The 144179-nt window shown below is 44.6% G+C and overlaps 1 long non-coding RNA gene across 1 annotated transcript; it reads right to left on the bottom strand.

Annotated features, from left to right (window-relative positions):
- Window positions 1-29247: 29247 nt before the first annotated feature.
- Window positions 29248-110055, bottom strand: LOC134935203 (uncharacterized). Its single transcript, XR_010179982.1, has 3 exons — window positions 109972-110055; window positions 30913-30962; window positions 29248-29328 (listed from the first exon to the last, which is right to left on the bottom strand). It is a non-coding gene; the product is annotated as an uncharacterized LOC134935203 (long non-coding RNA).
- Between the last annotated feature and the right edge of the window lie 34124 nt (window positions 110056-144179).

The raw sequence follows: 144179 nt of genomic DNA, 5'->3' as shown, positions 1-144179 counted from the left end.
ACTTCTTAGTCTGCTGTACCTGGACCTCCTGGTCTGTCTGGACCTCCTGGTCTGTGCTACAGTAGACCTCCTGGTCTGATATACTCTAATGCTCTTTTTTAATGTTTAACAAGGGATGCCTCCGAAGCCACCATGCAGTCACTTACACGTATGTACCTTCACGAGAACTCGATTTCCTTTGGTTCAACCCCAAAAATTAGAAACTTATATATATATGTATACACACTCTTTCACCTCATATACACTTTACTTTCGTTTCTGCGCAGAAATCCCTTTCATTCAGTAACACAGTCTAGTCCAGATGGGTTGCAAATTTGAGAAGGATCTATTAGCTTAAAATTTTGGACACTGAAATTGACTTGCGCTATTATCGCGTTACCTCCTTTTCGCCTATTTAAAATAATACTATAGTGTGATTTGTATTATGTGGGCGTACCCAGACGCTCCGTTGCGTAATATACGCTCCGTGCGTCGACCCTTGCGTCGTGTACACTCGTTCTGCCCCTTGTTAGAGACACATGTACGCAAGCCAGGTATGTCCACAGTAACACAGCTAACACGTTTCTATCAATGCAAATGATATTTAGCTATAATCATTTACCGAACACCACACAGATTCCACTGTATCAACCTTTAACTAGGCCAGGCTGTGTGCGTGTTTTTATAATTACTCCTTTAAGTATTAATTTTAACTTTTAACTACCAATAGCAACAAATCTTTCTCAGCACGTTATCAATTGTGAAATGGCAAACAGGAAGGTGATATGTGAAAATACACAAATGAAAAGAGATACAGTTGTGTGTGTGCGTGCGTGTGTACGCAAAACAGAAATAAACAGTTTTAAAAAAACAATAGCGTATTGTTCTTACCTCCGGTTCCGGATCCCACCAGCACTCCTTCAATCTAGCGAAGCAGACGCTTATCTAGTCAGCACTACTGTATACCGATACGAAGGGATACTGCCTTCCCGCCCTTGCTGACGGATAACGTTTGTTTTCGCTAGTGCGGATATGTGGAGGACGGACGAGCCGCCAATTGATAATGCTGATTTAGATTACCTTATAACTTAACAATAATGGGTAAGAGACACAGTACGCAATTGGCGTATGGGGTACCGTAAGGGTACGTATTTAGCGTAGCATACACTAGGCCGTGATCGAGACGCACATGCGGCACGCTCGCTCACAGCTTAATGCGTGGAGTCGAGCACGCTATAGGCGAGTGACTACCGTAATGCTACGCTATCAGCGTAGCGGACGCTCGAGACCACGAGGAGATCACGAGCGGCGCAGACGCTCACAAGATGACAATCAGTAAACCTTGAATGTAACACACAGAAAGGATATTCTTATACTGTAGACCTTGTACTGAAACACTGTAGCGATATAACGCTGCTTAACCTTGTTTACACTAAAGCTGTTTGAGCGATAGAGACGCTCCTATTACCCTCTGCAATATAATGAACACACAATACCGTGCTAAGGATCCAACACCTTTACTAACAAGCTTTTAGTTATATCGAAAAGGGGTAAAACAGTTACAAGTCATACACTACATACTAACATATAAATCTAACAGAATATCTAGACATAAACATATAATAAAGTTACAATCTTAAACTAAACAGAGAGAGAGAGAATGTGGCCAATACAGACAAAGAGCGAAATAATCACAGAGAATTACTTAGACACACACTGGGAACAATCGCAGCGCAGCCTGGTACCAGCCCCGAGTTTGTCAATATGAAAACCGTTTGTGGAGAGAGTGGGAGAGCTGTTCAGGCTGATCTTATATACACTGGTTACAGTATACTACAAAGGGACCTACAATCTCATTGTTCATTGGACACAGGAATGTCTCCTCGCATCATATCAAAAGGTCATAGGTTAGTTTGAACAGGTGGGCTGTGACTATTTTAAACAGCTCAGGTGGGTGGGAATCTCCGGATTCCCGCCGCATGGATAATGAACTGCAAATATAGAATATGTCCAGAAACTACTAATGGTCATAACTACACGCAGGAGCAATTAATCTTTACCTAACCAACACCGGATTATTGCTATTAAAATACTCTTCAGTTAGGTACCAGACACAGCTGTTCAACCTTAATCAGACCCTTTGTACCACGTAAAGAGGGATTCCCAAGTCCGTGAACAAGTCACATTAACCAAACTTACAGTTATCATTAAGGGTAACATTATCTATAAAACGAGCTATTTGGTTCTATTATTAAACGATTGAGTCGCCCGCTAGACGCACATAAAGTCTACCGTAAATGCACATACCACGTGCTCGAGCGCATGGCCGAGGCGCCATCACGCGGCTGCGCGTATCTGCACGCACGGGAGAGAATGTGCACGTGCAGCAGGCACGCGCATGAGGTGCATATATGGCAACGTGCAGCGTGATATTTTTCTGACTTTGACAGGACTCACAAGGGGTCTGATTAAGATGTGGACAGAGTTGCTATTGCTGTTGCATACTGTACAGTACATGCCTCATGCTTGCATTGAATCATCTTGAACACCATTGGCATGTCCCATGGGGTCGTGCAAGCCAGCTGCCATAGGTCCTCTGACGGAGATCTTGGCCTCATCCCTCCCCCCACAACTGCGGTCCTTCTGTGTCCCCAAATGGTATCAAACTGTAAATCACTGACAGTCTTATGCCATACTTTGTCCGACATTGCAGACCAGCACTGCACATGTGCAGTATGTGCCTGGCGCATGCACAACGTTCTGAACATCAATACTTTGTGCTATGTGGAGTAACTTCATCCATATCTAACTAAGGCCCAAGTTTTTTGTTTTTCACCCTCACTTGGACTCACTCCTTCTTCCGTTTTGTTGTTGGGATTTTATATAAATTTGTTATTCTTACTATTTGTTTTGTATATTCATTATTATTATTATTATTATTATTACATTTTATTTATAAGGCACCACATGTGTTTCGCAGCGCCGTACAAAGGATAGTACAGGGAGACAAAACATAGCATTACAGTAAATAAATAACAGAAATAGAGTACAGGTAACATAGAGCACCACACATTCTCAAGACATAATACAGCTAAGATGTAAGTATTGAGGGAGTGATCATCGTACTACTAGAGGCTGGTGGCCATAGATGGAGATGAGCCTTTACTAGTAGGGTAAAGATGGTCTGAGTAGGGGAGAGCTGTGAGTGAAATGTGTCGAGACGAGGGCTTAGATAACAAGAGGAAAGAGGCCCCTGCTCTGAAGAGCTGACAATCTAGTGGGGAGGGGCGACAGTCAGATGACAAGAGGTGCAGGCAAGCGGGAGTTAGCCTGATGGCAGTATGCAAGCAAAGCTGAGATGTTTACAGCATGAGGCAGGGGGGTGGAGGCGCAGCTTCAGGACTGGGTTATGCATCGGGAGGGTATTCATGTCTGGAATCTTCTTTGTTACAGATGTACCCCCTCCACCTGCTTCTGTGAGGATTTTGGGGCATTTGTTAGTGTTTTGAGAGGGGCAGCTTGCCATGGTTAAGTATATTTCCCCTTGTAAGTTGGGTATGGTTAGATGGATAGGGGTGTGCAGTTTGAAGTGGAATGGTTTTCTCTCCTTGGTGAGCAACAGCATTGAGAAATGTAATCCACCAGATGTTCTGTTTTTTTCACTTGGGGGGTAATGGCTTGGTTTTTTGAAGGGTGTGAAATTTACCTTGTCCATTAAATCTTCCTTGTCTTCCTATTTGTTTCACTGGCCTCATGTTATACTGATTCAATGTGAGTTAGTTCCTTGTTGGGTTTGCAGGGGTCACAAGGTGGGTTCGACATAATTGCCATTTAGAAAACAATAATAAAGCCATTACAAAGTTCATCCTGTTGGACAGTGTTAAGGTTATCCAGCACCCAGAGATTTAGTTTGACCACGTACATTTGTACTGTTCAGATGGGGTACACCTGAGTTTAATTGGCCTTGACCTTTTTATCTGGCAGTTGTTTTTTCGTACTTTAGTTTGTCTCCTTGTCTAGTCTGCTTTAGTTCCAACTTTTATTTTTTAGGTTTTCAGCTGTAGTGGTCTGCAGTTTTGCTACCTGGCTTTGGCGAGAAGACATTTCTCCCCGGCAGCCGAATAGGACACAATGGACAATGACATGCATATTACGTATGATATTAGTAAGAATGCCATTACCTAGGGAGATATGGTACCTGGATAGTCCTGGTTGCGTCAGTAGTAGGGCTGTGACCTACTCCTTTTAGTGGTTCATTAACTATATTCTGGATGCTGGCAGTGCCATCTTGCAACACTGAAATTTATTCAAGTATTTAATTTATTTTGAAAATAAAAGCTGTGACCTCATTCATTCAGTCATTATTTCAGGTTTGTTGGCTTTAGGGTCTAATCATAAACTCAGTTTCTGGAATTTCAAAGCCATCCACTATAGGCTGCTAATTACGAAATTAATTGGAACTGTTTTCAATAATGTATTGATACAATCATATCATAGGTTCTTAAATTATATTGCACTATTACATGCGGTATGGTGGTCGTCGGGAGCCCGGCCACCGGCAACCTGAAGACCACCCGTTACGAAGACCACCCATTATGGGTATGTATAAAATAAATCTTGTATTTTCTATTGTAGCCGGTTTCTGTAAACTGAACATTTTCATGCTTCAATAAAAATAGATATTTAAAAAAATAATATGATACTGCGATAGGAAACAGGAAAAATATTTTAGGGAAGTCAGCTATCTTATTTTACGAAGTTTTAAATCATGTTTTATGTGCACTGCTTAGACAGCAATTACCTCCTGAATAGAATTAAAGCTTTCAATACTTATCCAGAGAGCAGCTCACCAATGAATATTACATACTGTAACATACACAAATGTTGCTTCTAGTGACAAACTTGATTAAAGGACTTTAAAAAGAACACGTGGGACCACGTGCTTAAACAAAAACACTGATTTACTTTTCACACTTTTTTGAAAGAAGTCTTTAGTATGTGTGTAGGGCTTTTTTATTTTTAGCATATGTTATCTGTGGCAATATACCTTTAGGAGTTATATTTTAGCAGTCACTAATGACTATCAATGCATCTTATCCCATAGTTGCTGCATAATTCAGGGTGACGTATAACAAAAATGAACTGATCACCTGTCCTTGACTGCTCTGCAGAATACTTCTGAGTCTGTAAGCATTGTCGCTAGTGCACTTCTATGGGTAGTATAATGCACAGCTAAACATACTTGGTGACCACACACTTTGCTAAACATATTTTTATGTGTATTTCAATGCAATATGTACTTGAACTGTTTGTATTACTCAAGAGAAAATTGCTTGTATACTTTGTACGAATGGATTTCTTCTGTAACTTCATAATGTTTTGTTTTGTCATGATCCAATAAAAGTAAATTTGAAATACAGTTAGAGGGGAACTGTAATTCATATTTCATAATTTACTGTGAGATAAATTGATCTACAGTATATACTGTATATTTATTTAAAAAAAGCAAGAGGTTAAAATAGCTTTGACATGCCAGTAAATACACTGCTCAAAAAAATAAAGGGAACACTTAAACAACACATCCTAGATCTGAATGAATGAAATATTCTTATTAAATACTTTGTTCTTTACATAGTTGAATGTGCTGACAACAAAATCACACAAAAATGATCAATGGAAATCAAATTTATTAACCCATGGAGGTCTGGATTTGGCGTCACACTCAAAATATTATGTGAAAAAACACACTACAGGCTGATCCAACTTTGATGTAATGTCCTTAAAACAAGTCAAAATGAGGCTCAGTAGTGCGTGTGGCCTCCACGTGCCTGTATGACCTCCTTACAATGCCTGGGCATGCTCCTGATGAGGTGGCGGATGGTCTCCTGAGGGATCTCCTCCCAGACCTGGACTAAAGCATCCGCCAACTTCTGGACAGTCTGTGGTGCAACGTGGCGTTGGTGGATGGAGCGAGACATGATGTCCCAGATGTGCTCAATTGCATTCAGGTCTGGGGAACGGGCGGGCCAGTCCATAGCATCAATGCCTTCATCTTGCAGGAACTGCTGACACACTCCAGCCACATGAGGTCTAGCATTGTCTTGCATTAGGAGGAACCCAGGGCCAACCGCACCAGCATATGGTCTCACAAGGGGTCCGAGGATCTCATCTCGGTACCTAATGGCAGTCAGGCTACCTCTGGCGAGCACATGGAGGGCTGTTCGGCCCCCCAAAGAAATGCCACCCCACACCATTACTGACCCACTGCCAAACCGGTCATGCTGGAGGTTGTTGCAGGCAGCAGAACGTTCTACTTGGCGTCTCCAGACTCTGTCACGTCTGTCACATGTGCTCAGTGAGAACCTGCTTTCATCTGTGAAAAGCACAGGGCGCCAGTGGCGAATTTGCCAATCTTGGTGTTCTCTGGCAAATGCCAAACGTCCTGCACGGTGTTGGGCTGTAAGCACAACCCCCACCTGTGGACACCGGGCCCTCATACCACCCTCATGGAGTCTGTTTCTGATCGTTTGAGTAGACACATGCACATTTGTGGCTTGCTGGAGGTCATTTTGCAGGGCTCTGGCAGTGCTCCTCCTGTTCCTCCTTGCACAAAGACGGAGGTAGCGGTCCTGCTGCTGGGTTGTTGTCCTCCTACGGACTCCTTCACGTCTCCTGATGTACTGGCCTGTCTCCTGGTAGCGCCTCCATGTTCTGGACACTACGCTGACAGACACAGCAAACCTTCTTGCCACAGCTCGCATTGATGTGCCATCCTGGATGAGCTGCACTACCTGAGCCACTTGTGTGGGTTGTAGACTCCATCTCATGCTACCACTAGAGTGAAAGCACCACCAGCTTTCAAAAGTGACCAAAACATCAGCCAGAAAGCATAGGAGCTGAGAATTAGTCTGTGGTCACCACCTGCAGAACAACTCCTTTATTGGGGGTGTCTTGCTAATTGCCTATAATTTCCACCTGTTGTCTATTCCATTTGCATAACAGCATGTGAAATTGATTGTCAATCAGTGTTGCTTCCTAAGTGGACAGTTTGATTTCACAGAAGTGTGATTGACTTGGAGTTACATTGTGTTGTTTAAGTGTTCCCTTTATTTTTTTGAGCAGTGTATTATTTGCTGTAAGTATTGTGACATCTTGAGGTAATTAGCTGGACAAAGGATAGTGAGCAGACAGAGGTATTTTTAACTTCAGATGACTCTGTGAGCACAGAAAGTAGAAGGCAGGTCAGATGATCACTGCAGACTGCAAATGGGTCGCACCTGGGAGCCGTACATGGACGGGTGCGACCCGCCTCAGCCCCTTTCACACTGGGGTCCCCAGCATATTGTCAGGTTGGTGATATCAGCGGTGACTCGTGCAGAGGCGGCGCTTAGAGATCAGATGATCTCCAAGTGTCACCCGTCCATACAGTGTGAACAGGAAATGGGTCGCATCGACCTGGCAACCCGTTCACACTGCACAGTCATCCTGGCTGAAGCCGTATTCAACCCTGGTCGCTTGAAAAACCGTATCGCTCAACTTGGGATATTTCCACTGGGCCATTTCAGACCGCACAGCAACCCATGTTACTGCGTGCTCATGTGCAATAACCCGGGTTACAAGATGATGGTTTGAAATGGGTAAAATTAACAGAAATGTCAACTCTAAGTATAATACACAACAATAGTAGTTTTACCATTTTGTGCTTGTGTGGTAGAAGTAACTAAGCATCTTGTAAACAGTGTCCCACATCATGTCCTTTAAATAAGGTATAAATAAGGTAGCATTGGTAAATTGATAAAGTATTAAAAGTTTTGAAATGATAAGACTAATAAAAGTTGTGTCTGAGTATTTAAAATTCTAAGATTTATACTATTTTGTTTGTTTGGCACACATACTAAAGTCCTTTCACTCTTCTGATTTTAGTCTATTTAAATAGTTTTGCTAATTAAACCACACCTTAAACCTGTATGCGCAACTGTACGCAAACTATCCTATATAACAAAAGGCTAATGCTGCTCCTCACCTCTTTGGGGGTATTCAAGTGTTGTGTGCGCCGGCAGCCACTACATGGCGCCCAGCAGAGCAATTCAAGAGTTGCTCCGTTCGGGGCACATACAGCCTCCGGTGCTGACATTACTGTTATGTTGTTCCATAACAAGTCTGACTAGGGGGCTAATTCAGGTTGGATCGCATAAGTGATCCAAAAAGCAGTTTCCCAATAGTTGGGAAATGCACATGCGCAGGACCCAGCGGCAGATTGGCACGCCGGGACGCCGGACCAGATTCCGTTTGGCTGGTCCGGACGTCCCATGCATGGCCGCCGTCATCCCCAATGATGGCCGGCTGCCGCGAACGGAGCTTAGCTCCGATAGCGGCAGCCAGGCCAAGTGCTACCCGCTCAGAAAGGGCCCTACTGTGGTGCGGGAGAGAGAGTGGGGGTGTGCAGGCAGGGATGGAACTCCTGAAGGGGGCATCTAACTGACTCCATAGGCGTGCGCACGGGGTCACCAGGCGTACCCTAAAGTACAGAGCCACCAGTGGTGCAAGCGTCAATGGCCAGGGGAATCTGGAGCCTCCGCTGCGGTAGCTGGTCATGTGATCGCGCTGAGCAGTTTTCAAGGGTGCTGTGACGCTATCAATAAAGCTGCTGCCGCCTGCCGGACGTTTGAGAGAGTGGGGAGAGTGATGCTGCATAGCTGCACGTAGCGCTGTGCTGTGTATTGCTTTGCCAATCCAGGGTCTGCACTACATAATACTGGGACACCACAGCAAGGATTTCTGGAAGTCCTGGACATTATCCCAGCTCAGCAGGGTTAGTGCAAGTTCAGATCTTGGCACACACTCTGTAACGGGCTCCTACACTTGTTCTCTATATGTGTGGTGGCTGATAGTTATTTGGCTAGTCTGTACAGGTCAGCACACTTGTGTCAGGCATTGTCTATTTCATTATTTATTTTCATATACTGTACTGTAGCTGCATTTTAATATATATATATATATATATATACATACATACATACACACATACACACACACACACACACACACACACACACACACACACACACACACACTGTACAGGGATAGCTATTAATATATATATATATACACACACACACACACACACACACACACACACACACACACACAACAGGTATATATACATATATATATATATATATATATATATATAAAACGTTCTCTGCCTGGTGCAATGTGTATGACGTGCTCTGCCTGGTGCAATGTGTATGATGTCCTACTATACCTGGTGCAATATGTATAACGTGCTCTACCTGGCACAATGTGTATAACGTGCTTTACCTGGCGCAATGTGTATAACGTGCTTTACCTGGCGCAATGTGTATAACGTGCTTTACCTGGCGCAATGTGTGTAACGTGCTTTACCTGGCGCAATGTGTATAATGTGCTTTACCTGGTGCAATGTGTATAATGTGCTTTACCTGGTGCAATGTTTATAACGTGACCTGGTGCAATGTTTATAATGTGACCTGGTGCAATGTGTATAATGTGCTCTGCTGGAGCAAAGTGTATACTGTGATCTACATGGCGCAAAGTGTAGACGTGCTCTATCTGGCGCAATATGTACAACATGCTCTACCTGGCACAGTGTGTATAGGAGGTTCTACCTGGTGCAATGTGAATAAGCGGCATACTGTGTGGTGTAATGTGAATTGGCCACACCCCTTCCCCTCAAAGCCACGCCCCTAAATGTTTGCGGCGCGCCTGTGGCACGCACTTTCCGTCTCTTCCCTTGGTCAGGCCTTCTGAGCAGTAATCCCGCCCACTTGACAGACTCCACCCCCTCATCAGACCCCACCCCTATTAGGGCTGCTTCAATAAATTTCCAGGGCTGGTTTTCAATCCCAATCCACCCCTGGCAGGACCCTTTCTGCCCATGTGCAGAACGGGTCCTGTGATTGCCTGATTGACAGGCAATGGTGTTAGCATCACACCTTCTTCTAATGAGATTTGATGCATAAGTTTAATAGTGATGATTACAATAGAAAACAATGGCATGTAATCATCAGTAATGTTCATTTATTTATTAATTTTTTTACTTTTTAAGAACACAATTTTTTTCTTATCTTTGCCTTTTAGCAGACTGAGTTGGAGGGGGGACAAGTATGGCTTTGGTCCAGGGCTGGATTAAGCCTTGGAGGGGCCCGGGGCACTTAAGACAATGGCGCACTTGGGGATGGGGAGTATATTAGATTGTGCATACCTCCCAACATGACCCATTCCAGGAGGGACAAAATGCTCTACCTGGACTTCCCTCTTAATAAATGATTGACGTCACCTGTGCTGAATATTTAATTGTTAAGATAGGTACAGTATTTCCACACAGAAGAGGAGAAGCTGGGATCCCTGGGTCACTTATACCTCTCTTCCCCCTCCCATCCCTACTCTGTTCGGGAAGCTCCGTCGGTAGTTACTGAAACCTGATACTTCTGTGTTTCTGTCTGCACTGCATACTGTCATTCTCACATTCTGGCTGCCTGGTTCTGATGCTGCACAAGAGAGAGAGCTAGTGATGTCAGTGTGCACCAGCGGTGGGGGTGGGGGGCTGACAGAGAGGGGCCCAGGGTACAGTATCCCTTGCACACCACCCTTAATCTGACTATACTTTGGTGCCTTGTGCCGGCGCTCATGTTGGCCCCTGGAGTAGTAGCTGGTGACCCCACATCTTGGTGTAGTAGAAGCTGGCAAGCGATTCTTAATTGTGCTGTTGGTGGTGGTGCTACTCTGTGGCGGACGTAAGCAAGCAAGTACCTGGTACCCCAATGCTTACATATTGTTATATAAGTCCGACATGGGATTTTTTGGGGGACACATACATAGGTAGCAAAGTTTCCTGAAAGTGGGTATTGACATGTGTTTGAGACTCATACATACTGTACATATGGAATTTTCATGGAAGTGGGTATTGTTTGGGCCTATAATACTTATAACATAGATTCTATAATATGATTTCCACTCTCCACATTTGCAGAGAGCTGCATGATGGATGATTTAAATGGCACAAAATGTGTTTGTTGCCCTTATGCGATTGTTTATTCAATTGGGCTACTTGCCTCATTTGATTATCCATTAGAGACACGTGTCTGTCTTGATATTCAGCCAGGGAATGTATGAAGGCTATGGTAGATGCAGCTTCAGCACTCTGAGGCGGCTCTTTAAAATCTGGCCTGGGTGACTCTAGGGTTTCTGGTATTGGTGGTCTTGCTGCAAATAAATTGAACGAAAATCCACTGGTCCATCTGCTGCCTCTACTGTAGGAGATTGTGGAGTGTCACTCTGGCCCTAGGAATCAAAATCGAAGCATTTGGTAAGTTTATATATGTTGTATTTGTTTATATGAAATAAACAAAGACAACATTACACACAGAATTCTGCACAATGCACATTTTCAGCTTAAAAAACACTAACAGCCACCTGTTAGGCGAAACCTTCCAAAATATGACAAATAATAATTCTCTTTTACCCCTGTTTTGGACAATATTGAGGGTCATTTAATTGTAGTAAAATAGTTTAAAAAAAATTAGAAAAAAGAGTAATAATAAAACACTCAACCTTCAATGTTTTTCCGTGGGGTGTAATGCTCGTCAAACATTTATAAAATGTAGTTTAAATGTAATTTGAGGAATACCCAGTTTAGGGAGGGAGGGGACTTAGTACTGGTAGAGGATTTATCCAGGAATGTGGAGGAGACAAGATTAAAGAGTCTCCAGATAAAATAATAGGAGAGACAAGTTGAGGAGCTAATTTAGCAATAAGGGTCTGCAAAAATCGCATGGAGTAAATGTTAGGTCCATAAACATTACACAAAACATATTAAATATTATTATATAACCCAGTAACCAATAAGAATCCGCCTTCAGGAGCAGCATCTGTGAAAGTAACAGTACGTTGTAAGGATCACCCCACGCGCTTTGGAATTGTACTGTAAGAGGCAGCCACTATCAGGCTATCAGCGACCAATTGATCATTTGGAGAGAAGCAATATAAATTTTTTACTCAGACATATACATCAAAATTTTCCTCCGTTTAAATGGAGAATTTATACCTCCTACATTTCAGCTGCCTATTGCCAGGGTAGTCATGGCCTTGTGGTAATAAAGAATAAAAGCTGGAAAGAAGCACATATTTTCTATCCCCGAGGTGGGATAGAGACTGGGTCCGTGTGAGTACACATGAATATAATGGAGACAGAGAGGAAAGGAAGGAGATGAGGACTGGGAAGGGGATGCTCTCAAAGAATTGAAGAGCCAAAACAATGTGATACACAAAGACTACAGGTATCGGAAAGACATTAATAATTGAAGTAACATAAGTAGTAGATCTGGATGGGGATCCTCCAGCATATCCGACTAACAGTAAGGCAAGAAAAGGATGAAAAGGGGAGACCAAGATCCTTCCACATCACATAACATGTAACAGCTGTACATAGTAGAAAGCTACTAAGAGTAATATTTGCAACATATAAAACATAAGCTGCACAGAGAGTAAACAGAGAAGACTATACATAGTGGGGCAGGTGAATGAATAGTAATAACAATATAAGCTGTGAGCCAGCAATACAGCAAGAGTGTTGGAGCACCCAAAGAGGCATATAAGAAATAATATAAATGCAGGGTGAATGCAAGTGAGATGAAGCAGAGAACAAATACATGTATACTTGTGTAGTTATAGAAGCATTAAACCCAGCATATAGAAAAGTCCAACAGCTCAAGGAGAGGAAGCAGCATGGTCTGAAATATCTTGATTATGTGTTTCCATGTGAGTAGGTAGGCTTTGGCATCAGCTGGATCAGTAAAGTCGACATGAGAGTCACCTTGAAAAATGCATAACCTTGCAAGTTGCAGGGTAGATCAAAGCAAATTTCTTTTTATCCCGTACAAGCTGAGAACAGATGGGAGAAAAGGCTTTCCTAGCCCTTGTGAGTTCTACAGAAAAATCTTGAAACCAGAACAATTATCAGCCTTCCTAAGTAGTGAGATTTTTCTGTTTCCTGGAAGCAGTCTAGATGGCAAGCTTGATAAATACAGAAAAGGAAAAAAACTAAGCGCTTGGGTGAGAAGCACTGCACTTTGATTGTCAGCAGCCTCCTGATAAAGGGAATTGCCAGTCCCTTGAAACCAAAAACCAACCAACAAATAACAAGTGGCGCTTGACAATCAGATGAAATTAAAAAACATTTATTTGTATACAATGTGTAAAAATTACAACAAACTCCCGGGAGAATAAAATAATAATATAAATTTCACAGCAATAAAAATGTGCACTATTTTATAGCTTCATTATCAATTACTCAGAAAACCATTAGTAATAGGTGAACTTATTTGCACATGTTTATTTGGTAACTGCGCCTGGGAAGTTTTCAGCTGTGTTAAGTTCACTAAGTACACACAAAATTTTAATGAAAAAATGTATGTGACTAATGAATATTAAATCTGAACATGAGTCACTCACGGCTTTATATGCCAGAAGAAATTGCGTGCATCACAGATCCATTGCAGTGGATAACTGGTTAAAAAGTGAATGAAAGAGTTACCTCCGCTGGGCAGGAGCCTGTTCTATCCTTACTCCCTGGTGTCGTCTCACCGATCCGTCAGGGACACACACCAGAGCCTCAGCGGGTATGATTGATGCTGCGCCGTGCAGGGAGCCCCAACAAGCCGTTCCAAGTGGTCCACGCTACCTCCGGTACCTCCGCACTTTGCAGACAGGAGGCTGTGTAGCTGGTGATCCGGAGTTTAACGGTCTGCGCCGGGCTGTGTGTACTTAGTGAACTTAACACAGCTGAAAACTTCCCAGGCGCAGTTACCAAATAAACATGTGCAAATAAGTTCACCTATTACTAATGGTTTTCTGAGTAATTGATAATGAAGCTATAAAATAGTGCACATTTTTATTGCTGTGAAATTTATATTATTATTTTATTCTCCCGGGAGTTTGTTGTAATTTTTACACATTGTATACAAATAAATGTTTTTTAATTTCATCTGATTGTCAAGCGCCACTTGTTATTTGTTGGTTGGTAGATGGCAAGCTTATGAAGGTAGTTTAAACATTTAAAGATAGTAATACGAGGGCGGGCATCAGATTGCCTGGGAGTGGGTCCAACCTATAAACTCTTTCAATCACCAGGTCACAGCACTCATTTGCAATTCCAAGCAAGTTGGGGAGGGTGGTGCATACAAATTGCGTTAACGCCAGGCCTTTATTAGACTCAGGCACACCTACTAAGTAGAGATTGTTTCTCCTTAATCCTTTTTCGATGTCATCGATCTTGTCCCATAACTGGAAATTTTCTTTCTTGAGATTGCTAATGGAACACTGTAAATTCACCATCTCATGACAAACGCCATATCATGACAAACACCTTCAATACACTGCTCATTGACAGTAACCCACTGTGATAAGTTATGAAGCTGGGTGGTATATCAGCGACGGCCTAGTTAAGAAGCGGACCCACCGTAGTGACCACTACATCAGCATAAGAAATAGGGGGATGACCACTTGTGGTAGGTCAGAACAATCAGGGATCACCACTGCCTTCTTGGAGGCTGGGTAAGCAACCTGTGTGTCAGTGTCCTGTGTGTCAGTGTGGTGTTTCTGTTGAAGCGGTTGCTGCTGTGCAGAGGTAGTTGGAGCCATCAGGAACCTGTCCATGTAACGGTGGCAGGGTCACTGAGTGGTGTGGGGGTGAGGGAGCCCTTGCGGAGACTGCCAACGGTCCTGAGAGACTGTGTTAGCTGGACACGTGGAGGAGCAGCATGGAGAAACAGCTCACTCCATGCAGCCAGAACCGGAAGTCTCCAAGAGAAACTATTTTGTTACTAAATCCAAGCTGTGTATTGTGACTACAAAGGAAGAGACAAATTTTACATTATTTTACCGGCCACTTCATCATTCTGTGTGGCTTCTAGACAAGATTTGGCTGTGTTTTTGAATTTAGCTGTGATTTTAAAAATACCAAAAAATTTGAATACACTAAATTACTAAAACAATATTTTGTGATTTTAAGTCTTGTACATTTGCATTAAAGCTCACAACATGTGCATGGACGGACCTGTCAAAAAATAAGTTACAGATGTGTCCTCATGCATATTGCCTCATTACACTACATACAGATGGAGCCGCGCTCATCTGAGATGGCTTCATTGCAAACATGCACTCTCAGCATGACTAGGCGATCCGTCTGCCTAGTCACACCGGGAGTGAACAGAGATGCTCCCATTCAGAGCGTCACTGTCTGGGCGCGTGGACGGAGATGCTCTCCATTCAAGTGAATGGGACGCATCTCCATTTTAGGGATGCTCTTGGCGATAGGCGCCCCTGGGGGGCGTGCCTAGTCACAGACGGTGCCACGAATAGCATGGCTCCATCTGTAGCAGGAGATGCCTGTTGGGAGTAAGCTAACAAGTCCTGTGCAACTCTGTTAGTGTCTGACATCTTTTTTGTCAAAATTGTGTCTTATTTGCATAGCTATGTGAATGAGATACACAAGCAGACTCTTCTGATTAAAATAATATGCAGCATGCTTATATTCTTTGTGTGACTGTGCCTGTATCTTCATATGAAATGCTATGCTACAATGTTTTGTAGAAAAACACTGTAGCGTAGCATTTTTCATGCAGATACAGCCATGGTCGCACGCAGAACATAGACATGCTGCATATCATTTTAATCAGCATAAGCTGCTTGTGCATCCTAGTTGCATAATTTTGCAAATAAGATGTGTTTTAATAGAAAAAGTCAAATGAAAAGACTTTAAGCGCAACTGAGTAATGCCATGTTATGGTGTCACTAGAATGGCTGTTTAACATGCCAGTTGGCTAGATATACGTACTGTAAAGTATGTAGACACATCTGTACATAAGTATTGTAGCAGTAGTGTCAATAAAACATTTATAGGTCATACAAGACACTATAGTTAGGCTTTCCATGGTATTTAATTCCATACACCTATGATGTACACAGTTTTTGGTGCTTAATAAATCAGATGACTTTTTATCTTATTCAAAATCAGAGCTCTCCACTGCCTGCTGATCTACAAACTGCTCCTCCAAATCAGACTCTACCTCCTGTACTTCCTACTAACCCTGCACATCCCCCCATCCCCCCTCCCATTATAACAAAGAACACAAAACACTGGGAAAGCCTACACTGCCACTGAGCACTAAACATGTGTGGTTTGGTTGTCCAGAAATTTGAATCCACCTGAATTTTGGGGATCTGAATTGAACTAAAACCCAGTCGAGATCTCCCAATGAGATCCAATCCAAACTGAGTCTGGTTTGGATCTTCATGCGGTTCGGAATTCAGATTTTATATCTGACTTTTAGGTTTTGGATTGCAAAAGTTTTATGATTTTAGCTGTTTTTATTGATTTTTATAATTTTTTAACTGAACCAAAAACTGCATCTGAACCAAAACACTTGACGGTGGTTTTGCCAAAACCAAAAAATGATGATGAATTAGAGCCAAGACCAAAACCAAAACAAGTGGATCCATGCTGTTAGAGGATATTTAATATCGACCATTTTAGATAGTTATATAATTACCACATACTTCATCATTGTACAATATGGCAAAGCAAGTTCATTCATTGAATATGTTAAATGAATAGATAATGACATGAACCAGTTTGTATATATGATTGTAGATGCATATGTGTAAGGTTGCTTCTGTTTAGCTTTGATAAAGATTGTCTTTGAATAGATCAGTAGGAATGCAAGCCAGAATATTATGTTAATCCAAACTAGTTGACATTTGTTCTACACTGAGGGTCAGACAATAGGTCCATCTGTTGACAACAAGATGCTAACTGTGATTGTCACCTGGAGGAATGTAAATAAGATCAAAAGACATCTGGGAAGACTATAGTCATAGAGCCTTGATCTAATCTAAATTAGGGTTCCCTGTAATAATGAAAGGATGCTAGTTTTGGTATTTTACAAGGCTGTCAATAACCAGAGCATACTGGTTATTTCTGGATCTCAACACACTGAGAAAAAGCCAATTAGATACAGTATATGCTAGGGGGTATAAATATTGGGCTGTTCTCTGCAGTTTGGTGAGGTGAGTACTGAATGTAAGGTGAAGATGGAGGAGACACACAAGGTTGTCCAGATGGAAGTCAGAGGGACTTGCAGGGTGGTATATATGTATCATAAGTTTCCCTGTATGGTGTTTATTCCTTACTACAGGTTGAGTATCCCATATCCAAATATTCCGAAATACGGAATATTCCGAAATACGGACTTTTTTGAGTGAGAGTGAGATAGTGAAACCTTTGTTTTTTGATGGCGCAATGTACACAAACTTTGTTTAATATACAAAGTTATTAAAAATATTGTATTAAATGACCTTCAGGCTGTGTGTATAAGGTGTATATGAAACATAAATGAATTGTGTGAATGTAGACACACTTTGTTTAATGCACAAAGTTATAAAAAATATTGGATAAAATCACCTTCAGGCTGTGTGTATATGGTGTATATGTAACATAAATGCATTCTGTGCTTAGATTTAGGTCCCATCGCCATGATATCTCATTATGGTATGCAATTATTCCCAAATACGGAAAAATCCCATATCCAAAATACCTCTGGTCCCAAGCATTTTGGATAAGGGAGACTCAACCTGTATAGTAATTATGTAATGCATGTAATATGTATCTTCTCTCTCTCTCTCTCTCTCTCTCTGTGTGTCTCTCTCATGCATACAAATACATAATCCAAAATCTATATTCACCTTAGATGTTTCTTCAGATAGATGTTTCTCCAATATTTATTAGTAAGTCTAGGATTTGATTTGAATAAATCTGTGATTTGCTGACAGCATGAAGTAATATTTCCCCAGTATTAAATAAATATACACATACACATACACTTCTTTCATACTCTCTTATATTTCTTTCATATATAGTTTAAGCTTGTGAAAATATTGTATTGTGATTTACAATGTGCAAATACTGTTTTATGATACTGTGTATGTGAACTTTATGAACATCAATTGTAATGAAAATACATTCTTTCTAAAGCATGTGTGCAAATCTTTCTTGAATATAATTATACTGATGATTTTAGAGGTAACCTTGCAAATACATTATAAAAAAGTATATAATTAGTGATTATTATTATTATTATTATTATTATTATTATAAGTCACTAAATGGTATAGAATAATATAGTTGCTTTAGGAATATGAGGTTAATATGAGGAGGGAAAAAAACCCCATTTTCATATGCACATCTCTACTAAGCAAACACCACACACACACACACACACACACACACACACACACACACACACACACACACACACACGCACACACACGCACACACATGCACACACGCACACACATGCTGACAAGGCAAAAATTAAATAACCCAGGGACAAAATAGTAGATAAACTGTAAAATAAGACAATACAATAAACAAACGCAAGACAACTCACACAATCACTCACCAATCAATAAATCAAAGTGCAAACTCCTTCCAAGTAAATCCACCATAATGCACGTTTGGACTGTTTGAGGGAGTTGTGATGACACATCGCATGTGATGCTTTCTACCAAAAGGAAGATGCGAGGAAATTAATTCCGAGTTTGATCGCTTTACATTTATTTGAATCAGATTTCAATAATTTTCCCACCATGTCTATGGTTTGTGAAGTGTTCGTATTGTTCCGTTTGCAACCGAATTTAACTGAACTTGCAAATGGTAGAAATCTATGACAAATCCTGTGTGTCACTGGCCGTATCCTGTTCTGTGGCATCCCGCAGAACAGGATCCGTGTGAACACAGAATCAGCGGGACCCACTTGGCCGCTATGTGTGGCTCTAACCTAAACATCAGATTCACATTACAGTTTCCAGATCGTAGACTGTTGGTTGGTAAAATTAAATACTTTTTAGGAGATAGTTCGCGAGGAGGACCCCAAGATGGTTTCGACTGCCTAGGACAGGCATGTCCAAATTGCGGCCCTCCAGCTGTTGAGAAACTACACATCCCAGCATGCCCTGCCACAGTTTTAGCATTCTCTGACAGCAAAACTGTGTCAGGGCATGCTGGGATATGTAGTTTCACAACAGCTGGAGGGCTGCAGTTTGGACATGCCTGGCCTAGGAGCTACCACAGGGTTTAATCCGGCACTGGGTATGGGAGAATTAAAGGTTATTTATGTTTTTCCTCTTTATTCTGTTTAAGTTGAATTTTTAAGCAATAAAAAATGATGGCAACTCAAACTGTACTATTTCTGTTCTTCTAATTTTAGTGTTGTGTTTGTAAACAGGAATGAGTTTATTGTGTAGTTTAATTGGTCTAATTTTCAACTTTTTTAACTTTTCAACATGGTGACATGGATATTGAGCATATTTGTTATATGTGTAATATTACTGGAAAAAAAATAAACATTTCTAGCTATGAAGATACATGACTGTGTTTCTGCATATCTTTCCAGGTATACATCTTATGTTTTTGAAACTTGAACTATAGTCAAAAGTAAAATATACCTAGAAAACTTTTAGCAAAAGTAATATTGAACATAGTGGATATAAATTCCAGATTCTGAAATCTAATTTACCGATTCCATTTTGTGTTAGTTACATAATAGAAGATATTACTAAATGGCTATTTGCCAGGGGTCAGAAAGTAGGTCAGGAAACTGACAGATACACTGTACCTAAACCAGTCACTAAAATAACATCTCCCCTGAAGACATTTCTCCCTGGAAAATTGTACAATTGGATGTGAAATGTCAGAGATAGCACAGTGTTATGTCTAATTTAAAAAAAAACAAAAAACAAAGAAGGAAAAAGCCAAAAAGGAACACAACAATTACAGGCAATACCTAATTTATATGCTATATTTTATAAGTTGATTAAAATAATAGTAGCAACTGGGAATTATAAATGACTGCCCCAGACCTAGCAGTGGGACAGTGCCAACACACAGAACATCTCTCCAGTTAGTCTGCAGCTCACCTGCTCATAATTACTAAGCAATAAAAATGTCAAGAGGAGATTCACTGACGTTCATTCCAAGGACTTCTATTAATGCTTCATTAAAACCATAACATTTACCCAAGTATCTCCAGTACTACACTATTAATTGATGTAAATAAAGTTGTGATTCTTCCACTGTACTCTGTATGAGTCAGGTTGACATGACTTAAAATTCCCCTTTGAGAGACATTCACATGCCATTGACTCTTTATCTCTCCTGTAAAGCAAGTAAGATTTTTGTTGAGGCCACATAAACCAGAGTCTGGGGTGGCAAGAACTGTAGATATGAAACTGTGCTCCATTATTGTGCTCTATTATTGTACATTAGTAAGAATTACTTATACATATTTAAATACATTTTTACAAAATCATTTTAAACTGAAATAGGGCTAAATTATTTGGAATAATATCTGCTTATTGTTATTTAATTTAATCAATTACAGAATAATGTTTTTAATGTTATTACTGCAGCACTTTACAGTTGTGAGCAAATAGAGTAATAAAAGAAGACTTAGGGTCACATGTACTAAGCAGTGATAAAAGTGAAGAATTGAGTCAGTGGAGAAGTTACCCATGGCAACCAATCAGCTTTGAAGTAACATTTATAATTTGAATACTATAAAAGTATACAGAGCAGCTGATTGACATGGACAACTTCTCCACTGGCTCACTTCTCCCTTTTATCACTGCTTAGTACATGTCCCCCTAAAGCTCAGGCTTACAATCTAGAGCCGGATAAACACTAGACGATAATGTGGACATGGTACCCAATTCCGACACATCATTCACTATATCATCTAGTGTGTGTGCACTATGTCGCTGACAATGAGCGCTTCCGCGTGTCATCAGCACCAATGCAGGCCGATGGCTGATTCGGCAGCATGGCCTACATTTCCCCTCTGCTGTTGCTCATCACTGCTGGCATCGGCTCCACGCTTACAATCTATATTCCCTACCACATGTACACACAGACACATTCACACTAGGGTTAATTTTTGTTTGGAGCCAACTAACCTACAAGTATATTTTTGAATTGTGGGAGGAAACCGGAGTACCCAGAGGAAACCCACACAAGTACGGGGAGAACATACAAACTTCGCACAGTTAGGGCCATGGTGGGAATCGAACCCATGACCTCAGTGCTGTGAGGCAGTAATGCTAACCATTACACCATCCGTACTGCCCTAAGTGTGAGTGTATTGACTCTACCATCCAGAGTCCCTTCTCCTTCCCTCCTCTCTCTATCTGCAGCACTATCCTCTTTCCCTCAAGTCACTTCTAGAGTGTCATCCTCGACTCCTCCCTCTGTAGGATACACATTCTCTCACAAGCTCTCACATGCAGAGCTCTCCAATTCTATTATTTTATTGTGCTTTTAGGAGATTGCACTGTCTCTCTTCAGATTCTAATTCAAATTAAGAAGTAAAACTAAGGAAAAACGTAGCTGAAATTTATTTATCTGAAGTACATAAAAATAAAATAATAAAAAAAAGATTTATATAAAGAATTATTTTTCTCTATCGTACCCTGATGTTGCCACCATGAGGTGGGGATAGCTATCAGTGGATTGCTATAGTACATCTGCTGCCCAAACTTTTGTTAAAACCACTTAACTGGTGATTTTTCCCTTTAAAACCATTCATAAAATAGTTTTCATATTTTTTTTGTTTAATATAGTTTGAAAAGTATTTTTTTATATTTACATATTATATTATACACATCTGCAGAACACAACTCCTCGTCATAAACTGGGGAACACAGTGGGGCTGCGCATCACATGTGATCTGACCATGCCAGTTAAGTGGTCAAATATGGTTCAATATGCTTTGCATGAGGAAGCTATAGCCAGAGGAGGCTGAAATAGGCTATTGAGGCTTGGTAAATAGTGATAAAAAGTATTCTCTGAGTCCCCATAATAAACATACTATACTTGGTTTTCTACAAGCACTTGTTTTCGTGTAATACATTTCTTTATCATTTATTGCATCCAAGAATGGCAAGCACTGACTAATAATGTTTTGTTATTTATGCAGATGCTAAATAAGAAATAGTAACATTTGTTGGCAGCTGATATTTATGAAGCAGCTGTAGCAACAGTTGCTATTGCACAAATATTCCAGTGATAAGCATACAGATGTTTAATCTATAATGAAGGCTAACATTCTATTACATTGTTTTATTACCTTGATATTTACTCACACTTATTCCTCCCTTTGGTGCTATTACATATTACCAAATCTGTCACAGTTGTGGGTAACTGAAAAATTAACAAATACAAGAAATATATTGGAAGCAGTTACAATACCGCCAGTCGGGGTCCCGGCGGTCACAATACCGATGCCGGAATCCCGACAGGGGTGAAATACCGCTACCGGAATACCGGCGAGACAGGCTATTCTCCCTCTGTGGGTGTCCAATACACCCAAAGAGGGAGAATATAACCTGTGGTGAGCGTAGTGAGCAACCGTGCCCGCAGTGGGGCCAGCGCAACAAGCCCACAAGGGGCTTTCTAGCGCTCATCCCGCTGCCGGCATTCTGGTGGATGGGATCCCACTGGCAATTAGTACGTATCCCCTATATAGTCCACACAATACTGAAGATTTGGTTTTGGGTACATTAAACTGAGGGATGGGGATCATATCTGATACTCACGTAATGTAATGTTGCCAACAAGGGCCCTCATTCTGAGTTGATCTCTCACTGACGATTTTCGCAGCACAGCGATCAGGTGAAAAAACAGTATTTATGCGCATGCACATGGTACACAGTGCGCATGCGCTAAGTACTTTCACACAGAACTTAGTAGTTTTACACAAGCTCGAGCGACGCTTTTCAGTTGCACAAGTGTTTGTTGTTTGATTGACAGGAAGTGGGTGTTTCTGGGCGGCAACTCAGCGTATTCAGGGAGTGTGCTGAAAAACGCAGGCGTGCCTGACAAAAACGCAGGAGTGGCTGGAGAAACGGGGGAGTGGCTGGCCAAACGCAGGGCGTGTTTGTGACGTCAAACCAGGAACTAAACAGACTGAGGTGATCGCAGTCTAGGAGTAGGTCTGGAGCTACTCAGAAACTACAGGAAAAGATTTTCAAGCAATTCTGCTAATCTTTTGTTCGCACTTCTGCTAAGCTAAGATACACTACCAGAGAGCGGCGGCCTAGCGTGTGCACTGCTGCTAAAAGCAGCTAGCGAGCGATCAACTCGGAATGAGGGCCAATGTCCTGTGCATACAGAGGCATAGCAGCCGCAGATCTGCTTAGTTGGATTCTGAATTTCTGCACATTCCTGTTGGCAGTCTATTTGTGGCTGTCACTAAATCACAACACAGTGTGCAGATTCTTTCCGTGTTCTAAGGAAAAATTGTCAGTTTTAATAATCTACCGTTTCACAAACCACCACCAAACCCAATAGTGGGTATCTACAAAAAAGGCTGTGTTTTTTTAAACCTTTACCACAGAAGCCCTCCACCTAAATGAGGAGAGGTGCAGGTTGGACGAGGAGCCTCAGCCCCAGAATCCACGCAATTCTCCCATTGTATATTAGAGTTTGACTGATCATGAACCCTCTCTCAGATTAAGAGGCTGTATGACTGTTTCAGATTAAACAACAAACCTTTTCAATATTTATGAACCTTTGAGACATGATTTAGAGCTGGTGTGCTTGTGCTTTCCATATTGACCCAGCTGCAAGTTTCGGTTACAACTCTTTATACCAAGGAGGCCAGGATGGAGGTTGGAGGGAGTGTGTAGATGCAGCCATAGTACAGTATAGTAAAGGTGGATCAACACAAAATTTAGCACCTAACAAAAGTACAAATGCACCTGTTTGGAGAAAGATGACTTATGGGTAGTGAAAAACTAAACAAACAATAAAAATGAAAGGTTTGGTGCTTAGCCACGTTTCAAATACCTAATCAAATGATATAGTCAAATAAAAACATATATCATAAATGCAATAAATAATGATACTTAGGGGGTAATTCCAAGTTGATCGCAGCAGGAAATTTTTTTGCAGATGGGCAAAACCATTTGCACTGCAGGGGAGGCAGATATAACATTTGCAGAGAGAGTTAGTTTTGGGTGGGTTATTTTGTTTCTGTACAGGGTAAATACTGGCTGCTTTATTTTACACTGCAATTTAGATTGCAGATTGAACACACCACACCCAAATCTAACTCTCTCTGCATATGTTATATCTGCCTCCCCTGCAGTGCACATGGTTTTGCCCAATTGCTAACAAAAATCCTGCTGCGATCAACTCAGAATTACCCCCTTAGTCCATCCAGACTGATTGCTGTCATAAATAACAATTCTGTGTCTTTCAGCAAGGTCATATAAAAAAATGGAAAGAACAATATATAGTGAAGTATGTCTCAAACAACATAACACCACCAGATGCAATGAATATATATATATATATATATATATATATATATATAAATAAAAAAAAGCGAATACTTACAGATGTCAAGAATCCAAATTAGGCAGCGTACCCGGCTAACAATTACAACTAGTACTGTAGATTGTGCTCATAAAGGTATCTTTAAATGCAAGTTGTCCACTGTGTGAAAGGAATTAACTGGTGAATCACCATGGTAGGTTGATATATCAGGTAAGTAACTCATACCACAAAAGTTGAGATCAATCCTGCAGTGGTTTCTTTGTAATCCTGATACGCATCTGCCCCTTTTTCTTTCTCTCCCATACAAGGAATGCAACATATAAGCAAATGAGAGCCATTTTAGTGGGTGATGCTAATTTTTATTAAAAACGTAAGATTGCGTTAAGATAACTGTATCATAAAAAATTATTTTAAAGAATGAGCATATCACCTGAACCATAGTCATATGGTCAATAGACGGGGCCAAGAGTGCTCCAGTGTTGATCAGTACATCACACCAGTCAGATACCCTCTACCTGACTGGCCATAAGACCATGGTTCAGGTGATATGCTCATTCTTTAACATTCTCTTTCTATGACACAGTCATCTTTACTCAGTCTTAAGTTTTTAATAAAAATTTGCATCACCCACTGAAACAGCTCTCAATTACTTATATTTTACATTCCCTGTATGGGAGAGAAAGAAAAAGCCTTTCAGAAGAGGAGGATACATATCAGTATCACAAAGAAACCACTATAGGATTAATCTGAACTTTTGTGGTGTGAGTACGATATGATTTACCTGAGATGTCAACCTAACATGGTGATTCGCCAGTTATTTCCTTTCACTCCGTTGACTATTGACATACATTTAAAGATACCTTTATGAGCACAATCTACAATACTAGTTCTAATTGTGAGCCAGGTACGCTGCCTAATTTGGATTCTTAACTCTATCAATATTCACTTTTCTTTGGATTCATTGCACCCAGTGGTGTTATGCTGTTTGAAACATACTGTACTAGACTATATATTGTCCTTTACACTTTTTCGTATGACTGGACCTCTTTGATAGACACAGAATTGTCACCTACAGAAGCGAATCAGTCTGGATGGACTAAGTATCATTATTTTATGGACATTTATGATATATAATTTATGATATATGTGATATATAATTCGATTAGGTATTTTAAACATGGCTGAGTGCCAAACCTGTCATTTTCAATTATTTGTATGCTGAAGAATACGATGGTCCTGATTTATAGGTGGCTGCACAGGCTTATTTGTTGTACCATGGAACGATTTAAATTTCACATTCTCACCACTAAAAGCTGTTTTAAATTGGAAGTTGACGATTATGATGGTCACTGCGTGAGTCTGTTTTGTTGTAGTCAAGGTAGACTATGAAGAGGTCACTATTGCTATGTTGCAAAACCTAACCCCAGAATTTGATTTTCTGGTAGTGACAATGGAATCTAATACCATGCATTAACTACTGATATCCTAAAAACAAAGCTTCTACAATTACAGAAATGGATACCTATAGACAAAATTGCTGGAACATCTGTCTTATATACTAAGGACATTAAGCTTAAAAGACAAAAATGCATTATACAAATGCATTATTTGTCACAAAGTAGGGCATAAGGCTTCAGATTTTAGACTAATAGATCAAAGAGGTATGCAGAAAAAGCATTCTAACAAAAATGAGTCAGCTTCAGGGGCGTCGGAATGGGGGGCAAAGGGGGCAGCTTGCTCCCCCCAAAATATGAGAGAGGCGCCATCCGCATCCACCCGGACCCGCAGCCGCCGCAAGGCAGCTTCAGCACTGCCCGTGCTGTATTAGCACTGTCGCACACTATGTTGGCTGACTCTGAGTGGCGCCGCATATAGAGGGTGCTCTAGACGCGATAGAGGCTGTGTCCCAACTGTATAACTAACCACAGCAGTCACTGATCACAGTGATCAGTGCTGCTGCAGACGCGGCTCTTCCTCCAGTTAATCTTCAGTGCATATGTAATGAGGGTCGGGGCATCATGACGTCACGCCGCTCATTACAATATGTGGAAATTGTGCTGGGGCAGGACGCCACATTCGAGTGGAGAGAGTTCAGTTGGAACGCGCTGGCCGCCAGCGCCATCATATCCCAGGGGCCTCTTATTTAGGTATGCTGCATGTTGCTCATACATTAATTCATAAACTTCTTTGCCCCACACTACAGTCTATTTAATTTTATTAAGCCAGGCTGCTGCAGCATGAGTTCGATTCCTCACCTTCTCTCTCCCCCCATGTGCCTCTCACCTGCTCTCTCCCTGTCTTGCCCCGTGTGCCTCTCACCTCCTCTCTCCCCCATGTGCCTCTCTACTGCCTCTCCACCCGTGTGCCTCACACCTGCTCTCTTTCCCCATGTGCCTCTCACTTACTCTCTCCCTGCTTCTCACGTGCTCTCTCCCCCGTGTGCTTCTCACCTGCTCTCTCCCTGCCTCTCTCCATGTGCCTCTCACCTGCTCTTTCCCCCCCATGTCCCTCTCACCTCCTCTCTCCCTGCCTCTCCCTCATGTGCCTCTTATCTGCCTCTCCCTCTTTGTGCCTTTCACCTGCTCTCTCCCTGCCTCTCCCTCCATGTGCCTCTCACCTGCTCTCTCCCAGCCTCTCCGCCATGTGCCTCTCACCTGCTCTCTCCCTCTCTCTTCCCCCGTGTGCCTCTCACCTGCTCTCTCCCTCCGTGTGCCTCTCACCTGCTCTCTCCTCCCGTGTGCCTCTCACCAGCCTCTCCCCCTGTGTGCTTCTCACCTGCATCTCCCCCAGTGTACCTATCACCTGCTCTCTCCCTGTCTCTCCCCTGTGTACCTCACACCTGCTCTCTCCCGTGTACCTCTCACCTACTCTCTCACTATCTCACCCCCTGTGTGCCTCTCACCTGCTCTCTCCCTATCTCTTCCCCCGTGTGCCTCTCACCTGACTGAACATAAATGGTTATAGGGGAGACTGCTGGTATATGGACTTTGGGGCCACTAGACATTTTAGTTACAATGAAAATGGGTCAAATCATTGAATGAATGTGAACCCATCACAGTCACAGGAATCTGAAACAAAGTCCTCATATCATCTAAAGTTGGGAAAATTACAGTGAACCTAAACATCAAAGGCAAAACTGTAGTCATCGATATTGAAGAAGTTTTATTTGGACCAGACCTTGGAGCTAACGTAATCGCCATCGGTATTCTTGAGAAGAAAAACTACCAAATTAACTTATCAGAAAACAAGTGTGCTGTGTACCGTAAGAAAGGGACAATAATACTGTAATTACTGCTACCTGATTCCAGCAACTCTGATTTAGATAGTTAACAGTGTTATATGATGGTTGGTCGTGACTCAAACTATGGAACCCTGGCATAGGTGATTGAGACATTTAGTGTATGAGAAAATACACAAGCTTCAAGTAGGGATGGTTATAGGAAAAACTATGAGCAATCCTGATCTTCCACTGTGTGACAAGGGTAAGCAAACCCAAATTCCCTGGTAAGCAAACCCAAATTCCCCTTCCCAAAATCAGTAACTAGAACTGAGGCTCCACTATTATTGGTGCACACAGATGCATGTAGTTCTCTGGAACATACATTTTTTAGTCCAATAGACAATTTTACAAGCATGTTCCATGTGCACATCCTAAGAGCAAAAACAAAAAGTGAAGTGATACATAAAATTGCAGATTATAAGAATTAAATAGAACTTTAAATGGGTTACAAAGTAAACTTTAAGATGCAACAATGGGGGTGAGTGCCAAAACTTTTTTGAACTTCATGAGAAAATATGAGCTCAATCGTCAGCTAACCATAGTGTATACTCCAGAAGAAAATGGTGTGATTATGCAAATCGTATTATAATGGAAAGAACCCATGGCATGCTGGACAATACTGGCCTTGAAAATTTTTTTTGACTGAGGCAGTTCAAACAATGGTTTATCTAAAGAATGGGAATCAGTCCAGCAGGAAGGGGTGATCTCTGTATGGGATGAGCAGTGTGGTGACCGGGAAGAGGATTTGTCAGTGCTGGGGCTACAGATAATGCAGGTGAGGAGGCAGATAATTGGCTTAAATGCCTGTGCTTGCTCCTTTGACAACCCGCACAGGCCATGCTCAGACCTCTCCGGCCTGCTTCTGGTAGCTACTGGTGTCCTCTAGCCCCAGACTGGGCAAGAGCTGTGCAGGGACTGGTGAGCTTACACGTGCCAGTACTGGTGTATATAGTGCAACATCAGTATAGCCTGCCCATTACAGATATTTAGGGCGGATCAGACTCTGGCCTCCGGAAAAAGCAGGGGTGGTGGGCTTTGTATTTTTGTATATCGTATGTGGTGTTCTTAGGCCACCTTGATTGACACTCATTGCTCAATGGATATTGAGTATTTGAGTGTCAAGTTCAGGCCTTTTTATCTGCCCAGGGAAATTTCTGTGATAATTATGTAGCCCTGGGGGCAGTGTGATATTTGTTTGGGACGTATTGTATTGACATATATATGTGAATATGTAGGTTGCTAGTAGTATAGTTATATATAGTCTTATGAAGTAGTCATAGATTCTTATGTTGGAGTAATGATAGGGGTATAGTATTGGTGCCCCTAATATAATATATTGTAATCACATTGGTGGGCAGTCTGCAGGTAGAAGGCTCCAGAAGCCAGCTGTGGGAGCCAGGGCATGAGACCGGTACCCCGAGATAGAGAGCAGCGCGTGGGGTGATCGTTAGTGGAGAGAGTTAACGGCGGTGTGGAGGAGAAGAAGGAGAGCGGGTGTCTGCAGGAGCGGAGATGGTGGAGCAGCGGAGGAAGGGCGAGAGCCTGTGAGAGAGAACTGACCTGACCGGGCGAGGTATTTCTAAGACACCGGGTGATGGCTGACGGCAGGTTGTCTCCTATGCGACAGAGCGAAACCCCGCTGTGAGGAGCCGCAGAGGGCCGGCCAGCGGCTGCTGGGGGAGGACGCTGGAAATGGCGGGGTGGGCCTGAGTCATGACGCAGGTGGCACAGAGGCGGACCCAAGGTGATGTAAGAGACCGCTCCTCCGCTCCTAGACCCAGCATAGCTCCACAGTTATTAGGGCTAGAATAGCCGTGGACAGACAGCAAAGCACTGCATTATATTACCAAGTGACAGTGGCCTTGAACATTATCGAATACTGACCAAAGGTAATTCATTTACACACAAAATCCTATGCCATGCCGTGATTCCTGGGAATAATACCCATAGTTTTAGCTACCACGTCCTGAACTCTTAGCCTCAGCATCATAAACCGTATATGGAGGGTAAAAATGGACAATTGAACTCATTCCCTACAACAGACTCATTGAATATATGAGCTGCCCTAACTGTAGTGTCTCTGTGAGGGAACAAAGCCTAAGACATTGACAGTGGTTGGGGGAGTGAAGATACCTGGGTTCTTTGAGAAGGAATAAGAGTGGAGTGGACAGGAAGATTTGTAAAGCCAGTTATACATAAGTCATATAGTGCTCTATTCTGGAGTTATTAATGGTTATATGACACTGAAATATACCTGCATCAATGCTCTGTTCATATAAGAGGCTAGTTGATTAACATATATAGGCTCCGGGATAGAAAGCCACTACCGGTGGTATGAACTTATTAGAGTAATATAGTCATTGCCTTCCTTCTTCTGACAATATACAGTGTTTAACATGTGACTAGCCTGCTCCCATACTACGCAGAGGTGTCAGAGGACTCCATCAACTATAACTCTGTTATCCCCTCTTATTGGGAGAGAGAAGAATAACCTATTTATCTGGCAGAGGTAAAGGCTGTAATAATCACCCCAATGGACTGGGGGAGTAAGTGGAAGGGATCTGGTCGCCGTGATGTACTGTGATGAAACGACTTTTCTGCACAACTGCAATTTGATAATCTACGTCAGTGGATAGCCTACAGTGTATAAACAAGATAGATTGCACAAGTTAGTTCTTCAGCTATTTAAAGAGTATAACTGTAGCTTTTCATGTCTGATCACATCAGGAAGTATAACTCAGAAATCCCTCATCCAAGATTCCAGAAGTCATCCAGTATCTTGGAAGTACATCGACATTGCCGGTTACAATTACACGGATTAGGAGGTTATAGTAGGTGTATATGCCTCCGGACGTTACAGGCAGGAACATTACATATTCACGCACTATTTAGACCTATTAAATTCTACATGCCGAGCTCATAGGTCCATAGGAAATACCTGCAGTCTATAACAGACACGGTATTTTTAAGTGTAGTCTGCGCAGAAGGTAATTTTACAAATCCCGGGTCTATGGTCGTAGTGACTATAGTTATGGATAACTATTTTTTGTAATGCATGCAGTAAGATTGTTAATTAGAGTAATAGTGGTTATGACAGAGTATATCCGCATATTGGCTATATAGGTCGAGAGGGTACTGTGCAACCCCCATTATTTATTTAAGATCTATCCTAACTCGATATATATATATATATATATATATATATATAAAACAAATTACTTACCTACTGTAGTTGACTGGTTCTGTTGTGGGAGGGAGATCTCAAATGAAAACCTAAAGAAAAGAGAATAAAAAAAGATAACGTCAGATAACCGGAGAATTCAGGTGAGGAAAGTTTAGTACTATTATACTATACTATCTATGAACATATATTGCAGCTGAGTGAAGGGAACATTGCATTTCCAACCATATACCTATACACCCCCAAATATTCAAGGGGAAAGGCTTAGCCAAGCAAGCCAAAGTTTGTAATCGCTTGGGTGGAGGCACGCCTGAGGGACTAACACAGCTCAACCAAGGGGGTGGGGCTACAATTATTATTGCCGCTTATATACCCCCTTGTGCAAATGTTAGTAAGGCATTGGAGATTCTTTATAATGTCATGGGATCTTTTCAGACAGATTATTTTGAGGCATGTTTTATTGTGGCTAGCGATTTCAATCAAGCAGATTTAAAAAAAGTAATGCCGAGATGATTTTATAAGTATGTGTCGATCCCAACACGCGGGACGCATTCATTAGATCAAGTCTATTCTAACTTAAACTTAGTTTATGAGACCTTTGCTTGTCCTCACATCGGCAATTCCGATCACTTGTCTCTATTTTTAAGGCCAATTTATAAAGCCCAGGTTAAAAGAGTGAAGCCTGTGATTAAAACGGTTACAATCTGGCCAGAGGGAGCAATAATGAGGTTGCTGTTGGAATTTACAAACTGGGATTTGTTCATCGAAGAGTATGTGATCAATGATTCAATTGATTTTGATTTACTTGCTTCTTTGATTTCTTACCACATAAGTTCATGCATGGAGAGTGTCACTGTGAGGAAAAAAATTAAAACCTTTTTTAATGAGAAGCCATGGCTAAACGGGGAGGTTCGTGCCCAGCTTAAAGCCAGGGATAGAGCTTTCAAGGCTGGCGATCAGGCTGCTTTGAGAACAGCCAGGGTCCAACTCCATTTGGGCATAACAGAGAAAAACCTTAGTTACTCTAAAAAGATTGAAGATCTTTGTAGTTTGAATAAGAATCCTAGGGGCTTGTGGTAGCTGATATATGAAGTGACTGGGTGCAAAGTTAAAAAGCCGACCATGTGGAGGTTACTAACTCATTGGCGGATGATTTAAATCTGTTTTATCGTAGATTTGAAGAAAATAATAGATTACCCCAGTTGCGCAGATCCCTCGAGAGGGGGAATCTCCCTTGTTGCTTGAAGAAGGCGCTGTGCTAAATTGTTTGCGTCGGGTAAATCCGGGCAAGTCAGCAGGACCTGATGGCATTCATGGATGTGCGGAGCAACTGAGTGGGATATTAACGCTCTTGTTCACTTATGCACTGTGTAGTGCCAAAGAGTTTGAAGTTGACAAGTATTGTCCCAGTGCTTAAGAAAGAGTCAGATAAGTGTTTTAATGACTGTTGGCCTATAGCATTACCGTCCCTCATAATGAAATGCTTTGAGAGACTAGTATTGAGTCATATTAAATCTTTTTTTTTTCATCTGAGTTTGACCCGTTTCAATTTGCTTATAGATGGAACTGTTGCACTGACGACGCGATTATTACACTGTTGCACTTTACTCTGTCCCATTTGGAAAAGAGGAATGCTTATGTTAGGATTTTATTTGTCGATTTTAGTTCGGCCTTTAACACAGTGATTCCTGCGTCTTTGACGAATAAATTATCTGTGTTGGACCTTGATAGTTTTACTTATAATTGGATTTTAGAATTTTTGACAAATCGCCCACAGATGGTTAAAATGGGTAGCGTTAGGTCCGGGGAGGTGCTGATAAATACAGGTGTACCCCCAGGGCTGTGTCCTTAGCCCTTTTTTATATTCAATGTTTAATCATGACTGTGTGTCAGCAGATGCATCTGTTAAAGTGATTAAATTTGCAGATGACATTGCTGTAGTAGGTTTAATTAACGGTGATGATGAGTCAGCTAATAGGACGGAAGTTGCGAAATTAGTTGGTTGGAGTAGTGAAAATCATTTATTTTTAAATAGTGGGAAGACTAAAGAACTGATCGTGGACTTTAGGAAAGGGCTGTTGCAGAAATTGCCAGTGTTTGTAGGTGATCAAGCAGTCGAAATGATTGCTTCATTCTGCTTTTTGGGCATTCAGATTTCGTCTTGCTTGACATGGTCGGCGCACTTGCAATTGACAGTAAAAAAAGCTCAACGACTTTTTTTCCTATGACGTTTAAGAGCAGCAGGTGTTGGTGCGCCGACCATATTAAACTTTTATAGGTGCTCGATTGAGAGCATCCCAAGTTATGGTATTGTGACATGGTTTGGTGGTTGTACCTTAAAAGATTGTGTGCATTAGAGAGAATTAGAAGAACCGCTAGTAAAATCATTAGTATGTCACAGCCTACCTTTGATGAGTTGTATAGGTGTAGGGCTTTAAGTAAAGCTAGGAGTATTTTATCAGAAAGTGAGCATCCTTTTAATGAGTTCTTTGTTGATTTTCCGTCCCGAAAGAGGTTTCGTACTCTGCTAGCACAGACTAGTCATTTTAGGAACAGTTTTATTCCATTTGCAATACGGATGTTTAATGTGTGATTGTATTATTTTTATGTTTTTTTATGCTATGACTTTGTCACCTGCTACTTGATGCTATGTACTACTGAAATTTCATCTGTCAATTTGTTTTGTCTGCTGACAATAAACTGAACTTGAACTATGAATACAGCATATATATATATACTGTATATATACTGTATATATATATATATATATATATGGATAACACTACACCCTCAGCATGACAGAGCCCCAGCTCCCAGCAGCAGGACTTCCAGGGACCCGGCAGCTCCTGTGTGGATAGCGACCCTTCACCCCCTATAATACGGTCATTTTGACGGACTTTTAACTAGTATATAAAATATTTGCCTATGTGTACCAGATTGAAACTATCACAAGAATTTATATGTAGTAGATAAGTAAAAGTTATGAATAGGGATTAGACGCAGACAATATTTAATTGAAAATGAAAATAAAGCTGGTTTTGGTTAACTGTAAATCATGTTTTTTAATTTATATGCAAATTCCTTTTCTGCTATTTCTATTAATAGTATAATAAAGTCTGTCAATATTATTTACTTACTACAACAAGAGGATAGTTTAATGCTAATTATAAGAAGTATACTAGTAAAACAGTTTAAATTTCACAAAATTGTGTTAGTTTCTTTTACATCTTGCATCTCAACTTTACGAAATTCTGAAGCATTGACAAAATTCCAGTTTTTCAATTTTGTCTATGAGCCCTGGAATCTTACTGTAAACCAAATTATTATAGTTCTCTTTAATATCTACCATTATGCCAGCGGAAATTAAATTGTGGCAGACGTCAATTAAATTTGCGAAGACTTTCAAAGTAATGCCTGGCATACACTATACAATTACAGTATCTTATCTATTCACCCAATATTGTTCAGTGTATTTGTGTGACCAATTTGAAAATATTGATTGGTTGGGCAAGCCAGATCATCCAGCATGTCCGTTTAAAGTGATATTTATTACATTACATTTTTTTGGGTTCCTTCACCAGGAACGTATGTTCATGATATCTGAGGGGTGTGAGGCTTCCAGATAAAATGTCAGTCGGACAGGCATTTTACAGTATATAAATACCCAGCTTGACAGCAGCCATGTAACCCTGCCATCGGGGAAGCCCAGGACAATAAAGACAGGGGGGCCTTCCCCCTTTTGCCAATAGCTACCCCATACTGCAATTGCCCTCCTCTCTCATTTGACCACAACAAGACTGATTACTGATTACTAATACTAAAGAATGCACCTTCAGATTTCAGGCTGCAGGGGGGGGGGGGGGGGGGGAGAAGTTTGCAGGCATTCAGGAAGGGAGAGTTTTATGCTGCCAGGGAAGGAGTGCGTGAGGATCATGCCGGGCTGCCAGCTGCTGTGTGATGTCCTGCATGCAGCTGTGCAACCAGTAGTATAGAGAGCTATGGCAGGACCAGGTATGCGTTCGGGGGGTATGGCCTAATAGCGGGATGCGTTGGCATGTCCCATTATGCAAATGAAGGGGAAATAAATCTTTTCACAATTTTGGTGGGCACTATGCCCCAGAGCCAGGGCAATTCCAGAGGGGTTTGTGATCAGTGTGATCACTACCCCCCTGCACAGGCAGAAGAGACTGCTGCTGCTGCTGACAGGACAGGTGGGTGTGATGGGGGTGGCTGTGGACCTTGGTAAATAGTACCTTCTCCCCCCCTCATGGTGGCAGTGTGTGCAGCATTCCACCCCCCACAGGGACTGGTTCTGTAATCTGCAGCCTCCGCTGCTGTTAGGACAGCTGCTGCTAGTGACTAGTGACGTTGGCTGGAGAGGAGAGGCGGCAACATCAAAGCTGAGTCAGAGTAGCTCTGGCCAGGGGGCCCATGGAGACAGGGGGGCCTGGAATACTTACCCCCGGGCTCCCTCCCCTTAATCCAGCCCTGCCTACCATTTTTATTTTGGACTGTGGAAAGAAATTGGAATTCCTGGATGAAATCCACACAATGCCCCCATCAATGTGAGACAGCAATGCTAATACAGTACTTGTATTTAAACTAAAGCTAGAAAAATAAATGATCTAACTGAATGTGAAATTTCTCAATCATTTAAATCCACAATTTCACTTGCTATTACTTACTTTTACTTATTACTTACAACACTATAATTTGTGACTGTGTAAGAAAATAGTTATTGCCTTGCAGTGTTTTATTATGTACGAGACTTATTTTTCTTGGAACCATGAGTTTTAATAAAAAAATAAATATATAAAACAACTGCTATTCTTCTTCTAATATCTTTCCTTCAGTAACATGAGGGAATTTCACCTTTCACTTTCTCTGCTGGCAACTGTACATGTTCAGCTGGTCACATAGACATTCAACTTCCATTTCCCTAATTGGTCCATGTAGACTATACTCAGTTTCTAGACAAACGGACTCCCATGGCGAAGTTAAAGAATGTTCCCCTGACACCCCAACAAGCACATTATTACTGCACTGGGGGATCCATTTTATACAGTATATTACTGATACAAACAAACACTGATATATATATACCCACACACACACTATTTATACAAGATAAAGGACATGTGAGGACAAAGGCGGTACACACTTTCATTAATGAAATATTTATTCTTCAGACGGTGTGGCTTCTATTTTTTCTGGTGACAGGGGGGCAGATGTATTAACCTGGAGAAGGCATAAGGAAGTGATAAACCAGTGATATGTGCAAGGTGATAAAGGAAACAGCCAATCAGATCCCAACTGTTAATTTAAATATTGGAGCTGATTGGCTGGTGGGTTTATCACCTTGCACATATCACTGGTTTATAACTTCCTTATGCCTTCTCCAGGTTAATACATCTGCCCCTGAGTCTTTTTCAATGTTTAGGTTTAAAAAATAACCAATATCTCTAAATGATAGTTTAGCAGCAAATTAGTGGCTACATAAATTATGGATACGTTGAAAAATGTCATTTAGGTCAAGAAAGCTACTTGTTTAACTATCACTACATATTTTATTATTAAGTAGACTATGAAAATCTCATATTAATATTTTTTTTTTGTGTGTGTGTGTTTGTTAGGGGGGTATACACAGGCAGAACAAACAACATTTGTAACAGAACAACATATAGCGAGAGCTCAGTACAGCACACAAAACAAGCAAGCACAAAGAATAACATAAACTTATAATTAAAGATGTGCGGAGTCCTGAAAATCAAGCCCACCCAAACTTCAGGGATCCTTGGGGATCATAGGAAATCCGAGCGCCAGCTCAGGTTTTCCCACCTTGCTCGATTCCAAAACAAAGCAAAACATCATCTGCCTGCCGTCGGATCTTGTGTGTTTTGGATTTGATATAAGTCCCTCCTGCAGGGATTTCAGGATGCTGGAGAGCTGTATACTGAAGCCGTGTGCAGATGACCTGCTGAGCTGACCACTGCCCTACATTATGTGATTGTCCACTCCTCATTGAGGCTCTTAGTGTTAATATTGGGCAAGTTAGATAAACAAAAGGCAGTTAGCAAAACATTGTTTTTTTATTTTTATAGTGCAGGAAGTTAATTCTATATTGTCTAAGTGTGTCACACTGGTGCTGTTACCCTAGGTGTATCACACTGGTACTGTAACATTAAGTGTTACACACTGGTGCTGAGCATTAACCCTTGGTGCAACTGCACACTGGTGTTGTATTTTTTTGTCACTGCCCGCAGTGCAGCCCAGAGCTCCAAATATATAATACAGGGGCAGAATTAACCCTTGGTGCACACTGGTGTTTATTGTCACTGCCTACATTGCAGCTCAGAGGTTCTAATACAGGGCATTATTGGTGTACAGTGCACACTGGGGCCCACAAATGTTTTTAATGAAGTAGTCATTTGTGATTTTTTTTTAAAAAGTTGGATTTATTTTGTGCAGTGTGTGCGTAATAAAACTCGTTAGGTGCTGTGCCACTGCATTAATAAATATAAGCACTGTGAATCCACAGTGTGAAGACATTTGTGAAAAAACAAAAAGAGTTGTTTTTTGTACAACTTATGTGTGTAATAAAGCTCAGTGGATGCTGTGACGCTGTGTTAATATAAGTACTGTGAGTCCACAGTATGAAGTCAGTTGTTAAAAAACAGAAAAGGGGGGCAAATTAATTAAAAATATTTACCAATGTTAAAAAAATGGGTCGAGGTGTCACATTAAAAACTGACAAGTCAGTGCCCCCCCACCAAAAAACAAAACAAAAAACCCCACTAAGGATGAAGAACAATGTTTTCACAAATCCCTGAGGAGTGTATAGGGATGTCCACGATCAATATGTGTGAGTCTGATATTTCTCATGCTGTACTTGTAGAGAAGTCTCCTTCACCTTCTTCCACCATTTCTGCACCGTCTGCAAATGTGAGGATGAGCAGTACAAGTACAGATGGTGACATAACAGAAATTGAGAATACTATTGTGGAAGTGGAACAGGAGGAGGGGAGATATTTGTGTACCATCTGATGCTAATAAGTATGATGAGGATGAGGATGTTGTTTTTTTAAGTCAGTCCCTCACAAGTTTTAGCAGTTCCTGCCCATGATAAAAAGAAAACCACTGTGAAGCCTGTGCCAAAAAAGCCAACTCTTGGTCGTGGGATTATTTTTATCCAAATGCTGACAACGTTTGTGAAGGCATCTGCTCATTTGTGATGCCAAAGTTAGCAGAGGTAAGGACGATAACCAGCTATGCTCCTCCTCCATATTACGTCATTTGCTGTGAGTTCATAAAATGTATTTCACAAAATGATATTAATTTGTAAATAATGCCCTCAGAATCAACCTCTCCAAGAGTGATAGGAGGTAGTCCTTCCAAAAAAATTGGTTGTGGATGCCCAAACAAAGCAAGCACTTTAGCTTCAAAAGTAGCAGTCCCTGTTGATGAAATGATTGATTATTTAAACTGTGCATGTCCTTTTTAATATCCAACATGAAAAGTGGGTAGGAGGATCCAAGGACAATTCCATCTTTCTTTTCTTTTCATATTGGTCTGTATTTTTGGAGGGCATTGAGCATGTTTTTTTTTGCATAGACATTTTTATTGGTTATTTCTCTAAAACATTACTAATTTGCAACACAAAGCCAACCTTTTGCCAATTTTGCCTTTTGCCAATATACTGTAGGTGAAGAATAATATAAGCTTTGAGAAGGTAAAAATTTACTGGAAATCAGTGGAAATTAATGTAATTGAGGTTAATAATACTGTAGGAACAAAAACAGGCCCAAATTACATGATTTTAGCAGTTTTTAGATTTCAAAAATAAATAAATACTGTACAGATCCAAAACCAAAACACGTGAGGGTGGTTTTGTCAAATTAGAACCAAAACACATAATGAATACAGATCCAAAACCGAGTCAGCGCATATCTTTACTTATAATACTCTGAGAAAACATAAAATGAATACAAGATTAAACAAAGTTACTAAACAATATTGTGCAGCAGTAGCTACTAATTTCTGTTGTCCCCCTTCACATACTTTACTGTGCATTCACGTTGTCTAGTGGCATCTAAAACAAGAAGATTCAACTGTCATTTGATCTTGGGTGTAATTATAATAGGTGCAGGTCCAGGATGGGCGGTGCACATAGGTCTATGGTGACCCATATTACAAACCCTACACCCATTCACAATACTTACCTCTATGTTGGGGCCGCACATTTCAGCGGGAACATGGTGCAAGCTGCATGTTTCTGGAAATCTGTGGCGCAGATATCACAGGAAACAAGGTGCAGGTGATCTGCGTATACACACTACAGAAATCACTGGCACATGTGCAGTAGACTCTGACTCAGAGTGGCAGAGTCTACTGAGGAATCAGTTGGCAAGGGAGAGGAGGACCTATATAAATGCTGCACACTGGCCTCCCCTCTATTCATCCGACCCTGCCTTTGATTTATTTTGCTGTACACAGCTTTGTTGCCATTGTCTACTGCAAAGATACTTTCAGACAGGCATTTCAAAGAAATCTGATTCTCGCTCCCAAAAATAAAGCTCTATGTTTAGGGGAAAATATAATAGTAAGAACAACGATTAAGGTGAAGTTTGTAAGAAAAAAAAAAGAGAACATGACCAACATTCCATATAACCTCAGCAGTTGCAAGGAGGGTATCAGACCTGCTCATTCCACTGTAGTATGTCCAGTGCCAGGGGTGGATTAAGAGAGGAGAGGGCCCATGTGCAGACTCCTTGCTGGTCCCCTCCTCTTTGTCAGCGGCCACATCACTCTAGATTCTGGCTTTGTGCCAGAGTCTACTGCACATGTACAGGTCTCCAGAAAAATGGCGCACACGTCTTATTCTCAGGACACATCTACTGTGCTTGTCACCAGCGCTGGTCGCTGTGGGACACTGAAGGGGTATGTATAATTATATGGAATGCAGGGTGTGTGGAATCGGCCCCCTGGACCCAGGGGCCCATGTGCACTACATACCCATTATAGATATGCCAATGTCCAGTGCAAAATGAAGATAGTACATCTCGCCCCCAGACTAAATAAGCACTACAGTAATTGAGCCTTCTTGTAATGCTGACAGATGGTGTCCATGACACTGGAGTGCAGCTTACACCCCATTCCCTAATTTATAAGCCATTTATAAAGGAATAGATGACTAATATAGAAATGAATAAGAATGCTTCTTTGGAACTCTCTGTTACTGTATGCTAGACCTGGAGAAGAGTGATGTTGTTGTAGCATGTGTTAAACTTCAACAAACTGATAAGTATGATGTTGATTGCTATGCAGTAAGCCTAACACCAGTACTGTGCCACCGGGTTGGGGCTGATATGTCGGCGGTCAGAATCTGCGCTCGCCACAGGTCCTATTCCCAATCCATGGGTGTTGTGGACACCCACGAGTGGGAATAGCCCCTGTTAGACGGCATTCCAACTGCCAGGCATTGCCATCGGTCGGGTTTCCAGCGTCAGTATCCTGACTGCCAGGATCACGACCAACGGCATATCAACTGCATCCAGTACCACCACATGTCGAAGATAAGCACAATGTAATTTTCAGTCAAGAGACAAAGGGGGTCATTCTGACGCGATCGCTCACTGCAGTTTATCGCAGTGCAGCGATCGGGTCAGAACTGCGCATGCACCGGCGCCGAAGGTCGTCATTCCCTAGCAATCACCTCTGCCTGATTGACAGGCAGTGGCGGTCGTTGGACGGGAGGGGGCAGCACAGCAGCGTTTGGCCGTCGTTTTGGGGGCGCGGTCCGGCCAATGCAGGCATGGCCGGACCGTGCGGGGAGTGGGCCGCAGCGGCTGCGTGACGTCACACACAGCTGCTGCGACCAGGGGCAGCGACGAGTAACTCCCGGCCAGCCACAGGAGCTGTGCTGGCCGGGAGTTACTCAGCAAGTACAAAAGCATCGCCGCTGTGCGATGCTTTTATACTTGTGTGGGGGGCCCGAACAGACATGCGGGATGGGCTAGCCCTGTGCTGGGCATCCCCCCGCATGTCTGGGAACATGATCGTAGCTGTGCTAAATTTAGAACAGCTACGATCAACTCGGAATGACCCCCAAAGGCCCAAATGTATTAACCCCTTCAGTGGTATGCATGGAATACTTTCGGGGTGGCCAGCGCTGTGATTTCCAGGCATACTACTCGCTGATTCCTCTTGGACAGATGTGCAGCGTGTATGGCGCCTTGGAATCAGCATAAGCTATTATGGAGTTAAGCCTGCCCCATGACTCCTAATGGCCATGGGGCGGGCTTAACTGTATAACAGCTTAATTAGCGGAATTAGCGCTAATGCTGGCAATTCCCGCGGGTGTTCCCCTGCGGGCGATTTCCCCTATGTACTCCCCCCTGCACTCCCTGTATTTAAAAACACACCATGGGAGGTGTGCATTTTGTTAAATAAAAACTCACTGTGTAAGGGTCTTGGCAATTTGCACTGACGCTGGCAATGCCCGCATGTGTTCCCCTGTGGGCGATTTCCCCTCTGCACTCACCCCATGTATTTTAACCCTTGCACTACCTAAATTTAAAAACATACCATGGGAGATGTGTATTTGTTAATAAAACTCACCACTGAAGGTGTTAAGCCTTAAAAAGTGAAAAGGTAGAGACAGATAAAAAGTAATAAAGCACCAACCAACCAACCAACCAACCAACCAACCAACCAACCAACCAACCAGCTAGTGTCATTTTTCAAACACATCCTGTAATACGGCAGTTAGGCAGCTGATTGGTTGGTACTTTATCACTCTTTATCAGTCTCCACTTTGTCACTTTTTAAGGCTTAATACATTTGGGCCTAAGGGGTTGATATATCAAGCAGTGAAAAGAGTGGAAAAATGGACCAATGGAGCTTTGAGGTAGCCCTTATCAAGTACACCCTATAAAATCACGAGTAATCCAGACTGGTGCACTTTTCCACTCTTTTCACAGCTTTACACATCAACCTCAGGGAGGATTATCTCTTCTCTGTGGATTTGTTCTACTCACACCAACACAGCATATGTGAAGGCAACTGTAGCCTTTGGCAGGCTTTGTTAAGTAAGTAGAGGTAAAATCCCAGAGCATCTGTTACATTTCTATTCGCAGCGCATAAACTTCTAATAAAGTTTGCACATGCATTGAAATGTACAGATGTGTCCAAATACTCATTTGCTCAAAACATGCCAAGTGGATTTTGCAAATTAACTACCCCATACAACTGCTCTCTAAAATATGCATCTTATTCACATTACTTATGTGAAGAATAAATGTGAATCCCCTTATCAGGGATTGTCTTTATTTCAGTATCCACTACTTGAGAAAGATAAATCGAAACGCGTTGAACACTGGTCCAGCCAGAGGTGCACATCTGTCAGAGACAGGAAAACATCCAAAGAAGCAGAGTGTCTGGGACTTTTTTGTGATGAGCCCTGATCTTTTATTCCCATCTGGTCTATGCATTTACTGACTGGTGCCCAAGGAGTGTATTTGTATGTTACATGCTCTATGCATATTCTTTATCTGGTACAAGTTTTTTTTATTCATTGATGTGATGTTTTAATAAATTATTTGTGATATACTTAACTGTATTGCAGTATTAGAGTTTTATTTTTCCATATGCTGTAACTGATAGCTGGAGGAGTGGATTACTACAAATCACTTAAAGGGCTAATGAGCGATTAACTACTCTCTGGTATCAAAAGATATTTTGGTATTGCTAGCAGAATCCTATCTACTACTAGAGGATGTTTTTTTTTTTCGTTAGCAAACTGTGGGGTCAATAGTATGTACTAAGACTTGGAGAGAGATAAAATGGATGAAGATAAAGTACCAACCAATCAGTTTCTGTCATTTTTCAAACACAGAACATGGCAGTTAGGAGCTGATTGTCTGGTACTTTATCTCCGTCCCCTTTATCTCTCTCCAAGGCTTAGTACATAGACCCCTGTATGAAGGTGAAATCATGGTAAATCTATTATACTTTCGTTTTGTAAGAACCACATAGTGGACTCAATTTCTTTACAGTATTATGCTACTGTATGTCCCTTTCTCACTTTATTATGAGGAAAAACCATTGTAAAAGATTCTGGATTAAAGGTAACACTGGTTTTGAGGATTCACTTTTATTCTTCATAATGTTTAGGGAAGTATGACGTAAAACTTCTTTTATTCACTGAAGGCCTGCTATTTCTCTTTTATCTGTGTGCTTTGTTTATTCACATCGTACTGTCCTTCACATCACTAATGCAACAAAAGTACAATGTTTGCGTACAATGACCACTGGCGTTGGCAGAACTTCAGTGTGCGACTAAGGGCCTACTGTAATTCACTAAGGATTGAAATTGCAAGGCTGTTTGCAGCAGCTTTACGATTGCCATCCTTAGCAATGCAAATGCCGGTGGAGGAGTATACCATCGCATATAAGATGAACATTGCGAACATTGACGATTGCAGGCTGAGTAAGCCTGAGCTTACTCAGGCTTGTCGTCGCAGGTGGCCTTGCGGCCAAGGAAACTGTTCAGTCCTTGTCCTCGCCACTCCCAGAAAATAGCCGAGACACCTTTTTTGAGGAATCCTGGGATAATCCGGAAAATACATTTTCTATCCCTAAAAGGTTGCGGATAGCATACCTTTTCCCTGAAGAGGATAGGCGTAAGTGGGAGTCACCCCCAATGATAGACACCTCAGTCTCTAGGTTGTCAATGAAAATCATTTTACCTGCCCCGAGGTCAGCTTCATTAAAAGAACCTGCTGACCGCAAATTAGAGACGACTTTAAAGTCCATCTATGTTGCTACGGGTACATTACTCATTGCTTCTGCGTGGGTAGGTAACGCAGTTGAAAAGTGGGCAGATAACTTGATTGTTAATATTGACACGGTTGATAAAGATGACATGCTGCAAATTCTAGGTCATATCAAAGACTCTGCAGGTTACTTGGTTGAGGCTATGAAGGACGTAGGCTTACTGGGCTCACGGGCCTCTGCTATGGCGATTTCAGCCCGCAGGGCGCTCTGGATCCGACAATGGAATGCTGACGCAGAATTCAAAAGAAATATTGAGGCGATCCCTTACAATGGTGAGGCCCTCTTTGGAGAGAAACTAGATGCCATGATATCAACTACTACATCTGGCAAGTCAGCATTTCTGCCGTCGGCAGCTGCACCGGCTAAAAAAGTATATCATTCTCATACTATGCAGTCCTTTCGGCCCAACAAGTACAAAAGGCTAAAACTACCCCTTTTTTCACAGGAAAGGGGAGAGGAAAATGTAGAAAACCTACAACACCCTCAGGCTCCCAGGAGCAGAAGTCAGCAACTATTTCTGCAAAAGCCACAGCATGACGCTGGGGCTCCTCTGCGGGAGTGCGATCGGGTGGGGGCACGTCTACTATTTTTCAGCCAGGTCTGGCTTTGCTCAGACCTGGATCCTTGGATTTTACAGATAATATCCCAAGGTTACAAGTTGGAATTTCAAGACCTTCCCCATGCCGATTTTTCAAATCAGCCTTGCCAGTTTCTGCTCAAGACAGAACAAATGTCCTGAACGCAATACACAAATTATGTCAAGACAAAGTAATTGCCTTGGTGCCTGCCGAACAAAGGAACCAAGGCTTTTATTCAAACCTGTTTGTGGTACCGAAGCCGGATGGCTCGGTCAGACCGATTTTAAACCTAAAATCTCTGAATTTTTATTTCAAAAGATTCAAATTCAAGATGGAATCCTTGAGAGCAGTGATTTCCAGCTTGGAAGAAAAGGAATTTCTGGTGTCAGTGGACATCAAGGATGCTTACTTGCATGTCCCCATTTACCCGCCACATTAAGCATACCTGAGGTTTGCGGTTCAGGATTGCCACTACCAATTCCAGACATTACCGTTCGGGCTCTCCACGGGTCCGAAAATATTCACCAAGGTGATGGCAGAGATGATGGTTCTCCTTCGCAAACAAGGAGTCAACATAATTCCGTACTTGGACGATCTCCTCATAAAAGCGAGATCCAGGGACAAGCTACCCCAGAACATAGCATTATCCCTGAAGGTGCTACAACAGCATGGTTGGATCATCAACTTTCCAAAATCCCAGTTGGAACCGACAATGAGATTATCATTTTTGGGAATGATACTGGACACTGAGGTACAGAGAATATTTCTACCGGTGGAAAAAGGCTCAGGAGATCCAGAGCATGGTCAAACAACTTTTGAGACCAAGAACAGTATCAATTCATCAGTGCATTTGCCTGTTGGGGAAAATGGTAGCGGCTTACGAGGTGCTACAATATGGCCGATTCCATGCCAGGGTCTTCCAGTGGGACCTACTTGACAAGTGGTCAGGGTTGCATCTCCACATGCATCAAAGGATAATACTGTCAGCAAAAGCCAGAATTTCGCTCCTGTGGTGGCTACAAATTTCTTACCTACTGGAGGGATTCAGGCCTGGATCCTGGTGACCACGGATGCAAGTCTCCGAGGATGGGGAGCAGTCACGCAAGGAGAGAGCTTCCAAGGAAGATGGTCAAGTCAAGAAACTCACCTTCACATAAACATTCTGGAGTTGAGAGCTGTGTACAGTAGCCTTCATCAAGCGGCACACCTTCTTCAAGGTCGTCACATACAAATCCAGTCAGACAATGTAACGGCAGTAGCTTACATAAACCTTCAAGGCAGAACAAAAAGCAGGGCGGCAATGTCAGAGGTGACAAAGATACTCCTCTGGGCAGAAAGATATGCAAAAGCTCTGTCGGCAATTTTCATTCCAGGAGTGGACAACTGGGAAGCAGACTTCCTCAGCAGACACGATATCCATCCAGGAGAATGGGGCCTCCACCCAGAAGTCTTTGTGGAGGTAGCAAGTTGTTGGGGCATTCCTCAAGTGGACATGATGGCATCTCATCTCAACAAGAAGCTTCCGACATATTGTTCCAGGTCGAGAGACCCACAAGCAATAGCAGTGGATGCACGGGTGATCCAGTGGGTGTTTCAGTCGGTGTATCTGTTCCCTCCACTTCCATTTGTTCCAAAGATTCTCAAGATCATCAGAAGAACAAGAGTTCGAGCAATTCTCATTGCAACAGACTGGCCAAGGAGGGCCTGGTATCCAGATCTTCAAGAGTTATTACTGGAAGATCCTCAGCCTCTTCCTCTTCACGAGGTCCTGCTTCAGCAGGGGCCATTAGTTTATCAGGATTTACCATGGCTGCGTTTGATGGCATGGCTGTAGAGCGCCTGATCCTAGCCCGTAAGGGTATTCCCAATGAAGTCATTCCCACACTTATTCTGGCCAGGAAAGGGGTAACATCCAAACATTACCATCATATTTGGAGAAAATATGTATCTTGGTGTGAATCCAAGAAGTCTCCTGCGGTGGAGTTTCAATTAGGATGTCTTCTCCTATTTCTACAGGCGGGTGTGGATGCTGGATTGAGATTAGGATCTATCAAGGTTCAGATTTCGGCCTTGTCAGTTTTCTTTCAGAAACAATTGGCTTCTCTTCCTGAGGTCCAGACATTCGTGAAGGGGGTTCTGCGCATCCAACCTCCCTTTGTGCCTCCTGCGGCGCCATGGGATCTTAATGTGGTGTTGCAGTTCCTTAAATCGGACTGGTTGGAGCCTCTACAAGACGTAGAGTTGAAGTTTCTCACTTGGAAAGTGGTCATGCTATTGGCCTTGGACTCAGGCAGACGGGTGTCTGAGTTAGGAGCTCTCTCACACAAGAGTCCTTACTTAATATTTCATGAAGATAGGGCTGAACTGAGAACATGTCAGCACTTTTCTCCGAAGGTTGTGTCTTTTTTTCATATCAACCAACCAGTGGTGGTGCCAGTGGCTTCTGACACCTCAGCTGTCTCAAAATCCTTGGATGTCATCAGAGCGTTGAGGATTTATGTTGCAAGAATGGCCAGGATAAGGAAAACAGAATCTTTGTTTGTCCTCTATGACCCCAACAAGATTGGGGGTCCTGCTTCTAAGCAGACTATTGCGCGCTGGATCAGGGGTACCATTCAGCACGCTCATTCCACAGCAGGATTGCCGTTATTAACTTTGGTAAAAGCCCACTCTACAAGAAAAGTGGGTTCGTCCTTGGCGGCTGCCCGCGGTGTCTCGGCTTTACAAATCTGTCGAGCTGCTACTTGGTCAGGTGCAAACACGTTTGCTAAGTTTTATAAGTTTGACACCTTGGCTGCTGACGACCTAAGATTTGGTCAGTCAGTTCTGCAGGAACATTAGCACTTTCCCACCCATACTGGGAGCTTTGGTACATCCCCATGGTACTAAAATGGACCCCAGCATCCTCTAGGATGTAAGAGAAAATAGAATTTTAATTACCTGCCGGTAAATCCTTTTTTCGTAGTCTGTAGAGGATGCTGGGCGCCCGCCCAGTGCTCATTTTTCCTGCTGATTACGTTTATCTTTTTGCACATTTTTCATGTGTTCAGATGTTAACAGCTGTTTCTGTTGCGTTATACATGCTGGTTGGCATGACTTATGTTAAAGGCCATGCTAGCCGACATGTTGTTTATGGATGGTGTGAGCTGGTGTGAATCTCGCCACAAGTTTAATAGTAATTCCTCTCTCGAGAATGTCCGTCTCCTTGGGCACAGTTCCTATACTGGGGTCTGGAGGAGGGGCATAGAGGGAGGAGCCAGTTCACACTGTTGAAAAGTCTTAAAGTGCCGAAGGCTCCTGCGGAACCGTCTATACCCCATGGTACTAAAATGGACCCCAGCATCCTCTATGGACTATGAGAAAAGGATTTATCGGCAGGTAATTAAAATCCTATTTTTTATATTAATTATTTATATATATATATATATATATATATAATACAGGATATCCCACTTTCGTGGGAAAAGATAGCACTCTCCAGACTTAATATCAAAAAAAGCAAAAAGGTAAATTTAATGCAAGGGTAGTCTCACAGTTCAAATGTAGTTTCAAAGCGATTTCCAGCGATTTCCAACGTTTCGGTCCCTGGCGGGGCCTTTTTCAAGGAATATACAGACAGTCAGCAATGTCAACGATACATCTTTTAAATAAAAGATTTGTGGTGGGTGTCGGGGCGCCAAATTACTGCCTTGCCCCGGGTGCCAAAAATGTTTCAGCCCTGCGTTACGACACCTTAGAGTTGGACCCCACTGTCATGCACAATGACAGTGAAGAGACAAAAAAAGGTCAGATCCCACAGTAGGGGCTAAGGCAAATCAGTAGAGCAAGGGAGACAAGTGTCTGTTTCTCCCTTGCTCCACTAGATACTACATAGACTTGTCAAAACAAAGGGGGAGATTTTTATCAAATCTTGAAAGGAGTTAAAGTGAAGAGAGATAAGTTACCAACCAACCAACCAACCAACCAACCAACCAACCAACTTCTAAAGGTGGGTACACACTAATAGATATATCTGCAGATCAATTGATCTGCAGATATATCTATGGACGGATCGAGCAGTGTGTTCAGCATACACACTGCTCGATCCGTCGGGGACTGACGTCATGAACTGGGCGGGCGTGTACACACGCCCGCTTAGTTCAGCTGTCAATCACCGCCGGCCGCCGCAGCATGTGTACGGGCGGTCGGCCGACCGCCCCGTACACACACAGCGACGCGCCAATATATTGGTAGATATATTGGCCGTCGGCTGTGCTGCGCGGCCGACGCGATACGTCTGTGAACGACGGAGTTCACAGACGTATCGGCTGTACACACTGGCCGACGGACCCGCGATATATCGGCCGTTCAAGAGAACGGCCGATATATCGACCAGTGTGTACGGGCCTTAACTCTAATTTTACAGGCTGTCTCTCCAAGATTCCATTAATCTTCCCCAAAGTCCCCTTTGTCCCTTGGCTTCCTGCAGAATCAGAGATGAGTCGGGAGAAGACAGGCAGCCGCAGCCTTAGCAGAACAGGGGGTATATTGATATTGTATGTTTTTGTTTGATTTTAGATCAATGTTAAATCGATTTTGGGCTTCCAGGGTTAAAACACACATTTACTAGCAGATGATTTTTTATATTAATTTTTACATGTTAGTAAATGTGTGTTTTAACCCAGGAAGCCCAACATTGATTAAAATTGATTTAACACCAATCTAAGGGGGTAATTCCAAGTTGATCGCAGCAGGATTTTTGTTAGCAATTGGGCAAAACCATTTGCACTGCAGGGGAGGCAGATATAACACGTGCAGAGAGAGTTAGATTTGGGTGGGGTGTGTTCAATCTGCTATCTAATTTGCAGTGTAAAAATAAAGCTGCCAGTATTTACCCTGCACAGAAATAAAATAACCCACCCAAATCTAACTCTTTCTGCACATGTTATATCTGCCTCCCCTGCAGTGCACATGGTTTTGCCCAATTGCTATCAAAAATCCTGCTGCGATCAACTTGGAATTACCCCCTAAAATCGTACAAAAACAAACAAAATCGTCCTTTAGTAAATAAACATACCCCCAGGAATCTAATGGGCATATTCAGTTAGCCACAGTTTACTCCACAACTAATTTCTGGCTAAAATCCTACGGTGTGGGGAAAGACTATTTAATTATTAGGAAAGGAGTCCTAAGGTAAGTAAACTACAGTGGGTAAAGAGACCTGAGGGAAAAGGGGGTGTTTTGTGTGTGAAGAAGTGTTGAGAGTGTGCGCTTTGGGTGCAATGTGGTTCATTTACATTTATTTTTATTCTTTCAAATTTTCTGTGGTAGAAAATGTGTATATGGTAGACACTCTTCAGTGTGTCACAGCAGAAAAACCTTTGAAAATCAGTGATCCAGAGTGACACCAAGATACACTTCCCACTGCTCAGATGCCTTATACTTAATAATGGTATATGGGCTTTTAAGGACCTTGACTATTGGTGTTAAAAAAGTGGACGGATTTTTTTTTATGTCATTTTGGTGGGGTTAAAACTACAGTAGCTTGTAGATTAGAGAAAATAAATTTAATGGAGCCCTGAAAGAAATACTATTGTAAAGTCCAGTTGGAGAAATCAAGATTGGTTATTAATCATTATTATCAGACGATAACATAAGTATTATTATAATTTTTATTATTATTATTGTTGTTGTTGTTATTATTATTATTATTATTATTATCATTGTAAATTTGTAAGGTGTCATAGTATTCCCTAGCACAGACAGTGAGAAAAACAGGCATATACAAAGCTATAGATTCTGTGTGAACTATTGGCAACACTAAAAATATTTCAGTGTATACTGTAGTTTGTGGCTATAGATCCAGGTTAGTGGGAATCAGGGGCGGATTGGGAACAAAAAGCGGCCCTGGAAAAATTTGTACTAGTGGCCCCACATGGGCAGCACCAGAGGTGTAAGGTCTAGCTATGGGCCATTGCATTAGCAACCTCACTCAAGACTTTCCAGAGAATGGGCATGTCCAGCATCAAGGGGGAAGTTAAAAAGAAATAAAATTAAATATTATGAGCACATTATATGATACACCTTCAGAATTTAGGAAACTATATCATTCTTTAGAAAGATATATTTTCTTGCTTATTACACCAACCGTATCCCAATCACTATTCACTCAATCTTATATGTCAGCCAAGCAGGCAGACAGAGCATACACTAGATCATCTGCAATCACAGGCTAAGTGGCAAAGTCATTTTCATATATGCAAATTATTTAGCATCTTATTCATTATGTCTATAAAAAGGACCACATGTCCTCAAACAAAACAGGCCCCATGGGTGCGTCGGCCCACCAGGAATCTTCCCTGTAAACCCTATGGCCAATCCGCCTCTGGTGGGAATCCATACTAACCATTGAAATAAATAGATTTCATAATAGTTAGGTTATTGAAGTGTGGAAAGGATTGTATGGAATGAGAGGAGAACATTTGGGAGGGGACCCATAGATCCCAGCACAGACCCTAGGTGCCTATTCTGCTTTTCTGGTTCGATATGTGTGACTGGCGGATGGGAAGCCGGTGGTCACAATATGGACGCCTGCATCCCGATGTTTAAAATCCCCACAAGTATGCCTTCTCCTCTCCCCTACCCCAAAACCCTCCCTGCATGCCTGCAGACTTACACTAACCTCCCCCTTAGTGCCTTACCCTAACTCCCCCCCCCCCGGTGTTGCCTAAAACTAACCCCGCTGCCCGCAGCCTAACCCTAGCCATCCCCCCTTTAGTGCCTAACCTCCCCCCCAGTGGTGCCTACCCCCCTCCAGATGTGTCTAAGCATAATTGCACTTGGTAAAGACTGTCTACCTTCTCCATTGTATGCCTTGGATATAGAGGGCAAGGCTGTCCAGCATGTGTGAGGCCACCTACCGATGCGTTTGCAATCTAATTGCAGGTGCATTGGAAATAAGGTTGACCCATGGCTGTCAGGAAGTCAGCGGCCATTTTTTTTAACAGAGCGGCTGCGTGTGATGTCATGCAGCCACCCCAAAAACACTGCCACCCTAACACGTTTTCCCAGCCCCACCCCACAATGCCGTAAATCCACCCCTGCAAAACCCGCCGCTGTCAATCACATTGCGGTTGCATCCATCATGGATATTACTGCATTTGTGTGGGCGCTCAGCTGCTGTGTGGCCGCTGTACATGCGCAGTTTGCCGCCATCGTCAAACTGCGCTGCGGGCCCGCAAATGCGGCTGGGTCTAAATGACCCCTTTTAAGTGGTGAGCACAAGAGTATTTGGCTGGATTGGGCACAGTTTTTTATTCAGCATAATTCTATGTTCTGTATACCTTTCTTATTTTAAGGGAAGCTTGAAAAGGGGAGGAGTTCAGACAAGAATAATAGATGTCACTATTTCTGACAATAAGGCTTATATTTCTTCTTATTAAAGTGATGCAGATTATAGCATGTATTGGTGTGACTTGAAGTACTGCCTTCATTGCACAACAATGAATAGAAATGGATGTGATATGAAAGGTGTTTGTGCAGCCGCCACTGTTTACTGGTGTTTGTTGTCTGTTTTGAGAACTGTGGGGGTAATTCAGATCTGATCGCTGCTGTGCATTTCGCACAGCGGGCGATCATATCTGAACTGCGCATGCATATGCACCGCAATGGACGGCTGCAAAGGGCTGCAAAAAATCCATTTGCATGGCTGATCACAAGGAGATTGACAGGAAGAGGCCATTTGTGGGTGGCAACTGACCATTTTCTGGAAGTATCAGGGAAAACACAGGCGGGATCAAGCATTTGAAGGGAGGGTGTCTAATGTCAAATCCGGTCCCGAACAGGCTGATGTGATCGCAGTGGCTGAGTAAGTCCTGGGCTACGCAAATCAGTTTGTGCAGCTCTGCTACACAAGCGTTCACACACTTGCACAGCGAAAATACACTCCCCCTGTAGGCGGTGACTATCTGATCGTAGGACTGCAAAAAACGCAGCCTAGCTATCAGATCTGAATTAGCCCCTATGTTTCCTTTACAAAGAGGTTGATTATTTTCACTTGTGTGCATGTTTTGTGCTGTAGAAAGGAGGTATAAAATTTCATGATTTGGGTTCTCCATAGGTCATAAAGGTCATACTCTGTCAAAAGCTATTTAAGTGCAGTTGTCATTTCAGAAAATCATGAGAAATAAAAGTGGGTTGGGGGATGGTGGTGGTACTGTATACTCAGCCTGGTGTAAGTGTAATATAACTGAGCTTTAATTACAGTAATTTCACCAATGTCTTAAATAGCTTATAGATTATCTGTTAGAGGAATATCTAAAGAGGTTGACTACACTGTTGTTTTGCAAATTTACCAATTTTAACAGTCTAACCTTATATCACAATAGTCCTTTAATAAGTGAACTAAACTTTTGCAAAGCGGGCACATTTAAATTTTAATATTTCATAAATGTCTTAAGGGGCCTCTTAATTAGCTTCTGGTGACAGATAAGATTAATGAATAAATAAAATCTAAGTTATATACATTCAATTACAGTATAATCTAAAGTCCCACTTCTACTGTACTGTATGTAGAATTAGCTACATTGTAAGAATTTTCGGTGACCTTAATTAGACTATACGCTTCAACTTTCTGTTTTGGGTAATTTACAAGCTTAGAACCAGCATTGTCAGCTGAAATGCCCTATTCCACAACACGCTCACTGAATGCATGCTGATTATTTCGCTTCATCTTTGCAACTGTTCTGACAGGTGTTCCTTAAGGAGAGTTGAGTTGAGAGTTACAGAGAAAGTGCTCTAGAGGAAGTTCTATTTCCTGTTAATATATTTTGACAATGTACACTGCATCTTGTCCTCATTCATTTTGTAAACATATAAACAGGGGCGCCAACAGCTGTTTCGGTACTTGTAGTGGCCCCCTCCTTAGTGAATATTAAAACAAAGTTTCTGCGTGGCCGCATACTGCGCTGGGGGTGCAGTATGTGGAGCAGGGGACAGAGGGGTGGGGGTAGTGGCGGGTGCGATAGCTCACCCTCCCGCACATCATGCGAGAGAGAGAGGACACTGCCTCAGCACACAGCAGCATGCACACTGGGCTGGGGAGGGAGGCTGCCTCTCTTTCCCCGCTACCGCTGTCTACAATGGGGAAGGGGGGGGGGTAGTGGGACCCAGGCCACCCCCCTCCCGGCCAATCGAACAGGCCCAACATACACAACTACGGGTGATGTAGAGCCATACATAACTTATGTCGGACATACATCTACCTGGTAATTCCCTATTTCCCTGATGCCAATCAGACTCACTGATTCTGATAATTTTTGGGTCAGAATCAGCAAATCAAGGATTTCCAACATGTTGGATTTTGTAGATGACCCGATCCAGGCATTGGCGGAATGGGGAATTCCCTGGATAGATGCCTGATGTATATACCCCTTATGTCGCATCTCTACTCACGACTGAAGGGGTGAAACTGGGTAATAATTATTGGCAGATGCCTACAAGTTGGTAGGTGCATAGCAGATGTGAGCAAGCAAGTTAGTCCACCCATTGACTCAAAGCCATAGTAGGTTTTATTGAAGATAACAGGATACAGGTTGTAGAAGTCAAAATTAAAAGGCATTAATTTCTCCTGGGCTAAGTACTTTACAGCCAAATCAGGTTTTGCAGCATAGCCATAGTAACTTCTTGGTATTCTACCTTGACTCCAATGGACATCAATTGCTGGATGATGAACATCTAATCAATGCATTCATTCATTCATGTACTTACATTCACTTAGTTAAATTGTGCACAAAGTGCATCTAAGGTTTAGTCTCCTCATAATAACCCCAGCTTCATAAGCTGTTTGCAGGTCTACCCACATGTCCTTTGCAGACATTGATAATGGCATATAGTTACTGTTCTACAGCTAAGCCAATGATTCCAATAGCTCTATCTGCCTATTTGGGACTTGGGATGTCCCAGTAGTAGTTCTCTGAGCCTTTCCATTTTATGACGCTCATACTTGCTCTTCAAGTGTACATTTTCACCTTCTACATGAAGTTCAAAATGTCCTTCACAGCTGTAGCGCTGGGTCAATAACCTATTTATAGATGCCTACAAGTTGGTCGGTGCATAGCAGATGTGAGCAATGAGGTTAGTCCACACATCGATTCCAAACCAGAGCAGATTTAAGTGAAGATAAGATTCAGGCAACAGAAGATAAACAGCATACAATATTCTAAGGTTTCAGTCAGGGGCGTAGCTACACCTTTGGGGGCCCCATAGCACAATTTCCACGGGCACCCCGCCCCCGGCCACAGAATACTTATGTAGGGCTCAGTCCCTCAACCTCTTTCCCGCAATCCGTTGGTGGACAGACAGCGGGTGGAGCGGGAGTGCGGACGGCAACCTCTTACCCCCGATCCGATGGTGGACAGGCAGCGGGTGGAGCCGGAGTGCGGGCGGCAACCTCTTTCCCCCGATCCGATGGTGGACAGACAGTGGGTGGAGCCGGAGTGCGGGCGGCAACCTCTTTCCCCCGATCCGATGGTGGACAGACAGCGGGTGGAGCTGAAGTACGGGCGGCGTGCTGGCTACTCTGCAGGACCGCCCGGCCTTGCTCTGTTCTCTCTCCTCACTGACTTAAACAGGGAGGAGGCAGGGCTGTGGTCCGGGGATGTCCCTGCAAGCACAGCCTCGCTTCCTCCCAGCATCTGACTGTGAGGAGAGACGGAGCGGCCAGGAGAAAAGTTAAATAAAAAGCAGCACAAATAGGTGCAGGGAGAGTGCAGGGCCCCGGGGGCAGCCATGGCCCCGTAATAGCTGCACTCCCTGCACCTATGGTAGCTACGCCAGTGGTTTCCGTCTCTCTTGAGCTAAGTACTCTACAGCTGTACAGCACTGTAATGCTCCATTAACACAGTCACAGGCTTGGACAGACTTTTTTTATAGTGCCAAGTAAACAACATGCTCTTGTCATCTAGATAGTCTGACCTTTAAGTTGGTGAATAATATTTACTCAGACATATGATGTTAAACTCAGTTTAAAGACATATTTCAGCATTTATGCTTTTAATTACATGTCGACAATAATGGGGTGTTCGCATGTAGGCTAAGTTCAGAGTATGTATGTTGACAAGATTGCAGACTATACATTGTTATGTGTATGTGTATCTGTTTTCAGACAGATAGTTTTGCACCAAGGATAGTGTTTGATCAAGTGCCCACTTATAAAGATGATGTCTATGAAACAGGTGTACAGTATGCTGGTTGCAGTCTGGCTGCAGAAATGTGTGCAACCCCACATTTGGTTGAATATACACAATTATATTTAGAATCCCGACAGCTGAATCAGAATCCCGATGGATTCCAATGGTAAGTACTAGGTTACGGTTAGGCGCTAGGGGGAGGAATAGGGTTTGGCTGCGTGTTAGGGTTAGGTTGCGTGGGAGATGAGGTTAAAATACTTATCTGGATCCATCAGCATTCTGCTGTTGGGTTCCTGACCACCGGGATTTCGATACCAACCCCCTATAACTATAATGATTATGGAGTCACAAAATAAACCTTTATTTCATTTTAAAATATACTGTAGTAACTTTCTTCCCATTAATTTAGTTTGTGTAAATAAAGTATCAGTTAGAATATCTATTAATACATTGAACTTGGAAAAATAATTCACATTTGAAGTAACACAGATATTACTCTACAACTGCTATCTTTTTATATTTATATCTCAGGGAATCAAGTGTAACATATACAGTATGTCAAGTAGTGCAATCTGAAAATCCACAATTGGCAAACAATGTTCTAATTGTTTTTTTTAATTGACTAATGATTGGATGCATTTCAGACTATGGTCAGAAATTTAATCAAAGTCCAAATTTCCATCTGGTTAATGTCAACATAAATCATTCAGTCATTATATACTCTGACAATATATCTGTTCTGCAGCTTTAGAAACACTATAAATATTTCAACTTAAGTTGCCAAAAAAATCACCTGTTTTTCATTATTCACTGAAATAGCTGTTGACATATTTATGTATTGACTTTAATTAAATTGCAGCATATCAGAGAATGCTATTGACAGCTTGTTGCTACTAATTAACCATAACAATGCAGTTCTCACTTTCTAATTAAATTCCTATTAGGGGCATTTTATTTCAGGTTTTTGCATTAATTGTGAATTATAAGCGATGTACAGCCCTTAATTGCACTGTGCAGAATAAATAGTGGCAATGTTGATGCAAATAGACAGACACAAATATGTGTCGGCCCCAGTCAGAGGCTTACATTTACATGATGAATGCATTCAAGGTAATTTCCATACTGCGGAAATCTTATTTGAACAGATACATTGGTGTTTGTGGACACTGCACCTATTTGTATTATAGTATACTGATTTGCAAAATGGCTTCTATTGTAAATAGATACATTTTATGCATGACGATTGGTACAATGTGCTCCAGACTATGCAACTTGCACTTTTTATTGTTAATCTTCTGTGAGGAATAAGGGCTTCTCTGTGATTTATACTATCACTCTTTACTATAAGTGGTATATTTACAAAAGTGGGGGTTTATAGAAGTGGAGATGTTACCCATAGAAACCAATCAGATTCTATTTTATTCATTTGTCTAGCACCTTCTAGAAGATAATAACTAGAATCTGACTGATTGCTATGGGCAAATCTCCACTTTTATAAACCCACACTTTAGTAAATATACCCCTAAAAATAAAGAAAGCATTTGTCACGTCTCTGCCATTTATCGTGTCTGGTCTGCAGTACCTATGTGCTACCAGAGGTACTGCTGTCATGTCTCTAGCCTGCAGTACCTCCATGCTACCAGAGGTGCTGCTGTCATGTCTCTAGCCTGCAGTACCTCCATGCTACCAGAGGTGCTGCTGTCATGTGTCTTGCCATCAGTACCTCCATACTGCCAGATGCGCTGCTGTCAGAGAGTAGTATTTGTACTGTTTGCATCCCAGCTGGTGCTAATTAGCTAAACAAAACAAGTGATCTTTTCTTGCGCTTATACTAGATAGCAGCCTTTAATCCCACAAAAGGAAACCTTCACCGTGGTTTCAATATATCACAACCAAAAAAACACAAAGTGTGAGAGAAAGTGGCGCAACTAGACACTTCTAGAGATGTAAATTAGAAACTGCTTACACACTGGTATTCTTAAGTAGGATTGGAAACGATACACCTCTCATAAATACGAACACTAAAATGATAATAAAAGGACACAAAACATAGTGTAATCCAATAAAATCAGAGGCGTTTCTTTTATTCGTTACTGGTCCCACTCACATGGCATTGATGGTATATTTGCATGTAGAAGCCATATATATAACTGCTTTTCACTCCACAGTGATGCGGGACAGGAAAGAATTCCAAAGAGCACTTAAAATAAGAGAAATTGAAATAGTGCAATACCGTCTGTACTTATAAAAACTGGTATTTTAATAAAAGACACTCACAAACATAAGTTTAAAAACAGCATATCAATAAAGGGATGTAGCATGGATGTTAGGGGCTAGAAGGAGACAGCAGCCAGCAGGTATAGATGTATAATCACCACCACTCCCAGTTCCTCGGGAATGTCCTCACGCTGTCCTGTATGTCTTTCCACAAGCTCCCGTCAGTCCAATGTAGAAGTCCCAGCTTGAGCGCTTTCGGATATAAAATCCTTCATCAGAAGCGTGATGGGACATACACGCTGGCTGCCTTAAATAGCAGCCACATTTCCATAGAGCGGAGACAGCTGTGAATGATCCGGCCGGACGGATCCGATCTACAGGAAGTGACGTTTGCGTTCCACTCCCGTCTCGGAAATCGTATTGCCGGAAATGACGTATGCGGGTCATTGAATGGGCGTGTTATGCGTTCCATTCATCTCCGTTTGCGATCTCCACTTAATTTCCAATTCATGACTCCCAAAGAGTCCATAAAAGATATAAAAAGTAATATATGGTATCAGAATACATTATTACAGCAAAAAAGATGGATATATGGATATAGACACACAGTTAAAAACGGGTGCAAATAATCATTTTAACATGAATCCAAATGTTCATTTAAGGCCATAGAAGAGATATAACATTCAATCAATAAAAAATTAAATTAAACAAATGAGAAGTTTTTAAAAAATTAATTAAAATTATTATTGTAAAAACCACTTCAGCTCAAAGTCGGTGTTCAGACCAGCAGGTACCAAAGTTTTTAATTTGAAAATCCATTTCATCTCCGCTTTCGACAGTGCAATGTCGATTTCTTTATTCCGTGGGGTAGGGTTAACAGTTTGAATGCCCCAAAAGGATTTGAAATGACAGGGTTTACATGCATGTTTCAGTTTGAAGTGTTTTGAGACTGTATGGGTATCTAATCCTTTTTTGACATTATAAATATGTTCGGATAATCTTGTTTTTAAATTTCTACCCGTCTTCCCAACGTAGATTAAACCACAATTGCACTCCAGTGCATAAATGACATTTCTGGAGTTGCATGTGATGAAATCTTTTATTGGATAGGAAACACCACCTACTGAGAATTCTTTTATTTTACTTGCTCCACTTGTGCATTTGCACATGGTGCACAAGCCGCATCTATAAAACCCTATACTTCTAATACTTGTCCTTTTAGGAACCTCAATAGAACTATGTACAAGTTTGTCCTTGAGAGATTTGGATCTTCTATATATAAAATCCGGCTTAGATGGTAATAAAGGACCCAAGATTGGATCTTTACTGAGCACCTTCCAATGTCTTTTCATTATAAACTCAATCTCTCTATATTGGGAGTTAAAGTTTGAAATGAAGGACCATTGGTAATTTTTTTCTTCTTTGGGTGCTTTCCGATTAGTACCATGGATCAGATCTTGCCTATCTATAGTTTTTGTCTTATCCTGGGCTTTTATTAAAACTTCTTCACTATAGCCCTTCTCAATAAAACGATTATGTAATTCATTCAATTGTATTTCACATATGTTCTGATCAGTACAATTCCGTTTAACTCTTAAAAATTGGCTATATGGAATGCCATCCAACCAATGATCATGGTGTTGGCTTGCCCTTTCGATAAAACTATTAGAGTCAGTGGCCTTTCGATATAATTTTGTATTTAATGAGCCATTTTCTATATAGATACAGAGGTCCAAGTACATTATCTCATCCCGACTTATAGTGGTAGTGAGCTTAATATTAAATTGATTATCATTAAGTTTAGTCATAAATAAATCAAGCTCCTTTCTATCTCCGTTCCATATAAAGAATAAGTCGTCAATGTAGCGACGCCATAGCACCAGGCCCGCCCCGAGCTGCCCTCCATGCCACACTGTTAGTTCTTCCCAGTAGGCCATAAAGAGGTTAGCATAACTCGGGGCGAACCTGGTGCCCATAGCCGTCCCCACACGCTGGAGATAATAGTTTCCATTAAAAACAAAATAATTATTTCGTAATATAAATTTAATACCTTCTAAAATGAAAACCTTTAAATCAGCTGTATAATCAGATGTTTCAAGAAAAAAGGATACTGCTTCTAAGCCCTTATCCTCCTCTATAATTGTATAGAGAGAGGATACATCTGAACTCACAAGGATAAAATTATTTCCCCATTCTAATTCATTTAGTGTGGTTAACAATTGTCCTGTATCTTTTAGATAGGATTTAGTCTGTTTCACTAGTGGTTGTAAATAGTGATCTATCATCATTGAAAGATTGGAGGTGATGCTATTTACCCCTGATATTATAGGCCTACCCGGTGGGTGAACAGGGTCCTTATGAATCTTGGGTAGGCAATAGATGGTAGGGATTGTGGGATGTTCTATATTTATAAATCCCCACTCATCCTTTGTTATTACACCCTTGGATAATGCTTCTGTAGTCCATATACGTAATGATTCGCTAATTTTTAAGGAGGGGTCCGTTTTGATTTTTAAATAGGTGATCCCATCACCAAGTTGGCGGTCTATTTCACCTATATAGTCTGTTTTATCCATTAGTACCAGACCACCCCCCTTATCAGCTGGCTTTATGATGATATTCTCATCATTCCTTAAAGATTTTAAAGCGAACCATTCTCTTTTGGTAAGATTGCACCTCTTACGTTTCTTTCTCAGGGTTTGTTCAACATCATCTAACACAAGTTTGCTAAAGCAATCTACAAAGCTGCCTTTCGCAAATGCTGGATAAAAGGAAGATTTAGGCTTGAATTGAGACCCAGACGGGACTTCTGTCTCACCCAAACCTTCCTCTTTTTTATTAGCAAAAAACCTCCTCAACGTTAGTTTGCGTATAAATTTTTGCAAATCCACATAGAATTCAAATGGTTCTAATTGACTTGTGGGGGCAAACTTCAGCCCTCTAGTAAGAACTTTTGTTTCATCTACTGTAAGTACTCTCTTACTTAGATTAAATATCTTAACTGTATTTATGAGACTTTTTTCTTTGGTTACAGTAGTTTTTTTCTTTGGTTTTTTCTTAATCCCTCCCCTTTTACCTCTTTTTGTTTTCATGCCAATCTTATGGGGGTTTAGGGGTTTAGTTTTCACTAGAACCTTCTTTTTCGTGGTGGATTCCTGTTTTTACAATAATAATTTTAATTAATTTTTTAAAAACTTCTCATTTGTTTAATTTAATTTTTTATTGATTGAATGTTATATCTCTTCTATGGCCTTAAATGAACATTTGGATTCATGTTAAAATGATTATTTGCACCCGTTTTTAACTGTGTGTCTATATCCATATATCCATCTTTTTTGCTGTAATAATGTATTCTGATACCATATATTACTTTTTATATCTTTTATGGACTCTTTGGGAGTCATGAATTGGAAATTAAGTGGAGATCGCAAACGGAGATGAATGGAACGCATAACACGCCCATTCAATGACCCGCATACGTCATTTCCGGCAATACGATTTCCGAGACGGGAGTGGAACGCAAACGTCACTTCCTGTAGATCGGATCCGTCCGGCCGGATCATTCACAGCTGTCTCCGCTCTATGGAAATGTGGCTGCTATTTAAGGCAGCCAGCGTGTATGTCCCATCACGCTTCTGATGAAGGATTTTATATCCGAAAGCGCTCAAGCTGGGACTTCTACATTGGACTGACGGGAGCTTGTGGAAAGACATACAGGACAGCGTGAGGACATTCCCGAGGAACTGGGAGTGGTGGTGATTATACATCTATACCTGCTGGCTGCTGTCTCCTTCTAGCCCCTAACATCCATGCTACATCCCTTTATTGATATGCTGTTTTTAAACTTATGTTTGTGAGTGTCTTTTATTAAAATACCAGTTTTTATAAGTACAGACGGTATTGCACTATTTCAATTTCTCTTATTTTAAGTGCTCTTTGGAATTCTTTCCTGTCCCGCATCACTGTGGAGTGAAAAGCAGTTATATATATGGCTTCTACATGCAAATATACCATCAATGCCATGTGAGTGGGACCAGTAACGAATAAAAGAAACGCCTCTGATTTTATTGGATTACACTATGTTTTGTGTCCTTTTATTATCATTTTAGTGTTCGTATTTATGAGAGGTGTATCGTTTCCAATCCTACTTAAGAATACCAGTGTGTAAGCAGTTTCTAATTTACATCTCTAGAAGTGTCTAGTTGCGCCACTTTCTCTCACACTTTGTGTTTTTTTGGTGCTAATTAGCTGTAACTCTCCATACTGCTCTCATATGTGCAGCTACCCAGCTGCAGAATATTATTTGTTTGAGGGCCTGTCGCTCTGGAGGTTACTGATTGGCCTTTGTGTGTCTTATATGGCAGTCTGGCCAACACTTCTGTGTCAGTTATAGTGTAATATACCCAGGGCCGTAATAAGTATGGTGGGGGCCTAGGGCAACTGAGGTTCTGGGTGGCCCCACCAGTAGAATTGCCAGCAAAGCCCTGTCACCCTCCAAAAAAACACACATTCACTACTCACTTATTCGCTCACTCTCACTTGCCTGGCAGCGGAGACATGCACAGCACCCGGTGGCTGGCGGCAGGTCACTACAGTGGACTAGCTCTAAGTAAAACTACAGCCCCCAGCAGCCCTTGCTTCCAGCAGCAAGGGCTTTTGGGAGCTGTAGTTTTATTTAGAGCTTCTCCACTGTAGTGCTTTGCCTCCGGACACTGATGCTACTCCCTGTCACTCACTCTGTCACTCACGAAGCAGCAGGGGACAGCGCCACCAGATCACACACTCACTTTCTCACGGTTTCGTGAAGCTGTGGGCCTAATTCAGACCTGATCACTAGGGTGCGTTTTTTGCATCCCTGCGACCAGGTAGTCACTGCCTACAGGGGGAGGGGGAAATCACTGTGTAGAGGTACGATCGCATGTGCAGGAGAGCTGCAGTAATAGAAGTTTGTGCAGTCTCTGCACAGCCCAGGACTTACTCTTCCAGTGCGATGATCGTCAGAAACCCACCCTTCAAATGCCTGGTCCCACCTGCGTTTCTTTGGACACTCCTTAAAAACAGTCAGTTGCCACCCACAAACAGCCTCTTCCTGTCAGTTACCTTGCGACCGCCCATGCGATTGCTTTTCTTGCACCAACTCATCACTGCCCGGCGATCCTCGGCGATGCGGACCGAAGTGCCTGTGCATTGCGGTGCATATGCATGCGCAGTTCAGACCTGGTCGCAGGCTGTGGATGAAGAAAATCCTTAGTAGCCGCTGTTAATGAACAGCTGAGCCACTGGAGGGAGACTCCGCCGAAGCAGTGTATGGGGGCCCCGGATGGCCACCCCTCCCTTAATCCGGCTCTGCATACACCCTGTCCTGCTGGAATCCTGCAGGCGTGGCCGGACCGTTGGAGGAGCTCATGCAGCTGCTGCAGCTCGTGGGAGCGACAAGCAACTCCCTGCCAGCCGCAGGAGCTGCGCTGTCCGGGAGTTACTCCTCAAATACAAAGGCATCGCCTCTGTGCAATGCTTTTGTATTTGTGCGGGGGGGCCGGCACTGACATGCGGGGTGGACTAGCTCTGTGCTGGGCGTCCCCCCCGCATGTCTGAGTTAACGATCGTAGCTGTGCTAAATTTATCACAGCTACGATCAACTCGTAATGACCCCCATAGTGCACCCACATCCCTCTTCACCCATCATTCTTCACTCCTTTTATTATCTCCTTTCTTAACCCATGCCCATTTATACATCACCATTTTCATTCTCTTTCTTGAACCGATATTCATTATTTATTATTATTAGCTTCTTTTATATAGCGCAGCATATTCTGTTATGCTTTACATTTGCAAACAACACTGATAGCACAGTCCTGGGATGGTGACTACAGCCCCTTAATCTCGGCACAAGCTGACGTTTACACGGCATATTGTGCAGCAGGGGTATGGGGGGAGGAGGGGGACCGCGGCTGCAGAGTGATCTCTGCAGTCGGGTAGCCCCGGCATTAAGGTCTCAGGGAGATGGTGGGTTGCCACTGCTGCTACGTGACCTGGCAGCCCCAGCAGGAAGTAGCCAGCAGGGGAGAGAGGGGTCCATACAGCCTGGCAGACACTGGCAGACAAAGACTTGAAAGTCCCGGGCGGGCAGCTGCAGTCATGGACGCGATAATCAACCGGTGCGTTAAGGGGGCAGGGGCATCCAAGGCCCAGGCACAAATAACATGCCTGCGTTGGGGGATGGGGGGGGGGGGGAGCGGGCACCCCTGATCCCAGGTGTTAAGGTGCACAGCCGGGTAGCCCCCAGCAGAACGATACTGAGATGGGGGGGCCGCAGCTGCACAGCTCATATGCCGGGCAGCACCCGGCAATATGATGCAGAGGACGGGGGTGCTGTTTAGGGTGCCGATGGGGTTCTAGGTAGAGGTGATGCCCTTTCTGCAGTGGGGAAAATTACCACTGTTCGAAAAAAGACCAGTTTTTCGAAAGTGATAATTTTCTCACGGGGGCATGATGAATCATGAAAAAATTGTGACAGAATACAAAGAGAACTGAAGACTAAAAATTCTCATTGCACAACTTTTTCATTATAAATATGCCCCTAGGAGTGATAAATAACTGGTGGGGTGAGGGGTTTAAGAAATGAGAGTATAAAGATAGGTAATGAATAACATTAGTGTGTCTGGATAAATGTAGATAATGAAGGAGATAGTAACAAAAAAAAAACACACACAGAAAAGAAAATGCAGGTGCAGTCTCCAAACATTAATATTTTGCAATTAACATCAAGTAAAAGTGAGGTTCTTTGCATAATTTTGGGCCTACCAATCGCGTCCAGGTGACCGAGTGTATGGCAGAGCACCAGTCTTTATGGCTCTGCCATACACTTGGCTTCCTCGTATGTTTTGGACATACTACACCATGATTTATTTTCATGTTTTTTTTCACATAAAACAATACGACAGGAGGACCAGACGAGACGCCTGATGCCATCTAGAGGTAATTAAACTATATATATAAATCTTACTATATAATTACAATGAATTTACTAATTATTTAAAAAAAAAAAAGGAATCCTATAGTGTACATTAAAAATAAAGGAGTCATAACTTCGGTAACTTAGTTATAACATCTAATTTTGGGTTAGGGTATTAGAGTTACTTTAGTGGTTTGGGTTAGGCTATTCCAGAAAGTATTAGGGTTGGTTTAGCGTTTTGGGTTAGGGTTAGTTTAGGGGATAGGGTATTAGGGATAGGGTATTAGAGTTGGTGAAGCGGGTTGGGTTAGGGTATTAAGGTTAGTTTAGGGGTAGGGTATTAGAGTTGGTCTAGTGTTATTGCACTATTGTCCAGGTGCTATACACACATATATATATATGCGTTACTGTGACTACATTGCTACTGGCATTCATTAGACTATTAGATTTATTCCTCACAGTGGGCCTGATTCAGGACACAACAGAGATGCAGCGCATGCCGCAATGTACTGATGCCAGGTAACATTGCACACGTGTCACTGACATTGTTGGGGAGAGATGAGGCCAGGATCTCCATCAGACGACAAAGATTTCCTGGCCTCTCTTTCAGACCTACGGCTGCCAGCTTGGATAGTGAAATGGATTTATTTATTTATTTATTTGGGGGGGGGGGGGAATCGGTATCTTTCTGCATGAGTTCTAAATCTGGTTCTGCTGTGACGGGGTCAGCAACATGACATCAGCTGTCAGAGAATGGTGGGCACGAGGAAGAGTGTTTGTCAGTAGGATATGCGGTGGGCACCAGGGACGTGCGGTGAGCTAAATTGCTCAGGAGACACTGACTTGCACCAGAGCCAGATTTATATGCAATATATGAGCCAAAGGAAAGAAGACTTAAAACAGCTGCATATTTGCTTGATATCTGGATGCTAGGTTGACATGGATAAGGTTGACAGTCAATAGGTTGACCACTAATGGTTGACATGGTCAAAAGGTCGACATGGACAAAATATCGCCATGCAATGGTCGATACAGAAAAAGATTGACATGACTGTTTAGGCAATTGTTTTTTTTTTTTTTTACTTTTTCATACTTTACGATCAACGTAGACTAAAATTGGTTTAGTAACCTGTGCCGAGCGCAGCGGTAGTGAAGTGAGGCACCTTGCCCGAAGCTTGGCGAGAAGATGTGGAGCACTAATTGGGGTTCCTGGTCACTTTACAGACTAAACGACACCCACCCCCGAAAAAAAACATCATGTCAACCCTTTTCTGTGTCGTCAACCCACACCTCTGGCAAACTCGGACCATTTTACATATGCCCCCTAGAGTTTAAGCTCTGGCGGCCATGCCCAGGCATTGCACCTAAATGCACATATTTTTTATGCTGGTTTTAATTGCATTTTATTTTGAAATGCAGCATTTAATTAAAATATGATTAGAAAGTTTAGTTTAGCTCCTAAAAGTGTACACCATAACTGAGTCAGGAGCTAAATTCAGATTTTCTAGAGGGACGATTTCAAATGCTTGATTTTAGAGTGTAGACTGGCTCACTTCAGCTGAATGTTTGATTTTTTTTACAGGATGTGGGCACCATTCCATAATCCAATTTGGCTGGCAGCTGCTCTATGGTCTCACTGTTCTGGTGTGCCGATCCACGCAGACAACAGAGTTGGTAGAAGAAGCTGCTGCCATTGGGCAGGGGCAGCAGCTGCACTCCTCCCCTTATATTTCATACGATTGCTACTGTGGACATGTTTCTAGCCACCAGTAGGGTTGGGGGGGATAGAATTCTGGCTACTGATAACCCCGCTGCTCTGCCTATGTGAGTATGTATACCTCTCAAAAGATCATTGTAGCACTCACTGGGCGAGAATCAAATGTTGTCACACTAGCAGCCACTAGATGGCACCTGAACTGAACTATTCAATTGTAGCTCTGTTCAGGCGAGATGGCTGCCGGCGTCTGAATCTCAGCTCGCATCCCCGGTGTACTCAAGTTGAAAGGATAAAAAGAAAACTTAAAAAACTAAAAAATGCAACAGGAACTTTTGACAAAAATAGGGAAATCAAGACAGCAAAACCATCACTGAAATTCTGTATCTTGCTCTTCTTTTTCTTCCGGCCCTCTTGATATCTAGTTAACATTGTTATTGGCACCTGTGCTATGTTCTCAGCACTGCACATGCGCAAATCTCCATGAAAATAGCTGCTTTGGGACACCGGATAGGCAAGTATAATTATGTGGGTAAAATTACATGGGGGTGACAGAGAACATATTTGTCATCTCCATATGAAAAAAAGAGTGCCTTAGTGACTGCCATTTAATATTGGGAGCATCACAGGAGCTGTCATTCAATACAGAGAGCATTCTAGTGACTGCTATACAATGTAGAGAGCAAGCTAGTGATTTCTATACAATACAGAACAATACACACAACAAAGAACATGTTAATGATCTATTTCAGCATTTTACAACCTCTGTCAGATGTGCCACCACCCAGGGGTGTATCTTCCTATTGGCCAGGATGGCACTCGCCAGGGGCGCCGGTCGAGGAGGGGCGCCATCAGTAGCGGATCTTGCTATGGGCACACAGGATTTTTGCCCAGGGCGCTGCCTTCTGGAGGGCGCCGCCGCCGGGGCAAGATCTGCTACTGGTGGTGCTCCCCGGTGCTGTGCTGTCACTGCTGTGCGGTGCGCGGTGACAGGGGGCACAAACGGGGGCACAACTCTACAGGGGGCATAACTGACCATGCCCCTTTATGAAGCCACGCCCCTATTTTCCCCTGGGGTGCCACAAGGGCTAGAACTGGCCCTGGGCGCCATCCATAGGTGCAACCCGTGGGCAGTAGGTACTGTAGATTAACTTTTAGATGCAGCAGCTAGCCCCTCACCCCTGTGTAGTTCCTCACCAGCATGGATGCCCAGTAACGATCACAGCATGCAGCAGCAGCAGCTGCTGGGAGGTGTAGTTTACAGTATGTAGAGTTTCTTGTCTGTATTGTGGTGTGGTGCTGGACCCCGGCGCCAATTACAGTGGCTGTTGCTGCATTCTTTGATCATTAATGGGCATCCCTGCTGTTGAGGAACTACACGGGGGTGGGGGGATAGCTGCCGCCTCTAAAAGTGAATCTACCTAAAAGTGCTGCCTTTAATAGTAAAATCATCATGGGGGAATATGTGTGTCTGGCATTGTGGGGGCATACATGTATCTGGCACTGTGGGGGCATAAGAGTGTCTGGCACTGTGGGGGCATTTGAGTGTCTGGCACTGTGGGGGCATACAAGTGTCTGGTACTGTGGGGGCATATATGTATTTGGCACTATACTCGGAGGCATTATATGTATCTGGCACTGCACCACTGGGGTCATTATGTGTAACTGGCACTATTCTGGGGAACATCATGTGCATCTGACACTATACTCGGGACAGGGCCGAAACTAGGATTTACGTCACCCGGGGCAAGGCATTAGCTTGGCACCCCCCACCCGCGCATGTAACTATGTGTGTGTATTATATATATATATATATGGAAAAGGTAGTGGTTTCGAGCGCTACACCACCCACATAGAACAGATGTATATAGTCTTTAGATATAGTTCCAGTTCATATAAAAAGTCCTTCCACTCTCCCCTATATTAAGGGTGGCAGCTTTTCCTCCAGGTGAACCGATGTTCCAAACGGTCCAAAAACAACGAATCTAAAAGAGATGAGAAATAGCGCCTTCTAGTGCAGTAAATAGGAACCTGATTTTTGAATACCTTATAAAGGTATTCAAAAATCAGGTTCCTATTTACTGCACTAGAAGGCGCTATTTCTCATCTCTTTTAGATATATCGGGAGAGAGAGAGAAATCCAATATCTCAGCAGAGACAAGGTGGCACTCGAAGTCTTATTCAAACAAAGCTTATTGTTCTCTACGTTTCAGAGGATGAACCCCTTTCATCTCCTGACGAAAGGGGTTCGTCCCCTGAAATGTGGAGCACAATAAACTTCGTTTGAATAAGACTTCGAGTGCTGCCTTGTCTCTGCTGAGATATTGGATTTCTATTTCTATATGCTTTGGAGGAAGGCAACGAAACATCTACACAGCTCTACATGAGCGTGAGTGCCGAATATACATGTACAATATATATATATATATATATATACACAATATCGGATAGGCACTCACCCTTCCTTGTGAATGGAGCCCCGGTGCCTTCTGGAAACAGTAACACATCCAGCGATTCCTAGCATGCAGTGGCACTCAGGGACAGACTCATGGATAATTCAAAACAAACAGTGTTTAATCCATTGCAAAGCAAAAAAGTTCCATCCAACGTTTCGGGGTGCGAACACCCCTTTGTCAAGGTGAACAAATAAGAAGTGAATAGTGTGACAAAATAATTACCTTTATGTGTAGCGAGGTCCCGCCTGCGGGAGGTGCAGCAATCAATCAGGGGAAGACGTGAACTTACTTCCCTACGTGTGAGCGGATGACGTCGTCTACTAGCGCCGGTCACATGGTCCGGCGTCGCGTCGTTGAACGTCCAGGTTCCCCTGGCAACCACCTACACACACACTGTCCTGACAGGCAGCTGCTTTTGTAGTCATGGAAACAAGGGGTCCTCCGGGTAAACAGATCGCGGCGGTCCAGATTCGGCGCTGTAAAGACATATAAAACCAGTGTGCTGATTGTGACGACTAGTGAAGTTAAAAATGTATATGTGCTGCAGCATCAGTCTATAGTAAAATCGTGCATGCAAAGCATTAAAGTACATATATGCCTACCATGTTACATTCTCATATAGCTAGATAACTGGTACACTCCAATTAAAGACATATACTCAGTGTAGAACTCAAGGTCCACACTGGAGGTGTCTACCACTGTCAGAGCCACAAGCAGTTAATATCTCCTAATCATACACCCATGCCTATAATGTACACAAGTGCATGATTATACTAATAAATGTATCTATACATATCACCAATAAAAGACTATTCAAAACACACTCCATTGCATTTTATCATTCAGTCCTTTCGGCTTGATAGTTGCCAAATGGTACATCCATCTGGCCTCGAGCCTCAAAAGGTCTCCAGCTCTGTCTCCGCCCCTCTAGCTCTTTAGGCAATGGTCAATTATCTGGAACCGTAAATCGTTCATTGAATGACCATGTTCAGCATAATGGCGAGCTACTGGTTGTTCAGATGGTTTGCCAGATAGTGCAGATTTAACGGCTGATCTATGTAGTGCAAGCCGTTCATGGGCACTGCGAATGGTTTTGCCCACGTATTGTAAATCACAAGGGCACGTGATTAAATATACTACGAAAGTGCTCGTGCATGTGAGTACGTGTCTGATGTTGTATGATCTGCCCATTGAACAGGACTTAAATGTGGACCCAGGGGTCATAGACTTGCATGTTTCACATCCCAAACACTTGTAGCACCCTGGGGGCCTGGAAAGGAACGTAGTAGACGTAGGGTTCCCGAAGCCTGTAATATCAGAATGGACGATCAAGTCTTTAATGCTCTTACCTCTGGTATGACATACCATGGGTCTTTTCCTGTGTAAAGAGGGTAAAGATTTATCGGTTGCAATGATGGGCCACAATGCACGTAGGGCCCTCGGTACTACGGGACTAGCACTGTTATATTTTGTGACAAATGGCACAATCTGAGTGTCTTTTTTAATTTTTTGGACTAGTAGGTCCTCTCTACGCATCTGTGCTACTTCCTGTTGGCAGGCCTGTAGTGTCTTGCAATCATACCCCCTTTCCATGAAGCGTGCTGATACTTCTGTCAAGGCGCCGTTCAGTTTGGTGGGATCGCTGGTAATTCTTGCTGCCCTGATGAGTTGGGATTTAGGCAAACCTTTCTTTAAGGCCCCAGGATGATGACTATTGTGCTTAAGCAGTGTGTTCTTATCTGTGGGTTTATAGAATACTTCCATTGTCAATATGTTGTTGCTGATGGACACCCTCACGTCCAAATAGTTTAATGTGGCTTGATCGCTTGCTGCTGTAACTTTGATGGGAGAATCCCTGTCATTGATATGTGCAATTAGTGCATCGAATTTGGTTTGGCCGCCAGTCCATAAAATAAATATATCATCTATATACCTTGAATAATATAGAATGTGCTGGGATATGTTGGGATCGTCAAAGAATAGTGATTGTTCCTCCTGCAACATGAAGGTATTGGCGAATGACGGCGACACATTGCTGCCCATCGCACACCCACTAGTTTGGCGATAAAATTTACCGTCAAACAAAAAATAATTTCTTGTGAGGGTTAACTCCAACAGTGTGAGAAATAGATCCAGATCCAAGGAATCCATACCCACATGAGTTAAGAATTCCCTCATAGCTCTAAGGCCCAAGGCCTGGGGTATGCTGGTATATAGGCTGCAGATATCAATGGTACAGATTAAGGTGTCAACGGGAATGTCCGGTAGTGTCTTGAGTTGATTTAGAAACATGGTAGTGTCCTTGATGAACTTAGGTTGTTGGCAAATCAACGGCTGGAGTATGCTATCTAGAAAAGTTGAAATTGGTTGATAAAGTGACTTGTGTGCAGAGATAATCGGCCTTCCCGGAGGCTTCTTTGTGTCCTTGTGTATTTTGGGCACCGTAAACAGAACAGGTACAACAGGGAATTCTTGTTTAAGAGCCGCACATAAATTCTTAGAGATATTCCCGGCTTTTACTGCTAGGTCCAAAATGGTGTCAATTTCCTGTTTGTATTCACTGGTGGGATCACGGGCTAACTCTTGATAAACTTGTCGGTCCGAAAGCTGTCTATAGACTTCAGACTTATAGGGGTATATTTACTAACATTCGTAATTCTCCCGATTTGGTGGGAGAATAATCACGAATGACATCGAAAGTGTAAAACTGCAACTTTTTGAATTTGTTACGACTAATTTACTAAGCTGCCGTATTCTGCATTTTCGGGTTTTCCGATGTCGATGTCATTCGTTTTTTTAGGCAGTGTTTTACGTGAGTGACTTGTAAAACACTGCCGACTTTAATACAATGAATCTCGTCCGGATCTGAGAGATCCGTGCTGGGCTTCATTGTGCACTTTGTTTTAAAAAAAAATAAAGTTTAAATATTAAAAAAAAATTGCGTGGGGTCCCCCCTCCTAAGGCAAACCAGCCTCAGGGTCTTTGAGCCGATCCTGGTTGCAGAAATATGGGAAAAAAATGGACAGGGGTTCCCCCATATTTAAGCAACCAGCATCGGGCTCTGCGCCTGGTCCTGGTTCCAAAAATACGGGGGACAAAAAGCGTAGGGGTCCCCCGTATTTTTAAAACCAGCACCGGGCTCCACTAGCTGGACAGATAATGCCACAGCCGGGGGTCACTTTTATACCGTGCCCTGCGGCCGTGGCATCAAATATCCAACTAGTCACCCCTGGCCGGGGTACCCTGGGGGAGTGGGGACCCCTTCAATCAAGGGGTCCCCCCCCAGCCACCCAAGGGCCAGGGGTGAAGCCCGAGGCTGTCCCCCCAATCCAATGGGCTGCGGATGGGGGGCTGATAGCCTTTGTTGATAGTTATGAATATTGTTTTTAGTAGCAGTACTACAAGTCCCAGCAAGCCTCCCCCGCAAGCTGGTACTTGGAGAAGCACAAGTACCAGCATGCGGCGGAAAATTGGGCCCGCTGGTACCTGTAGTACTACTACTAAAAAAATACCCAAAAAAAGACAATACACACACACCTTGAAAGTAAAGTTTTATTACATCCATCCACACAAACATACATACATACTTACCTTATGTTCACACGCAGGTCGGTCCTCTTGTCCAGTAGAATCCATGGGGTACCTGTTGAATAAATTATACTCACCAGATCCAGGGTACAAGGCTCCTCGGATAATCCTTTTGTAATCCACGTACTTGAGTCAAAAAATAAAACGGAGACCCGAGCCACGCACTGAAAGGGGACCCATGTTTTCACATGGGTCCCCTTTCCCCGAATGCCAGAAACCCACTCTGACTGATGTCTAAGTGGGTTTCTTCAGCCAATCAGGGAGCGCCACGTTGTAGCACCCTCCTGATCGGCTGTGTGCTCCTGTACTGTCTGACAGGCGGCACACGGCAGTGTTACAATGTAGCGCCTATGCGCTCCATTGTAACCAATGGTGGGAACTTTCTGCTCAGCGGTTGACCGAAAGTGACCTCACCGCTGACCTGAAAGTTCCCACCATTGGTTACAATGGAGCGCATAGGCGCTACATTGTAACACTGCCGTGTGCCGCCTGTCAGACAGTACAGGAGCACACAGCCGATCAGGAGGGTGCTACAACGTGGCGCTCCCTGATTGGCTGAAGAAACCCACTTAGACATCAGTCAGAGTGGGTTTCTGGCATTCGGGGAAAGGGGACCCATGTGAAAACATGGGTCCCCTTTCAGTGCGTGGCTCGGGTCTCCGTTTTATTTTTTTAATCAAGTACGTGGATTACAAAAGGATTATCCGAGGAGCCTGGTACCCTGGATCTGGTGAGTATAATTTATTCAACAGGTACCCCATGGATTCTACTGGAGAAGAGGACCGACCTGCGTGTGAACATAAGGTAAGTATGTATGTATGTTTGTGTGGATGGATGTAATAAAACTTTACTTTCAAGGTGTGTGTGTATTGTCTTTTTTTGGGTATTTTTTTAGTAGTAGTACTACAGGTACCAGCGGGCCCGTTTTTCCGCCGCATGCTGGTACTTGTGGTTCTCCAAGTACCAGCATGTGGGGGAGGCTTGCTGGGCCTTGTAGTACTGCTACTAAAAACAATATCTTACACTTTTACAAAAAGGCTATCAGCCCCCCATCCGCAGCCCATTGGATGGGGGGGACAGCCTCGGGCTTCACCCCTGGCCCTTGGGTGGCTGGGGGGGGGGACCCCTTGATTGAAGGGGTCCCCACTCCCCCAGGGTACCCCGGCCAGGGGTGACTAGTTGGATATTTGATGTCACGGCCGCAGGGCACTGTATAAAAGTGACCCCCGGCTGTGGCATTATCTGTCCAGCTAGTGGAGCCCGGTGCTGGTTTTAAAAATACGGGGTACCCCTACGCTTTTTGTCCCCCATATTTTTGGAACCAGGACCAGGCGCAGAGCCCGATGCTGGTTGCTTAAATATGGGGGAACCCCTGTCATTTTTCCCCCCATATTTCTGCAACCAGGATCGGCTCAAAGAGCCCGAGGCTGGTTATGCTTAGGAGGGGGGACCCCACGCAATTTTTTTTCAACAAATTAACACTTTCCCACCCCTTCCCACTGATATACATGCACGGATCTCATGGATCCGTGCATGCCTATCCAATCACGGCTCAAAAAAGCAGGTCTGTTTTTTTTTAGCACTTTTTTACGAGTTGTATTTTTTCACGGCAGTGTTTTTTTTTTTTTTGCTTTGCACTTCTTAGTAAATGACCGAGATTCATACTTAAACAGCCGCGTTTTGACCGATGGTGTATTCATTCGTATTTTTTTTGTTGGACTTGCAAAAAAATACGAATGGCCTCATCACTGCCGTGATTTCTGCTTAGTAAATTACCGAGATGACACTTTGAAGAAAAAACGGCATCTCGGACAAAATCGGGACCTTAGTAAATATACCCCACAGTCTGTCAAGTTCATGATGACAATACCGCCCCCTTTATCGGCGGGGCGGATAACTATGTCCCTGCATGAACACAACTGTTTCAGTGCTCTAAACTCAGATTTGGATAAATTGTAATGTGTCACCGTTGGTGCCGCTGTGTATCTGATTACCGAGTCATCTACCAGTCGGATAAAGGATTTAATTGAAGCATTCGTTGACGCAGGGTCAAATTGAGATTTACGTGTAGAGCTGATGTAAGCTTGATGAGGATCAGAAACAGCTAAAGGAATGTTTTGCTGAAAAAATTCTTGAAGCCGAAGTTTGCGCGCAAACTTGTGAAGTTCGACTTGCCAGCCAAGTTCATCAAATTTGTTTGTCGGCACAAAGGATAACCCGTTGTTAAGTACTTTGACTTCCATGTCACTGAGCTGTCGATCGGACAGATTGTATATTAGGCTTTCTTTTTTGTTAAGACGTTTTTTGGATCCTTGTGTTTTGTTGGCCCCTGCGGGTGGGCGTCCTCTTGCTCTTGTGCCTGCTGCGGTGGCTGGAGAGGTCCCTAAAGGGACACTAGGTGTTTCAGAAGGCCCTTCTGAGTCGCCCATAGCAGACTCGCTATCACTATTTGAAGAAATAAGATCGTTATTGCGATCTTCGTGACGTTTGCGCCAACTATGTTTGGACCTATAATTGTAGGGCCTGTGGTTGCCCGGGTCACCTCCAGAAAGCCATCGGTAGACCCTATTGGTCTCGTAATCTTCTTTAACGGTTAGTTGTTTCCCCCGTTTGAATTTTATGAGTTCCCCTTTATACTTATTTACTTGCATTTGTAGTTTCTGGATCGTGTTCTGGTTGGTGTCCAGCCTTAACGTGTCCTTGTGGGTTTTTTCTAATTGTTGTATTTTCTCATGGGTGACTCTGAGCTCACGGCCTGCCTCTTCCACAACCAATAACATTAAATCCATGCTACACTTGTTCAAAATGCCTATCCAGCGGCTGCAGAACTCAGTGTTGAAACGCCCTATGGTAGGCACATTGCGGATACGGAAGCCCCGCGGGATCATTTTGTCCCTATGATAATTTGACAAGGAGATGCCATGCATGAGAAAATCCAACGACGCGACGCCGGACCATGTGACCGGCGCTAGTAGACGACGTCATCCGCTCACACGTAGGGAAGTAAGTTCACGTCTTCCCCTGATTGATTGCTGCACCTCCCGCAGGCGGGACCTCGCTACACATAAAGGTAGTTATTTTGTCACACTATTCACTTCTTATTTGTTCACCTTGACAAAGGAGTGTTCGCACCCCAAAACGTTGGATGGAACTTTTTTGCTTTGCAATGGATTAAACACTGTTTGTTTTGAATTATCCATGAGTCTGTCCCTGAGTGCCTACTGCATGCTAGGAATCGCTGGATATATATATATATATATATAATAAGAATTTACTTACCGATAATTCTATTTCTCATAGTCCGTAGTGGATGCTGGGGACTCCGTAAGGACAATGGGGAATAGCGGCTCCGCAGGAGACTGTGCACATCTAAAGAAAGCTTTAGGACTATCTGGTGTGCACTGGCTCCTCCCCCTATGACCCTCCTCCAAGCCTCAGTTAGGATACTGTGCCCGGACGAGCGTACACAATAAGGAAGGATTTTGAATCCCGGGTAAGACTCAAACCAGCCACACCAATCACCCCGTATAACCTGTGATCTGAACCCAGTTAACAGCATGATAACAGAGGAGCCTCTGAAAGATGGCTCACAACAATAATAACCCGATTTTTGTAACAATAACTATGTACAAGTATTGCAGACAATCCGCACTTGGGATGGGCGCCCAGCATCCACTACGGACTATGAGAAATAGAATTATCGATAAGTAAATTCTTATTTTCTCTAACGTCCTAAGTGGATGCTGGGGACTCCGTAAGGACAATGGGGATTATACCAAAGCTCCCAAACGGGCGGGAGAGTGCGGATGACTCTGCAGCACCGAATGAGAGAACTCCAGGTCCTCCTCAGCCAGGATATCAATTTTGTAGAATTTTACAAACGTATTTGCTCCTGACCAAGTAGCTGCTCGGCAAAGTTGTAAAGCCGAGACCCCTCGGGCAGCCGCCCAAGACGAGCCCACCTTCCTTGTGGAGTGGGCATTTACAGATTTTTGGCTGTGGCAGGCCTGCCACAGAATGTGCAAGCTGAATTGTACTACAAATCTAACGAGCAATAGTCTGCTTAGAAGCAGGAGCACCCAGCTTGTTGGGTGCATACAGGATAAACAGCGAGTCAGATTTCCTGACTCCAGCCTTCCTGGAAACATATATTTTCAGGGCACTGACAACGTCTAGCAACTTGGAGGCCTCCAAGTCCCTAGTAGCCGCAGGCACCACCAATAGGTTGGTTCAGGTGAAACGCTGAAACCACCTTGGGGAGAAACTGAGGACGAGTCCTCAATTCCGCCCTGTCCGAATGGAAAATCAGATAAGGGCTTTTTCAGGATAAAGCCGCCAATTCTGACACGCGCCTGGCCCAGGCCAGGGCCAACAGCATGACCACTTTTCATGTGAGATATTTTAACTCCACAGATTTAAGTGGTTCAAACCAATGTGACTTTTGGAACCCAAAACTACATTGAGAACCCAAAGTGCCACTGGAGGCACAAAAGGAGGCTGTATATGCAGTACCCCTTTTACAAACGTCTGAACTTCAGGGACTGAAGCTAGTTCTTTTTTGGAAGAAAATTGACAGGGCCGAAATTTGAACCTTAATGGACCCCAATTTCAGGCCCATAGACACTCCTGTTTGCAGGAAATGTAGGAATCGACCCAGTTGAATTTCCTCCGTCGGGCCTTACTGGCCTCGCACCATGCAACATATTTTCGCCAATTGCGGTGATAATGTTTTTGCGGTTACATCCTTCCTGGCTTTGATCAGGATAGGGATGACTTCATCCGGAATGCCTTTTTTTCTTTCAGGATCCGGCGTTCAACCGCCATGCCGTCAAACGCAGCCGCGGTAAGTCTTGGAACAGACAGGGTCCTTGCTGGAGCAGGTCCCTTCTTAGAGGTAGAGGCCACGGATCTTCCGTGAGCATCTCTTGAAGTTCCGGTTACCAAGTTCTTCTTGGCCAATCCGGAACCACGAATATAGAGCTTACTCCTCTCCATCTTATCAATCTCAGTACCTTGGGTATGAGAGGCAGAGGAGGGAACACATACCCTGACTGGTACACCCACGGTGTTACCAGAGCGTCTACAGCTTATTGCCTGAGGGTCCCTGGACCTGGCGCAATACCTGTCGAGTTTTTAATCATGTGGAAGACTTCTGGGTGAAGTCCCCACTCTCCCGGGTGGAGGTCGTGCTGAGGAAGTCTGCTTCCCAGTTGTCCACTCCCGGAATGAATACTGCTGACAGTGCTATCACATGATTTTCCGCCCAGCGAAGAATCCTTGCAGCTTCTGCCATTGCCCTCCTGCTTCTTGTGCCACCCTGTCTGTTTACGTGGGTGACTGCCGTGATGTTGTCCGACTGGATCAACACCGGCTGACCTTGAAGCAGAGGTCTTGCTAAGCTTAGAGCATTGTAAATGTCCCTTAGCTTCAGGATATTTATGTGAAGTGATGTCTCCAGGCTTGACCATAAGCCCTGGATATTCCTTCCCTGTGTGACTGCTCCCCAGCCTCGCAGGCTGGCATCCGTGGTCACCAGGACCCAGTCCTGAATGCCTAATCTGCGGCCCTCTAGAAGATGAGCACTCTGCAACCACCACAGGAGGGACACCCTTGTCCTTGGTGACAGGGTTATCCGCTGATGCATCTGAAGATGCGACCCGGACCATTTGTCCAGCAGGTCCCACTGGTGCGTGGAATCTGTCGAATGGGATTGCTTCGTAGGAAGCCACCATTTTACCCAGAACCCTTGTGCATTGATGCACTGAGACTTGGCTCGGTTTTAGGAGGTTCCTGACTAGCTCGGATAACTCCCTGGCTTTCTCCTCCGGGAGAAACACCTTTTTCTGGACTGTGTCCAGGATCATCCCTAGGAACAGAAGACACGTCGTCGGAACCAGGTGCGATTTTGGAATATTGAGAATCCAATCGTGCTGCCGCAACACTACCTGAGATAGTGCTATACCGACCTCCAACTGTTCCCTGGATCTTACCCTTATCAGGGAATTGTCCAAGTAAGGGATAACTAAAATTCACTTCCTTCGAAGGAATATCATCATTTCGGCCATTACCTTGGTAAAGACCCGGGGTGCCGTGGACCATCCATACGGCAGCGTCTGAACTGATAGTGACAGCTCTGTACCATAAACCTGAGGTACCCTTGGTGAGAAGGGTAAATTTTGACATGAAGGTAAGCATCCTTGATGTCCCGAGACATCATGTAGTCCCCTTCTTCCAGGTTCGCAATCACTGCTCTGAGTGACTCAATCTTGAATTTGAACCTCTGTATGTAAGTGTTCAAAGATTTTAGATTTAGAATCGGTCTCACCGAGCCGTCCGGCTTCGGTACCACAACAGTGTGGAATAATACCCCGTTCCCTGTTGCAGGAGGGGTATCTTGATTATCACCTGCTGGGAATACAGCTTGTGAATGGCTTCCAAAACTGTCTCCCTGTCAGAAGGAGACATCGGTAAAGCCGACTTTAGGAAACGACGAGGGGGAGACGTCTCGAATTCTAATTTGTACCCCTGAGATATCACCTGAAGGATCCAGGGGTCTACTTGCGAGTGAGCCCACTGCGCGCTGAAATTCATTGAGACGGGCCCCCCACCGTGCCTGATTCTGCTTGTAAAGCCCCAGCGTATACTGAGGGCTTGGCAGAGGCGGGAGAGGGTTTCTGTTCCTGGGAACTGGCTGATTTCTGCAGCCTTTTTCCTCTCCCTCTGTCACGGGGCAGAAATGAGGAACCTTTTGCCCGCTTGTCCACGAAAAGACTGCGCCTGATAATACGGCGTCTTCTCATGTTGAGAGGCGACCTGGGGTACAAACGTGGAATTCCCAGCTGTTGCCGTGGCCACCAGGTCTGAAAGACCGACCCCAAATAACTCCTCCCTTAATAAAGCAATACTTCCAAATGCCGTTTGGAATACGCATCACCTGACCACCGACGTGTCCATAACCCTCTACTGGTAGAAATGGACAACGCGCTTAGACTTGATGCCAGTCGGCAAGTATTCCGCTGTGCATCACGCATATATAGAAATGCATCTTTTAAATGCTCTATAGGCAAAAATATACTGTCCCTATCTAGGGTATCAATATTTTCAGTCAGGGAATCCGACCACGCCAACCCAGCACTGCACATCCAGGCTGAGGCGATTGCTGGTCGCAGTATAACACCAGTATGTGTGTAAATACCTTTTAGGATACCCTCCTGCTTTCTATCAGCAGGATCCTTAAGGGCGGCCATTTCAGGCGAAGGTAGAGCCTTTACAAGCGTGTGAGCGCTTTATCCACCCTAGGGGGTGTTTCCCAACGCACCCTAACCTCTGGCGGGAAAGGATATAATGCCAATAACATTTTAGAAATTATCAGTTGTTATCGGGGGAAACCCACGCATCATCACACACCTCATTTAATTTCTCAGATTCAGGAAAACTACAGGTAGTTTTTCCTCACCGAACATAATACCCCTTTTTTGGTGGTACTCGTATTATCAGAAATGTGTAAAACATTTTTCATTGCCTCAATCATGTAACGTGTGGCCCTACTGGAAGTCACATTCGTCTCTTCACCGTCGACACTGGAGTCAGTATCCGTGTCGGCGTCTATATCTGCCATCTGAGGTAACGGGCGCTTTAGAGCCCCTGACGGCCTATGAGACATCTGGACAGGCACAAGCTGAGTAGCCGGCTGTCTCATGTCAACCACTGTCTTTTATACAGAGCTGACACTGTCACGTAATTCCTTCCAACAGTTCATCCACTCAGGTGTCGACCCCCTAGGGGGTGACATCACTATTACAGGCAATCTGCTCCGTCTCCACATCATTTTTCTCCTCATACATGTCGACACAAAAGTACCGACATACAGCACACACACAGGGAATGCTCTGATAGAGGACAGGACCCCACTAGCCCTTTGGGGAGACAGAGGGAGAGTTTGCCAGCACACACCAGAGCGCTATATATATACAGGGATAACCTTATATAAGTGTTTTTCCCCTTATAGCTGCTGTATAGTTAATACTGCGCCTAATTAGTGCCCCCCTCTCTTTTTTAACCCTTTCTGTAGTGTAGTGACTGCAGGGGAGAGCCAGGGAGCTTCCCTCCAACGGAGCTGTGAGGGAAAATGGCGCCAGTGTGCTGAGGAGATAGGCTCCGCCCCTTTTTCGCGGACTTTTCTCCTGCTTTTTTATGGATTCTGGCAGGGGTTAAATGCATCCATATAGCCCAGGAGCTATATGTGATGCATTTTTTGCCATCCAAGGTGTTTTTATTGCGTCTCAGGGCGCCCCCCCCAGCGCCCTGCACCCTCAGTGACCGGAGTGTGAAGTGTGCTGAGAGCAATGGCGCACAGCTGCAGTGCTGTGCGCTACCTTGTTGAAGACAGGACGTCTTCTGCCGCCGATTTTCCGGACCTCTTCTGCCTTCTGGCTCTGTAAGGGGGCCGGCGGCGCGGCTCTGGGACCCATCCAAGCTGGGCCTGTGATCGTCCCTCTGGAGCTAATGTCCAGTAGCCTAAGAAGCCCAATCCACTCTGCACGCAGGTGAGTTCGCTTCTTCTCCCCTTAGTCCCTCGATGCAGTGAGCCTGTTGCCAGCAGGTCTCACTGAAAATAAAAAACCTAATCTAAAACTTTCACTAAGAAGCTCAGGAGAGCCCCTAGTGTGCACCCTTCTCGTTCGGGCACAGAGATCTAACTGAGGCTTGGAGGAGGGTCATAGGGGGAGGAGCCAGTGCACACCAGATAGTCCTAAAGCTTTCTTTAGATGTGCACAGTCTCCTGCGGAGCCGCTATTCCCCATTGTCCTTACGGAGTCCCCAGCATCCACTTAGGACGTTAGAGAAATATATATATATATATATCTATCTATATATATTTATATACTCCATATGGACTAATGGCTGGTAGCTGCTGCAAAGCTTCTTATGAAGGGAATACCTTGACATTGATATATATATTTAAAACACACACCTAAACACATACACACTGGCATACATACATACATACATACATACACTCACTCACTCACTCACATATATACATATAGCCAGACACCTGTATACATACATACATATATAGAGTCACACATATATACACACAGTGACACACAAGCACACATACAGATGTGTATGTGACCCGGCAAATTCCTGGGTCACATATCTGAAAGCGGCATAACCCTCCCCACGTCCTACAAGTAATACCGCACCGAACTTTAAATTGCTGCAATTCATTTATATGTGTGTATATACTGTATATACACACACATTACATAAAACACACACACACACACACACACACATATATATACACATACATACATACACACACAAAATAGAAGTATACAATTATTATTAATAGAAAATTATACTTACCTGCCATGTTTCAGACTATGATGCGCTGTTCATGGTCTTGCTTCTGTTGGTCTGCGCCTCTTCCAATGGCAGCCGCCAGCCATGGAGGGGGAGAGTAGGCATAGGCACGCATGGGGAGGTAGCAGAGAAACAGATGGGGAATGGTATGGAGGCACACAGGGGGGGGGGGCAGAGGTTCTCAATGGATAGTGAGCAGAGGCACGGGAGGAGTATCAGAGACACAGATAGAGGGGACAGAGACATGGATAGGGAACATGTCAAATATATATAGACTGTACAGTATATAGGAAAGTGAGCAGAGGCACTGATGGGAAAGGGACTTAGGCATAGAAGGGGTGGGGCAGAGAAAGATGTTCACATGAGGTGAGGAGCAGATGCACACGAGGATATAAGGAAAGAGGCGCACACATGGGGATATAGGAAAAGAGGCAGACATGGGGATATAGGGAAAGAGGCACATATGGGGATATAGGAAAAGAGGCACACATGGGGTGGGTAGGGGCAGAGGCAGACATGGGGATATAGGGAAAGAGGCACATATGGGTATATTGGAGAAAGAGGCATACCTGGGGACAGAGCCGGCCATAGCTATAGGCAAACTAGGCAATTGCCTAGGGCATTTGATATGCCCAGGGGCATCAGCAGCTTCTGCTGATTAAAATGATATGCGGCATGCCTATATTCTGTGTGTAGCATTTCATATGCAGATACAGCCACAGTCTCACACAGTATATAGACATGCTGTATATCATTTTAATCAGCAGAAGCTGATTGTGCATCCAAGCCACATAACAATGCAAATTATATGCATTTTCATTAAAAAAATTGCCCGACGTTACCACTGAGGCAAGATTTATGAGGACACATCTGTATCCAAGCAGAGGCAGAGGTCACAGTGTTAGTGGCAGTGTGAGTACTGTGTGCATGTGAGTGGGTTGGTTGTGCAGTAGTGTTCAGAATATGTGTAAGGAGCATTATGTGTGTCATGTAAAAATGCATTAATAATGTGCAACATATGTGTAGGGGCACTATGTGTGTCATTATGTGTATAAGGGCACCAATAATGTGTGGCATACTGTATGTGTAACAGGGTACTACTGTATGTGTCATTATGTGTATAGGGGCACTAACAGTGTGCAGCAAATGTGTAGGGGGCACTATGTGTGTCATTATGTGTATTAGGGCATTAATAATGTGCGGCATGTGTAAGGGATATTATGTGTAAAAGGGCATTAATAAAGGTTGTCATAATGTGTAAGCACATTATGTTTAGAAGGACATTAATAATGTGTCTCATATGTGTTAGGGGCATTACTGTGTGGAATTATGTGTTTAAGGTGCTCTTCTATGTGGTGTTGCATATAGAAAGGGCACTACTGTGTCGTCTAATGTGAATAAAGAGCAATAGTGTGTGGTGTAATGTGAATAAGGAGCAATTCAGTGTGATGTAATGTGAATAAGGGGCTCTACTGTGAGGAGTAACGTTTATAAGGTAAAGTGATACTACTGTGGGATGTAATATGAATTATGGAAACTATCGCATGATCAAATGTGAATAAAGTTGCAGTACTGTGTGGCGTATTTGGAATTGGGGTTACTATTGTGTGGCCATGCCCCTTGCCAGCAAAAACACACCCCTTTTTGGGCTGTGCGCCAAATGTGCGAACTGTTCCTATTTAAAATATAGGGGGTACACACACCAAAATAAGGACTGCTATGGCTGAGGGGTGATGGTTCTGGGAAAGAGGTGCAAGGTCAGAGGCAGAACCAGCGGTGGTGCTAGGGGGCACCAGCTAAAATCTTGCCTAGGGCATCATATTGGTTAGGGCCGGCTCTGCCTGGGGATACAGGGGAGAGAGGCACAGCTGGCTAACTTCTGATGGCCTCTCTAGCTCAGCCTCAGTTAGAGGAAGCAGGGGAAGAACGGAGGAGCAGCAGGAGACCTGGGGGCAGGGCAACATGCAGAGAGGACAGAGGAGTGAAGAGGGGAAGCTGAGCTGCTGGGAGATTTAAGTTATTTCTCTGGCCTGTGCTGTACTTCCTGTAGTCCCACCCACCCTTTTCTTCACTTATTCCCCTTCAGCTGTACCTGCCATCTGCCTCTTCAATGCCCAGCCCCTCTGCTGGCTGATTTAGTAATCAGCTGCTCTCCTCCTGCCCCACATAGCCCTGCCGCTGTCTGTCTCTGAAGTGAGGCGCAAGCAGCAGAGTTCCCCACTCTGCTTTTGCTGCGCTTGTCAAACAGCTGACAGGCAGCGATAAGCTTAGGCAGTGCAGGACGGAGCAGTTTCAGCGCGATCTCCATGACCAGGTCTTCTCTCCCCTCACTTCAGAGACAGACAGCGGCAGTGCTATGTGGGGCTGGAGCCTCACTCATCGCGGACAACGCTTAGCGGGTAGCGCCAGCTCTGGTTAGGGCGGACTCGGCGCCCCCTCCAATCCGGCGCCCAGGTCGCCTGCCCCCCTAGTCCCCCCCCCCTAGTTGCGGCCCTGCTCGGGACATTATGTGTAAGGAGAACTACAGTGGGTATTGGCCCTCATTCCGAGTTGATCGCTTGCTGCCGTTGTTCGCAGCACAGCGATCAGGCTAAAAAATCGGCTGTTCTGCGCATGCGTATGGGCCGCAGTATGCTCGCGCAAAGTACTTTTACACAAAACTATGCAGTTTCACACAAGGTCGAGCGATGCTTTTCAGTCGCTCTGTTGATCGGTGAGTGATTGACAGGAAGTGGGTGTTTCTGGGTGGTAATTGACCGTTTTCCAGGAGTGTGCTAAAAAACGCAGGCATGTCAGGTAAAAACGCAGGCGTGCCTGGGGAAACGGGGGAGTGGCTGGCCGAACGCAGGGTGTGTATGTGACGTCAAAACAGGAACTAAACTGTCTGCAATGATCGCAAGGTAGGAGTAGGTTTCGAGCTGCTCAGAAACTGCATGAAAAGATTTTCGAGCAGTTCTGCTAACCTTTCGTTCACACTTCTGCTAAGCTAGGATACACTCCCAGAGGGCGGCAGCTTAGCGTTTGCACTGCTGCTAAAAGCAGCTAGCGAGCAATCAACTCGGAATGAGGGCCATTGTGTGTAAAGCTGCTAATTGTGTGTGTGCATGTGTATGGGGTGTGATTATATATTTATAGTTTGATATCATAATATAAAATTGTTAGGCCATGCCCACTTTTCCAGGAGCGTGCATGACTTCCCATATATATGGGCACTACTGTGTGGCATAATGTGTATAAGGGGTAGTACTCAGTGGCGTATCTATAATGGGTGCAGTGTGTGCGGTGCACACGGGCCCCTGAGTCCAGGGGGCCCACACCGCACACACTGCATCCATTTCTTTTATACTTACCTATACAGAGTCCATCGCTGACTGTGTGTGGGCCCCCTCCTCTCCTGTAGCCGTCACCACCGCTGCTAGCGAACTGAGCACTAGAGACTCTGGCACAGTGCCAGAGTCTACAGCGCATGCGTAGGACTTCGAAAAAATTGTGCGGTGGCCATTTTACGGAGTCCTGCGCATGCGCTGTAGACTCTGGCACTGTGCCAGAGTCTACAGCGCTCAGAGCTCTAGCAGCAGCGGTGATGGCTATGAGAGAGGAGGGGCCCAAACATGGAGTCTGCACATGGGTCCCCTCCTCTCAAGAGACGCCCCTGGTACTATTGTGTAGCATAACGTGAATAATGTACTGTATATTACTGTGCTATGTAATGTGAGTAATGCACACTATTGTGGTGTCATTTGAATTGGGGTATATTGAGTGGCCACGCCCCTTTTTGGCACACGTACCTTCCCTATTTCAATTATGGTGGGGGGCACCAGTCCTTTAGTTTGCCAGGGGCGCTCGGACCCCTAAATACACCCCTGCCACCACCCATGGGAAAAAGTGTGTGAAGTTACTTTTACTATGTTTTATTTCTACGGATCCAATGTGTTTTATTTCTGTGGGGGCCAATGTGTTTTATTATGGTGGGGGTAATTTTATTTGTTTTATCACTGCGGTGGCCAATAGTTTTTATTACAGTGGGTATGAATGTATTTGCTTTATTACTGCACGGGCCAATACATTTTATTATGGAGGGGGTGGGGAGGCAATGTGTTTTGTTACTGTTGATATTTGTTATATATTTATATTATATTTGATTTAAAAAAACTGACGGTGTGACATGGCAATTTTAAAATGCTGTTTAGTGTACCACAACTTTAATAAGGTTGACAATAACTGATTTATTTACTATACAAAATGCTGTGTAAGGACCACTAATAAATACACTGTTCATATTAATGACTAAAGAGGAGCGGCTAATTTTCAAAAGAATGCGACAGAACTGATGTTCTGGATCTAGGGTAATTTTATACAATGCTAGATTCCTAAGGCCAAATCTGTTTCTGCAAAGGAGGCAAAAAGTTATTTGTCCTGGAATCCTGGATGGATCACATACAGTATATGCAGCTTCCTCCTGATCTAAACTGCTATTTTACAGCAGAAACTTGCATGTGGAGAGGGTGTAAGTTGTTAATTGTATGCTACAAAAGTGCAGTAGGTTACAGAGAGGGTTGGAAAAGGTGAAGGGAATCAATGTGTACTGGAATAGCTGTCGTTCCTCTAAATAATTTTGACACAATTGACCGTTGTCATTCCTGGTATCATGATAGAATAATATCCAGTGAAATCCTAGAGCACAAATGCAGTGTAGAATGGTAAAGCAAAAACAGAACATGAAGTTTGTATCACCAAAACTTTCTACCTGCTCATTTTTCAACTTCAAGCAGTTTTTTTCTTTTCTTCCACATGAGACCTGTCTTATCTGGCTCAGAGTCACAATGTGTTGGCCACTGTCTCTTTTACAAGGGCATTGTAAAACCTTTGCCTTTGGTGAGGTCTAAACCCTGAAGTCACGGCGTTGCAAACAATGAACATTTTTTTTTGCAGCCCTGGAGCTCTTATATGATGACCAGGATTGGATATCATCAGCAGAAGTCAGACAACTCAAAATGAGGAAAGGTCAGAATTCCACAGAGCAATATAATGCAGAATTCCAGAAGTGGGCTTCTGACACTCAGTGGAATGACTCAGCTCTCTTAAGTCAATTACGGTTTGGACTCAATGGAAGAGTGATAGATACCTGAATCCACTGTCCTGCAGAAGTAATTTCTTTTCAAGCCCCTGGACATCCAGTTATCTTGGGTTACCCATGGCTCGCCATTCACCGCCATTGCATTGACTGGACCCAGGGCCAAATTTCTTTCTGTAAGGACTTCACCCGAGGGTTGTTATGAAGCTTAGTTCACAACTAGCAAGACCCCTATACTTGATTTTCAATAGCTCTGTTAGATCAGGCATGGTACCAATGGATTGGCGTATAGCTGAGGTAGTGCCATTATTTAAAAAAAAGGGATCTAAAAATCATCCAGGAAATGACAGACCAGTTAGTTTAACATCTATAGTGGGGAAATTATTGGGGGGGGGGGGATTTTAAGGGATAGCATACAGGAGTATCTGCATGACGCTAAGATTATTATCAAGAACCAGCATGGGTTTGTGAGGGACAGATCATGTCAAACTAACTTAGTTAGCTCCTATGAGGAAGTGAGCAACAACCTTGACCAATGAAAAGCATTGGATGTGATATACTTAGATTTTGCAAAAGCTTCAATACAGTGCCTCACAGGAGACTGATCATCAAATTAAAGGAGCTTGGCCTAGGAAAAACTATTTGTACATGGATAAGTAATTGGCTGGATAACAGGGTACAGCGAGTAGTGGTCAATGGGATGTCCTCCAGCTGGGCACCAGTAGTCAGCGGAATACCACAAGGGTCCGTACTTGGGCCACTACTGTTCAACATATTTATCAACGACCTGGAAATAGGCCTGGAAAGCACAGTGTCAATCTTTGCAGATAATACTAAATTGTGTAAGGTAATTAGTTCGGAAATAGATGTGGAGTCTCTACAGAATGACTTATCTAAACTTGAAATCTTGGCGTCTAAATGGAAAATGGGATTCAACATAGAAAAATGCAAAGTTATGCACTAAGGGACTAAAACAAACTTGCAAACTACATATTAAATGGAGAAAATCTAGGGGTAACAGTATTGGATAAAGATTTGGGGGTACTCATTGATGATAGGCTAAACAACCGTACACAATGTCAAAGTGCAGCAAAGAAGGCAAGTAAGGTGCTAGCGTGCATAAAACGGGCAATTGAGACAAGGGACAAGAGTGTAATCTAGAGATGAGCGGGTTCGGTTCCTCGGAATCCGAACCCGCCCGAACTTCATGTTTTTTTTCACGGGTCCGAGCGACTCGGATCTTCCCGCCTTGCTCGGTTAACCCGAGCGCGCCCGAACGTCATCATGACGCTGTCGGATTCTCGCGAGGCTCGGATTCTATCGCGAGACTCGGATTCTATATAAGGAGCCGCGCGTCGCCGCCATTTTCACTCGTGCATTGAGATTGATAGGGAGAGGACGTGTCTGGCGTCCTCTCCATTAGAATAGAGATAGATTAGATAGAGAGAGAGAGATTGTGCAGAGTCGCAGACAGAGTTAGTTTACCACAGTCAGTGACCAGTGCAGTTGCTAGTTAACTTTTATTTAATATAATATATCCGTTCACTTCTCTCTGCTATATCCGTTCTCTGCCTGAAAAAAAAAACGATACACAGCACAGTCAGTCACACAGTGTGACTCAGTCTGTGTGCACTCAGCTCAGCCCAGTGTGCTGCACAGTCATCAATGTATAAATTAAAAGCTTATAATTAATTGTGGGGGAGACTGGGGAGCACTGCAGGTTGTTAGCAGGAGCCAGGAGTACAATTATATTAATTAACAGTGCACACTTTTGCTGCAGGAGTGGTGACCAGTGCCTGACCACCAGTATAGTATTGTTGTATACTACTAATATCTCTTTAAATATCAACCAGTCTATATTAGCAGCAGACACAGTACAGTGCGGTAGTTCACGGCTGTGGCTACCTCTGTGTCGGCACACGGCAGGCAGTCCGTCCGACCAGAATTGTATTATTTATTATTATATACCTACCACCTAACCGTGGTTTTTTTTTCATTCTTTATACCGTCATAGTGTCATCCTAATTGTTACGAGTATACTACTATCTCTTTATCAACCAGTGTACAGTGCGGTAGTTCACGGCTGTGGCTACCTCTGTGTCGGCACACGGCAGGCAGTCCGTCCGACCAGAATTGTATTATTTATTATTATATACCTACCACCTAACCGTGGGTTTTTTTTTCATTCTTTATACCGTCATAGTGTCATCCTAATTGTTACGAGTATACTACTATCTCTTTATCAACCAGTGTACAGTGCGGTAGTTCACGGCTGTGGCTACCTCTGTGTCGGCACACGGCAGGCAGTCCGTCCGACCAGAATTGTATTATTTATTATTATATACCTACCACCTAACCGTGGTTTTTTTTTTCATTCTTTATACCGTCATAGTGTCATCCTAATTGTTACGAGTATACTACTATCTCTTTATCAACCAGTGTACAGTGCGGTAGTTCACGGCTGTGGCTACCTCTGTGTCGGCACACGGCAGGCAGTCCGTCCGACCAGAATTGTATTATTTATTATTATATACCTACCACCTAACCGTGGTTTTTTTTTCATTCTTTATACCGTCATAGTGTCATCCTAATTGTTACGAGTATACTACTATCTCTTTATCAACCAGTGTACAGTGCGGTAGTTCACGGCTGTGGCTACCTCTGTGTCGGCACACGGCAGGCAGTCCGTCCGACCAGAATTGTATTATTTATTATTATATACCTACCACCTAACCGTGGTTTTTTTTTCATTCTTTATACCGTCATAGTGTCATCCTAATTGTTACGAGTATACTACTATCTCTTTATCAACCAGTGTACAGTGCGGTAGTTCACGGCTGTGGCTACCTCTGTGTCGGCACACGGCAGGCAGTCCGTCCGACCAGAATTGTATTATTTATTATTATATACCTACCACCTAACCGTGGTTTTTTTTTTCATTCTTTATACCGTCATAGTGTCATCCTAATTGTTACGAGTATACTACTATCTCTTTATCAACCAGTGTACAGTGCGGTAGTTCACGGCTGTGGCTACCTCTGTGTCGGCACACGGCAGGCAGTCCGTCCGACCAGAATTGTATTATTTATTATTATATACCTACCACCTAACCGTGGTTTTTTTTTTCATTCTTTATACCGTCATAGTGTCATCCTAATTGTTACGAGTATACTACTATCTCTTTATCAACCAGTGTACAGTGCGGTAGTTCACGGCTGTGGCTACCTCTGTGTCGGCACACGGCAGGCAGTCCGTCCGACCAGAATTGTATTATTTATTATTATATACCTACCACCTAACCGTGGTTTTTTTTTCATTCTTTATACCGTCATAGTGTCATCCTAATTGTTACGAGTATACTACTATCTCTTTATCAACCAGTGTACAGTGCGGTAGTTCACGGCTGTGGCTACCTCTGTGTCGGCAGTCGGCAGGCAGTCCGTCCATCCATAATTGTATTATTATTATAATATATACCACCTAACCGTGGTTTTTTTTCCATTCTTTATACCGTCGTCATAGTGTCATACTAGTTGTTACGAGTATACTACTATCTCTTTATCAACCAGTGTACAGTGCGGTAGTTCACGGCTGTGGCTACCTCTGTGTCGGCAGTCGGCAGGCAGTCCGTCCATCCATAATTGTATTATTATTATAATATATACCACCTAACCGTGGTTTTTTTATACCACCTAACCGTGGCAGTCCGTCCATAATTGTATACTAGTATCCAATCCATCCATCTCCATTGTTTACCTGAGGTGCCTTTTAGTTCTGCCTATAAAATATGGAGAACAAAAAAGTTGAGGTTCCAAAATTAGGGAAAGATCAAGATCCACTTCCACCTCGTGCTGAAGCTGCTGCCACTAGTCATGGCCGAGACGATGAAATGCCAGCAACGTCGTCTGCCAAGGCCGATGCCCAATGTCATAGTACAGAGCATGTCAAATCCAAAACACCAAATATCAGAAAAAAAAGGACTCCAAAACCTAAAATAAAATTGTCGGAGGAGAAGCGTAAACTTGCCAATATGCCATTTACCACACGGAGTGGCAAGGAACGGCTGAGGCCCTGGCCTATGTTCATGGCTAGTGGTTCAGCTTCACATGAGGATGGAAGCACTCAGCCTCTCACTAGAAAACTGAAAAGACTCAAGCTGGCAAAAGCACCGCAAAGAACTGTGCGTTCTTTGAAATCCCAAATCCACAAGGAGAGTCCAATTGTGTCGTTTGCGATGCCTGACCTTCCCAACACTGGACGTGAAGAGCATGCGCCTTCCACTATTTGCATGCCCCCTGCAAGTGCTGGAAGGAGCACCCGCAGTCCAGTTCCTGATAGTCAGATTGAAGATGTCAGTGTTGAAGTACACCAGGATGAGGAGGATATGGGTGTTGCTGGCGCTGGGGAGGAAATTGACCAGGAGGATTCTGATGGTGAGGTGGTTTGTTTAAGTCAGGCACCCGGGGAGACACCTGTTGTCCGTGGGAGGAATATGGCCGTTGACATGCCAGGTGAAAATACCAAAAAAATCAGCTCTTCGGTGTGGAGGTATTTCACCAGAAATGCGGACAACAGGTGTCAAGCCGTGTGTTCCCTTTGTCAAGCTGTAATAAGTAGGGGTAAGGACGTTAACCACCTCGGAACATCCTCCCTTATACGTCACCTGCAGCGTATTCATAATAAGTCAGTGACAAGTTCAAAAACTTTGGGTGACAGCGGAAGCAGTCCACTGACCAGTAAATCCCTTCCTCTTGTAACCAAGCTCACGCAAACCACCCCACCAACTCCCTCAGTGTCAATTTCCTCCTTCCCCAGGAATGCCAATAGTCCTGCAGGCCATGTCACTGGCAAGTCTGACGAGTCCTCTCCTGCCTGGGATTCCTCCGATGCATCCTTGCGTGTAACGCCTACTGCTGCTGGCGCTGCTGTTGTTGCCGCTGGGAGTCGATGGTCATCCCAGAGGGGAAGTCGTAAGCCCACTTGTACTACTTCCAGTAAGCAATTGACTGTTCAACAGTCCTTTGCGAGGAAGATGAAATATCACAGCAGTCATCCTACTGCAAAGCGGATAACTGAGTCCTTGACAACTATGTTGGTGTTAGACGTGCGTCCGGTATCCGCCGTTAGTTCACAGGGAACTAGACAATTTATTGAGGCAGTGTGCCCCCGTTACCAAATACCATCTAGGTTCCACTTCTCTAGGCAGGCGATACCGAGAATGTACACGGACGTCAGAAAAAGACTCACCAGTGTCCTAAAAAATGCAGTTGTACCCAATGTCCACTTAACCACGGACATGTGGACAAGTGGAGCAGGGCAGGGTCAGGACTATATGACTGTGACAGCCCACTGGGTAGATGTATGGACTCCCGCCGCAAGAACAGCAGCGGCGGCACCAGTAGCAGCATCTCGCAAACGCCAACTCTTTCCTAGGCAGGCTACGCTTTGTATCACCGCTTTCCAGAATACGCACACAGCTGAAAACCTCTTACGGCAACTGAGGAAGATCATCGCGGAATGGCTTACCCCAATTGGACTCTCCTGTGGATTTGTGGCATCGGACAACGCCAGCAATATTGTGTGTGCATTAAATATGGGCAAATTCCAGCACGTCCCATGTTTTGCACATACCTTGAATTTGGTGGTGCAGAATTTTTTAAAAAACGACAGGGGCGTGCAAGAGATGCTGTCGGTGGCCAGAAAAATTGCGGGACACTTTCGGCGTACAGGCACCACGTACAGAAGACTGGAGCACCACCAAAAACTACTGAACCTGCCCTGCCATCATCTGAAGCAAGAAGTGGTAACGAGGTGGAATTCAACCCTCTATATGCTTCAGAGGTTGGAGGAGCAGCAAAAGGCCATTCAAGCCTATACAATTGAGCACGATATAGGAGATGGAATGCACCTGTCTCAAGTGCAGTGGAGAATGATTTCAACGTTGTGCAAGGTTCTGATGCCCTTTGAACTTGCCACACGTGAAGTCAGTTCAGACACTGCCAGCCTGAGTCAGGTCATTCCCCTCATCAGGCTTTTGCAGAAGAAGCTGGAGGCATTGAAGAAGGAGCTAACACGGAGCGATTCCGCTAGGCATGTGGGACTTGTGGATGCAGCCCTTAATTCGCTTAACAAGGATTCACGGGTGGTCAATCTGTTGAAATCAGAGCACTACATTTTGGCCACCGTGCTCGATCCTAGATTTAAAGCCTACCTTGGATCTCTCTTTCCGGCAGACACAGGTCTGCTGGGGTTGAAAGACCTGCTGGTGACAAAATTGTCAAGTCAAGCGGAACGCGACCTGTCAACATCTCCTCCTTCACATTCTCCCGCAACTGGGGGTGCGAGGAAAAGGCTCAGAATTCCGAGCCCACCCGCTGGCGGTGATGCAGGGCAGTCTGGAGCGACTGCTGATGCTGACATCTGGTCCGGACTGAAGGACCTGACAACGATTACGGACATGTCGTCTACTGTCACTGCATATGATTCTCTCAACATTGATAGAATGGTGGAGGATTATATGAGTGACCGCATCCAAGTAGGCACGTCACACAGTCCGTACTTATACTGGCAGGAAAAAGAGGCAATTTGGAGGCCCTTGCACAAACTGGCTTTATTCTACCTAAGTTGCCCTCCCACAAGTGTGTACTCCGAAAGAGTGTTTAGTGCCGCCGCTCACCTTGTCAGCAATCGGCGTACGAGGTTACATCCAGAAAATGTGGAGAAGATGATGTTCATTAAAATGAATTATAATCAATTCCTCCGCGGAGACATTGACCAGCAGCAATTGCCTCCACAAAGTACACAGGGAGCTGAGATGGTGGATTCCAGTGGGGACGAATTGATAATCTGTGAGGAGGGGGATGTACACGGTGATATATCGGAGGGTGAAGATGAGGTGGACATCTTGCCTCTGTAGAGCCAGTTTGTGCAAGGAGAGATTAATTGCTTCTTTTTTGGGGGGGGTCCAAACCAACCCGTCATATCAGTCACAGTCGTGTGGCAGACCCTGTCACTGAAATGATGGGTTGGTTAAAGTGTGCATGTCCTGTTTTGTTTATACAACATAAGGGTGGGTGGGAGGGCCCAAGGATAATTCCATCTTGCACCTCTTTTTTCTTTTCTTTTTCTTTGCATCATGTGCTGATTGGGGAGGGTTTTTTGGAAGGGACATCCTGCGTGACACTGCAGTGCCACTCCTAGATGGGCCCGGTGTTTGTGTCGGCCACTAGGGTCGCTAATCTTACTCACACAGTCAGCTACCTCATTGCGCCTCTTTTTTTCTTTGCGTCATGTGCTGTTTGGGGAGGGTTTTTTGGAAGGGACATCCTGCGTGACACTGCAGTGCCACTCCTAGATGGGCCCGGTGTTTGTGTCGGCCACTAGGGTCGCTAATCTTACTCACACAGTCAGCTACCTCATTGCGCCTCTTTTTTTCTTTGCGTCATGTGCTGTTTGGGGAGGGTTTTTTGGAAGGGACATCCTGCGTGACACTGCAGTGCCACTCCTAGATGTGCCCGGTGTTTGTGTCGGCCACTAGGGTCGCTAATCTTACTCACACAGTCAGCTACCTCATTGCGCCTCTTTTTTTCTTTGCGTCATGTGCTGTTTGGGGAGGGTTTTTTGGAAGGGCCATCCTGCGTGACACTGCAGTGCCACTCCTAGATGGGCCCGGTGTTTGTGTCGGCCACTAGGGTCGCTTATCTTACTCACACAGCGACCTCGGTGCAAATTTTAGGACTAAAAATAATATTGTGAGGTGTGATGTGTTCAGAATAGGCTGAAAATGAGTGTAAATTATGTTTTTTGAGGTTAATAATACTTTGGGATCAAAATTACCCCCAAATTCTATGATTTAAGCTGTTTTTTAGGGTTTTTTGAAAAAAACACCCGAATCCAAAACACACCCGAATCCGACAAAAAAAATTCGGTGAGGTTTTGCCAAAACGCGGTCGAACCCAAAACACGGCCGCGGAACCGAACCCAAAACCAAAACACAAAACCCGAAAAATTTCCGGCGCTCATCTCTAGTGTAATCCTGCCGCTGTACAAATCATTTGTACGTCCGCACCTGGAATATTGTGTTCAATTTTGGGAGCCACATTATAAAAAAAGATATCTGTGAACCCGAAAGGATTTAAAGGCGTGCTACTAAATTGATTAAAGGGCTAGAGGAACAGGAGTATGAGGAAAGGCTCACTAGGTTGAAACTGTATACACTAGAAAAGAGGCGTCTAAGAGGAGACATTATCAATATCTTCAAATATATAAAGGGAAATTACAAAGAGTTATCAGAGGAATTGTTTATTAAAAATAATATTTTACTCACCGGTAAATCTATTTCTCGTAGTCCGTAGTGGATGCTGGGACTCCGTAAGGACCATGGGGAATAGCGGCTCCGCAGGAGACTGGGCACAACTAAAAGAAAGCTTTTGGTCTAACTGGTGTGCACTAGCTCCTCCTTCTATGACCCTCCTCAAGACCTCAGTTAGGATACTGTGCCTGGAAGAGCTGACACAATAAGGAAGGATTTTGAATCCCGGGTAAGACTCATACCAGCCACACCAATCACACCGTATAACTCGTGATACAATACCCAGTTAACAGTATGAACAATAACTGAGCCTCTCAACAGATGGCTCAACAATAACCCTTTAGTTAAACAATAACAATATACAAGTATTGCAGACAATCCGCACTTGGGATGGGCGCCCAGCATCCACTACGGACTACGAGAAATAGATTTACCGGTGAGTAAAATCTTATTTTCTCTGACGTCCTAAGTGGATGCTGGGACTCCGTAAGGACCATGGGGATTATACCAAAGCTCCCAAACGGGCGGAAGAGTGCGGATGACTCTGCAGCACCGAATGGGCAAACTCTAGGTCCTCCTCAGCCAGGGTGTCAAACTTGTAGAATTTAGCAAATGTGTTTGACCCCGACCAAGTAGCTGCTCGGCAAAGTTGTAGAGCTGAGACCCCTCGGGCAGCCGCCCAAGAAGAGCCCACCTTCCTCGTGGAATGGGCTTTCACTGATTTAGGATGCGGCAGTCCAACCGCAGAATGTGCAAGCTGAATCATACTACAGATCCAGCGAGCAATAGTCTGCTTCGAAGCAGGTGCACCCAGCTTGTTGGGAGCATACAGGATAAATAGCGAGTCAGTCTTTCTGACTCCAGCTGTCCTGGAAACATAAATTTTCAGGGCCCTGACTACGTTCAACAACTTGGAAGCCTCCAAGTCTTTAGTAGCCGCAGGCACCACGATAGGTTGGTTCAAATGAAAAGCTGATACCACCTTAGGGAGAAACTGGGAACGAGTCCTCAATTCTGCCCTATCCATATGGAAAATCAGATAAGGGCTTTTACATGACAAAGCCGCCAATTCTGATACACGCCTGGCCGAAGCCAAGGCCAACAACATGACCACTTTCCACGTGAGATATTTCAATTCCACGGTTTTAAGTGGCTCAAACCAATTAGAGATGAGCGCCGGAAATTTTTCGGGTTTTGTGTTTTGGTTTTGGGTTCGGTTCCGCGGCCGTGTTTTGGGTTCGACCGCGTTTTGGCAAAACCTCACCGAATTTTTTTTGTCGGATTCGGGTGTGTTTTGGATTCGGGTGTTTTTTTCAAAAAACACTAAAAAACAGCTTAAATCATAGAATTTGGGGGTCATTTTGATCCCAAAGTATTATTAACCTCAAAAACCATAATTTACACTCATTTTCAGTCTATTCTGAATACCTCACACCTCACAATATTATTTTTAGTCCTAAAATTTGCACCTAGGTCACTGGATGACTAAGCTAAGCGACCCTAGTGGCCGACACAAACACCGGGCCCATCTAGGAGTGTCACTGCAGTGTCACGCAGGATGTCCCTTCCAAAAAACCCTCCCCAAACAGCACATGACGCAAAGAAAAAAAGAGGCGCAATGAGGTAGCTGTGTGAGTAAGATAAGCGACCCTAGTGGCCGACACAAACACCGGGCCCATCTAGGAGTGTCACTGCAGTGTCACGCAGGATGTCCCTTCCAAAAAACCCTCCCCAAACAGCACATGACGCAAAGAAAAAAAGAGGCGCAATGAGGTAGCTGTGTGAGTAAGATAAGCGACCCTAGTGGCCGACACAAACACCGGGCCCATCTAGGAGTGTCACTGCAGTGTCACGCAGGATGTCCCTTCCAAAAAACCCTCCCCAAACAGCACATGACGCAAAGAAAAAAAGAGGCGCAATGAGGTAGCTGTGTGAGTAAGATAAGCGACCCTAGTGGCCGACACAAACACCGGGCCCATCTAGGAGTGGCACTGCAGTGTCACGCAGGATGTCCCTTCCAAAAAACCCTCCCCAAACAGCACATGACGCAAAGAAAAAAAGAGGCGCAATGAGGTAGCTGTGTGAGTAAGATAAGCGACCCTAGTGGCCGACACAAACACCGGGCCCATCTAGGAGTGTCACTGCAGTGTCACGCAGGATGTCCCTTCCAAAAAACCCTCCCCAAACAGCACATGACGCAAAGAAAAAAAGAGGCGCAATGAGGTAGCTGTGTGAGTAAGATAAGCGACCCTAGTGGCCGACACAAACACCGGGCCCATCTAGGAGTGGCACTGCAGTGTCACGCAGGATGTCCCTTCGAAAAAACCCTCCCCAAACAGCACATGACGCAAAGAAAAAAAGAGGCGCAATGAGGTAGCTGTGTGAGTAAGATAAGCGACCCTAGTGGCCGACACAAACACCGGGCCCATCTAGGAGTGTCACTGCAGTGTCACGCAGGATGTCCCTTCCAAAAAACCCTCCCCAAACAGCACATGACGCAAAGAAAAAAAGAGGCGCAATGAGGTAGCTGTGTGAGTAAGATAAGCGACCCTAGTGGCCGACACAAACACCGGGCCCATCTAGGAGTGGCACTGCAGTGTCACGCAGGATGTCCCTTCCAAAAAACCCTCCCCAAACAGCACATGACGCAAAGAAAAATTAAAGAAAAAAGAGGTGCAAGATGGAATTGTCCTTGGGCCCTCCCACCCACCCTTATGTTGTATAAACAGGACATGCACACTTTAACCAACCCATCATTTCAGTGACAGGGTCTGCCACACGACTGTGACTGAAATGACGGGTTGGTTTGGACCCCCACCAAAAAAGAAGCAATTTATCTCTCCTTGCACAAACTGGCTCTACAGAGGCAAGATGTCCACCTCATCATCATCCTCCGATATATCACCGTGTACATCCCCCTCCTCACAGATTATCAATTCGTCCCCACTGGAATCCACCATCTCAGCTCCCTGTGTACTTTGTGGAGGCAATTGCTGCTGGTCAATGTCTCCACGGAGGAATTGATTATAATTCATTTTAATGAACATCATCTTCTCCACATTTTCTGGATGTAACCTCGTACGCCGATTGCTGACAAGGTGAGCGGCGGCACTAAACACTCTTTCGGAGTACACACTTGTGGGAGGGCAACTTAGGTAGAATAAAGCCAGTTTGTGCAAGGGCCTCCAAATTGCCTCTTTTTCCTGCCAGTATAAGTACGGACTGTGTGACGTGCCTACTTGGATGCGGTCACTCATATAATCCTCCACCATTCTTTCAATGGTGAGAGAATCATATGCAGTGACAGTAGACGACATGTCCGTAATCGTTGTCAGGTCCTTCAGTCCGGACCAGATGTCAGCATCAGCAGTCGCTCCAGACTGCCCTGCATCACCGCCAGCGGGTGGGCTCGGAATTCTGAGCCTTTTCCTCGCACCCCCAGTTGTGGGAGAATGTGAAGGAGGAGATGTTGACAGGTCGCGTTCCGCTTGACTTGACAATTTTCTCACCAGCAGGTCTTTCAACCCCAGCAGACTTGTGTCTGCCGGAAAGAGAGATCCAAGGTAGGCTTTAAATCTAGGATCGAGCACGGTGGCCAAAATGTAGTGCTCTGATTTCAACAGATTGACCACCCGTGAATCCTTGTTAAGCGAATTAAGGGCTCCATCCACAAGTCCCACATGCCTAGCGGAATCGCTCCGTGTTAGCTCCTCCTTCAATGTCTCCAGCTTCTTCTGCAAAAGCCTGATGAGGGGAATGACCTGACTCAGGCTGGCAGTGTCTGAACTGACTTCACGTGTGGCAAGTTCAAAGGGCATCAGAACCTTGCACAACGTTGAAATCATTCTCCACTGCGCTTGAGACAGGTGCATTCCACCTCCTATATCGTGCTCAATTGTATAGGCTTGAAAGGCCTTTTGCTGCTCCTCCAAACTCTGAAGCATATAGAGGGTTGAATTCCACCTCGTTACCACTTCTTGCTTCAGATGATGGCAGGGCAGGTTCAGTAGTTTTTGGTGGTGCTCCAGTCTTCTGTACGTGGTGCCTGTACGCCGAAAGTGTCCCGCAATTCTTCTGGCCACCGACAGCATCTCTTGCACGCCCCTGTCGTTTTTAAAAAAATTCTGCACCACCAAATTCAAGGTATGTGCAAAACATGGGACGTGCTGGAATTTGCCCATATTTAATGCACACACAATATTGCTGGCGTTGTCCGATGCCACAAATCCACAGGAGAGTCCAATTGATGTAAGCCATTCCGCGATGATCTTCCTCAGTTGCCGTAAGAGGTTTTCAGCTGTGTGCGTATTCTGGAAAGCGGTGATACAAAGCGTAGCCTGCCTAGGAAAGAGTTGGCGTTTACGAGATGCTGCTACTGGTACCGCCGCTGCTGTTCTTGCAGCGGGAGTCCATACATCTACCCAGTGGGCTGTCACAGTCATATAGTCCTGACCCTGCCCTGCTCCACTTGTCCACATGTCCGTGGTTAAGTGGACATTGGGTACAACTGCATTTCTTAGGACACTGGTGAGTCTTTTTCTGACGTCCGTGTACATTCTCGGTATCGCCTGCCTAGAGAAGTGGAACCTAGATGGTATTTGGTAACGGGGGCACACTGCCTCAATAAATTGTCTAGTTCCCTGTGAACTAACGGCGGATACCGGACGCACGTCTAACACCAACATAGTTGTCAAGGCCTCAGTTATCCGCTTTGCAGCAGGATGACTGCTGTGATATTTCATCTTCCTCGCAAAGGACTGTTGGACAGTCAATTGCTTACTGGAAGTAGTACAAGTGGGCTTACGACTTCCCCTCTGGGATGACCATCGACTCCCAGCAGCAACAACAGCAGTGCCAGCAGCAGTAGGCGTTACACGCAAGGATGCATCGGAGGAATCCCAGGCAGGAGAGGACTCGTCAGAATTGCCAGTGACATGGCCTGCAGGACTATTGGCATTCCTGGGGAAGGAGGAAATTGACACTGAGGGAGTTGGTGGGGTGGTTTGCGTGAGCTTGGTTACAAGAGGAAGGGATTTACTGGTCAGTGGACTGCTTCCGCTGTCGCCCAAAGTTTTTGAACTTGTCACTGACTTATTATGAATGCGCTGCAGGTGACGTATAAGGGAGGATGTTCCGAGGTGGTTAACGTCCTTACCCCTACTTATTACAGCTTGACAAAGGCAACACACGGCTTGACACCTGTTGTCCGCTTTTCTGTTGAAATACCTCCACACTGAAGAGCTGATTTTTTTGGTATTTTCACCAGGCATGTCAACGGCCATATTCCTCCCATGGACAACAGGTGTCTCCCCGGGTGCCTGACTTAAACAAACCACCTCACCATCAGAATCCTCCTGGTCAATTTCCTCCCCAGCGCCAGCAACACCCATATCCTCCTCATCCTGGTGTACTTCAACACTGACATCTTCAATCTGACTATCAGGAACTGGACTGCGGGTGCTCCTTCCAGCACTTGCAGGGGGCGTGCAAATGGTGGAAGGCGCATGCTCTTCACGTCCAGTGTTGGGAAGGTCAGGCATCGCAACCGACACAATTGGACTCTCCTTGTGGATTTGGGATTTCGAAGAACGCACAGTTCTTTCGGTGCTTTTGCCAGCTTGAGTCTTTTCAGTTTTTCTAGCGAGAGGCTGAGTGCTTCCATCCTCATGTAAAGCTGAACCACTAGCCATGAACATAGGCCAGGGCCTCAGCCGTTCCTTGCCACTCTGTGTGGTAAATGGCATATTGGCAAGTTTACGCTTCTCCTCCGACAATTTTATTTTAGGTTTTGGAGTCCTTTTTTTACTGATATTTGGTGTTTTGGATTTGACATGCTCTGTACTATGACATTGGGCATCGGCCTTGGCAGACGACGTTGCTGGCATTTCATCGTCTCGGCCATGACTAGTGGCAGCAGCTTCAGCACGAGGTGGAAGTGGATCTTGATCTTTCCCTAATTTTGGAACCTCAACATTTTTGTTCTCCATATTTTAATAGGCACAACTAAAAGGCACCTCAGGTAAACAATGGAGATGGATGGATACTAGTATACTTATGGATGGACTGCCGAGTGCCGACACAGAGGTAGCTACAGCCGTGGACTAACGTACTGTGTCTGCTGCTAATATAGACTGGATGATTGATAATGAGATGAAATCAATATATATATGTATGTATATATAATATCACTAGTACTGCAGCCGGACAGGTAGATAATATATTTATTAGGTAATGATGACTGATGACGGACCTGCTGGACACTGTCAGCTCAGCAGCACCGCAGACTGCTACAGTAAGCTACTATACTCTATAGTAGTATGTACAAAGAAGAAAGAAAAAAAAAAAAACCACGGGTAGGTGGTATACAATTATGGATGGACTGCCGAGTGCCGACACAGAGGTAGCTACAGCCGTGGACTAACGTACTGTGTCTGCTGCTAATATAGACTGGATGATTGATAATGAGATGAAATCAATATATATATGTATGTATATATAATATCACTAGTACTGCAGCCGGACAGGTAGATAATATATTTATTAGGTAATGATGACTGATGACGGACCTGCTGGACACTGTCAGCTCAGCAGCACCGCAGACTGCTACAGTAAGCTACTATACTCTATAGTAGTATGTACAAAGAAGAAAAAAAAAAAAAAAAACCACGGGTAGGTGGTATACAATTATGGATGGACTGCCGAGTGCAGACACAGAGGTAGCTACAGCCGTGGACTAACGTACTGTGTCTGCTGCTAATATAGACTGGATGATTGATAATGAGATGAAATCAATATATATATGTATGTATATATAATATCACTAGTACTGCAGCCGGACAGGTAGATAATATATTTATTAGGTAATGATGACTGATGACGGACCTGCTGGACACTGTCAGCTCAGCAGCACCGCAGACTGCTACAGTAAGCTACTATACTCTATAGTAGTATGTACAAAGAAGAAAGAAAAAAAAACCCCACGGGTAGGTGGTATACAATTATGGATGGACTGCCGAGTGCCGACACAGAGGTAGCTACAGTCGTGGACTAACATACTGTGTCTGCTGCTAATATAGACTGGATGATTGATAATGAGATGAAATCAATATATATATGTATGTATATATAATATCACTAGTACTGCAGCCGGACAGGTAGATAATATATTTATTAGGTAATGATGACTGATGACGGACCTGCTGGACACTGTCAGCTCAGCAGCACCGCAGACTGCTACAGTAAGCTACTATACTCTATAGTAGTATGTACAAAGAAGAAAGAAAAAAAAAACCCACGGGTAGGTGGTATACAATTATGGATGGACTGCCGAGTGCCGACACAGAGGTAGCTACAGCCGTGGACTAACGTACTGTGTCTGCTGCTAATATAGACTGGATGATTGATAATGAGATGAAATCAATATATATATGTATGTATATATAATATCACTAGTACTGCAGCCGGACAGGTAGATAATATATTTATTAGGTAATGATGACTGATGACGGACCTGCTGGACACTGTCAGCTCAGCAGCACCGCAGACTGCTACAGTAAGCTACTATACTCTATAGTAGTATGTACAAAGAAGAAAGAAAAAAAAAACCCACGGGTAGGTGGTATACAATTATGGATGGACTGCCGAGTGCCGACACAGAGGTAGCTACAGCCGTGGACTAACGTACTGTGTCTGCTGCTAATATAGACTGGATGATTGATAATGAGATGAAATCAATATATATATGTATGTATATATAATATCACTAGTACTGCAGCCGGACAGGTAGATAATATATTTATTAGGTAATGATGACTGATGACGGACCTGCTGGACACTGTCAGCTCAGCAGCACCGCAGACTGCTACAGTAAGCTACTATACTCTATAGTAGTATGTACAAAGAAGAAAGAAAAAAAAACCCACGGGTAGGTGGTATACAATTATGGATGGACTGCCGAGTGCCGACACAGAGGTAGCTACAGCCGTGGACTAACGTACTGTGTCTGCTGCTAATATAGACTGGATGATTGATAATGAGATGAAATCAATATATATATGTATGTATATATAATATCACTAGTACTGCAGCCGGACAGGTAGATAATATATTTATTAGGTAATGATGACTGATGACGGACCTGCTGGACACTGTCAGCTCAGCAGCACCGCAGACTGCTACAGTAAGCTACTATACTATAGTAGTATGTACAAAGAAGAAAGGAAAAAAAAAAACACGGGTAGGTGGTATACAATTATGGATGGACTGCTGAGTGCCGACACAGAGGTAGCTACAGCCGTGGACTAACGTACTGTGTCTGCTGCTAATATAGACTGGATGATTGATAATGAGATGAAATCAATATATATATGTATGTATATATAATATCACTAGTACTGCAGCCGGACAGGTAGATAATATATTTATTAGGTAATGATGACTGATGACGGACCTGCTGGACACTGTCAGCTCAGCAGCACCGCAGACTGCTACAGTAAGCTACTATACTCTATAGTAGTATGTACAAAGAAGAAAGAAAAAAAAAAAACCACGGGTAGGTGGTATACAATTATGGATGGACTGCCGAGTGCAGACACAGAGGTAGCTACAGCCGTGGACTAACGTACTGTGTCTGCTGCTAATATAGAGTCTAGACTGGATGATAAATTATTGATAATGAGATGAAATCAATATAATATCACTAGTACTGCAGCCGGACAGGTACTATATATATTTATTATGTAATGACTGATGACGGACCTGCTGGACACTGTCAGGTCAGCACAGCACCGCAGACTGCTACAGTAAGCTACTATAGTAGTATGTATAAAGAAGAATGAAAAAAAAAAAAACAACGGGTAGGTGGTATACAATATTATATATATATATATATATATATATATATTATATACAATTATATATATATATATATATATATTAAACTGGTGGTGATTGATTATTAAACTGGTGGTCACTTCAGGACAGGTCACGTTGCAACTTGCAACTAGTACTCCGAGGCCTAAGCAGACAATCACAAAATATATTATTATACTGGTGGTCAGTGTGGTCACAACAATGGCAGTGTGGCACTGACTCTGGCAGCAAAAGTGTGCACTGTACGTTATATGTACTCCTGAGTCCTGCTCTCAGACTCTAACTGCTCCCCACTGTCAGTGTCTCCACCACAAGTCAGATAATACACTTACAGTCACACTATCTAATCTATAAATATCACTTCAGCAAGTAGTATAGTAGTATACAGTAGTACTCCTCCTAATAATGCTCCCCGAAAATACTGTGTCTCTCTCTTCTCTAAACGGAGAGGACGCCAGCCACGTCCTCTCCCTATGACTCTCAATGCACATGTGAAAATGGCGGCGACGCGCGGCTCCTTATATAGAATCCGAGTCTCGCGATAGAATCCGAGCCTCGCGAGAATCCGACAGCGTGATGATGACGTTCGGGCGCGCTCGGGAGAGCCGAGCAAGGCGGGAAGATCCGAGCCTGCTCGGACCCGTGTAAAAAACCTGAAGTTCGGGCGGGTTCGGATTCAGAGGAACCGAACCCGCTCATCTCTAAAACCAATGTGACTTTAGGAAATCCAACACCACGTTGAGATCCCAAGGTGCCACTGGAGGCACAAAAGGGGGCTGAATATGCAGCACTCCCTTAACAAAAGTCTGAACTTCAGGTAGTGAAGCCAGTTCTCTCTGGAAGAAAATCGATAGAGTCGAAATCTGGACCTTAATGGAACCCAATTTTAGGCCCATAGTCACCCCTGACTGTAGGAAGTGCAGAAAACGGCCCAGCTGAAATTCCTCCGTTGGGGCCTTCCTGGCCTCACACCACGCAACATATTTTCGCCAAATGCGGTGATAATGGTTTGCGGTCACTTCTTTCCTAGCTTTAATCAGCGTAGGAATGACTTCCTCCGGAATGCCCTTTTCCTTCAGGATCCGGTGTTCAACCGCCATGCCGTCAAACGCAGCCGCGGTAAGTCTTGGAACAGACAGGGCCCCTGCTGCAGCAGGTCCTGTCTGAGCGGCAGAGGCCATGGGTCCTCTGAGATCATTTCTTGAAGTTCTGGGTACCAAGCTCTTCTTGGCCAATCCGGAACAATGAGTATAGTTCTTACTCCTCTTCTCCTTATTATCCTCAGTACCTATGGTATGAGAGGAAGAGGAGGGAACACATAAACCGACCGGTACACCCACGGTGTCACTAGAGCATCCACAGCTATCGCCTGAGGGTCTCTTGACCTGGCGCATTATCTTTCTAGCTTTTTGTTTAGGCGGGACGCCATCATGTCCACCTGTGGTCTTTCCCAACGGTTTACAATCAGTTGGAAGACTTCTGGATGAAGTCCCCACTCTCCCGGGTGGAGGTCGTGCCTGCTGAGGAAGTCTGCTTCCCAGTTGTCCACTCCCGGAATGAACACTGCTGACAGTGCTAACACGTGATTTTCCGCCCATCGGATAATCCTTGTGGCTTCTGCCATCGCCGTCCTGCTTTTTGTGCCGCCCTGTCGGTTTACATGGGCGACTGCTGTGATGTTGTCTGACTGGATCAGTACCGGCTGGTTTTGAAGCAGGGGTTTTGCCTGACTTAGGGCATTGAAAATGGCCCTCAGTTCCAGAATATTTATGTGTAGGGAAGTCTCCTGACTTGACCATAGTCCTTGGAAGTTTCTTCCCTGTGTGACTGCCCCCCAGCCTCGAAGGCTGGCATCCGTGGTCACCAGGACCCAGTCCTGTATGCCGAATCTGCGGCCCTCTTGAAGATGAGCACTCTGCAGCCACCACAGCAGAGACACCCTGGTCCTTGGAGACAGGGTTATCAGCCGATGCATCTGAAGATGCGATCCGGACCACTTGTCCAACAGGTCCCACTGAAAGGTTCTTGCATGGAACCTGCCGAATGGAATTGCTTCGTAGGAAGCTACCATTTTTCCCAGGACTCGTGTGCAGTGATGCACCGACACCCGTTTTGGTTTTAGGAGGCCTCTGACTAGAGATGACAGCTCCTTGGCCTTCTCCTCCGGGAGAAACACTTTTTTCTGTTCTGTGTCCAGAACCATCCCCAGGAACAGTAGACGTGTCGTAGGGACCAGCTGTGACTTTGGAATATTTAGAATCCAGCCGTGCTGTTGTAGCACCTCCCGAGATAGTGCTACCCCGACCAACAACTGCTCCCTGGACCTCGCCTTTATCAGGAGATCGTCCAAGTACAGGATAATTAAAACTCCCTTTTTTCGAAGGAGTATCATCATTTCGGCCATTACCTTGGTAAATACCCTCGGAGCCGTGGATAGACCAAACGGCAACGTCTGGAATTGGTAATGACAATCCTGTACCACAAATCTGAGGTACTCCTGGTGAGGATGGTAAATGGGGACATGCAGGTAAGCATCCTTGATGTCCAGTGATTCCATGTAATCCCCCTCGTCCAGGCTTGCAATAACCGCCCTGAGCGATTCCCTCTTGAACTTGAATTTTTTTATATATGTGTTCAAGGATTTCAAATTTAAAATGGGTTTCACCGAACCGTCCGGTTTCGGTACCACAAACATTGTGGAATAGTAACCCCGTCCTTGTTGAAGTAGGGGCACCTTGACTATCACCTGCTGGGAATACAGCTTGTGAATTGCCTCTAGCACTGCCTCCCTGCCTGAGGGAGTTGTTGGCAAGGCAGATTTGAGGAAACGGCGGGGGGGAGACGTCTCGAATTCCAGCTTGTACCCCTGAGATACTACTTGAAGGATCCAGGGATCCACCCGTGAGCGAGCCCACTGATTGCTGAAGTTTTTGAGATGGGCCCCCACCGTACCTGGCTCCGCCTGTGGAGCCCCAGCGTCATGCGGTGGACTTGGAGGAAGCGGGGGAGGACTTTTGCTCCTGGGAACTGGCTGTATGCTGCAGATTTTTCCTTCTACCTCTGCCTCTGGGCAGAAAGGACGCGCCTTTAACCCGCTTGCCCTTATGGGGCCGAAAGGACTGTACCTGATAATACGGTGCTTTCTTTGGCTGTGAGGGAACATGGGGTAAAAATGCTGACTTCCCAGCTGTTGCTGTGGAAACGAGGTCCGAGAGACCATCCCCGAACAACTCCTCACCCTTATAAAGCAAAACTTCCATGTGCCTTTCAGAATCTGCATCACCTGTCCACTGCCGAGTCCATAACCCTCTCCTGGCAGAAATGGACATTGCACTTATTTTAGATGCCAGCCCGCAAATATCCCTCTGTGCATCTCTCATGTATAAGACTGCGTCTTTAATATGCTCTACTGTTAGCAATATAGTGTCCCTGTCTAGGGTATCAATATTTTCCGACAGGGAATCTGACCACGCAGCTGCAACACTGCACATCCATGCTGAAGCAATAGCTGGTCTCAGTATAATACCTGTGTGTGTATATACAGACTTCAGGATAGCCTCCTGCTTTCTATCAGCAGGCTCCTTTAGGGCGGCCGTATCCGGAGACGGTAGTGCCACCTTCTTTGACAAGCGTGTGAGCGCTTTATCCACCCTACCCTAGGGGATGTTTCCCAACGTGACCTATCCTCTGGCGGGAAAGGGTACGTCATTAGTAACCTTTTAGAAATTACCAGTTTCTTATCGGGGGAAGCCCACGCTTCTTCACACACTTCATTTAATTCCTCAGATGGAGGAAAAACTACTGGTAGTTTTTTCTCTCCAAACATAATACCCTTTTTTGTGGTACCTGGGGTAACATCAGAAATGTGCAACACATTTTTCATAGCCTCAATCATGTAACGTGTGGCCCTATTGGAAGTTACATTAGTCTCATCGTCGTCGACACTGGAGTCAGTATCCGTGTCGACATCTGTGTCTGCCATCTGAGGTAGCGGGCGTTTTAGAGCCCCTGATGGCTTTTGAGACGCCTGGGCAGGCACAGGCTGAGAAGCCGGCTGTCCCATATTTGGTATGTCGTCAAACCTTTTATGTAAGGAGTCGACACTGTCACGTAATTCCTTCCACATAACCATCCACTCAGGTGTCGGCCCCGCAGGGGGTGACATCACATTTATCGGCATCTGCTCTGCCTCCACATAAGCCTCCTCATCAAACATGTCGACACAGCCGTACCGACACACCGCACACACACAGGGAATGCTCTGACAGAGGACAGGACCACACAAAGCCCTTTGGGGAGACAGAGAGAGAGTATGCCAGCACACACCAGAGCGCTATATAACACAGGGATACACACTATAATTGAGTGATTTTCCCTTATAGCTGCTTATATATATATATCTGCGCCTAAATTTAGTGCCCCCCCTCTCTTTTTTACCCTTTGTAGCTTGAAACTGCAGGGGAGAGCCTGGGAGCGATCCTTCCAGCGGAGCTGTGAGGGAAAAATGGCGCCAGTGTGCTGAGGGAGATAGCCCCGCCCCTTTTTCGGCGGACTTTCTCCCGCTTTTTTATGGATTCTGGCAGGGGTATTTTTCACATATATAGCCTCTGGGACTATATATTGTGATTATTTGCCAGCCAAGGTATTTATATTGCTGCTCAGGGCGCCCCCCCCCAGCGCCCTGCACCCATCAGTGACCGGAGTGTGAGGTGTGCATGAGGAGCAATGGCGCACAGCTGCAGTGCTGTGCGCTACCTTGTTGAAGACCGAAGTCTCCTGCCGCCGATTTTCCGGACCATCTTCATGCTTCTGGCTCTGTAAGGGGGACGGCGGCGCGGCTCCGGGACCGGACGATCGAGGTCGGGCCCTGTGTTCGATCCCTCTGGAGCTAATGGTGTCCAGTAGCCTAAGAAGCCCAAGCTAGCTGCAAGCAGGTAGGTTCGCTTCTTCTCCCCTTAGTCCCTCGTAGCAGTGAGTCTGTTGCCAGCAGATCTCACTGAAAATAAAAAACCTAAAATATACTTTCTTTTCTAGGAGCTCAGGAGAGCCCCAAGTGTGCATCCAGCTCAGCCGGGCACAAGATTCTAACTGAGGTCTGGAGGAGGGTCATAGAGGGAGGAGCCAGTGCACACCAGTTAGACCAAAAGCTTTCTTTTAGTTGTGCCCAGTCTCCTGCGGAGCCGCTATTCCCCATGGTCCTTACGGAGTCCCAGCATCCACTTAAGACGTCAGAGAAAGAACTCTTTATAAGACGCGAGGTCACTCGCTGAGGCTAGAGGAGAGAAAATTCCATACTCAACGTAGGAAAGGGTTCTTCACTGTTAGGGCAATAAGGATCTGGAATTCCCTGCCAGTGAAGGTGGTAGGCATACATACATACATACATACATACATACACTCACTCACTCACATATATACATATAGCCAGACACCTGTATACATACATACATATATAGAGTCACACATATATACACACAGTGACACACAAGCACACATACAGATGTGTATGTGACCCGGCAAATTCCTGGGTCACATGTCTGAAAGCGGCATAACCCTCCCCACGTCCTACAAGTAATACCGCACCGAACTTCAAATTGCTGCAATTCATTTATATGTGTGTATATACTGTATATACACACACATTACATAAAATACACACACACACACATATATATATATACATATATATATATATATATATAGAGGAGGTATCCTTCCCCACCTGTGGCTCAGGTGTTTGCAGCGAAGGAAATAAGGCGGCACTCCATGGACTTATGCAAAAAGGTTATTTGTATTTAAAACAAAGTGACATCAAAATAGCATCGTGTCAATCAAAGCAAAACAAAAACAAAAAACAGGTATCTTACGACGTTTCAAGGCATGGCAGCCTTTTCATCAGGTAAGTAAGTAACCCTAGTGCTGTGAGGAAGAAAAAGAACCAAACCAACGAAAGAAACACTCACCTGTTAAGTAGCGTGGAGTACAGGAGAGAGGTGTTCCCGGCGTCTGTGTCTGGGACTTCCGGGAGGGTCACGTGAGCGGCTCCCCTGTGACGTGTTGCGTTGCTAAGCAACGTACACAAACTGTGGCAGGCGCCGGGAAAGCCTGTCTGTGATAGAAACAAACACAGTGAATAGAGGCATGTGTTTACATGCCATGCCCAGCAGAGGTAGTGCTATAGAGTGAAGCGTGGCAAATGTGAAAAGAATTAAAAAAAGAGATTAAAAAGTTATTAACAGCAGCTGCACTGAAACAATAGTGTGCAATCGTGGATGACTTGGTGTTAACATAAAGAAGGCATATTGTTACACAACATTTTGTATATAAGGTAATCATTAAACCATAATAGCATTTGATATTAAATACATGCAAATTGCGATATACATGGTGATCATTAAAACCATATTGACCATTAAACACTAAGCCCTTACGGTTATTGATCGCAGGGCCAGGATTACGGGAGGGGGGTGGGGAATGTGGAGGGGTGGGGTAGTGAGGAGGTGGTTTGAAAGAACAAAGGAAGGTGACCGAAAAGGAACGGAAATGGGGGGGGAAGAAAAAGGGGGGGGGGGGAGTTGAAGATAAAGGGGGGGAAAGGTTGGGGGGGGGAAAGGGAACAAAATTAAAACAGGAACCTCTAATCTGTGGGTTATAAAAATATTGACTGTAGCATAATATGCTGTCTCTGTTATAAGAAGACATTCCAGGTGAATTTTTCATTTAGTCCTTTAGGGGACAATGCATCCAGTAGAAAGATCCATTTAGCTTCACACTTGGATAGGGCCCGTTGTCGGTCACCACCTCTCAGGGGTGCTGGAATATGGTCAATTATTTTATATCTAAGGCTAGATAGCGGGTGGCCACATAATTTGAAATGGCGTGCCACTGGTTGGTCGACTGGTTTGCCATCCAGAGATGCTTTTATAGCAGATCGATGAAGCGCCATTCTGTCTCGTAGGTTTCTGATGGTTTGTCCTACATAAAGCATGCCACATGGGCAAATGATAATATAAACAATGTATGACGTGGTGCATGTGAGCACATGGCGGATTTTGTATTTATGACCTGTGTGTGGATTATGGAATTCATGACCAGTTTCTAAATATTTACATGTAGTACAGGATGCACACTTGTAGCATCCAGGTTTTTTCCAACTGTGTATGCGAAGCATTAGCTGGATTCTTTGGGACCATGTTGGTTTTAATAAGAATGTCTCTGATGTTAGGTCCTCTTTTATAGCTAGGCATCAGTGTGGTATTCTTGAAGCAAAGGAGGTCCTTGTCACCTGAGACAATAGGCCACAATCCTTTTGTGGCACGTGGGATGACCCTGCTAGTGTTAGGGTCTCCTGCCCTGTGCTGCCACGTCGTCATGGCAACCGGGAGACAAGTGCTAGTGGAGTAACCTGAGCGCAGCTGATACTCCGGTTCGGGTCTTTTGCTGTGCAGTGGTTATAGGCTCTGTGCACGGCAGGGGATCCGGTGCTGGTTTTTGTGCTCACAGTCTGTGAGGTCTGAGTGGGGCGTGGACAGCACCTGCTTTATAAGGCCTCTTTTCAGGGTAAGCAGATGCTGCTGAATCTTTGTTGGTTAGTCAGTTCATGAAAGTTAGCCAGTACTGTGTAGCTTTGTATTTGTTTGTTGCTTACTGCAAATAGGCCTGGGGATTTGGTATTACACTCTGCCAATCCAGACCTAGCAGTAAGACTGGAGTCAGTCGTTTAGCTTGCTGGGGTTCTGTTACTACTCTGTGAACTTAGCAAGTTTGCGGCTGTATTCTAAGACTTGCCTGTCTAATCCTGTCTCACTGTGCTAGGTGTCAGGGGTCAGTTTAGTGGCAGTAAGCTAAAACCTGTGCACTGCAAGTGAGAATTAGGATTGTGGAGATTCTCCTTGTGTCTATCATTCCATCTCTGACCAAGGAGTTTACTGCCACACCCGTTGGTAACCCTTTAGGGTTTTGCTGTTGCCCTTAGCAACCGCATTTCGGGTTCTCTACGTATTAAAACACAACATCTTGCTTTTCCATCTGAGCAGTTCTAATACAAGGGAGATACCCAGTTCCTTAGCCTCTGGGCTTCTCTGTTCACTTTGTGTGTATTTTGTTACCATATCACCTTCTGTGTACATTATGTCATATCCCCCAGTTTGTCTGTGAGTCCATCTGTTTTGCATAACAGTTCAAACACCAGTACATTCCTGCAGACACTGGAGTGCATAACAGTTCTGACACCAGTACTTTCCTGCAGGCACTGGTGTGCATAACATATTCAGCAGCCTAATACTCCTGTTGAAATTTTGTGGGAATATGGAGCATACCCCTCAAAATACGTTGCAACAGGTGGTCGATCAGGTGCAGGTCCTGACTCGACAATTTAATGATTTGTCCATTAAAATGCACACCTCCCAGGCTGCTGGCGGAGCTCCCGCAGCAGCAGCACCTGCAGGGGTTAAGGAGCCGAAAGTAAATCTCCCGGATCGTTTTTCTGGAGATCGCTCGCAGTTCTTTTGTTTCAAGGAGAGCTGCAAGCTATACTTCCGGCTTAGGCCTCAGTCTTCTGGGTCGGAGATTCAGCGGGTGGGCATAGTGATTTCCTTGCTACAAGGAGACCCACAGGTCTGGGCATATGGGTTGCAGCCTGACTGTCCGTCGCTTAAAAGTGTTGATGTTTTTTTTACGGCACTGGGCATGTTGTATGATGACCCTGACAAGACGGCCTCAGCCGAGGCTCAGATTTCGATCCTTAAGCAAGGGCGAAGGCCAGTTGAGGTTTACTGTACGGAGTTTCTGAGGTTGGCCCATGATACCCAGTGGAATGACCCAGCCCTGAGACACCAGTACCGAAGAGGTCTTTCTAACCAGATAAAGGACCAACTGGTACAATATCCCTTGCCTGATAGCTTGGATCAGCTCATGCAGTTATCCATCCGGGTGGATAGACGGCTGAGAGAGCGTAGGCTTGAAAGGGAGACTGAGATTTCCTTCCTTCCCAAGGGAACCTCAGACTCTGAGGAATTTTCTGAGGAGCCTATGCAGATTGGGGCTACCCGCCTCTCCTCGCGTGAGAAGACGCGGAGGAGACAGCAGGGGTTGTGTTTGTACTGTGGGAATAAAGGTCATGTGGTAGTATCATGCCCAGAAAAGCCGGAAAACTTCAGGGCCTGAGGGTGATGGGAAATATCCTGTCAGGCCAGAAGTCAGAATTTCCCAAGAAGACTTTTATCATTCTGGTGACCTTGAAGATCCTCGGTCAAACTGTCAAGACTGAGGCCTTTGTGGACAGTGGGGCCGACGGGGTTTTTATGGACCGCCAATTCGCCCTGAAACACTCTGTTCCCTTAGTACCCTTGGCATCGGAAATTGAGATTTGTGGGTTAAACGGGGAACCATTATCCCAAGGTAAAATTACCTCTTGCACTAGCCAGATTTCTTTGTTTATTGGAGCCACACACTCTGAAAAATTGTCCTTTTATGTGACTGTCTGTACTTTTGCCCCATTGGTGTTGGGGTTACCCTGGTTAAGGGCCCACAATCCTCAATTTGACTGGGTCTCTGGGGAGATTCTTAGTTGGGGTACTGATTGTTTCAGGAGTTGCTTGAGCCTTCCAGTCAGGCTCTCGCAGCTAAGTTTGCCAGGATTGCCAGGGTGTTATGCAGATTTTGCGGATGTGTTCTCCAAAAAAGTTGCAGAGGTACTACCTCCCCATCGCCCCTATGACTGTGCCATTGATTTGTTGCCAAATGCTAAGCTTCCCAAGAGCAGGTTGTACTCCCTGTCACGTCCTGAGACTCAGGCTATGGCAGAGTACATTCAGGAGAACTTGGCTAAGGGATTTATCAGACCTTCACAGTCTCCAGTTGGGTCGGGGTTCTTCTTCGTGGGTAAAAAGGACGGTTCGTTGCGACCCTGCATCGACTTCAGGGAATTGAACCGTATCACGATTAAAAACTCATACCCACTGCCTCTCATTTTGGTCTTGTTTGACCAGCTTCGTACTGCCACCATTTTTTCTAAGATTGACCTACGCGGTGCGTACAATCTAATCCGAATAAGAGAGGGGGATGAATGGAAGACTGCCTTTAATACCCACTCAGGGCATTATGAATATTTGGTGATGCCTTTTGGGCTCTGTAATGCCCCGGCAGTCTTCCAGGATTTCATGAATGATGTGCTCAGGGAATATTTGGATAGATTCTTAGTTGTATACTTAGATGACATCCTAATCTTCTCCCATTCCCTGGAGGAACATCGGAAGCATGTACGCTTAGTCCTCCAGAAACTCAGAGACCACCGGCTTGGGGCGAAGCTGGAGAAGTGCGAATTTGAAGTTCAGCAAATCGCATTTCTAGGATATATTATCTCCCCAGAAGGTTTCCAAATGGAGGGTTCCAAGGTACAGGCAGTCCTGGATTGGGTGCAGCCCACTAGTTTGAAGGCGCTTCAGCGTTTCCTGGGCTTTGCGAATTTTTATAGACGATTTATCGCTGGATTTTCGTCTATAGTGGCGCCCTTGGTGGCACTCACTAAGAAAGGGGCGGATGTTGCTCACTGGTCTTGTGAGGCTAAAGCGGCTTTTGCCCGTCTCAAAAGGGCATTTGTTTCGGCCAAGGTGCTGCGACACCCAGATCCAGAGCGTCCTTTTGTGGTGGAGGTGGATGCCTCTGAGATGGGTATTGGGGCAGTGCTTTCTCAGATGGGAGTGTCTGATAATCGCCTTCATCCCTGTGCTTACTTTTCCCGTAAATTTTCGCCTGCCGAGATGAATTATGACGTGGGTAACCGGGAATTGTTGGCTATTAAGGATGCACTCGAGGAGTGGAGACACTGGCTTGAGGGGGCTAAGTTTGTGGTCTCAATTCTCACTGACCATAAGAATCTGGCATATTTAGAGTCAGCGAAGCGTCTCAATGCCAGGCAGGCACGATGGGCTTTGTTTTTTGCTCGCTTTAATTTTTTGATAACATATCGCCCTGGGTCAAAAAACATCAAGGCTGATGCGCTCTCGCGGAGTTTTGCTCCAATCCAGGAGACCACCGAGGAGCCGTTGCCCATTGTTTCCCCATCATGTATTAAAGTGGGCATTACCCAGGACCTCTTATCATTAGTCCTTAGAGCACAGGAGCAGGCTCCTCCAGACCTTCCGGTAGGTCTTTTGTTTGTGCCTCCTAGGTTAAGACAGCGAGTGTTCCTGGAATTCCATGCCAAGAAGTCGGCAGGTCACCCGGGTATTGCCAGAACTCGGGAGTTGCTATCTAGGGCGGTGTGGTGGCCCTCGGTGGCTAAGGATGTGGATCAGTGGGTTCGGGCATGTGACATCTGTGCCCGAAATAAGACTCCTAGAGGGGTTCCTGTTGGCCCATTACATCCACTCTCTATCCCATCTAAGCCATGGACCCACATTTCAATGGATTTTGTGGTGGACTTGCCCAAATCCTCGGGGATGACAGCCATCTGGGTTGTCGTTGACAGGTTTTAGAAGATGGCGCACTTCGTTCCACTGGTTGGGCTGCCATCAGCCAGACGCCTGTCTGAATTATTTATGCTGCATGTTGTGCGTCTCCACGGGTTGCCACTTGATGTGGTCTCTGACCGCGGATCCCAGTTTGTGGCCAAATTCTGGAGGGAATTTTGTTCCGATCTCCAGATTTCTGTCAGCTTGTCATCAGGCTACCATCCGCAGTCTAATGGGCAGACTGAAAGGGTGAACCAGTCCTTGGAGCAGTTCCTCAGGTGTTATGTCTCCAAGTGTCAGACTGACTGGGTTGCTCATCTGTCCATGGCGGAGTTTGCCTATAACAACGCGGCTCACTCTGCTACAGGGATCTCTCCCTTCCTTTGTGTGTATGGGCATCATCCTAAGGCCAATTCTTTTGACCCCCTGGACTCCACGCCTGGTGGTTCCTCTGTGGTTTCGGTCCTTAGAGGTATTTGGCGGAAAGTGAAGAAAGCCCTTGTGTCTGTGTCATTAGTGACCAAAAGGGTTTTTGATAAGCGGAAAAGACCCTGCAGCTTCAAATTAGGAGACTTCGTCTGGTTGTCTACCAAGAATTTGAAGTTGAGACAGCCATCTCATAAGTTAGGGCCCCGGTTCATCGGCCCTTATAAGATCACCAGGGTTATCAATCCGGTGGCATTTCAGTTAGATCTGCCCCGTTCTTTGGGTATCAATAAAACATTTCATTGTTCCCTTTTAAAACGGGCGATTAGTAATCCTTCTTTCAGTGGAAGACCTTCCCCTCTTCTGATACGTGGCCAGAGGGAGTTTGTTGTTGAAAGGATTCTTGACTCCAAGGTGGTTCGGGGTCGGCTGTCATTTTTGGTGCACTGGAAGGGGTATGGCCCGGAGGAGCGGTCGTGGGTGCGCAGTTGTGATCTTCATGCCCCCAGACTGATACGCTCTTTCTTCTCGCAGTTCCCCGATAAACCCGGTGGTAGGGGTTCTTTGACCCCTCGTCAGAGGGGGGGTACTGTTAGGGTCTCCTGCCCTGTGCAGCCACGTCGTCATGGCAACCGGGAGACAAGTGCTAGTGGAGTAACCTGAGCGCAGCTGATACTCCGGTTCGGGTCTTTTGCTGTGCAGTGGTTATAGGCTCTGTGCACGGCAGGGGATCCGGTGCTGGTTTTTGTGCTCACAGTCTGTGAGGTCTGAGTGGGGCGTGGACAGCACCTGCTTTATAAGGCCTCTTTTCAGGGTAAGCAGATGCTGCTGAATCTTTGTTGGTTAGTCAGTTCATGAAAGTTAGCCAGTACTGTGTAGCTTTGTATTTGTTTGTTGCTTACTGCAAATAGGCCTGGGGATTTGGTATTACACTCTGCCAATCCAGACCTAGCAGTAAGACTGGAGTCAGTCGTTTAGCTTGCTGGGGTTCTGTTACTACTCTGTGAACTTAGCAAGTTTGCGGCTGTATTCTAAGACTTGCCTGTCTAATCCTGTCTCACTGTGCTAGGTGTCAGGGGTCAGTTTAGTGGCAGTAAGCTAAAACCTGTGCACTGCAAGTGAGAATTAGGATTGTGGAGATTCTCCTTGTGTCTATCATTCCATCTCTGACCAAGGAGTTTACTGCCACACCCGTTGGTAACCCTTTAGGGTTTTGCTGTTGCCCTTAGCAACCGCATTTCGGGTTCTCTACGTATTAAAACACAACATCTTGCTTTTCCATCTGAGCAGTTCTAATACAAGGGAGATACCCAGTTCCTTAGCCTCTGGGCTTCTCTGTTCACTTTGTGTGTATTTTGTTACCATATCACCTTCTGTGTACATTATGTCATATCCCCCAGTTTGTCTGTGAGTCCATCTGTTTTGCATAACAGTTCAAACACCAGTACATTCCTGCAGACACTGGAGTGCATAACAGTTCTGACACCAGTACTTTCCTGCAGGCACTGGTGTGCATAACAGCTAGCAGTGATATATTGCGTCACAAATGGAATTCGTGATCCTAGTCGTTTTTGAGGCACGCTATACAATAGCTCTTCTCTGGGGATTTGCAGGACTTCATCCCTGGTTTTCATTAATTCGCGGAGTTTATAGCCCCTATTGGCAAACTTATGAATCATCTGATCAAGTGCAGTAGCCAGGGTAGTTTTGTCGCTGGAAATGCGGGCTGCCCTAAGCATTTGGGACCTTGGCAATCCTCGTATCAATGCAGGAGGATGGCAACTACTGTGGTGGAGCAAAGTGTTGCGATCGGTGGGTTTTGAAAACAGTCTGGTGTGAAGCTGGTTATCTATAATCTCTATGGTTACATCTAAATAATTAATGGTATTGTGACTGATTTAATAAGTGAATTTGATAGGGGAGTTAGGTAAATTAATCTGGTTGATGAGTGTAGTAAGTTCCTCTTCTGGTCCAGACCAGATGATCAGCAGATCATCGATATAGCGTGTATATAGCAGCATTTTCCCTATTGTGGCAGGTGATGAAAAGAAAAATAGTTCTTCTTGTTGGAACATAAATACGTTAGCAAACGATGGGGCCACTGAGGACCCCATCGCACACCCAGTTGTTTGTATAAAATATTGACCATGGTGGATGAAATAATTTTGAGTTAAAGTTTTAGACAACAATTGCAAGAACAATGGAATAGGAATGGCGTCAAAATGGTGTTTAAAAAGAAATAATTCCATCGCTGCCAAGCCACTGGAATGTGGGATGACAGTTTACAGGTTTTTGACATCTAAAGTACAGAGTAGTGTATTGGTAGGTACTGTACCCAGTTGGTTCAATTTGATAAGGAGTTGAGTGGTGTCTTTAAGGAAAGTGGGTTGTTCCATGATGTATGGTTGAATGAGAAGATCCAAAAACTGGGAGATGGGTTGTAGAAGCGACCCTCGGGCTGAAATGATGGGTCTGGGTGGTGGATCTGTAGGGTTTTTGTGCAAATTGGGAATTGTGTATAGTACAGGCGTGATTGGGAATTCAGTGATTAATGACATATAGGTTTTTTTATCGAAATGTCCCAAATTGTGAGCTTCCAATAGTATCAGATCGAGTTCCCGTTTGAATGAGTCCGTTGGGTTGCCTGACAACTGGCAATAGGGAGACTGATCTTGAAGTAGTAAATCAATGTCATGGATATATTTGTCGGTATCCTGGATTACAATGCCACCTCCCTTATCCGCTGGTCGGAAGGTGACATCTGAACTTTGTGACAAATCTTGTAGAGCCTTTTGTTCAGCTCTAGTAAGATTTGACGGTACTCTTGGTTGTGCTGAGTGATATTTCGTTACTGCCATGTCAAGCAATCGATTAAATGATTTCAAAGACGCATATGTGGAAACTGGGTCAAATGTGGTTCTTTTGGGGACTGTTTTCGTTTTATGCCTGATTTGCAAGGTGTCTTGTTTATGTAGGAAGAATTCTTTCGTTTTGAGTGTTCTATGGAGACCATATAGGTCCACCTTCCAATCTAAATCCCGGTGACTGTGGGTAGGTACGAAAGACAGTCCTTTATTGAGAACTTTTAATTCTATATCGGTGAACTGGCGGGATGATAAGTTAAAGATTATTTCTTCCCTTTGTTGATGGGTGGCTTGGAAGATCCTTTGATTTTGGCCCCCACGTCGCGTTCTTCCCTGTTGGACATGTCCACTTTGGAACGTGTGGCCCTGGCTAAAGGTACAGTGCGGGACGACTGAGGGTCTTCAGAATCCGTGACTAGAAAGTCACTGTCACTATTAGATTGTGACCGGTTTCTTCTATACGTTGTCTTTCTGTCTCTCCAAGAGACACGGGATCTCGAACGGAAGGAGGAATCAGTTCCCTGCAGCCACCGGTACACCCGTTGGTCTTCGTAATCGGACTGTACTGTAATTAATTTTTTTTGTTTAAATTTGATGAGGTCTTGTCTGTATGTATTACATTGCTGTTCCAATTTGTCCCATTGGATCTGTTGTTTCTTGTCTTCTAGCTGTGATTTATATTTGGCGGTTGCCGCAGACAACTTAGACCTGGTGTCCAGTAAAGTTGTTCTAGCTTCATCAATCACAAGCAACATCAGGTCAAAGCTGCATTTATTAAGTATAGATATCCATTTGCGACAGAATTCTGCGCTGTTGCGGCCAATGGTTGGTGTGTTTTTTATCCGGAAACCGCGTGGAATCATTTTAGCGCGGAAATAATCTGACAGAGAGGTCCCATGTAGGAGGTAATCAGTTTCCTTATTCCGCAATTTCAGGAGACTCTGGAAAATTTCTTCTGTGGTTGATGGGTCTGGTTTGATACTGAGATCTTCGCCGAAAAGGATCTGGTGGGCTTGTTCTTCATTATAGCTGAGAGTCTCATCCAGATGTTGTTTCAGATCAATAAATGATAGGGGTCCTGAGGGGGAAGGAGTGGACATGATGCCCTGTGAAGGTAGCCGAGAGCACGGTGTAAATGGCTCTGTGTGGCAGCTGTGATAACAATGTTAGGTTCCTGGTGCTCAGAACAAGGGAGATGTTATGAAGCGAGTCCAGAGCACCAGGACGTAATGCTGGGAAAGGGGAATGGAAAGGGAATAGCCCCTGGCGCCCTATCTCCGTTGTCTCGCCCGTGCTGTCAGTACACTCTTGCGAGACTATGGTTGCTTGAGCCCATGGCAGCCGCGTTTGAAGGGCGGATTACGTCTGCCCAACTTCGATGCCCCCTCAGGTCTTAATGAGAGACAAAGAGTGAACCGAGACAGGGTGATAACAAGGGGCCCTCTGACTAAACAACAAGGCCAGGGGCTACTAACAAACCTAAAACCAAAGTATGTGCGGCTTGCCGCCTAAGGAAAAGAACAACAAAGGAAATGCTGACCACACGCCGACACAATACTTTTGTGTAACGGCGGTGACAGCATAAGCAGAACTCTCTGCAAAACACCAGTGACAGAAATAATAAGGGAATACAGCGGCCTAGGCCGACGGACGCGGCAGTGCCGCTACTCACGGAACCGGTACGAATACTAGCAAACGGACAGGAACTCCCAATGCTGCTGACACAGACTCTCAGAACTGGAGGACAGGCAGAATCCCAAACGACAGACCAGTGGACACCAAGAAGCCAGAAACTTGACCAGGCACAGGCAAAGGCACTGGACCTCAGGACAGGAACGCCTCACGGCAGGACACGGGATCAGACATAGGAATCGACACAGGGACTGACACAGGAATCGACACAGGAAGCTCAGGAACTAGCAGGAACCAAGCTCAGAACTTAAGCAGACTGGAAACCCAGAAATATCACCAGCATCTGTGAATAGCACTGAGCCAGCATATAACAGAGAGGCCTAATTAATAATCTCCTGCAGCTGACCTGTTGCATGACTCCAAACTGACAAGATGCAATTAGCAGCCAGGTGAGGCTGAACACATGGGAACAAGCTGCAATTACACAGACTCACCAGCGGCAGCAACCAAGAGTACTCTTAAACAGAGCAACGGGAAATCCTGGCCTGCGAAACAACTTATAAACATAAAATACCTAACTGACATGCAAAACAGGAATGAGCCACAGCTGTGGCTCAAAACAGTACCCCCCCCTTGAGGAGGGGTCAAAGGACCCCAAAATACAGACTATCCAAAACAAGGGATACAAAAACAAAACCTGACACACTGGTCTAACAGACACGAAAACAGAAACAAGCTGCAACCACAGCTTGTAACAGTGCCCTCCCCCTGATGGTGGCCACTGGACACAAGATAAGGAAAATTTTTTTTTATTTTTTTTTATATCAAGGCAAGAGTCAAAAATTATTTCTTTTTCTTCTTCTTCTGTTTACAAAGCTCTTTAGGTCTGACCAAGGTAATTCCCCAAGCATTGTCTGAATTGATGGTACCACCCAGCAAGGCTGCGTTCAAATCAGAGACAGGTTTCTTATCCTTGGGAGCTGAACTTTCTGGCAAAGTACTATTATTAGAAGAAGAAGAAGTCAGAAAAGCACATCCTGCAGTCAAAACAACGGGCTGGGACTCTTGTGCCGAGTTTACAGTATTTAGTGGACTCTCAGCAGACAAGACGGGTGACTTAGAGGAACCTGAACCAATTTCTTTGGAACCATATCTTTTAATAATTGCATCACTGAATGCTGGGGGATCCTGAAGAATGGGATCTTCAGCTTTCATTAGGCTGGTCGCCCACTCAAAAGGCTCTCCTCTAAAAGAATAAATCAGATAAAGCACAATGTTCTCTGAAGTGATGCCCAGAAATGGTCTAGACAACATAATAATGTAATAGTGTTTGTAAAGCGCCAGAAATTGGCTAAGTCCCCATCAAAGATTATGGATGTTGAGACATCAGAGTCAGGATCTGTTTCCTTCCCATCTGACTGACTGGAGTGCTTTGCTAGGACCTGGTCACTATTGACCTTACTCGAGGCTGAGACTCTCTGAACCCCACCCGGGGCATTGACTTTCTGAACCACACCCGGGGCAGTGACTTTCTGAACCCCACCCGGGGCAGTGACTTTCTGAACCCCACCCGGGGCAGTGGCCTTCGGGAACCCCGCTGGGGCAGTGGCCTCCGGGAACCCCGCTGGGGCAGTGGCCTCCGGGAACCCCGCTGGGGTCAGCACCTCGGATTCTTTTACTGGGACCGAGCCGTCGGCCTCCCCCACTGGGACCGAGCCATCGGCCTCCCTCTCTGAGTCGATAATTATCGAAACTTCTCCCGGGACTATGACTTCCGGGACTTTTGCTGAAGCTATAACCTTCAGCACCTCCACTAATGCTACACCTCTTAAGTTCTTTCCTGGGGAAGTGACCTCTAGACCCTTCTTAGAGGCTGCGTCTCTCGAGACCCCACTTGGGGATATTACTTCAAAGATCCCTTCTGGGGTTTTGCTTCTCGAGTTCCCTTCTAGAACTATGGTTTCAGATACCCTTTCTGGGGTTGCGCTCTTCAAGTCCCTACCTGGGGTAACAGCTTCTAAGACCCCTTCTGGTATGGAAACCTGAGCTATAATATTTGATGGCCCTCTATAAGCTAGAGCATCGGGTACCGCTCCAGCACTCTGGGCATCGGGTACCGCACCAGCACTCTAGGCATCGGGTACCGCTCCAGCACTCTGGGCATCGGGTACCGCTCCAGCACTCTGGGCATCGGGTACCGCTCCAGCACTCTGGGCATCGGGTACTGCTCCAGCACTCTGGGCATCGGGTACCGCACCAAGATCCTGAGCATCGGGCACCTCTCCAGGACCCTGGGCAACGGGCACCACTCCAGGACCCTGGGCAACGGGCACCACTCCAGGACCCTGGGCAACGGGCACCACTCCAGGACCCTGGGCATCGGGCACCACTCCAGGACCCTGGGCATCGGGCACCACTCCAGGACCCTGGGCATCGGGCACCACTCCAGGGGCTTGCAACGCTGCTTCAACAGGAACCTCAAGAGAGGAGAGAAACATTCTCTTTTGATTCCTGAATCTATAATGGGGCTCCCTTGCCCAAGGACCCCAATTATAGGACAGAGAGCTTTTTAGTGTGGGTTGTGTGACAAGTACCTCTGCCACAGTAGAGACAGGAGTAGGTCTTGTATCATGACTCAACTTGGCCAGAGGGCAAGACTCGTCACCACACTTTGGCTTGCACAACTCACAGATCTGCAGATAGTGGCCTAAACCCCCACAATATAGGCATAAGTTTAAGTTTCTGCGACGCCGACGCTCCTCTTCTGAGAGCCTGGGCCGCAGAAAACTTTTAAACCTTTTCTCTTCAATTAAACCAGAGGATTCTCTTGTCACCATACTGTGAACAAGAGTCTCTTTAGAGATAGATGTACTCTCAACGACTTCTGGCAAGATGAGCAAGATTTTAGTCAGAAGGTTTTGCAGTTGCTTTAAGGATTGCTGCAAAACTTCTAGTCGCTCTGGTCTCAAAGCACTGAAAGCAGAGTTCAGGGCTAAGAGAGATGCCTGCAGGGCTTGCATAGTAGACATAGGAGGATTTAAAACTAGACAAGACAAGGCAGGACTAGACAAGGCAGGACTAGACAAGGCAGGACTAAATTTTTGCTAAACAAAACAAGACTTTTTTTTTTTTTTTTTAAACACCGGACTGGATTCTAAACACCAGACTGGATTCTAAACACCAGACTGGATTCTAAACACCGGACTGGATTCTAAACACCGGACTGGATTCTAAACACCAGACTGGATTCTAAACACCGGACTGGATTCTGCACACTGAATTCTAGACAGGACTGGATTCTAGACTAGACACTGGACTGGGCCAAAAAAGAAAAAAAGTTTTATTTCTTTTTTGTGGTATGGCTGGTGATAATGTTAGGTTCCTGGTGCTCAGAACAAGGGAGATGTTATGAAGCGAGTCCAGAGCACCAGGACGTAATGCTGGGAAAGGGGAATGGAAAGGGAATAGCCCCTGGCGCCCTATCTCCGTTGTCTCGCCCGTGCTGTCAGTACACTCTTGCGAGACTATGGTTGCTTGAGCCCATGGCAGCCACGTTTGAAGGGCGGATTACGTCTGCCCAACTTCGATGCCCCCTCAGGTCTTAATGAGAGACAAAGAGTGAACCGAGACAGGGTGATAACAAGGGGCCCTCTGACTAAACAACAAGGCCAGGGGCTACTAACAAACCTAAAACCAAAGTATGTGCGGCTTGCCGCCTAAGGAAAAGAACAACAAAGGAAATGCTGACCACACGCCGACACAATACTTTTGTGTACCGGCGGTGACAGCATAAGCAGAACTCTCTGCAAAACACCAGTGACAGAAATAATAAGGGAATACAGCGGCCTAGGCCGACGGACGCGGCAGTGCCGCTACTCACGGAACCGGTACGAATACTAGCAAACGGACAGGAACTCCCAATGCTGCTGACACAGACTCTCAGAACTGGAGGACAGGCAGAATCCCAAACGACAGACCAGTGGACACCAAGAAGCCAGAAACTTGACCAGGCACAGGCAAAGGCACTGGACCTCAGGACAGGAACGCCTCACAGCAGGACACGGGATCAGACATAGGAATCGACACAGGAACTGAAACAGGAATCGACACAGGAAGCTCAGGAACTAGCAGGAACCAAGCTCAGAACTCAAGCAGACTGGAAACCCAGAAATATCACCAGCATCTGTGAATAGCACTGAGCCAGCATATAACAGAGAGGCCTAATTAATAATCTCATGCAGCTGCCCTGTTGCATGACTCCAAACTGACAAGATGCAATTAGCAGCCAGGTGAGGCTGAACACATGGAAACAAGCTGCAATTACACAGACTCACCAGCGGCAGCAACCAAGAGTACTCTTAAACAGAGCAACGGGAAATCCTGGCCTGCGAAACAACTTATAAACATAAAATACCTAACTGACATGCAAAACAGGAATGAGCCACAGCCGTGGCTCATAACAAACAGTAGAGTGAACTGTGGTTCGATTAGTGAAAAAAAATTAATAATTGAAAAAATTGACAAAATGTATAACCTGTTTCCTGCAATAGTCCCGCAAGGAGCAAAACAGCTAGAACAACTAATGAAATATGAGCAATACGTTCAGGTGCCTTGATACGTAGGGATGGTAGCCACATCCCAATTTCATATGCAGCAAAAAATATCCGGCACTCCAGAATCAATGTGTAAATGCCAGGGTGCCCTCCTAATAGTAATGCAGAGGAGGTATCCTTCCCCACCTGTGGCTCAGGTGTTTGCAGCGAAGGAAATAAGGCGGCACTCCATGGACTTATGCAAAAAGGTTATTTGTATTTAAAACAAAGTGACATCAAAATAGCATCGTGTCAATCAAAGCAAAACAAAAGCAAAAAACAGGTATCTTACGACGTTTCAAGGCATGGCAGCCTTTTCATCAGGTAAGTAACCCTAGTGCTGTGAGGAAGAAAAAGAACCAAACCAACGAAAGAAACACTCACCTGTTAAGTAGCGTGGAGTACAGGAGAGAGGTGGTCCCGGCGTCTGTGTCCGGGACTTCCGGGAGGGTCACGTGAGCGGCTCCCCTGTGACGTGTTGTGTTGCTAAGCAATGTACACAAACTGTGGCAGGCGCCGGGAAAGCCTGTCTGTGATAGGAACAAACACAGTGAATAGAGGCATGTGTTTACATGCCATGCCCAGCAGAGGTAGTGCTATAGAGTGAAGCGTGGCAAATGTGAAAGGAATTTAAAAAAGAGATTAAAAAGTTATTAACAGCAGCTGCACTGAAACAATAGTGTGCAATCGTGGATGACTTGGTGTTAACATAAAGAAGGCATATTGTTACACAACATTTTGTATATAAGGTAATCATTAAACCACTGCTAGCAGGGTCATCCCACGTGCCACAAAAGGATTGTGGCCTATTGTCTCAGGTGACAAGGACCTCCTTTGCTTCAAGAATACCACACTGATGCCTAGCTATAAAAGAGGACCTAACATCAGAGACATTCTTGTTAAAACCAACATGGTCCCAAAGAATCCAGCTAATGCTTCGCATACACAGTTGAAAAAACCTGGATGCTACAAGTGTGCATCCTGTACTACATGTAAATATTTAGAAACTGGTCATGAATTCCATAATCCACACACAGGTCATAAATACAAAATCCGCCATGTGCTCACATGCACCACGTCATACATTGTTTATATTATCATTTGCCCATGTGGCATGCTTTATGTAGGACAAACCATCAGAAACCTACGAGACAGAATGGCGCTTCATCGATCTGCTATAAAAGCATCTCTGGATGGCAAACCAGTTGACCAACCAGTGGCACGCCATTTCAAATTATGTGGCCACCCGCTATCTAGCCTTAGATATAAAATAATTGACCATATTCCAGCACCCCTGAGAGGTGGTGACCGACAACGGGCCCTATCCAAGTGTGAAGCTAAATGGATCTTCCTACTGGATGCATTGTCCCCTAAAGGACTAAATGAAAAATTCACCTGGAATGTCTTCTTATAACAGAGACAGCATATTATGCTACAGTCAATATTTTTATAACCCACAGATTAGAGGTTCCTGTTTTAATTTTGTTCCCTTTTTTTCCTCCTCCCCCCCCAACCTTTCCCCCCCTTTATCTTCAACTCCCCCCCCCCCCTTTTTCTTCCCCCCCTTTTCCGTTCCTTTTCGGTCACCTTCCTTTGTTCTTTCAAACCACCTCCTCACTACCCCACCCCTCCACCTCCCCCACCCCCCTCCCGTAATCCTGGCCTGCGATCAATAACCGTAAGGGCTTAGTGTTTAATGGTCAATATGGTTTTAATGATCACCATGTATATTGCAATTTGCATGTATTTAATATCAAATGCTATTATGGTTTAATGATTACCTTATATACAAAATGTTGTGTAACAATATGCCTTCTTTATGTTAACACCAAGTCATCCACGATTGCACACTATTGTTTCAGTGCAGCTGCTGTTAATAACTTTTTAATCTCTTTTTTTAATTCCTTTCACATTTGCCACGCTTCACTCTATAGCACTACCTCTGCTGGGCATGGCATGTAAACACATGCCTCTATTCACTGTGTTTGTTTCTATCACAGACAGGCTTTCCCGGCGCCTGCCACAGTTTGTGTACGTTGCTTAGCAACGCAACACGTCACAGGGGAGCCGCTCACGTGACCCTCCCGGAAGTCCCGGACACAGACGCTGGGAACACCTCTCTCCTGTACTCCACGCTACTTAACAGGTGAGTGTTTCTTTCGTTGGTTTGGTTCTTTTTCTTCCTCACAGCACTAGGGTTACTTACCTGATGAAAAGGCTGCCATGCCTTGAAACGTCGTAAGATACCTGTTTTTTGTTTTTGTTTTGCTTTGATTGACACGATTCTATTTTGATGTCACTTTGTTTTAAATACAAATAACCTTTTTGCATAAGTCCATGGAGTGCCGCCTTATTTCCTTCGCTGCAAACACCTGGGCCCTCATTCCGAGTTGTTCGCTCGCAAAGCGATTTTAGCAGAGTTGCTCACGCTAAGCCGCCGCCTACTGGGAGTGAATCTTAGCATCTTAAAAATGCGAACGATGTATTCGCAATATTGCGATTACACACCTCGTAGCAGTTTCTGAGTAGCTTCAGACTTACTCGGCATCTGCGATCAGTTCAGTGCTTGTCGTTCCTGGTTTGACGTCACAAACACAACCAGCGTTCGCCCAGACACTCCTCCGTTTCTCCGGCCACTCCTGCGTTTTTTCCGGAAACGGTAGCGTTTTTTGCCACACGCCCATAAAACGGCCTGTTTCCGCCCAGTAACACCCATTTCCTGTCAATCACATTACGATCGCCAGAACGATGAAAAAGCCGTGAGTAAAATTACTAAGTGCATAGCAAATTTACTTGGCGCAGTCGCAGTGCGAACATTGCGCATGCGCATTAAGCGGAAAATCGCTGCGATGCGAAGATTTTTACCGAGCGAACAACTCGGAATGAGGGCCCTGAGCCACAGGTGGGGAAGGATACCTCCTCTGCATTACTATTAGGAGGGCACCCTGGCATTTACACATTGATTCTGGAGTGCCGGATATTTTTTGCTGCATATATATATATATATATATATATATATATATACACACATACATACATACATACATACACACACACAAAATAGAAGTATACAATTATTATTAATAGAAAATTATACTTACCTGCCATGTTTCAGACTATGATGCGCTGTTCATGGTCTTGCTTCTGTTGGTCTGTGCCTCTACTGTTCAACATATTTATCAACGACCTGGAAATAGGCCTGGAAAGCACAGTGTCAATCTTTGCAGATAATACTAAATTGTGTAAGGTAATTAGTTCGGAAATAGATATGGAGTCTCTACAGAATGACTTATCTAAACTTGAAATCTTGGCGTCTAAATGGAAAATGGGATTCAATATAGAAAAATGCAAAGTTATGCACTAAGGGACTAAAACAAACTTGCAACCAGTGGCGTCACAACGTGGGTGCGGGGGGTGCGGCCTGCACCCGGGTGTTCCCCTCTGAGGGGTGACACCAAAGTGCCGGCTCCTGCTCAGTGGCAGGAGCTGGATGCTGCAACCCGGCTCCTGTCACAGTGTAGAAGCCAGCACTGCAGATTCAGCAGTCTCCGGGTGAAGCCCGCATCCCCCGGACCCACAGTGTGCAGAAAACGGGGTCGGGACGCGAAGCCACGCCCCTTCTGCGAAGCCACACCCCCTTTTCACCCGCTACCGCACCGGGTGTTTTAAAAGCAAGTGACGCCTCTGCTTGCAACCTACATATTAAATGGAGAAAATCTAGGGGTAACAGTATTGGATAAAGATTTGGGGGTACTCATTGATGATAGGCTAAACAACCGTACACAATGTCAAAGTGCAGCAAAGAAGGCAAGTAAGGTGCTAGCGTGCATAAAACGGGCAATTGAGACAAGGGACGAGAGTGTAATCCTGCCGCTGTACAAATCATTGGTACGTCCGCACCTGGAATATTGTGTTCAATTTTGGGCGCCACATTATAAAAAAAGATATCTGTAAACCCGAAAGGATTCAAAGGCGTGCTACTAAATTGATTAAAGGGCTAGAGGGACAGGAGTATGAGGAAAGGCTCACTAGGTTGAAACTGTATACACTAGAAAAGAGGCGTCTAAGAGGAGACATTATCAATATCTTCAAATATATAAAGGGAAATTACAAAGAGTTATCAGAGGAATTGTTTATTAAAAGAACTCTATATAAGACGCGAGGTCACTCGCTGAGGCTAGAGGAGAGAAAATTCCATACTCAACGTAGGAAAGGGTTCTTCACTGTTAGGGCAATAAGGATCTGGAATTCCCTGCCAGTGAAGGTGGTAATGACGGACTCTATATATGCATTTAAAAATGGATTGGATACATTTCTGACTGAAAAAGATTTCCAAGGTTATAGCATTTAAAATATTGACATTTTTTATCTGGGAGGAACATGATTTACAGTTGATAACTAAACATAAAACAATATTTCAATTGGGACATCATAATGAACTCGGTTTAAGACAGATTACAGGTTGAACCCGATGGGCATTTTGCCTCCTTTCAACCTCATTAACTATGACTCCTGCTGTCAGGCTTGACTGTCTCTGTATGCAAACAAACTACAGACACTCTGCCTTCACGTTGAGCCTATTGTATCATTGTGCCACAGCCTCAAAGAGGGGGGGATAGGGGTGCCCGCAACCTGGGCGTGGAGTGAGATAGGGCGCCAGCGCGAGGAGGTCAGCGCGATCACACAGTGCAGGACGGCGCAGGGTTGAAGAGGCGTTGTCCCTGCTCCTCTGAGACGCTCTGGAGATGGTTGTGTCTATGCTCCCTAGATGCTACCCTCCGGAGATCTGCTGCTCAAAAAATGGAAACACATGTACGCAGTCGTAGAGGTGACACTTCACACACGATATCATCTGCCAGCGCTGTGTGTGGGTGACGCTTCAGATACTGAGAGGAGGGGGCCCTGACTGAAACAGCAGATCAGCACTAGAAGCCTGGAAAGGAAGGCTATATACATACAATATGTGTGTGTGCAGTGTACTGTAACCCATTGTGTGTGCGTGTTTGAGCAGTGCAGAGTAACCCTGTGTGTGTGTGCGCGCTGGAGCAGTTCAGTGTAACCCGGTGTATTTTTGCTGGAGCAGTGCAGTGTAACCCTGTGTGTGTACTGGAGCAGTGCAGTTTAACCGTGTGTGTGCTGGAGCAGTGCAGTGTAACCCTGTGTGTGTACTGGAGCAGTGCAGTTTAACCGTGTGTGTGTGCTGGAGCAGTTCAATGTAACCCAGTGCATGTGTGTGTACTGGAGCATTGCAGTGTAACCCTGAGTGTGTAGTGAAGCAGTGCAGTGTAACCCTGCATGTGCGTGTACTGGAGCAGTGGAGTGCAACCCTGTGTGTGCGTGTGTGCTGGAGCAGTGCAGTGTAACCCTATGTGTGTGCTGGAGCAGTTCGCTGTAACCTGGTGTCTGTGCTGGAGCAGTGCAGTGTAACCTGTTGTGTGTGTGTGCAGGCATGGACTGGCCCACAGGGGTACAGGGGAAACCACCGGTGGGCCCCACTGCCTGGGGCCCCACCGCCTGCTCTAAGAATCAGGTTCCAGACTGTGCACTTGAATTATACATTATACACGTTACCTTATACTGGACTATGGTGTATTTTCTACAGTGCATTGCTGTTATTAATCTGGTACATTATCATGCATGCAGCAGCTGAATTTACTGTATATATTTATGAAGGGGCCCAAAAGTTGCACTCTAATGGTTAGTCAAGCCAATGAGTTGACAGGCCACACACCCTCTGCAGACTGACCACACCCCTAACATGGGCCCCTACCACTGCATTTCCTCGGTGGGCCCTACATGTCCCAGTCCGACACTGTGTGTGTGTGTGTGTGTGTGTGTGTGTGTGTGTGTGTGTGCTATAGCAGTGCAGTGTAACCCAGTGTGTGTGTACTGGAGCAGTGCAATGTAACCCGGTGTTGTGTGTGTATGTTGGAGTACCCGGGGTGGGTACTTAATTTGTAAGTATAAGAGGGGTGTATTTAATCACAGTATATTGGTGTATTTGTATATACAGGGACATGTATATATGTTAATTGGGGTGGTATGTGTATATTCAGGGGCTGTGTATATATGTACCGTACTGTGTATTGATGCTGTGTACATGTACAGGAGAATGTATTTCTGTATATTGGGGAAGTAGCTGTGTGTGTGTGTGTGTGTGTGTGTGTGCGCCCAATGTCTGCCTTGCCCCTGGTGACAGATACCCTAGTTTCGGCCCTGATTGTGCTATTGAGCTAATTCCTGGATCCAAGCTCCCTAAGGGTCACTTATTTTCTCTCTCCTCCTGAACTCAAGGCCATGGAGGAATATATTGCTGAAAACCTTGAGAAGGGATTCATTAGGCCCTCATAATTTCCAGCTACTGTAAGCTTGTTTTAATTATAAAGTTTGTTCAAAATAAACCATAAAATAAACATTTCCTATAGTATAGGAAAAAACATAACTTTTAATTTATGTTTGCCCTTCAATGTACAGATTAATTTCTAAGGAATACCAGATTAACATTGGCGTATATACAATATACTGTATAAATGTATCATATTCATTGTAGTACTTTGCAGCAAACAACCATATGGATGACAGGGACGAAACTAGGATATTCGGCACCCGGGGCAAGGCAATAAGTTGGCGCCCCTGATTCCCCCCTTCCCCCGCGTGGGACTATATATGCATGGAGGTTTGGACTATCACTGACTTGCTGTTGGAAGGTTCCAAAATCCATTATTCATACTAGGATCTCTCGTATGCATAAGCTCCATTGCTTGAGCTGACCTTTTGAGGTTCTTTTGGGTTGGAATTAGCCGACTTCATTATTATCTTGAACCTCCTCTATTGATGGTTAGAATTTGGGTAGTCGACTCTAGAGGTTGGAGTGACATTACCACAATGGTGGTTATCGAATTTTCCTTATGAATATCCTTGATTGATTGTCTGGGTCCATCAAAATAGTTCTTTTTTGTCATTATTTATCAAAAATCAGAGACACACCCCTGATGAAGTCTTGATATTAGACGAAACGCGTTGGTCTATTACTCTGTTTTCTGATGTTATCTCCAAATACTCTATAAGGAAGATTAAAGATACAGGCAGAAGTTTATCTGCACCCTTCCACAAAACATAGGAGATATGCATCTTGCTAACTATGTAATGTGATGGACACTATGGGGTATATGCAATTGCGGTCGAATTCCCGAAAATGTCAAAAAACGGGACATTTTCGGCAAAAAAAAAAATTCGACAATGCAATTCAGTACTTTTCGGCAAAAAACCAGACTTTCAAAATTCGACTTTTTGAAATTCGACATTTGTCAAATTCGACATTTCTGCAATAGTACAAATGCGGCAATTCAACAAAAGTATATTCAATTGAAGATTGTAAATACGACAGCAGTGCTTTTAGACAGTAAATTCGTCATTTTCAATCCGCCACACTTTGCTGGCGGAATCTAATAAAAATTTTTAAAAACATGCTTTTTTGTGTTTTTTTTTATTGGTAATAGCATATCTATTTATATTAGAAGGGATTAGGCACTTGGTTTGTCTATTTTGGAGGCACAAGTATTATTTATATATTTTTAAAAATATTATTATAATTTTTTTTTTTAATGGAATGGTAAAAATCTAAAGAAAAAAAAATGCGTGGGGTCCCCCCGCCTAAGCATAACCAGCCTCGGGCTCTTCGAGCCGGTCCTGGTTGCCAAAATACGGGGAAAAAAATGACAGGGGATCCCCCGTATTTTAACAACCAGCACCGGGCTCTGCGCCTGGTCCTGGTGCAAAAAATACGGGGGACAAAAAGAGTAGGGGTCCCCCGTATTTTTTGTACCAGCACCGGGCTCCACTAGCTGGACAGAGAATGCCACAGCCGGGGGTCACTTTCATACAGCGCCCTGCGGCCGTGGCATTAAATATCCAACTAGTCACCCCTGGCCGGGGTACCCTGGAGGAGTGGGGACCCCTTCAATCAAGGGGTCCCCCCCCAGCCACCCAAGGGCCAGGGGTGAAGCCAGAGGCTGTCCCCCCATCCAAGGGCTGCGGATGGGGGGCTGATAGCCTTGAGTAAAATGTAAGAATATTGTTATTTCCAGAAGAACTACAAGTCCCAGCAAGCCTCCCCGCAAGCTGTACTTGGAGAACCACAAGTACCAGCATGCGGGTGGAAAAAACGGGCCCGCTGGTACCTGTAGTTCTACTGGAAAAAAAATACCCAAATAAAAATAGGAGACACACACCGTGAAATTAAAAGTTTATTTCATACATGCCGACACATACATACTTACCTATGTTGACCCGCCGACTGCCATGTCTCCAATGTCGCCGACGATCCGGGGTACCTGTGAATAAAATTATACTCACCTGATCCAGTGTCCCGGTCTTTTATTATAATCCACGTACTTGGCAAAAAACAAACCGCATTAACCCGAACCAGACGGACTGAAAGGGGTCCCATGTTTACACATGGGACCCCTTTCCCCAAATGCAGAGACCCCCCCATGACTCCTGTCACAGAAAGGTCCCTTCAGCCAATCAGGAAGCGCCACTTCATGGCACTCACCTGATTGGCTCTGCGCGTCTGAGCTCAGACGCGCATTGCACAGCCCCCTCCATTACTTTCAATGGTGGGAACTTTGCGGTCAGCGGTGAGGTCACTAGCGGTCAGCCGCTGACCGCTAAGAAACCTCACCGCTGACCGTAAAGTTCCCACCATTGAATATAATGGTAAGGCTTTGCGATGCGCTGTCTGACAGCTCAGACGCGCATAGCCAATCAGCAGAGTGCCACGACGTTGCGCTCGCTGATTGGCTGAAGGGACCCTCTGTGACAGGGGTCACGTGGGGTCCCGGCATTCGTGGAAAGGGGTCCCATGTGTAAACATGGGACCCCTTTCAGTCCGTTTGGTTCGGTTTGCCGTTTTGTTGTTTTGCCAAGTACGAGTATTATTTAAAAAGATCCGGACACTGGATTTAGGTGAGTAGATTTTTTTTTACAGGTACCCCGGATTCTTCAGTGACGAGGGGGGCGTGGCCAGTGTCGGACTGTCAACATAGGTAAGTATGTATGTGTCGGCATGTATGAAATAAACTTTTACTTTCACGGTGTGTGTCTCCTGTTTTTATTTGGGTATTTTATTTCCAGTAGAACTACAGGTACCAGCGGGCCCGTTTTTCCACCTGCATGCTGGTACTTGTGGTTCTCCAAGTACCAGCTTGCGGGGGAGGCTTGCTGGGACTTGTAGTTCTTCTGGAAAAAAACAATATTCTTTCATTTTACTCAAGGCCATCAGCCCCCCATCCGCAGCCCTTGGATGGGGGGACAGCCTCGGGCTTCACCCCTGGCCCTTGGGTGGCTGGGGGGGACCCCTTGATTGAAGGGGTCCCCACTCCTCCAGGGTACCCCGGCCAGGGGTGACTAGTTGCGTATTTAATGCCACGGCCGCAGGGACCAGTATAAAAGTGTTCCCCGGCTGTGGCATTATCTACCCAGCTAGTGGAGCCCGATGCTATAGTAAAAAATACGGGGGACCCCTACGCTTTTTGTCCCCCGTATTTTTTGCACCAGCACCAGGCGCAGAGCCCGGTGCTGGTTTTAAAAATACGGGGGATCTCCTGTCAGTTTTTGCCCCGGATTTTTAGAACCAGTACCGGCTCAAAGAGCCCGAGGCTGGTTATGCTTAGGAGGGGGGACCCCACACAATTTTTTTCTGTTTTTTTACCGTTTTTTTAACATTTTTTAAAATCTAATAAAAATCCGTCAAATCGGACGTTTTTCGACAGCGGGACTGTCGAATCCGTTTTGTATTGAATATGTTGAATTCCGGCACTCACCTGCCGGAATTCGACGGTCGAATTGTGTCGAATTAAAAAACGGGCGAAAAATTGCCACAATTCGCCGGCAATTGCATATACCCCTATGTATGCTTCTGTATTTTTTTAATAAATTATTAAATGAACAGTATATTTTTATGTTTTAATGCCAGATTTAATCATACCGTATAATTTTCTGAGGTTTTGTAAACTTTGGGGTTGACACAATCCTTGGGCGCCCTATTCCTCTATTTCTCATTCCATATATATATATATATATATATATATATATATTAGAGATGTGCACCGGAAATTTTTTGTGTTTTGGTTTTGGATTCGGTTCTGCGGCCGTGCTTTGGATTTGGACGCGTTTTGGCAAAACCTCCCTGAAATTTTTTTGTTGGATTCGGGTGTGTTTTGGATTCGGGTGTTTTTTTACAAAAAAACCCTCAAAAACAGCTTAAATCATAGAATTTGGGGGTAATTTTGACCCCATAGTATTATTAACCTCAATAGCCACAATTTCCACTCATTTCCAGTCTATTCTGAACACCTCACAATATTATTTTTAGGCATAAAATTTGCACCGAGGTCGCTGGATGACTAAGCTAAGCGACCCAAGTGGCCGGCACAAACACCTGGCCCATCTAGGAGTGGCACTGCAGTGTTAGACAGGATGGCACTTCAAAAAATTAGCCCCAAACATCACATGATGCAATGATAAATAAAAAAATAAAAAAGAGGTGCAAGATGGAATTGTCCTTGGGCCCTCCCACCCACCCTTATGTTGTATAAACAGGACATGCACACTTTAACAAACCCATCATTTCAGCGACAGGGTCTGCCACACGACTGTGGCTGAAATGACTGGTTGGTTTGGGCCCCCACCAAAAAAGAAGCAATCAATCTCTCCTTGCACAAACTGGCTCTACAGAGGCAAGATGTCCACCTCCTCCTCATCCTTCGATTCATCACCCCTTTCACTGTGTACATCCCCCTCCACACAGAGTATTAATTCGTCCCCACTGGAATCCACCATCTCAGGTCCCTGTGTACTTTCTGGAGGCAGTTGCTGGTGAATGTCTCCACGGAGGAATTGATTATAATTCATTTTGATGAACATCATCTTCTCCACATTTTGTGGAAGTAACCTCGTACGCCGATCGCTGACAAGGTGACCGGCTGCACTAAACACTCTTTCGGAGTACACACTGGAGGGGGAGCAACTTAGGTAAAATAAATCCAGTTTGTGCAAAGGCCTCCAAATTGCCTCTTTTTCCTGCCAGTAAACGTACAGACTGTCTGACGTGCATACTTGGAAGCTGTCACTCATATAATCCTCCACCATTCTTTCAATGGTGACAGAATCATATGCAGTGACAGTAGACGACATGTCAGTAATCGTTGGTAGGTCCTTCAGTCCGGACCAGATGTCAGCACTTGCTCCTGACTGCCCTGCATCACCGCCAGCGGGTGGTTTTGGAAATCTGATCCTTTTACTGGCAGCTCCAGTGGCGGGAGAAAATGAAGGAGAAGCTGTTGGCGGGTCACGTTCCGCTTGACTTGACAAGTGTCTCACCAGCAGGTCTTTGAACATCTGCAGACTTGTGTCTGCCGGAAAGAGAGATACAACGTAGGCTTTAAACCTAGGATCGAGCACGGTGGCCAAAATGTAGTGCTGTGATTTCAATCCATTGACCACCCGTGAATCCTGGTTAAGCGAATGAAGGGCTCCATCCACAAGCCCCACATGCCTAGCGGAATCGCTCCGTTTTAGCTCCTCCTTCAATCTCTCCAGCTGCTTCTGCAAAAGCCTGATGAGGGGAATGACCTGACTCAGGCTGGCAGTGTCTGAACTGACTTCACGTGTGGTAAGTTCAAAGGGTTGCAGAACCTTGCACAACGTTGAAATCATTCTCCACTGCGCTTGAGTCAGGTGCATTCCCCCTCCTTTGCCTATACCGCAGGCAGATGTATAGGCTTGAATGGCCTTTTGCTGCTCCTCCATCCTCTGAAGCATATAGAGGGTTGAATTCCACCTCGTTACCAACTTACCACCTCTTGCTTCAGCTAATGGTGGGGCAGGTTCAGGAGTGTTTGCTGCTGCTCCAGTCTTCGGCATGCGGTGTCTGAATGCCGAAAGTTGCCCGCAATTCTTCTGGCCACCGATAGCATCCCTTGCACGCCCCTGTTGTTTTTTAAATAATTCTGCACCACCAAATTCAATGTATGTGCAAAACATGGGACGTGCTGGAATTTGCCCAATTGTAATGCACGCACAATATTAGTGGCGTTGTCCGATGTCACAATTCCCCAGGAGAGTCCAATTGGGGTAAGCCAATCTGCGATGATGTTCCTCAGTTTCCGTAAGAGGTTGTCAGCTGTGTGCCTCTTATGGAAAGCGGTGATACAAAGCGTAGCCTGCCTAGGAACGAGTTGGCGTTTGCGAGATGCTGCTACTGGTGCCGCCGCTGCTGTTCTTGCTGCAGGAGGCAATACATCTACCCAGTGGGCTGTCACAGTCATATAGTCCTGAGTGTGCCCTGCTCCACTTGTCCACATGTCCGTGTTTAAGTGGACACTGGGTACAACTGCATTTTTTAGGACACTGGTGACTCTTTTTCTGACGTCTGTGTACATTTTCGGTATCGCCTGCCTAGAGAAGTGGAACCTAGATGGTATTTGGTACCGGGGACACACTACCTCAAGAAATTCTCTAATTGCCTGTGAACTAACGGCGGATACCGGACGCACGTCTAACACCAATACAGCTGCCAAGGCCTGAGTTATCCGCTTTGCAACAGGATGACTGCTGTGATATTTCATCTTCCTCGTAAAGGACTGTTGGACAGTCAATTGCTTACTGGAAGTAGTACAAGTGGTCTACCGACTTCCCCTCTGGGATGACGATCGACTCCCAGCAGCAACAACAGCAGCGCCATCAGTAACAACAGCAGCAGTAGGCGTTCCACTCAAGGATCCATCAGAGGAATCCCAGTCAGGAGAGGACTCGTCAGACTTGCCAGTGACATGGCCTGCAGGACTATTGGCATTCCTGTCTAAGGGGAAAATTGACATTGAGGGAGTTGGTGGTGTGGTTTGCAGGAGCTTGGGTACAAGAGGAAGAAGGGATTTAGTTGTCAGTGGACTGCTTCCGCTGTCACCCAAAGTTTTTGAACCTGTCAATGACTTCTGATGAATGTGTTCCAGGTGACTTTTAAGGGAGGATGGTCCTAGGTGGTTAACGTCCTTACCCCTACTTATTACAGCGTGACAAAGGCAACACACGGCTTGACACCTGTTGTCCGCATTTCTGTTAAAATAATTCCACACCGAAGAGGTGATTTTTTTGGTAATTTGACCAGGCATGGCAATGGCATATTCCTCCCACGGACAACAGGTGTCTCCCCGGGTGCCCGACTTAAACAAACCACCTCACCATCAGATTCCTCCTTGTCAATTTCCTCCTCAGCGCCAGCAACACCCATATCCTCATCCTGATATACTTCAACAGTGACATCTTCAATTTGACTATCAGGAACTGGACTGTGGGTGCCTCTTCCAGCACTTGCAGGGGGCGTGCAAATGGTAGAAGGCGCCACCTCTCCCCGTCCGTCTATTTTACCCTCCACATTTTTGTTCTCCATCTTTTAATGTGTGGAATCATATGCCAGTAATATATCAAAAGCAATGGCCTACTGTACCGTACTGCTATATATATATATATATATATATATATATATGTAGAAGAAATGAAGGTGGCACTCACGCAAGTTTTTGCAAAGGTAAAAAGGTCAATTTTAATTTATCGACATGTTTTGGGGACTAGCCCCGTCCTCAGGGCCCCGAAACATGTCGATAAATTAAAACTGACCTTTTTACCTTTGCAAAAACCTGCGTGAGTGCCACCTTCATTTCTTCTACATCTATATGAGGTAATTCCTCCGGGAGGGCACCGCAGTAACATCATTCACACAGAAGAGTGCCGGGACTGTCTGTTTATACATATATATATATATATATATATTGGTCGTCAGCAAAATTCTGCATTGTCCTCCTACTATATACTGCGCACAACTACAATGCAGCACAGATATGGATAGTATACTTGACGACACAGAGGTAGAGCAATGGACTACTGTACCGTACTGCTATATATATATATATATATATATATATATATACTCGAATCAATATGCCCGGCACTCCACTCTCTGATACTGACAACTTGCTGCGGTGCCCTCCCAATGAGAGATACTTGATCCCCGATGTGCAGGTATGGGTTTGCAGGCGGCACTCAAGCAGACTTTGTAGCTGTATTAATTCAAGTCAATTTATTTGCCAACATGTTTCGGGGACAGCGCCCCGTCCTCAGGGCCAGACAAGCCAAATAAAACAAACATAGAACATTTTATAGACAGAGACATTAAGGCAGAACATACTCACCTGCTCCACGGCGCGACCGCCCGCCAGTTCGAGTGGCCCCACTTCCGTGTTGCTTCCGCTGACGTCACGGTGCGCCGCGTCGCAGAGAGGTAACCATGGTGACTGTAAACAGACAGCAATGCGTCAACCATGGAAAGAATAATGCACATACAATATTTGCATGATGATTAAAAAACATATAACAGAATACATAAACATTAAAAGCTCAGGATACGCCACGCTCAGTGTAAACAGCTGAAACCTTATCATCTAATAGTCTCTAGTTATCAATACATAACCCACTATATTTAATAAAGATAGTAACTAAACATTTATGAAAAATATTTTGTACGGAGAAAACAATGTACAAAGAGAGCAATATATATGGGAAGGGAAGTGTAGTCATGAATATAACGGAGTAGGTTAGAAACAATTATAGGTTAGTATACCTGTGTTATTTTTCTACAGAAAACATTGTAGACCCAGGTTCTCATTAAGCCCCCTGGGGGACAATGTTCCCAAATTAAAAATCCATCTGGACTCTAACTGTAGCAGGGCCCTATCCCTATTGCCTCCCCTAAGTTTGCGGGGGACATGGTCAATTAGGATGGCCCTAATACTGGCTACCCCATGACCATATTGCATACAATGCCGTGCAAAGGGTTGTTCACTCTCCCTCTTCTCCAATGCCTTCTTGATGGCACTCCTGTGGAGTGCCATACGCTCACGAAACTGTCTTATGGTCTTGCCTACGTATGCAAGACCACATGGGCACGTGAGTAAGTAAACCACATGTGTGGAGGTGCACGTCATTCTGTGTTTGATGGGAATTTTACGACCTGTTAGTGGATGGTTAAATGTTGTGCCTACTGTTAGTGTATTACAGGTGGCACATCCTAGACAACGGTAACATCCATTTTTAGGTCTCAAAAAGTGGGATTCCCTATTCCTAGCCAATTCTGTTATATCAAGTTTCACTATGTGATCATTGATATTTCGCCCCCTTGTATGACTTGGTAGTAAGGCTGTACTAGCCAAAGATGACAAAGCTCCATCTGTTTGTATGATGGGCCACATTTGTTTGGCTTTCTTCACTACTCTCTGACTCCTATTGGTATACTTGTTAATCCAGGGAAAGATATCCCTAGTTTCCCGTTTTTTAGGGCCAGCTTCCAATACCTGTTGTCTAGTCATGCTTAGTACCCGTTGTTTAGAAAACTCCAGTTCCCTTATGGGGTACCCTCGCTCCGCAAATTTATACTTCATCTCCTCCAGTGCCCTATGGGTCTCCTCCGGATCTGAGGTAATACGCCGTACTCGCAAAAATTGCGAGTATGGGAGCCCTTTGCGTAGGGGAGCTGGGTGGAAGCTTTGATATTTCAATAAAGTGTTCCTATCTGTAGTTTTGACATACAAAGAGGTAACCAATTGAGCATCATTATTAGTAATGGTTACGTCTAGACAATTGATGGTTTTCTCGTGTATCATGTATGTAAGTTGTACGACATGTCCAGTTGAGTTATGATTGTTAAGAAGAGACTCCAACTCCTCCTTCGGACCCTGCCATAGGATCAGGAGGTCATCTATGTATCGCCTGTAATAAAAAACCTGCGTGGATACCAATGGGTCCAGGGAAAACATTTTACATTCTAACTGATACATAAATGCATTTGCATAAGACGGGGCCACTGCTGACCCCATCGCTACTCCTGCCAGTTGTAACCAAAATTTACCGTTGTAAACAAAGTAATTTCGACTAAGTACCTTGTTCAACAAAGACAGAAAAAAAGATATCTCAGGCCCTTTATAATCCATATTGTTATCTATCAACAACCTAACTGCCTCCATACCTGCATCATGTGGGATGCAGGTATAGAGGCTTGTGACGTCCGCACTACACAGGACCAATCCCTCCGGCAATGGACCCAGATCCTGTAACTGTATAAGTAGTGACGTGGTGTCTTTTAAGTAAGACGGTATAGATTGTATGCACGGGTTGAGATAAGTGTCTAAATAGACAGATATAGGTTGAAACAGTGACCCCCTGGCTGATACTATAGGTCGACCGGGCGGGTCAATGATGGTCTTATGGACCTTCGGGACCGTATAGAACAGCGGGGCTTTAGGGAAATCTACTGTGAGGGCCTTATGGATTTGTGAATTAATAATATCCTGTTCTAAGGCATTTTTCAATAGAAGATCTAATTCTAACTTAAATTCCCTTGTGGGATCACTGGTCAACCTCTTGTATACAGCAGGGTCATTAAGTTGGCGGTCACTTTCCTTAATGTAATCCCCAAGGTCCTGGACCACTATAGCTCCCCCTTTATCAGCTTTTCTGATCACTATATCAGTCCTGTTAGACAGTTCCTTTAGAGCCGACATCTCACATCTAGTCATATTGTTATGTCCCTGGTACTGGATTTGACTATTGCCCTCTAATTCCAACATGCGTGAGAATGTCCGAATGGAAGGGTTGAGGCTCTGAGGATCAAACTGTGATCGGGGGGCTATTGCTTGTATTTTGGGCGGAATGGCTGTGGTCGGGGATCCTGGGGTCCGGTCATTGAAGAATTCTCTTCTTCTGAGGGATCTGTTCAAACGAAGCATTTCTACTTTCCACTCCAGTGGGTTAGGTGCTGTTGTAGGGACCATGTCCCCCGCAAACTTAGGGGGGGCAATAGGGATAGGGCCCTGCTACAGTTAGAGTCCAGATGGATTTTTAATTTGGGAACATTGTCCCCCAGGGGGCTTAATGAGAACCTGGGTCTACAATGTTTTCTGTAGAAAAATAACAGGTATACTAACCTATAATTGTTTCTAACCTACTCCGTTATATTCATGACTACACTTCCCTTCCCATATATATTGCTCTCTTTGTACATTGTTTTCTCCGTACAAAATATTTTTCATAAATGTTTAGTTACTATCTTTATTAAATATAGTGGGTTATGTATTGATAACTAGAGACTATTAGATGATAAGGTTTCAGCTGTTTACACTGAGCGTGGCGTATCCTGAGCTTTTAATGTTTATGTATTCTGTTATATGTTTTTTAATCATCATGCAAATATTGTATGTGCATTATTCTTTCCATGGTTGACGCATTGCTGTCTGTTTACAGTCACCATGGTTACCTCTCTGCGACGCGGCGCACCGTGACGTCAGCGGAAGCAACACGGAAGTGGGGCCACTCGAACTGGCGGGCGGTCGCGCCGTGGAGCAGGTGAGTATGTTCTGCCTTAATGTCTCTGTCTATAAAATGTTCTATGTTTGTTTTATTTGGCTTGTCTGGCCCTGAGGACGGGGCGCTGTCCCCGAAACATGTTGGCAAATAAATTGACTTGAATTAATACAGCTACAAAGTCTGCTTGAGTGCCGCCTGCAAACCCATACCTGCACATCGGGGATCAAGTATCTCTCATTGGGAGGGCACCGCAGCAAGTTGTCAGTATCAGAGAGTGGAGTGCCGGGCATATTGATTCGTGTACTAATCAGGATTGACACCAGGAGGTTGCCATATACCTCACAGTCTTTTCCTGCACCAAGGCACCCCTCATTAATTTGTATTTGAACACAGGACCGGGACTTTATTTCGCAGTTCATTTGAGCTGCCTATTTTAGCAGAACTTGGGAACACACTGCTTAGTGTGACTTGACACAGCTGGATCCATCATTTATCTTGGTCTACTGATTATTAACATGGCTGAATTTAACTCTGAGCTGGAGGCAGCGTTGGACTTAATTCATCGTGATGCACGTGAGCGTTTGAGTTTCTCGGACGCCGAAGCAAAAGCGATACTGGTGGAAAGACGCCTGGAGGATGAGCCCATTAAAAGTACCAATGAGGAGCTGTTTAAAAAGTGGGTCAAAATGAAACAAAGAGAAGTGGATTTCTTATACCACGGTATATCACTATCTGATTACTATCGGAGTAATCTAATACCGAGAGGGTTCAGGATTCGCAACTCACCAACAATTAGTCGATACAATACAGCATTTTGTCGACGGTGGGTTGCGATCCTGAACAAATGTTCCATGGATCTCATCTTGTTGGTTGTGGAGGAGTCCACAAGAGAACTCAATAGTACACGTGAACAAATACAGGCCTTTGAGACCGAACATAAAGCGGCCTTATTAACAGACACCCAAACGGACTGGGTCACGAAATTGAGCGGTCAGCTTGAACAATACCGCCAGGAACTGGTACGTTTTAAGAAGGATAAACTAATAGCCGTCCAGAGGGACTACCAACAAAGACAGGTCTACCCCTGGCTAGGTGGTATGCGACCAGGCCAGGACAGGCAATACCCCAACCGCCGTTATCAAAATCGCCGACGCAGAGAACAACAACAGGGAGCGAGCACATCTGCCAGTGACTCTGAGTTCGCCCCAGAGATGACCTCAACTACAGAGCCACAGCTCCCTTTAGGGCAAGACCCTCATTTCATCCAAACCCGTTCCAATCGCGTACCAACGCCGGGACGCGGACGAGGGAGAGGACGAGGCGGGCGGGGCAGAGCCAAAGGAACATCCGGGCAAAGGCCTCCAAGACGATGAAAGAATCCATCTTCAACTTATCCTCCACCCCTCTTTCTGACATGGAGTATCAGGTATTATCCAAAGGACTATCCTTCGTCCCTACAACAGCACCTAACCCACTGGAGTGGAAAGTAGAAATGCTTCGTTTGAACAGATCCCTCAGAAGAAGAGAATTCTTCAATGACCGGACCCCAGGATCCCCGACCACAGCCATTCCGCCCAAAATACAAGCAATAGCCCCCCGATCACAGTTTGATCCTCAGAGCCTCAACCCTTCCATTCGGACATTCTCACGCATGTTGGAATTAGAGGGCAATAGTCAAATCCAGTACCAGGGACATAACAATATGACTAGATGTGAGATGTCGGCTCTAAAGGAACTGTCTAACAGGACTGATATAGTGATCAGAAAAGCTGATAAAGGGGGAGCTATA

The sequence above is a fragment of the Pseudophryne corroboree genome, chromosome 6 (genome assembly GCF_028390025.1).
Source record: "Pseudophryne corroboree isolate aPseCor3 chromosome 6, aPseCor3.hap2, whole genome shotgun sequence".
Lineage (NCBI taxonomy): Eukaryota > Metazoa > Chordata > Amphibia > Anura > Myobatrachidae > Pseudophryne > Pseudophryne corroboree.
The sequence above is the reverse complement of the archived record's forward strand: the minus strand, read 5'-3'. Positions and strand labels throughout refer to the sequence as shown.